Below are 142,191 nucleotides of genomic sequence, written 5' to 3'. Positions count from 1 at the left end.
TGAAGATCGTGTTGTTTTCTCTCTCGTTCATCCCTGAGGCCTCAGCCTTGAGCAGCGCCTGGAAGCCACAGGTAGTGAGGAAATGTTTGGCGAGGGACCTACACTACCTGCCCATTGACACTTGCCTTACAGGAGAGAATGGGGATCAAGAGGCCCCAGCTCTTGAGGTCCTTGCAATGACAGGTCAAGAGCAGGTCTGAACTGGACCTCTGCAAAGAACTTCCAGGGTCCTCGTGGACGGAGGTGGGGGTGGGGGGTGTCTTGGAACAGGGGAGCAGGAAACTGCTCGTGGGCGGGGCGTGTGGAAAACCTGGTCCTGTGATAGTAACGGCGCAGAGTTCACTGAGCCACACCCCCACCGGCACCCCTAACCTGTTCCTGAAAGCAGATGGTCTGGAGCGGAATGTCTTTAGTTCCCTAAAGACATCAGTTTTAGCCCTGCTGGTAGGATTTGTTTGAGATGTGATGGGGGAATGGGGGAATGGAGCAGAGCAGAGAGAGTAGAGTGTGCACAGCAGAGGTGGCCAGAGGAGGGCAGAGAAGGGATAGAAAACGAAGTCTAGGGTCCTTGCTGCTACGAACTAGGGCTGAGGCCTGAGGCCTTTGTGGAAGGACCAGGGATCCTGGCCCCTATCCAGGGAGAGGCTCCAAAGAGAAAAGACTGGGATCTCCATTTCCTCGTCTGTAAAGCAGGATCATAATTGCACCCACTTCAGGAATGTTACGAGGGTGAAAAGAAACCATACAGTCCACACTAAATGCTTGGAACAGAGCCTTACATGTGGTCATAAATCAGTATTCATAGTCTCATTAACGTTGACAATGTAAATATTAGTGACATTAATATGAATCGATGTAAGTCCAAGTTACAGCTCTGCCGTAAAACATAAAAGTTGATGAATAATCTTAAATATATGACCAGCCTCTAGACTGTGTGGCCCAGGCGGTAATAATACCCAGGTTCCTAGATGGCTTCTAGCTGATGTTTTACCACCCCTCCTCTCACTCAGTTTCACAATAACCCTGGGAGAGAGGAAGGGCTTTTTTTTTTTTTTTTTTTTTTTTTAATTCCTGTTGAATAGTTGAGGAAACAAAACCTGGTGAGGGAAACACACCTGGGAATGTGGGTCACCCAGCCAGAAGATAGTCTTGAACTTGAGTCTTGTATTTTGCTTTTCTTTCTGTATTAGACTCATTGCTTCAAAAGAAAAAAGCAATACATCCAATACTAACAGAGATACACAATCACTGTATCAGCAGCTCTGATTTCTGCGGACTTCAAACTGCAGTAAGATGTAATTTTACAATACTACCTACTTCCTATTCACTCTCATCTAAAAATCAAAACCGGTTGTGCCAAAGCATTTTCCCCCCACGGGATGCACCTTGATATTTTCAGTCTCATTCGGCTTCATTAATAAAAGATACCGGTTCCTGTTTTCCAAGTTGGCTTTATCATGGAACGCCTTGGTGGCTCAGTCGGTTGAAGCATCCGACTTTGGTTCAGGTCATGATCTCTTGGTTCATGAGTTCGAGCCCCGTGTTGGGCTCTGTGCTGTCAGCTCAGTCTGGAACCTGCTTCGGATTCTGTCTCCCTCGATCTCTGCCCCTGCCCCGCTCACACACACTCTCTCTCTCTCAAAAATAAAAAAAAATTTAAAAGTAAATAAAAATAAAATGACTTTACCACCCGCTAACGGGTTATAACCTGCAACTGAAAACCACTTGCGATAGAGGAAATTATGGAGAACTAAGTAAAACCACCAACTCAAATGAAAAATTGTTATTTTGTTTACCTGTGATCCCAGCATCCCTGGGACATGAGAGCTCCGTGTGGACAATGCAGAGCCTGTTTGGGGTTCCCTCTCCCTCTTTCTTTCTTTTTTTTTTTTTATTTCTAGGAGGGAGAGAGAGAGAGCGTGAGCAGGGGAGGGTCAGAGAGAGAGTCACAGACTCCGAAACAGGCTCCAGGCTCTGAGCCGGCAGTCAGCACAGAGCCCGACGTGGGACTCGAACCCATGAACCGTGAGATCATGACCCAAGCGAAAGTCGGACGCTTAACCGACTAAGCCACCCAGGCGCCCTTCCCTCTCCCTCTTTCTCTACCCCTCCCACCTCCCCAATAAATAAATACATTCATAGTGAAGATACACAGTTGAGTCAGGAGAGGAGGGTGTGAAGCAGCCAGGTCACAGGCCGCAGGGACCCAGCTGGTGAGAGGTGCTGGAGGCAAGAACAAGGGAACCAGCCACAGTAATGGAGCAGAGGGAAAGTTTCAATGTCTTTGAATGTAGCAGATTGCCTGAGCCCGGGTGGGGGAAGGGACAGAGGAGGTGGTTGTGGCAAAAAGTAATCAAAGATACCTCGAGAACCGCCTGCCTGAGTGGCTAGAAAGATCCTGCCATTTTCACAGTAACAGGCAGCCTGGGAGGGGGTGCGCCTGAGGGCTTCACTTCAAGCTGCGCAGGGTCACTGCTGTCACCAGGCAGTGACAAGGGGCCGTGTCCTTCAGGCAGCTAGAAATGTAGATCTGGAGGTAGCTCCAGACCCAGCTGGATTCTCCTATCTGCCCTTAGGAGCTAGAGAAGCACTTGGGAGTCCCGGGGGAGAGCTTATAAAGAGATGGCCCCAAGGTCAGGCCTCTTAGGAACATGAACCCCAAGAGGGATCTGGTGGGAAATGGAAGCTGGCGCAAAGTTTTGTCCCAAAACCAGAGGGAAAATATAATGAGAAAATTAGACCAGATGGGGTCCTTTCCATCATCCACATTGAACGGGTTCGTTAAATCAATATGGCAAATCTATTTAAAGATCCTCATATTATTTGTGATTTGAAAGTTGCAGTAAGATTCAGGAGCACCAGAATGTATCAGAGAATGCCAGGTTTTGCAAGCTGCTTACACATCAGTTTCTTACGTTGAAAAATAAAGATATTATTGGCCTTGCGAGGTTGTTCTAAAGATGTGAAATGGTACATGGTAGGTAGTCAATAGATGGGAAGTGTTACGCATTCTTTTACTTAAAAATTCAAATCAGAAGTGTCTATAAATTTAACCCAAACGCCCACTTCAAATTTAGGGGAACTAGGGGCTTTCATGCCTCCTGCCTTCACTGTCTCTTTTTCTGATCTTCCCCAATTCTGCTGCCACCATTCTTGGTCAGGGCTCTCCATAGCTTACAACAGCCTCCTGTGATCCAGCTTGCACTCAACAGTTCACCCTCAGCTTGCTCGGAATCAACACGGATCTGCAAGCTTTAATCCATTGAGTCTAATCTCCCCTGCCTGGTCTCAAGGGTCTCCAAGAGTCAGCCCTTTAGGGTATGCTTAGCTGTGGTATTGTGATGTATAATAAAAAATATATATTTGGTGTTTGTCCTAATCTCTCATTCTATAGAAACTCTAAACTTCTGTATCAGTCTGCCTCATTGTTATTAAAAGACGCACAGTTTTTCATTTAATGGATGTGTCTTTAAATTTGTTTATTTATTTATTTTTGAGAGAGCATGAGCAGGGGAGAGGGGCAGAAAGAGAGAGAGAGAGAGAGGATCCCAAGCAGGCTCCGCCCTAACAAATTAGGCCAATATTCAGATTTAACTACTTTAGTTTCATTTAAAGAAACTGTTATGTAGATCAATGCTTCTCAAACTGGGTATCGTAATCACCTGAACGAGTTGTTAAAACACAAATTGCTAGGGGTTTCTGGGAGCTCAGTCGGTTGAGCACCTGACTTCGGCTCAGGTCATGATCTCACAGTTTGTGGGTTCCAGCTCCGCATCGGGCTCTGTGCCAACAGCTCAGAGCCTGGAGCCTGTTTTGGATTCTGTGTCTCCCCCTCTCTCTGCCCTCCCCTGCTCATGCTCTGTTTCTCTCTGTCTCTCAAAAAATGAATAAACATTAAAAAACATTTTTTTAACCCCCACAAATTACTAAATCTTACCCTAGCAATTTCTCACTCAATAGGTCTGGAGTAGAGCCAAGATTTTGCATTCCTAACAAGTTCCCAGGTGATTTGATGTTCCAAATTTCAGACACTTTGAAAAACACTACTTTAGATGATAGACATGTATTTTTTTTCCCCCTCCTCCCTTCCATTATTCTTTTGAGTTCTCTTCAAACTTTTGGGATCTGCTTCTCTGGAGTATCTTAGTTATGATCAGATATATTCAATCCTCACTGCCCTTAACATTAAAAAAAAGTACAGTGATACTTGAAATAGAAATCCTATCAGTTGCAGATGAGACCTAAAAATTTTTTTTAATATCTTCATTTGGAGAGACAGAGTGTGAACGGGGGAGGGCAGAGACAGAGAAGGACACAGAATCCAAAGCTGGCTCTGGAGCTATCAGCACAGAGCCCAACTTGGGGCTTGAACCCATGGACTGTGAGATCATGACCTGAGCCCAAGTTGGACGCCCAACCGACTGAACCAACCAGGTGCCCCTAGATGAGACTTTAAAAGGAAAATAAAAGCATCTTGAACACTGACTCCTCTTATTTACTTCTCACCTGGGCATCTTCACAAATGTTTTCCTTGCCTCCCTCCCCCCCTCCCCCCCTCCCCATACTGTGTATCTCCATAGGATGCCAAGCATTCTGCTTTCTTCAAAGCCTGTCACAAGCCCCACCTCCACAGCCAAAATTTTCCATTTCCCAGCAACCAGTAACTTCCATAGTAATTATTGTCTACGTTTCTCATCACACTAAATGTGTACTGCCATGCGCTATTCTGCCATATATGTATTTTCTGTATTATTTTTCTTCCCCATCCTGATAAGCTCGTAGGGGGCAAGTTTTGCATCGTTTGGTTTTCCGGCGGCATCTCCGTTTTAAACATGGTTCATCTTCAAGCGTTTGACCCTAATGAGGGCAGCCAAGTGTGGAGACCAAGAAAGCAAGAGCTGGCCTATCTTTGGGGAGCGGATAGGATTTCCTCTCAACCACATACATAACCAAATTTACCTGTAAAATTGTAAGCCTATAATGCTGACAAAACTTGTACTTGCAAATATAACTGAGGCAAAACTACAATTAGGCTTAAGGAAAAGTGATGTGGACCTACCCCATTTTAATCCAAATCAAGACAATTTTTTAAGAGGTAGAGTGAGCAGAGGGTCAGAGAGAGAGGGAGGTACAGAATCCGAAGACAGGCGACAGGCTCTGAGCTGTCAGCCCAGAGCCGGACATGGGGCTGGAACCCAGAAACTGTGAGATCACGACCTGAGCCGAAGTTGGATGTTTAAACTTTAAAGGCCCAACACCATCGGGGGGCATAACAGACACCTCTGGATTGCAAGCCAGTGAGTACCTTCCGCTTTGCCATAAGCGAAATGTAGTGAACTAGACGTGGCTCGTTCTTCCCTCCCACAGCCCAACTCACTGATCACAAGACCGCGCACCCCAAAACCAACTAGCTTAGATCTGGAATACAAGACCCATTAAAACTAACCAAAAAACGGAAGCGAACACAAGAAAGGCAGTTTTTAGTAAAGGACTACGGGCTTTAGGGCTGTTAACACTGCAGGAACCTCTGCCTGCCATAAACTTAAAACCCGACTCAAGTCCAACTCCCAAAAGCAGTTACTTAAGTTCTATCCAAGTGCCCAGCTCTTCCGAGGACTGGATGGGTGGCCCTAAAAAGGGCCGTTGGCATATGAATGTGGAGCCAAAGCGGTAGCTTAGCCTCCGAAGCCATACAGGGTGCGTCCCTGTCGCTTGAGGGCGTACACTACATCCATGGCGGTGACCGTCTTGCGCTTGGCGTGCTCGGTGTAGGTGACCGCATCCCGAATGACGTTTTCCAGGAAAACCTTCAGCACACCCCGGGTCTCCTCGTAGATGAGGCCGGAGATCCGCTTGACTCCTCCACGCCGGGCCAGGCGCCGGATCGCTGGCTTAGTGATCCCTTGGATGTTGTCCCTCAAGACCTTGCGGTGTCGTTTGGCGCCACCCTTACCTAAGCCCTTGCCGCCCTTTCCTCTTCCCGACATGGCGAGAATGAGCTGAAGACCCAATCTTTGCTAAAGGCAGAGCAGCTTTTCCCCTAATATACCAGAGGAGCGGACCAGATTGAGAACAGAAGGCTCCGGGCGGGAAGCCCGCCCTAAATGGTCCCCGCCCGCTCCTCGTTGCGTCATTTCTGCTACTTCTCTACTGGGTCTTCCTCGAGCTGCACGGCTCCCTCTAATGGAAATGGGACTCTTAACAACAATCTCTCGGCCGTAGTCCCCGGGATAATTCAGATCCGAATGCGATGCCTCAGGCGTTTTCGCCTCAGTCTCACTCCGATTGTGGATTCCCCCAGGGCTTAAAATCTAGGCTCAGGGGAAAGGTCTTTCTGGCGTGAAAAGACCAGAGAAAGACCAAATGGAGTCCAGAGACTGGAAGGAGAAGACGGGGTCAGTGCCGGGTCTGATCCCGACTGGAGGGTCACAGGCTTCCGAAGAAGCATGGTTACATAAAAAGGCAACAAAAGCAGTTGAGATCGTTTGGCTGACCTGAAAGGCGAAGTCAAGAGCAGCCGCACCTGGGCTGTGTGTGGAGGGGGGAAGAGGGAGATCGCCATAATTTTGGAGTCTAGTCTCTTGTTGTATTGGGCTGTGGAATTTCACCTCACCCAGGAGAGGTCAGATCCAATGATAATTGGGTTTAGAATATTTGCAAGCCGTAAGGAAGTCAGTCCAATGCATTGTCATCCGAATGTCTGCTGAAAGAAGCAATATATACAAAGAAGACTGAAGGATATTCTGTACCTTTGTACAGATTCTTTGAAATCATCAGCCCTTGCTTTCAGCCAGAAACCAGTGACCAAATTGTGTCCCCATTGAAGAGCCCGCAAAGTTTGCTGAATTGGGTTTTATGTGGGGGGGAAGATTTCCTTTTTGAAAGTCATTACCGGAAACTGCCCTATGAAATTGACAGGGGTCCTTTACTGAAGGCATGTTCGCTCCTTTACCAAGGCCTTCTGTCGGAGAATCCACCAGAAGATGTGGTTTCTGCATCAGAAAGAATCCCCCCCGCTTGAGGAGTGTTTCTTATCTTAAGAATTTTTTTTTATTTTTATTTTTTCACTTTATTTTGAGAGAGAGAGCGCGCATGTCCCAGTAAGACATGGGCAGAGAGCCAGAGAGAGACAATCCCAAGCAGGCTCAGCGCTGCCAGCGCAGAGCCGGAGGTGGGGCCTCCATCTCACCAATCTGGATATCATGGCCTGAGCCAACATGAAGAGTTGGATGCTTTGCTGACTGAGCCCCCAGGCGCCCCTATCTTAAGAAATCTTACATGCCCGATTTCATCTCTCTTCCGGCTCCAGTTATCTTCTATATGCTATTCAATCCAGTTCCTATATTTTTATCCAGACTTCCAGGCTCAAGGCATATAGCTCCTCCTGGTTGTTCTTTAGTAATTTTAAACTTGGAAATCTCAAAATAATTAAACTACAAAGCTCCAGGGTATGACTCTAATGGGCGTCAGGGAATTCATACTCCTTCTTCCCCAGCCGTAAACTTTGTTCTCTGCTCATTGAATGGTTCCACCAGGCATCCCTTGCCTAAACCAGCACCCTGGGATTCACAATAGATGTTGGTTACAAAAATTAAATGAAAGAAATGTTGAGAAAGAAGATACATTTTTAAAATAGCCCTTTTTCCTCTTTCCCCCCCCCAGACAGGCTGTATATTAGTTGAGTTGTGAGCATTCTGTTCTGATTTTCCCCATAAATCAAAGAGTGTCATGCTAACATCTGCAGCCTGAACATTTAAAAAAAAAAAAACACAACAGAACAGGGGTACCTGTGTGGCTCAGTCTGTTAAGCAACCCACTTGGGCTCAGGTCATGATCTCATGCATCGTTCATGAGTTCCTGCCTGGCATTGGGCTCTGTGCCGACAGCTCGGATCCCGGAGCTTCAGATTCTTTCTCCATCTCTCTGTCCCTCCCCTGCTCATGCTTTCTCTCTCTCTCAAATATAAAATCAAACATGTAAGAAAATTTTTTTTTAAATTTAAAAAACAAGTCATTTCTATTGAAAATAAATAACTAACCTTTAAAATCCTTGCACTATGTAGCTTAAATCTCATGAGACTGGTTAATGGAATAAAAATATTTTTCATCTGTATCACTCTAAAACACTGCGAACATGTTACTTGAGCCTACAGTTTTCCACTGGGAATAAGCCAGAGGTTGTATAAGCTTCCTTCGCCCTCTTAGAGCCTATGGCTGGACCCAGGAATTAAGCTTATGTAAGACTGACCAAAAAGAAAAAAAAAATACAAATTTTAATATTTTTATGTGGACACAGGAGTCGTCAGAAGGAAAAGTGAAGACCTGAAAAGGCTGTTAGGCCCAGAAGGTTAGATATACTTTTGAAAACAAGGAACAATAAATTCTGGGACTATGACAAGACTGGAGGCTTGGGCTGGAGACAGGAAGTTGTGGCACAGTGACCGGGACATAGATGGCGGAAACTAATGGAAGTGAAGGGTTATTTGTTTTTTTGTGTTTTTTTTTATGTTTTTTTTATTTATTTCTAGGAGAGAGAGAGAGAGACAGCATGAGCAGGGGAGGGTCAGAGAGAGAGGGAGTCACAGACTGAAACAGGCTCCAGGCTCTGAGCTGGCAGTCAGCACAGAGCCCGACGCGGGGCTCGAACCCACGAACCGCGAGATCATGACCTAAGCGAAAGTCGGTCGCTTAACCGACTAAGCCACCCAGGCGCCCCAAGGGTTATTTGTTTGTACAGATCCATTTCGGCATTGACTCCCGGTCTCTGGTGATAAGAATGTTCTCCTCCTGGTACCTTTCTCATGGGAAATTTTATGAGCTGTTTCTAGGTAAAAAGGGGGGGGGGGGCAGGGTCAGAGAGCCCTCCTCTATCTGTTGTTTCCCAAGTAACTTCAGCTCAAAAATAATTTGTATCCCAAAGTGGTATGTTCTGAACTCCTGCAAACTGAAATCTTGTGTAGAGGAGGCAAAATTTACCTCTTCCCTCTTAGAGTTTCTGGCTGGGCCTGATACTTAAGTTGGCACAAGACAGATGAACATACAAATATATTTACTGGAAGTTTCATGTGACCTGCGAGCCCTCACAAGGAAACGAAGACCCAGAGAAGCAGTTAGAGTTGACGACTTATATACTGAATTGGACCGAGAGTAGTAAATTGTGAAAATGTCACAAGATGGAAGGGCTTCAGCCAGGGCGGTTCATGGTGGAAAAAGAGGAAAGATAAGGGTCAGCGTAACAAGGTTTCTACAGATTTCCCTTGGCATCAGCTGCCTGTCCTTGGTGAAAACAATGTTGTTTTCCTCTGGGTGGAGGGAGACATCTTCCATGGGGGTGGGGGGTTATCTCCTGTTTTCAAGAAGGAAATGGAGGTCAGAGCACACTTCTCGCACCTGCTGTTTTTCAAGTACTTTTGGCTCAAAATAATCCTTATGCCGAAGCGGCATAATTTAGGGGCGGCCTATTCTGTCACTGATGGGGTTCGGGACATGCTGCCCCCAAACATGGCATGTTAAGATATTGAATGTTTTAGGTTGGAGAAATTTTTTTTTTTTTTAAATGTTTTATTTATTTCTAGGAGAGAGAGAGAGAGACAGCGTGAGCAGGGGAGGGTCAGACAGAGAGGGAGTCACAGACCGAAACAGGCTCCAGGCTCTGAGCTGGCAGTCAGCACAGAGCCCGACGCGGGGCCTGAACCCACGAACCGTGAGATCATGACCTAAGCGAAAGTCGGACGCTTAACCGACTAAGCCACCCAGGCGCCCCTAGGTTGGAGAAATTTTGAGAAAAGGACATAAGTAGGAAGGTCACTCTGACCCTCTCCCCAAGCCTCCTTCCCTGAAACGAGTCATAAAAAGCCTCTTGTGCCTTCTCTATATGATTAGAGGGATAGATAAGGAGCAAAGGAGCATCTTTATCTTTAAAGACAAAGGGACGTACAGAAGAATCTTAACAAACAGGCCTCGCTGCTTCCCCTGGTTTATTAAATGATCTCACACTCTTTAACCTACTCTATTCTACACGAGTGCCCGCACTTCATCACACCTCAGATCTGTTTCTTTGGGTCTTCGTTTCCTTGTGAGGGCTCCTGTGTCCCATAAAACCTACATTAAGTAAAGCTGTGTGCTCTTCCGTTATTCTGTCTTTGTTGGTTTGATTTTCAGACCCAGCCGGGGACCCCAAGAGAACTGAGAAAAACTTTTTCCTCCCCTATGCTGCCCTTCACTGTATTATAAGCAGGAGTGTTAAGGTAAAAAGGGGAAGGTTTTATCCAATGAGCAAGGTGTTTAGGGAATGAGTTTATCTCAGAATGGGGTAAGGAAAGGAGCTAAAAATCCCATGACTTCTGGATTTGGTCCTGGGTATTGGCCTCTTAAGATGAAAGAAAATCATTTCACTCATATGTGGAATTTAGGAAACAGAGCAAATGCGCAGAGAGGTGTACCTGGGTGGCTCAGATAGGGAAGCGCCGACTCTTGGTTTCGGCTCAGGTCGTGCGTGGTCTCACTGTTCGTGAGTTTGAGCCTCCAATTGGACCCCATGCTGCTGGTGTGGGGCCTGGTTGTGATTCTCTCTCTCTCTCCCTCTCTCTCTCTTTCTCTCTGCCCCTTGCCCACTCTCCTGCACACTCGAAAACACATACACCACTCTCTCTCTCAAAATAAACTTTAAAAAACTGTACAAAGAGAAAAAAAAGAGAGAGAGACAAACCAAAAACAGACCCTGACCTATAGAACATACTGTGGTTACCAGAGGGGAGGTGGGTGAGGGAGGGTGAGACAGGCAATGGGGACTGAGTATACTTATTGTGATGAGCACTGAGTGATATACAGAAGTGTAGAATCACAGTACTGTGTACCAGAAGCTAATATAACATTGTATGTTAACTCCACTGGGCTTAAAATTAGAAAATAAAAACGAGGGGCGCCTGGGTGGTTGAGTGTCCAACTTTGGCTCAGGTGGTAGATCTGGTGGTTTGTGGGTTCGAGCCCCTTGTTGGGCTCTCTGCTGTCAGTGTGTCAGTGCAGAGCCTGCTTTGGATCCTCCGTCCCCCTCTCTCTCTGCCCCTCACCCACTTGTGCTCGCTTTCAAAATAAATAAATAAAATTAAATAAAAACTTTTAAAAAAGATGAAAGGAAATCAGGCACACAGGCTGCCCAGTCCACAAACCAAAGATTCAGTCTCATCCTGAGGGTACTTCAACCCCTGGGGGCGCTTGCAGTCAAAGACTAAACACAAACTGTTTTCTTGAAACATTTTAATTTAGTCCATTACTTTTGTATTAAAAGCAAACACAGGGGCGCCTGGGTGGCTTAGTCGGTTAAGCGTCCGACTTAAGCTTAGGTCATGATCTCGCGGTTCGTGGGTTCAAGCCCCGCGTCGGGCTTTATGCTGACTGCCAGCTCAGATCTTGGAGCCTGTTTCAGAGTCTGTCGTTCCCTCTCTCTCTGACCCTGCCCTGCTCACGCTGTCTCTCTCTCTCTCTCTCCTAGAAATAAATAAATAAATAAAAAACATTAAAAAAAATAAAAGCAAACAGAGGCACACACAAAACGTTATGTTTTTCTTTTACATGTTTATCTCCTGTGGCAAATTTCATTTATTTTTATTTTTGAGAGAGAGAGCGTGAGCACACACAAGCGGGGGAGGGGCAAAGAGAGAGGGAGACACAGACTCCAAAGCAGGCTCCAGGCTCTGAGCTGTCAGCACAGAGTCTGACACGGGGTGCGAACCCTCGAACTGTGAGATCATAACCTGAGCCGAAGTCAGACACTTAAATGACTGAGACCCCAGGTCCCTCTCTGGTGGCAAACTTTAAGTTTCTTACGCTATTTCCCCTCTTTCTCAGTACTACATAATGAAACTTCAGAGCTCACTCTGGAAACTGCAGATTCTTATTATTTCTGGTGAATGAAACTTCAGAGATATCAGTAGGAGAAGAAGAACCCCCGTTCCCACAGCTGCAGCAAAGCCCAGGCTCTTCTGCGTGGCGATGAACTTCTGATGGAGTTGTGAACCGAGAACACTCACTGGAATCTCTCCATTGTCCAATGTGGAGACTAGGTGGAATCAAACAACAGTGGATCTGAATTCTGTTGTTTGGGGGACTTCCAAGTGTTGGGGAGCAAGAATTTCCTGTCCCCTTCAAGGTCCTTGTACCCAGACCTACCTTCTACTCTGACAGGAGACAGATTAACAGGAGAAAATAAAATTTAATTTTGTATGTACAGGGAAGCCACACGGACATGGAAATTCCAAAGACAGCTAAGATGAAATATATATGTCGCCCTGAACTAAAGAGAAGGGGGAGGGGTTTGGGACTTTAAAAGAAGGAAATGCAATTCACAGTGAGATGAAAAAGAGTCCACCTTTGGTAAACAAATTTTGCTGGGCCACTCAGGAACAATGTGACATTCAAGACTGATCCAACAGCTCTTGCTAGGTTCCTCCTGGGTCTACCTTACTAAGTCCGTAGTATAATGTAGTTATCTATGATGATAGCTCTTTTTTTTTTTTAATATTTTTATTTATTTCTAGGAGAGAGAGAGAGACAGCGTGAGCAGGGGAGGGTCAGAGAGAGAGGGAGACACAGAATCTGAAACAGGCTCCAGGCTCTGAGCTGGCAGTCAGCACAGAGCCCGACGCAGGGCCCGAACCCACGAACCGCGAGATCATGACCTAAGCGAAAGTCAGACGCTTAACCGACTAAGCCACCCAGGCGCCCCTCTATGATGATAGCTCTTGTCCTGGAGTAGATCTTCCATCTAGATTCTTCTCAGGGGAGTCTGGGTGGGTCAGGTGGTTAAGCCTCCGACTTCAGCTTGGGGCATGATCTCAGGATCTGTGAGTTCAAGTCCTGTGTCAGGCCCTGCACTAACGGCTTAGATTCTCTCTCCTTTTTCTGCCCCTGCCCCCTTTCTCCCTCTCAAAAATAAACATATTTTAAAATTAAAATATTTCTTTCTCTTAAATAAATCCTTTTCAGATAGTTGTGGGGAAGGTAAAGAGCTTTTCCTGAATCTGCTGGGTTTTGATCACTTTTTAACTTGAAATCATCTTCATGCCAAAGTGGCCCATCTTGGGGGCATCTACCCTTGGCAGCTATAAATAACAGATTGTTCTATTCTGAGAATCGCCAGAGGAAGACTTGGCATTTTATTCTCTGTACCACAGAGATAAAATACATCCCATCGCTGTTGGACTCTATCTGAATATACATTGTAGGGGAGCAAAATTTTGCAACCCTGAAACATGTTTCTTTGGGATGTGCATTTATTTTTAAGAAGCAGAAGACTCGAGAAGTTTTTCTTTTTGCCTCTCTCCCAACTGCTTAGGAAAATTTAGATGGAGGACGTGATCTAGGAAGGGAGCTATCACCATACAGAACTACTGTATAATATGAACAGGTATAATATGAACTTGGTATAACAGAAAGGGAGGAATTTAGCAAAATCTATTCGCTAAAATTCCTTTCTATGCTCCATTGTTCCTATATGTCCCAGCAAACTTTTGTTTACCAAACATTCACTCATTTTCATCTTCTTGTAATTATCTTCCTTCCCTTACAGTCCCAGACCTCTACCCCCTTGTTAGCTATGGATGGCATGTAAGCCTCAACTGCCTGGGGGCCTCATATTCTTATATGATTGTCTCCTGTTTATCTGTCTCATGTCAATTTAATTCATAGACCATCAACAAAACCTTGAGGCATAGGGCAAAGATTTTCCTCCCCAACAACTGCTTGGAAATCTTTTTCTTATTTAAATGAATACCAGGGCCAGGAGTGCCTAGATTAAAAAAAAAAAAGAACACTGCAAAGGAACGTTGACACTTGCATGGGCTGCTTTGGGCTGTCATCCAAGAGCCCCCCCGGCCCCCCCCCCCCCCCCCGTTTCCTCTTCTAATGGGAATAGTTCAGTGGAGAAGTTTGAGAAACATTGAGTCATTTAATGGCATGATGGGAAAATTCTTCATTACTTTAAAATGTACCCCAAGGCTGATGAGACTGGAAATCCGTTATAATTTCATTCTTTTGCTTTAGAATATTACGCAGGCTTTGTTACTTGTCTGGGACAAGCCATAATTTCTCTGAGACTCTGTTTCCTTATCTGTAAAGTGAGGAAAGTAACATCTATTTCACAGAGTTGGGATTAAATAAAGTAGTGTATGTAGAAGAATTTTTAACACTGAGTAGTGCTCTCTATATATTAGTCCTTATTACAAAACAACCACAGGAAGGGGTAACAGTTGTTCACATGAGTTACCCTTTTGCAAGAAGGTGTCTTAGGACTCCCTAGCGAAGAAGATTGTGCTGCTCATGGGGACTCTTGCAGATACAAAGTTTCTAGGCTGTTTAGTGTTCGGGAAATCCCCTCAAAACGACTTGCCTTCAGCAGGAAGATGATCATTCATATGGACACCATAAAGTAAGTTTTAAGCTTCTTTGGGCTTGATTTTGTTCACAGATGTGAGTTATTAAAAGGCTTGGATGCAATGCTTTTTCAAGAGAATAAGCATATGATTACAAGGTTTATATTAACTATTCACGATGTTAAGCGGTAACCTTACACCGCTTGTTTCAGGGCATACAATTTCCCGAGCAATACTACATAGCAAATGAAACAACTGAAAAGCAGAGGATCTTCAATTTCTCTACAGAGAATAAAAAGGATGAAACTTTTAGGTGAAACTTTCCGATGAAACTACTCAATTGAAGAAAATATGTTAGCAACTCCGTAACCCACGAATAATGTGTTTACTTTGAAACTTAATTTTAGCTTTTCATCTGACCGACCAGCAAATTGACTATTTAGAAACTATTCACTATTGTAAAGGAGAAAGTGACGTTTCTGTGTTCATATTCCCAGACTTAGAAGGGTTTGCTCTCCTGGACCTAATTGGCCATTGAGGGGAGGCAACGGCATTCCAAGGCGAAAAGGTTAAAGGAAGGCGGAATCTCAAGGCTCTACCTTGCAAGTTGGTAGTGATCAGCAAAGGGCTTTGGCGTAGTTCCGAAGTTGGGTCAAGGTAAATTCAGTTTTTGGTTCTTTCAACTACCTATTGTTTTGTTGAGTCTGTCGTACTGTAACGCAACCAACGCGCTGAGCACAGGCTGAGGCGCAAAATAAATGTTAGCTACGCTGTTGCAGTCACAGCAACTCTTACCTGGAAATGTAGGCTGAAACCTAGTTCATGGGAAGGCGTGCTTTCATTTCGAAGGAACCTGAATCCCCAGCTTGCAAAAGCACTTTAAAACCTGCTCTTACAAAAGTGACCTCACTTTAAAGGAAAGGTCTAAAAAGAAAAACATCTGTGATTGAGGATTACAGAAAAGTACGGAAAGGTGAATAAGGGAAAGAGATTAGCATTACAGTCTTCTAGCCGAGGAAAAACGGATTGAAATCTAACCAATGAAATCGCAAGTCTGGAAGGTCCTAACCCTTCTGGCCCAATCAAGGGGAGGCTAGATCTATAAATAAGACTGCCTAAGACTTTCTGAGTAAAGCTAAAAGGACATCATGGCCCGCACGAAGCAGACCGCCCGCAAGTCGACCGGCGGCAAGGCCCCGCGGAAGCAGCTGGCCACCAAGGCGGCCCGCAAGAGCGCGCCGGCCACGGGCGGCGTCAAGAAGCCGCACCGCTACCGGCCGGGCACGGTGGCCCTGCGCGAGATCCGGCGCTACCAGAAGTCCACCGAGCTGCTGATCCGCAAGCTGCCGTTCCAGCGGCTGGTGCGCGAGATCGCGCAGGACTTCAAGACGGACCTGCGCTTCCAGAGCTCGGCCGTGATGGCGCTGCAGGAGGCGAGCGAGGCCTACCTGGTGGGGCTGTTCGAGGACACGAACCTGTGCGCCATCCACGCCAAGCGCGTCACCATCATGCCCAAGGACATCCAGCTGGCTCGCCGCATTCGCGGGGAGCGGGCTTAAGGCCTGTGTTCCTAAGTGGACCATTTAAAGGCTCTTTTCAGAGCCACCCATGTTTTCACGAGGAGCAGCTGTATCGGCTTCTTAAACCTGGTGTGGGTCCGCTGTTGTGCGCCGGTGTCGGGGGTGGAGGGAAAGCTCGTACGTGGTGGGTACTAAAAACCTGGACTCGACCCTACCAAGTCGTTTGTAACGTTACATGCTACTAGTACAAGATGTTAGCACAAATCGGTATACAGAAACTAAGGGGGAAGGCCGTCACGTGGGCTTGTGATAACTGCTGGGATGGGAATCGGTTTTCAAACGATTTTAAAGTTAACGAGGACTAAGCCGGACGCAAGTACTGGTTTAAAAGTCTTCCTGGTTTAGATTTGTATGGATCTAGCGTCTAGATCCACCCTATTGCATGATACAGGCGGTGCAAACCGGAATAGGAATTTGAAGTAAATATTGGGGAATTTTTGAGATGTTATTGCTCCAAAAACCAAAGGCAAAACAAAACTTCCACAAAGTGTAGGACGTAAAGCGATGCAAAAAGAAGAGAAAGTTGTCCCCAGCAGGCGCTTCAGATAACCTTCCGTACGCACGTCTACAACTGAAAAGTGATAACCATCCCCAAACACCCCAAACAGGTGAACCCATACTTTTGCGTAATTAACTGGTTAATCTTAAATGAGGCCTTTCGATTGGCTAAGAAGATATTTGTTCTGAGAGCCACTAAGGGAGCGCGAGCAGAAGCTATTATTTACATAGACTCCACCCCTCTATGACGGCACTGTTGGAAATTAACCAATAAAAATGCAGTCCTGTGCGAGCCTTCATTTGCATACAGGCTCTATAAGTAGTGCGTAACCAAGCCGCTTGAATGTAGTCCGGATCGTTTTGCGTGTGTGGCGTTTCTTCCAGCAAAGATGCCTGATCCAGCGAAGTCAGCTCCTGCTCCCAAGAAGGGTTCTAAGAAAGCTGTCACGAAAGTGCAGAAGAAGGACGGCAAGAAGCGCAAGCGTAGTCGTAAGGAGAGTTATTCCGTGTACGTGTATAAGGTGTTGAAGCAGGTTCATCCAGACACCGGCATCTCGTCCAAGGCTATGGGCATCATGAACTCGTTCGTCAACGACATCTTCGAGCGCATCGCCGGTGAGGCCTCCCGCCTGGCGCATTACAACAAGCGCTCCACCATCACGTCCCGGGAGATCCAGACGGCTGTGCGCCTGCTGCTGCCCGGCGAGCTGGCCAAGCACGCCGTGTCCGAGGGCACCAAGGCCGTCACCAAGTATACCAGCTCGAAGTAAGGGCGTGCAAAGGACGCAGTAGAACAGCTACTTTTACCCCAACGGCTCTTTTCAGAGCCACTTAATTTGTCACAGAAAGCGGCTGTGAACACTAGTCCAAATGTTAGGTTGGCTCTTGGGTTGGGAGGTTTCGTGGTCTCAAGTATTTGGTCATGGATTTATGTTAACGACCGCGATCAAGCCTGCCCTGATTGTTAAAACCTGGAATTTCCTATAGCGTGTCCCCCCTAGTGGCGAGATTCTTGCTGGTAAAAATTAGTCCTCAAAATGGTCTCTCCTTAGTTCTAAAATTGTCAGTGGAAACTGAGTTCCAGGTAACCAAGTAAACCAGCTAAGTACAGTGCTGGGGTGTTTTTTTTTTTTGGGGGGGGGGTACTGTTCTGCTTAACTCTTAGTCTATAAGTCAACACGAAACTTAAGGTGAGCTGGTATTTCTTAGCTACAGATAGGAGCTCTCTGCCCCACTGTCTTCGTGTCCTAATCTGTAACAAATGTTTCCAACGATTGTCCTAAACAGTCTCCAATAAAGTCTGCTTTAGTCTGTTGGCCCACGTAGTTATGAACTAGTAATCCTCCCCTAACTTTTAGCCCAGTGCCTTGGCCAGGTACTGATTTTTGTGCCCCCCCTCCCCCCCCCCATGGGGTATTTTGTCCTATCTAGAAACAAAATTCTTCGGAGGGATGCCAACTGGCGTCTAGTGGGTAAAGGCCAGGGATGCTGGGAAACCTAGCATAATGCACATGACTTCAGCAGCCAAGAATTCGTCTGGTCTGTAACCTCGGTCCTTGGTTAGACCAAACCTTCAGACTTCCCTTTGGTCAGGATTTCATTCTCATTTGGGTCAAACCTTCCCTCAGCCCAACCACCTAGCCGATGTTCTTGTTTTTGGTGAAACTGAGCTAGAACACAGATTTACTGTGATTGCTTAGTCTCCTCCACAGGAAAATGATCTCCAGGGCAAGGACCTTGGCTTCTGTAACAAAATTTCCTGCCTAGAAGAACCACTTGGCTGCTTGCTAAATACTCCCAGGTGCCTCTCCTTGAGTTTCCTGATCGGTTGGAGGTGGGGAACTGGGGAGGTTTTTAGTGTTCTCAGATGCATTAATTTTAAAAGGTAAAGGTGCAAATGGCCACAGTTAGTATATAAGATGACTTTCTAAAAATCCCTTAGTTAAAAACTTGCATAACCGAAGACTAACCCTGACAGGCTGGTGAAGTTTTACCCAGTAAAACCTACCTTTAAGGTAAAAGGAAAATTCTTAGCTTCAAGTTGATTTATCAAGCTTTGAAATTAAGTCACTAATCAATGTTAAGGAATTGACAAGTTGGTGCTTCAAATGAAATTTATAATGTAAGAGCTCAAATTTATATCCAATTAAAGTTACATAAATGGGCTGTGTATGATTTCTTTCTTTCACTGGGAAATGAAGATGTTCTGAGTCATTTTCCCTGGCGAGAGGAATGACTCACTGAGAATTTTAATTTCCCAGTGAAAGAAAGGAAATCACTATGCAGCACATTTTATGGTTGGTCTGTTTTCTCAAACCATCGGACCCTATCTGGTCTCCTCTCCTAGGATCCTGGAGTGCCAGGATTCTCTTCTCCCAGAAGACTATCAACCATGTTTTTCACGGTCTTTTGAAGTTAAGGCGTTATCAATAGACTCACCTCATCAAAAGCTATCACGAATTACTCAGGACTAAAGGATTAAGCCCCAACTCCTTATCCTGAAACTAAAGGCCTTCTGCCATCTGGCCAAAACGTCCCTTCTTCAACTGTTCATTTTCCTCAGCTCTCTAGCATAGCCAAAATGCTGGACCCACTGTCCTGATTGGGCCTCTTAAGTTTCTCTTTGTGCTTTTGTTATGTGGTCTGTATTCCGTTGCCCTCTCAACTACTCAAATCTTGTCAACCTGGTAGTTCTTTAAGCTTAAAAAAAAATCTTTTAAAATTATTTTTGAGGCAGGGGAGAAAAGCACAGAGAGGGAGACACAGAATCCGAAGCAGGCTTCAGGCTCTGAGCTGACAGCACAGAGCCCGACGCGGGGCTCGAACTCCCAGACTGTGAGATCATGGCCTGAGCCAAAGTCACTTAACTGACTGAAGCACCCAGGGGCCCACAGGTCTTTAAAATCTTCCTCGAATCTCCCTCCTTGAAGCCTTCCCATACCATTCTAGCTCACAGGAAGTCCCTTTCCATGCAGTGCTTAAGGCTTTGTTCAATGCATGATGAATTTGTAACGAAGTGTAGCTTTGCGAGCTGTGTAGCCTTGTTCCTTAATTTCTTTTTCCTTGTTTTTTTCATTTTCTTGTGTTGGTCTTCTATTTGAAGACCGAGTCTATTTCCTTTTAAAAAAAATCCTTCTTGGGATCTCCAATGAAGGCTGTTCCAGTGCCTATTATAAAATAGCATCTCAATGAAAGTTTGTTGACTGACTGCCCAGACCATGGGACACCAGAAAATGGATCTGAAGGTGGTAAGTTCATGTAAGGTTTTTTTTCTCTACTTTTTCCTGATTTTTCTTGCTCCTTTAACCTGAAACCGTTTTTGTGATAATTACTGACCCAGTTAAAAGAATAGCTGGAGATTAAAAACTCCTGAGAGAGGCAGAGAGTACTGCACGTGACACCCTCCCATCATCCAATGTATCTGTGTAGCCAGAACAACAGGATTAAGACTGGAGCCTTTTCAGCCTCATTTAGGTGTTGCTCTTCCAGACTTGTAAACTGGAATGAGGGAAATGCATGCCAGAAGATGAAATATCAGATCCAGTGAGCATTGCAGATGTAGAAGCAGGCTCGGTCTGGGTCAGGTCAAATGTCATTAAGCTTAGCTAGTCAGTCCATTAAGGGTCTGATCTCACGGTTCATGAGTTCGAGCCTCCTGACAGCTCAGAGCCTGGAGCCTGCTTCAGATTCTGTGTCTCCCTCTCTCTCTGCCCCAACTCCACTCTGTGTGTCTCTCTCTCAAAAATAAAAGTAAAAAAAAAAAAAAAAGGGTAGTTCATCATTTTAAGGATTGGTGAATGGATTGTGGTATCTGTATAAACTTAAGAAGATGGCAATTTAATCTTGCCATAATTTTAGACAAATACCTCATTTTAAGACTGGATGCATTTCCTAAAAGTGACCTAAGAGTCAACACATTTAAATTTGGATGACTATAATTTAAACACAGGGCAAAAGATGGGAAATAAGTTATGTGATCTCATTTGGGGGGGCATGAAGTAGGCATTATCAGAGGATGTCAATCTATTTTTTTTTTTTAAAGTAATCTATACCCCACGTAGGGCTCAAACTCCCAAGATCAAGAGTCCTATGCTCTTCTGACTGAACCAGCCAGACCTCTCCAAAGAATGTCCATCTTTGACATAGAAGGAACAAGACTGTCTTGCGGGGGGGGGGGGGATTACTAGAATTTACTGAAGATTATTTCCACACTTTGTAACTATAGCTGAACCATCCTATGATTTGGCAAAGATAGGAAACTTGATAAAACATTCCAGATCCTGTACTGTCCTCGCTTCTCGGCCTTTTGGCTAAGATCAAGTGCAGATCCTGCACTGTCAACGTCAAACCTTTGAAAAGTAAAAGCAGGGTTGTGTTTTCATGTGTAATCAAATCTCCATACCAAACATAAAATGTTAGCAAGGCAATGAGATGGATAACCAGATGTAAATCCTTTTACTAGAGGGGATTACATCAGTATACAGATAATTATAATTCAAGGCAATACACGTTGTTCCCAAAAGAGGGGGAAGAAGGAAACGTTATGAATTAAGGAGGATAGGTTACGTCTGGCTAGAAGGTTCAGGAAAGTTCCATGAGGATAGCTTCTGCGTGCCAGGTCCTGCCTTGTGTAGGTGATGGGGATATATCGGCACCTTCCTTTCCAGGGAGGTTCAGCTGTAATATTTGTAACCAATATATTAAGGATCCTCTGGGAATTTTCTCTTCCTGGGGTTGACGATAATCGGGCAAGTGATAACCAGCCTTTCCTCGATCACCCGTGATTTAGCAGAAAATAGCGTTGACTCAAAACGTGTCCAGTCTTCAACCATACCTTGACGCTTGCACAGCTGCCTTCTGACTGGGCTCCTTGCGTTTGCCATCTACCCTCTCTGCTGTCCACAAAATAGCCAGAGTAAACTTCTTGAGACAGGAGTCAGCTCCTGTTCCTACCATGGTCTCCTCCCCATCTGAATTCCCTGTTCCCCGTTCCCCCCTTCCTGCCCCCCCCCCACCGCCCCGCGCCAACCATGGCTCCGGAGGGAAGGTGGAGTCCTTACGACCACCCACCTACTCTCCTGCTTCCCCCTCTCCCTTTAGTCTGCTCCACTGCATCTCCCTGGTCTCTCTCTTCTTACTGGGATACACCCAGACCCTCCTATCTCCGGGCCCTTCGCTTGCCATTTCCTCTTCTGGGAAGGCTGTCCCCCCAGATAGTTATGTGACTGGCTCCTCATGTTTTTTAGGTTTCTGCTCAAAGACTTCCTTGACCGGCTTATGTAAGATAAGCCCTCCTTCTCCAACTTCATAATACTCTTTATTCCCCTACCTTGCTTAATTTTCTTCCGTGTGTCATCTGAATACTAATGGGTTTCTTTATTACTGAATCAGAGCCTACTGCCCATAAAAACTATTCTTTGTTTTTTAAAATGTTTACATTTTTGGAGAGCACGAGCAGGGGAGGGGCAGAGAGGGGGGACAGAGGATCTGAAATGGGCTCTGTGCCGAGGGGCTGACAGCAGTGAGCCCCATGTGGGGCTCGAACTCACAAACCACGAGGTCATGACCTGAGCCAAAGTCCAATGCTCAACCAAGTGAGCCACCCAGGCGTGTCCCCCCCCCCTTAAAACTACTCTTTTCTGCTTGCTATAACTCTGTGCTGAGCGCATGGCTTCTCAATTAAAGGCTATTTACCACCTTCTCTAGTATCTAGGGTTGTCTGTAAGACAAAGTTCTGGGCCAGTGAGTTGCGAATGGGAGGGATCTATATTATTTCAAGTTTGTACCCTAAGAAGGAATAAGTATGCACTGACTTTGTTCCCTCTCCTCTGGCTTGGTCGCAAATGTGATACCAGGCGCTGTGGCAACCACTTTGGACCCTGAAGCCCAAATCATGTGATAAGGACGGCCGAACCGCTCTGAACTGCTCTACGAGCTCTGGACAATGACGTGAGAGATAAGCTTGTATCTTCTTTAAGCCACTGTTTGTTTTTTTTTCAAGATTTGTTACAGTAATTCAGGCTGTGCTCTGGCCCATTGTCTGACTCCTCTTCCCTTCCTAGAGTATGTCCTGCAAAGGCAAGTACTTTTTATTTTTATATCCCTACCACCTAGGACTGTATCTGGAATACAGTGGGTGCTCCATGAATATTTGTGGGATGAGTGGATTGATGAGGCAGAAGTAGTCTGAAAGGGAAGTCAGAGCTCCAGGGCTGTTTAGAAGTTTCACAGTGTAAGTTGTTGGATATTTACGCTAACCTCTACTAGTTCAGAAGCGGTAACAGGGTGGGAGGAAGCTTTTGTTTCCTCTGCTCCTCTCAGTACTTCTGACCACCGAATGTGTGGGTTTTCCACACAAAGCAATTCTACTTGGATTTAGCACAGATGCCACAGATTAAGGGCTCGGGTCCATAAGACTGGCCCCTCTCCCCCGTCAGACAGCAATCACGCTAGTGGCTTCCCAGGTTACCCACACTTCTGTCACGTTGGGCTACAAACCCGGGGTTCCCACCACCCCCTCATCACATTTGCTAAATTGTTACAATAACTCGCAGAACTCTGGGAAACATCTTTACCGGTTTATTGTAAAGGCTACAGGAAAGGAAAAGATGTACCTAGGGCCAGGTCTAGAAGGGTCTCTGTGGAGTGTGGTGGTCTCTTTCTTGAAATGTGGATGTGTTCACCAACCCAGAAGCTTTCTGAACCCTATAGTTTAGGGATTTTTATGGAGGCTTTATCAAGTAGACATGACAGATCATCGGCTCAATCTCCACTCCTCCTCCTCCCTCAAGGATGCGGGGTGGGGGAAGGCTAAAAGTTCCAAGCTTCTAATCCTAGCTTGGCCTTTCTGGTACCAGCCTCCACCCTGAAGCTACCCGGGAGTCCACCAAAAGCCATCTCACGAGAACATTATCCAGGACATTCCAAGAGATTTAGAAGCTCTGTGTCAAGAACCTGGGTCAAAGATCAGATCCAGAAAAGTACGAGAGTTTTAGGAGCTCTGTATCGGGAATCGGGGCAGAGACCAAATATTCCTGATCATGTCACAGTCCACTCTCTGGTCTCTAGCCACGGACCCCACATGGTACACTGATTATAATAAAGTCAAAGATACCAGCTGAAAAGGCTGGGTCTTGTGGTGATGAGCATCAGCAGTGAGTCCTGGTTTCCCCCACCTAAGAGCTAGATGACCTTGGGAAAGTTTCTGTACTCTTTTGAACCTCAATTCCTTCCTCTGGGAAATGAGAAAAATAACGGAACCTTCTAGGCTTGTTATGAAGACTGAATGAGATCACATATTGTATGCACTTAGTACTGAGTGGCTAGAACACGGTGAATATTTGACCAGTGTTTCTCTCATTATGAGTCCGGTTAGGTAGGCACTTGCTGCATAAATACCATTGTACCTCCAGAATCCCTCCCCTTCCTAAAAAGCGTTCCTTTAAGAGATTTCTAGTGATTTGAGAGTCCCCTCCTTAAGTATCTTGTGTTGGAGCAATAAGAACTTCTTTTTCTTTCTTTCTTTTTAAAGTTCTTTATTTTGAGAGAGACAGAGACAGCGTGAGCAGGGGAGGGGCAGAAAGAGAGAGAGGGAGAGAATCCCAGTCTCCGCACTGTCAGCTTGGAGCTTGATGTGGGGCTCAAACTCGCAGACTACGAGATCGTGACCTGAGTTGAAGTCAGATGTTTAACCTACTGAGCCACCCAGGGGTCCTGTATTCTAATTTTCAAATGCACCGAAGGAAAAATCTTTAGGCCAAGAGGGATTATGAGAGACTTCAGACATACCACAGATATAACCCTGGACAAACATTGTTCAGTGTTCTTAATATAAGGATTGGGCCTTAAACTACTTGAATTTCTTTCTGAAGATGTGTTTCATGTAGTTTGGCATATCTGGACTCAAAACCCATATTGTAATATGTAGAATAATGAGCAGGAGAAAGGCATATTATACTGACTAATTTGTATATCTATCAACCACAGGTACTTCCAGCAAGTGAACACACCCTTGTTTCCTTGGGCTTCTTCACTGCTCTGCTTGCTGCACTGTGAACATTTAAGAAAAATTATTTTGCTTATTCAAGTGTCTTTGTAGGTGACTTTTCCTCTGATATCCTTTTAAGTGTTTGAATTCTTTTGTTCATAAGTTTCTTCACATTACTATCAAGGGGCTGGGCAATAGAACTTATTCCTAAATTATTCCTCGGTTTCCCCAGAAACAGCAAGTATGTGTAGAGTATACAGTTTGGGGATTAGCAGGAGAGTTAGCCAAGGTACCGCTTGAATTTCAGTCCTTGGTCTTGAGCAAAAAAGGTAAGAAACTTTTCATTTTCTGAGGAAAATAAATGTATTTCACAGTATCATGATTGTGGGGTGTGTTTAGGCCGGAAGGGGGCATAACAGATAAATCTTTGGATGAGTATATGCAAATCATTTATAGTGGGAAGAAGCAGAGTCTCCGGAATTGGCAGATCAAGTGGGCTAAAACTTGTTGAGGACACAGAGGATTTGAAGAATACAGTTAACAAGATTAGTCATAGCTATACTTATACCCACCCCATCTTGTACCCAAAGTAGAAAACATACGTTTTGAAGTCACACTGATACGGATAAAAACTGACCACATGGGAGATGACAAAACCTTAACAAGTGTTGAGAAAGTTGAAACTGGGGCGCCTGGGTGGCTCAGTTGGATAGTAGCTGACTTTGGCTCAGGTCATGACCTTGTGGTTTGTGGGTTCGAGCCCCTCATCAGGCTCTGTGCTCATAGCCTAGAGCCTGCTTCAGATTCTGTGTCTCCCCTTCTCTCTGACCCTCCTCTGCTCATGCTCGGTCTCTCAATAATAAATACATGTTAAAAAAATTTTTAATTAAAAAGAAAAAAAAATTGAAACCATAGGGGACACATTCACTAATCATAATGCAAAGACATAACTAAAATTATTCTTCTTGATCTATACTGTTGGGAAAAGCACATGGACTAAAGAGGATATAAAAATAAAAATGATATAATTTTTAGTATCCAATTATAATAAACAAAGAGAGCACTATATATTAAAACTTAAATGAAGAGGTCAGAAGAAAATTCAGAGCTTTAAAATCCATTTATGAGAAAATGAGCATGATTAGAAATAACCAAGTAAGCTTTTACCTTAAAAGTTAATAACAGGACAACAAAACCTGAGTAGAGGAATAAGTTAGGATAAAAGCAAAAATGAATAGGAGCAGCTGGGTGGCTCAGTTGGTTGAGCATCCGACTTCAGCCTAGGTCATGATCTCATTGTCTCTGAGAGCCTGGGGCCTGTTTCAGATTCTGTGTGTGTGTGTGTCCCTGTCCCTCCCCCACTCATGCTCTGTCTCTCTCTCAAAAATAAATTTAAAAACATTAAAAATTTTTTAAAAAGGCAGAAGTGAACAGAATTGATCGTACATCCCCACTTCCCCAAAATAGAATCAATAAAGCCAAAATCTAGTTCTTTGAAAGAAGATTAAAGGGTTAACCCTTTGGTAATTTAATATTGAAAGAGGAAAAGTACACCAGTATATCAGCACCATTAGATACAGAAGATATTTTAAGTGGTATGTGTATTTTGAGACATATATTTGCAAATGCAAAGTATTAGATTTTTAATACAAGTGATCTAAGTTGCCCTAAGAAAGGAAGAACAGGGGCGCCTGGGTGGCTTAGTCGGTTAAGTGTCCGACTTTCGCTTAGGTCATGATCTTGCGGTTCGTGGGTTCGAGCCCCGCGTCGGGCTCTGTGCTGACTGCCGGCTCAGAGCCTGGAGCCTGTTTCAATCTGTGACTCCCTCTCTCTCTGACCCTCCCCTGCTCATGCTGTCTCTCTCTCTCTCCTAGAAATAAATAAAACATTAAAAAAAAAATTAAAAAAAAAAAAAAAAAAGAAAGGAAGAATGAATAAAAATAGTTGTAGAAGAAACTGGAAAGAGGGCAAAGACCTACTCTTAGAAACAGCACCAGGTCCAAAGAGTTTTACTAAACCCTGAGGGAAGAGATAATACTTATAGAAACTGATCGAGATAATGGAAAAAGATAAAAACCCAACTGCTAATATTATGAGGCAGTGACAGAAAACAGATACTATTAAGATTAAGCGATATAACCCCTATGAAGCAAATAAAAAGAGACTTTGGTAAATAAAGTTAATCCATGAAAGTTAGACACTATGAGGCCATAATATAGATTTCAAAGTGGAATGAGAGGTAATTGGGTTAAGAAACTGCAATTCGAGGAGCTATTAGGTGCAGGATTAAGATTTGAATTCTAGTTTATTGTGCCCAAAGGCTGTGAAATTCCAAGATGTGTTTGAATTGAAGTTAGGAAATGAATATTTTCTAAAAAAGAAATGGTACTTATAAACCTGTTGCAAATAAGGCCTTTTTCTGCCCTTTCAGAAGAAATGATCTTCAGAGTCCAGAGCTGTTTCACTGGAGAGCATGTCATGATTTCCTCAAAAGGATCTTCTCAGGGAGAACCACATTTGGGGAGTTTATTTCTCCAGAATGCATAAGCCAGTTATTTATAGTCTTCCTTAGATATTTTCTATCTCCATTAACTCGCTTATGCTTGGGAAACTTTCCCTTTAGCATATGCTCCCTCTCCACAATATATTTTTTTAAATGTTTATTTGTTTTTGAGAGGGGAGGGGGTGGGGCAGAGAGAGAGGGAACCCACAAACTGTGAAATCATGACCTGAGCTCAAGTCGGATGGTTTAACTGACTGAACCACTCAAGCACCTCCACAATTTATTCTCAAGTGGAGGAGTTACAAAGGAATATATACGTGTGGGATATGGAGACAAAATTGCGAGGGCAGAAAGATGAGCTGCTAACCCTTTAGGGGTATTGACCCCCCCCCCCAATTGGAAACAAACCAAGAGATAAGGGAAAAAGTAAAGGCAGAAAACTATCAATTGGCTCTCATTGACTGCTAGGGTGCGCAAGCAAGGAAGTCTGTACCTAAAAGACCTTACGGAGGCCTAGATTTTCAACTTACTAGAATTTCTTTTTTAACATCCTGCTTTCCATTGCCAAGCTTAGTATATAGTTCTGGTAGGATCTTTTCAGTTTTTATACTATTGTAGCTGTGAGGCTGGTAATGATCACTTCTTAAGATTCTAGCAATACCATATACAATAACTTATGAAAATGAAAAACCTAGGAATAAATCTAATGAAAAGATGAACAAGACTTCTAGGGAGAGAATCATAACGTTGTTGACAGGGATTTTTTTTTACCTTTATTTATTTTGAGAGAGAGAGCATGGGAAGGGCAAAAAGAGGAAGAAAGAAGAAGTGGGGAGAGAATCCCAAGCAGGCCCTGAGGCATCAGCACAGAGCCCAACTCTAGGCTTGAGCCCACAAACTGTGAGATCCTGACCTGAGTCGAAATCAAGAGTCAGACGCTTAGCTAACCAAGCCACCTAGGCCCCCTGTTGAGAGATATTAACAAGGATATAAATAAATGGAGAGTTATACCATGTTCATGGATTGGAAAAGTAATTTTTTAAAGTTTTATCTTGAGAGGGGGAGAGAGAGAGAAAGAGAGACTAGAGCAAGGAGAGAGGGGGAGAGAGAGAATCCCCAAGCAGAATTCACACTATCAGCACAGAGCCCGACTTGGGGCTTGAACTCAAGAACTGTGAGATCATGACCTGAGCCAAAACCATGAGTCAGATGCTTAACCAACTGAGCCACCCAGGTGCACTGGTAAAGTCAGTATTGTAATGATATCAGTATCTCTCCCTCACCCTTACCCCCCAAGTCTACATACTTAATGCAATCCCACTCCAGATCCAACAATAGTCTCAGGAGAATTTGAAACAGTTTATCACTCTTTCTTTCTTGAGACACTTTCTTCTCTGTTTTTCTCCATCTCAGTAGCTATTCCTTGTCAATATCCTTTGCTGCCACCTCTTTGAAGATTTGATACATCCCAGGGTTCAGCCTTAGACCCTTTTCTAATTTCTATCTGTACTTTCTGCTTACATTGTCTTTTCTAATCCCATGGCTCTCAATATAACATATATATGATGATTCTAAAATTTTTTTATCTCCCCGGATTGTTCTTTGAGTGCCATTCACATTCCACTGAAATTTCTTTTTCCTTTTTAAAAAAAATTTTAATGTTTTATTTATTTCTGAGAGAGAGAGAGAGAGAGAGAGAGAAAGCGAGTAGGCAAAAGTCAGAGAGAGGAGACACAGAATCCGAAGCAGGCTCCAGGGTCCAAGCTAGCCATCAGCACAGAGCCCAATGCAGGGCTCGAACCCACAAACTGTGAGATCATGACCTGAGCTGAAGTCGGACGCCTAACAGACTGAGCCACCAGGTGCCCCCTCCATTGAATTTTCAACAGTTAAACATCAAATAGGAATCTTTATATGTCCAATACAGAACTTTTGCTTCTTGCTACTCTTCTCTCCTCTCTTACATCAACTTGCTATTTCCCTCCTGATCCCAGTCAATGGAATCAGTTTATTGCTCAAATCTAGTCTTTGTGACTCCTCTTTTCTCCCACATTCCCTACATAGAATCAATCAGTAAGCCTTTTTTTTTCTGGCACTTCCTACAAAATATATTCCAAATGTGAGCACTTCTCAACACCTTCACTGCTCCCTGTAAATCCAAACTGCCATTAGCTTTCACCTGAATTCCTAGCTGGTTTTCTTGCTTCCACTATTGTCCAGCCCTTACTGCCCTTGGGGTCTATCTCTTACTGGCCTGGTAGCAGTGAGGACTGGTGAACCCCTTCTGGCCAATTGCCAGCCATTCCTCCTTCATTCCATCTGGTTTCCAGGCAGGTCTGGCTATCTTTGCCTTCCGGGATGAGGGGCGGGGAGAGTCCTAAGTCCAGAAGGCTCTAGGGTTTCTCCCCAGTGTGGTAGCAAGTGATGTGGAAATGTTGGGGTTCAGAGCGAAAGGTGAAGAAAGAATTCTGGAGACCTCTTCAGTGCAAAAAGATAGTTTCATTAAAACATGAGGACACGACTCATGTGCAGAAAGAGCTGCATGAGGTTGTGAGGAGTGGCTGATTATATACTCTCAAGTTGCAAGAGGGTTAGGGGTAGCGTAAGTCTTTAAGGAATTTTGGAAGCAAGGATTCCAGGACCTGGGGGGCTAACTATTGTTAAGAAAAGCTCATTTATGGGGCGCCTGGGTGGCTTAGTCGGTTAAGCGTCCGACTTTCGCTTAGGTCACGATCTCGCGGTTCGTGGGTTCGAGCCCCGCGTCGGGCTCTGAGCTGACTGCCAGCTCAGAGCCTGGAGCCTCTTTGAGTCTGTGACTCCCTCTCTCTCTGACCCTCGCCTGCTCACGCTGTCTCTCTCTCTCCTAGAAATAAATAAAACATAAAAAAAAAATTTAAAAAGAAAAGCTCATTTATTTATTATTTTTTAAATGTTTTATTTATTTCTAGGAGAGAGAGAGACAGTGTGAACAGGGAAGGGTCAGAGAGAGAGGGAGTCACAGACTGAAACAGGCTCCAGGCTCCGAGCTGGCAGTCAGCTCAGAGCCCGACGCGGGGCTCGAACCCACGAACCGCGAGATCGTGACCTAAGCGAAAGTCGGACGCTTAACCGACTAAGCCACCCAGGCGCCCCTCATTTATTACTTTAAACAAAACCTTAGTCATAAGACCCTTCAGATGTGTCAGGAGGCCATATGCTTGGAGGATGATCGCTAACATGTATCTGGGGGGTTGGGGGGGAGTAGAGATAAAGGAAGTTTCCAACGGAATGTTTATATGCTAAGGGAGACTTACAGGATCCTGGAGGTTGGGATAAGGTTAAGCTAAGATTGCCTTTTGCCCTTAGCCAAGTATGAACATCAAGGCAGTTGAGCTTCTAGAGGAAGGTCACTCTGTCTGCCTCAAGGACTTGCCAATGGGCTGTAGGTTATGAGGAAAGTTTCTTCCTTTGCCTTTGTTTCTCACATCAGCCAGGACCCAAATCTCCCCGTTTTGCCTCAAACCAGTCCTTCCTTCTCAATCTAGGAACACTCTGGAGTGTTCTGGAATGGGTCTGAACTCCTGTAGAAGCTCAAGGAGCTTAGGGCTTTCCTTATGGAACCTGGAAGATGAGAAACGACCTCCAACTGACCACCCTCCTCACAAGCAGCAGCCTGTTCTCTACAACGGTCTCCTCTGGGGTGTCCTCCTTAGCTCTGTAAGTAAGCCCTGGGGATTGTACGATGTGCCCCAGAGCTGCTTGGATGAAGCCTTTGTGGGTCCAGCCGGCCCTCGGGTACCGTCCGGGCAGAGTCTGCGAGGTATGAAGGAACGCCCTTCCTCCCCTCCCCCCCTTCCAGCTACATCACCCTCCAGGGTAAGCACTAGGGATCCAGGCTAGACCAGGCCTTTGGGTGATGCCCCATGGTCCCCGAGTGCATTTCAGAGCAGCCCTGGAAGAACCTGGGGGCTCACTGCTCACCGCCCAGCTGGTTCTCCGCTGGTGGTGGAAGCAGCAGGATAGTCATCCGTGTTTGACCGATCAGCGGTCACCCATTCACTCCCCACCTGCTCTTTCTTGGCAGCCATCTGCTCCAGCCACCTTATTCCTGGGTCTCGGGACAGGTCAGCGCGGGTCCCCTTCCCGCGGTCTCCCTCCTGGTCCTCCGCTCCGCGCGGTGGCGCCACGGCCAAGTCCCTGAGCTGGCGCGTCGCTTCGACCCCGGAGTTTATCAGCTACGCAGTTCCAGGAAGCCGTCCGGCCGTCCCCACCGTTCGGTTTCCCGCCGAACTTTCTGCAGCTGCCGCGCGGGCCCGGGCGAGAACCCGGTTCTTACATCTGCCGGCCCCGAGCAAGCAAGTACTTGCTTGGGGTGCCGCCCACAAGTTGGGTGCTCCTCTGGGTACGAGGGCGAATCGGACACACACGACTCCTTGCTCTCCTGTACCCGTCGCCACCTTGGAGTCCGTTCTTGCCCTTGCGGGTCTGGGGAAGCTGAGATCTCGCACCAGGTCTTGGGGGCGGAGGGGGTGGTGAGTTGCCGAAAGCGGGCGGAGAGCCACGGGAGCAGTGTGCGCAGGTGGCCACAGGGTGGAGCCAGCGGCCCGCCGCCTCCGCGTGGTGCCGCCGCTCCTGCCTCGGTCTGTCCACTCAGGCGCGGGTTCTAGCCCTTCGTTAGATGAAGAGCTTAAAAAGGGTGGACTCGTGCCCGTTACGTAGCTGATTTACAGTAGAATCTACTAACACATGACAGTTGGGAACAGGAAATGACTGATGAGTGACACAAGCTGATGTGCCACCAAGTGAAAATGCAAACCGGGAACTTAACAGTGTGCAGTACTTTTTTGGCTTTTTTTGGTTTGTTTTTGTAAAGCTTAACAAAAAAATTCTACGTTGTTCAAGAAGATCTAAAACCAGCTTTCTAGGAGCTGTAATGTTGATGGCTTAGAGGTAAAAGGTGTCATCTGTTTGTAATCAGGCCGACTGTGCCACTGAGAAACACTACATCGGTCGGATGAGATCTCACCCCTTGCCCTTTACTTAGAATACTGAAAATGCTGGGCAACTGCTCTTTAAAGCCAGCTGATAATTCCTAGCGTATTTTTTTTTTTAATTTTTAAAGTTTATTTTTGAGAGAGAGAAAGACTGCAAGCGGAGGAGGGGCAGAGAGAGTGGGAGAGATGGGATCAGAAGCAGGCTCCAGGCTCTGAGCTGTCAGCACTGAGCCCGAGTGGGGCTTGAACCGTGAACTGTAAGATCTTGCCGTGAGCTGAAGTTGGATGATGAACCAACTGAGCCACCCAGGTGCCTCCCTTCCCCCCCTCCCCCCCCAGTGTACTTTTTTACAGCTCTTACCTTGTTTGCGAGCATCTGTGCTGTTTGTGCAACGTTTCCAGCTTTTTGCCGCGTGTTTACGGTAGAGTCGTGCATCCTCTTTGTGGTTGAATGGAGCTTAGCAAGCAGTTCTGACCAGCGAGGTGGAGGTGGTGTGTGTCCCCTCCCGGCCAGGGCATTGCCTTCCTGGTGCAGGATGGCCCCGTGCTTTGAGCTCTGGCACAACCGTTGACTGTGTTCCTGCCAGCACCACGTTGATCAGACTTCTCGTCTGACATTGGTGTAGCACGAATAAGTGACCAAACTCTGTTGGCTTTGATGCTCAGAGTTAGATGTTGCCTGTGACTGAACGTGTGCCAGCCGGGTACACAGCCTGACTCCCAGAGGAGTGGATCAGGCGTAGAGGCGTCCATGGGTCTGTGCCTCGACACAGGCGCACTGTGTCTTACACTGCTCTTTGCTCAGGACTCTCCCTCAAGAGCCAAGCCTTTTTTTTTTTTTTTTTTAAATAATAAAGAAGAGGCAAGGTCTTTGCATGAAAACTGTCATCAATTCTGCTTTATGTCTCTTACCGTATTCCGAGATTCAGGACATCTCGACATGGGCCAGCATATTTATTTCTAATACATGGCTTTGTCTTTAATACCTTTAAGTATGAGAGAGACACAGAAACTAACCACTGGTCTATAGGGCCTTTGTCTCTGCTAAACAGAGAATTTTTTTTTTAATCCCGAGGCACTGAATCATGATTTGGGATGGGTAAGAATGATGCCTTTCTTTTGCAAACTGGGTGAAGGGTGTGCCGGCAGGAGTATGTGGAAAAGCAGAAGTGGCTTCACACATTTACAGCGGGCGTGTTCCTAGGCGGCCCAGTGTAAGGAAAGCCCCTGCATGGAGGTGGACAGTCAGGAGCTTGGTTCGCCTAAAGCTCGCGAACACCTTCATCTATCCCCATGGGTTCACACACTGACACTGGCCAGTGGGAAAAGCAATCTGTATGTAGGACGGGGGGGGATGGCGGGGGGGACTCCAGAACAAAGTGCTGCAATTTTCTTGTTTCATCATTACTGAGTAAAGTTCTACTGATCCTTTTTTTTTTACATTTATTTATTTTTAGATTTTTTTAAATGTTTATTTTTATTTTTGAGAGAGAGATACAGAGTGTGAGCAGGGGAGGGGCAGAGAGAGAGGGAGACACAGAATCCAAAGCAGGCTCCAGGCTCCAAGCTGTCATCACAGAGCCTGATGTGGGGCTTGAACCCACGAACCATGAGACCATGACCTGAGCCAAAGTCGGAGGGCCAACCGACAGAGCCCCCGCAGGTGCCCCTCTCAAAATAAACTTTAAGAAAGATCTGTCCCTAGAAATGTTATTGGGACAAATGGACCTTCTAAGACTGGAGACAATGGCATACAGACTACTCAGACCGGACCTGGGGACAGAGGCTGGACAGAGTTTGGGGCGCCAGATGTTTATTAAGGATGAGCTCCTGTGCAGGGGAGAGTGAAGAGAGGATCGGGCAGAGGAAGACCTCAGACTGCAGTGAAAGCCTGATAGAGCTGAGCCCGCCCCGCCCAGGAGCCCTGGAGAAAGCATCGCTCCCAAGCCCATCCTGCTTTGCGCTGAAATGGCCCCTTTCATTCAGACAAGAGATGCTGGTGTTCCAGGAAGGGTAGGACTTTGGGGGTTGGGGGTCTCAGCAGGAGACAGTTTGCCTTCTGCTGGGTTTACATTTCTTTCTCTCCCACACCACTTTTACTTAAATAAACTTTACTGTTCGTATCACTCATTCGCTGTGCTGTGTCCTTGAATTCTTTCTTGAGACAAGACAACCTTTTGGTGACATCTTTGGGAGAGGCAGGGTCAAGGCCTCAGGGTCCGGGGTTCCCCACCTCCCCTCACCCAGCAACACAAGACATTGATTTGATCAACTCCGTTGTTTAAGCAGTGGAGTACAGGTGAGGAAAAATTGTGACAAAGATGGAAAAATCTGGAGAGGAAGCACGAGGCAGAGGGGAAAGAGAAAGCACTTCATGATGCTCCCACGATGACTCCCCTTTCCAGCCTCACCGCAAGTCTTTGCGTCTTTCTGCCCCCATCTCCTTCCCCTGGGGAGCCCGTGCCCTACCCTTCTATCTACCCTGTGAGGGCTGGCCCTGCTGGCTGAGAACCTGTCTGTGAATGTCACCCCCAGCTTCTGTTCCCAGTTCCTCAGGCTAGAGTGTCCTGGGGGGCGGGGCGGGGAGGTCTTTAGGCCTCTTTCCCATGGGATCATTCCCTGCGATCTTCACTTGTGTTTTCTCAGCCCAGGACACCAAGCATGCGCAGTCAGTGACACCCCTACTGGTATAGATGACCATTTCGTTTAACACAAATGTTGGCAGTTGTCCTTCTACGAAGATATGACCCTACTTTAGTCTGGAAGGGAGAACCTTCCCACTGGCCACAGACCAGGGAAGCTGCAGGGTGCGGAACAGTGCTGCGCGCGGGGGGGGGGGGGGGGGGGGGGGGGGGGGGGGGGGGGGGGGGGGGGGGGGGGGGGGGGGGGGGGGGTACAGGTGAGCCGGGCCCTGTGCAGCCAGGACCCACGCTGGGCAGGGGCGTGTCCTTGTGTGGCGGATAAGCTGCGTTCAAAATGCAACAAACACAGAAGCAAATCTAGAATGTGTTGCTAGGTTTGTTTACAGCCCTTTGGTTTCTCTAACCTTTAGTGAAGTCTTTGGCGCGCTCCAGCGTGGCGTCAGCTGTTAGGAAGCAGCGGGAGAGTATCTTCCTCCAGATGAGAGCCCAGGCGGGAGAGTAGCGGACCTTGAAGCCAGGTGGGAACCATCCGGGAAGCCGGAAGGGGACAGTACCTCTCTGGCAGCACGAGCTGGGGGCCCGGTGATGTGGGCGCCCCTTCGCGCGCGCCCGCAGCCCCGCCTCGCAGTGCCCCGCCGGGAGGTCTGGTCGAACTTATTAAGGAAGGCCTGTGTGTTCCTGCGGGGCGGCCGCTGGGATAGGCAGGCGGCCCCGGAGTCTCTGGCCACAGGGAGGTCACCGAGCACGCCTCCTAGGAAAGGACAGAAATACCGAACGCATCTCTCCGGGGACGGAAGGCTGCATGTGTCTCTCTGCCAGCTGTGCGGGTGCGCTCCCTGCGCGAGCGCTGAAGAGACAGGCCACCAGACCGCCACGCTCCCACCCACCGTCCCCGTCCCTCGGGAGCCATTTGAGAGTGACATTTCCGGCTGTGGGGTCTCAGCGCTTCTCCCGATGGCCATGCTCGCTCTTCCTGCCCCCTCCACCCTCTCCTCTGCCTCCCTCTAGCTTCCTGTTCCATGTACGGGCACACACCTTTCCACCCTGTCCCCAGAAATCGATTATTGCGCAAACCACCTAGTAGGATAACCGGGGGAGACTGGATGTGCAAGTTTTTAAAGATTTCTTTAAAGTAGGTTTCACTTCAAATCCTCCCCGGGTTACCCAGACCCAAGTTTATCTCCACCAAAGTCCGTTCATTGTTTCCTTTATTTGAGTCAGATATCATGGGACTCACAGTCCCATTCTTTAAACTTCCGGCTGTTTGTGTCCACGTGCTTGCCCAGGGAAGGGGGAGGGTCTGTCTAGACGCGCGGGCACACTCTGGGCTGCGACCGCTGCCCTCCCCCCTGCCCCCCCCCCCCAGGGCTTCTGGTGTCCTTTCGGCAGCCGCCTTCTAGTTCCTGACACAGCAGCTCTAAATGTCTTCTAAATATCTATCATTTTGAATGTACGAAGTTCCTTTTTTCTTAGGACCAGAGCCCAAAGAGATTTCTAAGTTCCACCGTTTCTGTTTTTGCAGTTCCTTGTATATAATCATACAGAAGATGGTGTCCACCAAAAATATCATTCCCACTGCCAGATAGAAAAGGATGTGAAACCAAATAGGAGTTGGTGCCTGGGGGCCTGAAAAAGAAAATGACAAAGAGAAGAAATGCTAGTTAGAGCCCGGCGGGCCCTGGCAGATTTCTGTCTGGGAGAGAAGGCGAGCCAACACCCATCCGCCTGTCCCCCGTCCACCTGTCCCCAGCGGGGTTGCAAGGAGGTGGCCCACCGGGCCCCGGGGTGTAACCATGTGTGGCTGCCTGCTCGCTGGGGCTCAGGGGCGAGGGCCGTGGCAGCGCGCCTTCCCAGTTTCTGACATAGATGCTATTTCTACACCATTTACTGCTGGAGATGATCTGGGGTTGAAAATATACTTCTTTCCCCGGACAGTCTTTGTTTGGAGCTCCCAGTCTCTGCCCCCCGGCCAGATAGACACTCGGGCGTGTCTTTACTGGCAGTCCACAAAATCCCGATCTCCCCCAATCTACTGCGTGAGCCCCAGCAAACAGGAACTGCACCCCAGTGAGTTCCTATCCCCGGACCCAGGACACTAGATGGGAAGAACTCACTATATTGCTGCTCAGACTTTTGGGGTTGGGGGCAGGAATGAGGGGGAAAGGAGAGGAGAGAAAATGAAAAATGAAGAAGGACAAAAGGAAGGAAACAAATGGAGAAAGGAAAAGAAATGTCATGAAGTCTATGAGAATAGGGAAATGATGAACCAAGAGAGGAGAGGAGCCCGGGTGGCTCAGTCGGTTAAGCGATCGACTTCCACTCAGGTCATGATCGCAGGGTTTGTGGGTTCGAGCCTCACGTAGGGTTCTGTGCTGACAGCCTGGAGCCTGCTTCCGATTCTGTCTCCTCTCTCTGCCCCTCCCCCGCTCACACTCTGTCTCGGTCTCAAAAATAAATACAAAGAAAAAAAAGAGAAAGCCCTGTTCATGGGTTTTTCCTGACTAGGCCACGAAGTCCCCTTAACCAGCCCTCAGCCCCAGAGGGGAAAAGGGAGCATCTTCCTCTGGGCCTGACAACACCCCCCACCCCCCCACTCACCGAGGACCTGAAGCTCCACCTCAGAGCTGCGCCTGACGACAGCGCCATCTCCTGTGGCAGCCTCACACCAGTAGAGCCCCGAGTCCTCTGTCCTAGCACTTAGTATCTGGAACCCGGAGGAGGCATTCCTGTGCATCAGGGCCGTGTCGCCCACGTAGAAGGAGAAGTAAAGCTGCAACCCAGGCCTCTGTAGCAGCAGCTTCGTCTCGCAGCTCAGGTTGACCAGCTGCCCCTCCAGGATGGGTAATGACAAGGATGCTTTTAGCACTGGGGCCGGAAATAGCTCTAAAGAAAAAGTCAATGGGAACAGGGTTGCCTGCTTCAGTGTCAAGGTTCTTTTTACAGAAGACACACCCCCTTCCTCCTGGGGAACCCTGCCCTGGAGAATGCCCACAGACCATTCCCCCTTCACCTCCTGCAGAGAGACATCTTGGGGGCTCCTCATAGAGTGCCAGCTTCCTCGCTTGCTACCGGGGGGGAGCACCTCCTCACAGCCCGTGCCCCCATGAATAGCCATGTTACTGGCCAGATGACTGTGCCCTTTTGGTATCGGGTGCCCGGCAGTGGACACTGACCCAGGCTAGCCAGTTCAGTGACTCGTTGCTTGTGTTACTGCCTCAAAAGATAATCTGGGACAGCCCTCTCTTTCCTGTAGGAACGGATTATTTTTCAGCCATAAAAGAGCTGGTAGTAGTTATGAGCACTAACACGGAAGAGTCACCATGAAGGCCACGTGCAAGCTGGAACGGAGGAAAGTGCTTAGTTAGCAGAGAGGCCACATTGCCCCTGCGAGGCAGGAAGTGTAACCAAGTCCTGATGCCGTTATGGCTTCCATTTCTATGGACACTGTATGAGGCTGCACTCAGTTATTTTCTAATAACTCTCCTGCCCATCTGGAGTGAGTCTCTATTCCTTGCACCTAAAACAAAACTGACGAACTAGCCCCTCACGATGCCCTCGCCTCCACCTGTAGCTCCAGGGATTGCTAACGGGGTGTTGTAGCTTCCTGGAAAGAGCAACAGACAGACCCAGAAGACTTCAGTTCTGGTCCCCTCCATGCCGCTGATCACTGCATGGCCTTCAGTGAGCCAGTGACCTCTTTGGAGCTTGCAAGTGGAAGCGATGATTTATGATGGTCCTTAAAACTACAGCTCTAGGACGATTCAGACACATACCTTGTACAGTGATGGGGACTCCTGGTGATACGTAGAGTTGCCTCCCCATGACTGAGCAGTGATAGACGCCACTGTGACTCAGGTTGGTTTTCAGAATGGTGAACTCAGAATTCTGAGGAGAAAACTTAAAGGCCTTGTCGTTTTGGTAGAAAACCACATTGTACACCAGCTTATTCTTCCATCCACGACACCTCATTGTCAGAGGTTCCCCTTCCGTGACGACTCTGCTTTGGACCTGGAGTAGCACCCAATCTGCAAAATGCAGACCCCAAATGAATGCACACAGCGTACACAGCAGCAGAGGTGCCAGCTGGGCCCTGGGGGCTTTCTTCTCTTTTCCTCTTTGTAACGGTCCAGCCTCCTATCGCTGCCGAATTCGAGGCCCGTTGCCCATCAAATACCCTTAGCTCTGACGGGAAGAAAAGTCTTTGCCAGCAGCAGTGCACATAGCCCCTTCTTATATTCCCTTTCCAAATTTCAGAAGTGGGTTGGGACAAAAACTTAACCCTACGTGGGAAGCAGAGTTCTAAGATGACCCCGATGAGTCACACTCCTGTCTAATCCCCTTGAATGTGGGTAGAGCCCGTGACTTTCAACAGAACGTGACAAAGGTTATGGGATGTCTCTTCCATGATGACATTACATCTGATAACTCTGTCGGAGCTGCCTGGACTGAGAGGGTCTCCCACTGGCCTCGAAGACGTGAGCTGCCGTGTTGGGAGTGGGCCACATGGGCAGGGGCCCGACCCCAGAGCCGAGACTGGCCTCCAGCTGACAGCCAGCAAAGAGGTGGGGACCTCAGGTCTACAACGTAAGGAACTGAACGCTGCCAGTGCCCACGGAGCTCGGCAGAGCTGCAGGAAGGAACTCAGCCCAGCCCCCACCCTGACTGCAGCCTGTGCGGGCCACCCAGCCAAGCCGTGCTGGTCCCTGACCCGCGGGGAGACAATGAATGTGTGTTGTTTTAAGCTGCCTTGTTTGTGGTGATTTGTTACACGGCGATGAAAAACAAATACACTCCAACTCCTGCCTCAGTTATTAATGGGATCCCACCTGCTGAGACAAACACACAGCACAGCAAACACATCCAGATGAATGTATGCTTCACAACTGACAGAGGACAAACACATCTGCGCAGACCGGTGGCAGAGCTGGTAAAAACAAGCCCCACGTCCAAGGGGCCCTCCGTCATGATGCTCACCTCTACACACAACTGAAAATGCATCCTTTTTCCTTCCCTGGGGCACGTGGTGTGGCTACATGAGGATGTGGTTAAAAGACAAAAGAGGAGAAGGGACAGGAGTGCCGTTTCCCCCTCCGGAACTTACCTAAGAACGGGCAGCGGCGTTCCGGTACCACACGTAGCATAGTTTTTATAGTTGTGGACGCCGCCATAGGGTTTCTAAGTATAATGAATACTCTTCCCTCCCTTCTTCTCGTTCCCAGCAAAGCCCAGAGACTACACTGCCCAAACACACCGGCGCTTGGCTTCACACGCCCGCAAACTTGGCGGGAAATTTGAATATACCTCCATCAGAAACTGTCAAAAACACTAGTAATGACATCAAATATTTGAATGACACAATTAATAGAGTTGATTCTGTAGGTTTATACACAATGCTATGGCTTAGAGAAAATTCATGTGCTTTCCAAGAACACATGCAACACTTATAAGCCTGGAGCACCTACTGGGCCACAAGTGGCTTTCAACAAATACCAAAGACCTGATGTCATGTTTAGCATAAATTATCACCAAAATGTCATAAAATCAGAAAATGATAACAGAAGCCACTCTCCTAAAACACTTCTAAATAATTCATAAAGAAAAAGAAAAAAGAAATACGTGCATGCTAATGAAAAAAAATGAAAAACATTTACCCGTAAATGACCACAGGAGTATTATATGTGAAAACGTGTAGGATGCAGCTTTTAGACATCATCCATTTCCTACTGAAAAGCCGTCCTCGCCGCCTGGGAGCAGGATGGGGACACTCACTCTCAGCCACAGAATTAGGGCACAGGTCCTCCACCCTGAATTCTCGTGGCCTCCAGCACACACACATTTAAATGACGTGCCTGAGAGCTAGCATAACTGCGGCTGAATTCTCCACTACTGACTCCCTGTGGCAAAAGACTATTTTAGTGTTTGTTATTTATTTTTGAGAGCAAACGAGCACGCGTTGGGGAGGGGCAGGGAGAGAGGGAGACAGAGAATCCCAAGCAGGCCCCACGCTGCCAGCGCAGAGCCCACAAACCGGGAGATGCTGACCTGAGCCGAAATGAAGTGTCGGACCTTAACCGACTGAGCGGCCCAGGTGCCCCTGTGGCAAAACACTATTAACTAGAGCCTAGTGGGCTCCAGCCCCAAAACCTGATGTGCTGTTTTCACTGAAAAAGGAAAACAACATAGATAGCAAAGGACAAGCCATAGAGTGGAAGATACTTGCAACCCATGAAAAAGGACTCATCTCCAAAATCTAGAGCTCCTACAAGCCCGTAAGGAAAGACAACCATAAAGAAAGATTGGCAAAACACCTAGACAGGTACTTTACAAAAAGAGGATATCCAAATAGGTGATAAACGTGGAAAATGCTCAGTATCACGAGTCATTAGGGAAATGCAAATTAAAGCTACGGGATAGCTCCTGCACATGCACCAGCATGGCTACAATGAAAAACACAGAAGCCACTGAATGTTGAGGAGGAGGAGAAGCAACCAGAATTCCCACGCGGCACGGGGGAGCGGGGAGGGGGGTAACCACTTTCTAACACTGCAGCTGAATGAATATATGCACATTTTGTGACCCAGCCATTCCACACGTGTGTACATATGTGCACCAAAAAATGTGAATACAAATGTTCACAGTGAGGGCGCCTGGCTGGCTCAGTCAGTGGAGCGTGCAGCTCTTGACCTCGGGGTTGTGCGTCTGGGCCTCACGTTGTGTGTAGAGTACTTAAAAAATAAAATCTTTACCACAAAAGTGTCCACAGTGGTACTATTTCTAAGAAGCCCAGACTGGAAACAACCAAGAACGCATCAGTACCATGAACAAACACATGAGTGCACACATACCGTACCGTAGCCGTTTATATGAAGAAGTTAAAGGACAGGCGGAAACCTATGGTGTTAGAAGTCATTGTCCAGGGCAGTGACTAGAAATGGGGAAGAGGGAGTTTCCGTGATTTTGGAAATGTTCTGTTTCTTGCTCTGCGTGCTGCACATTTCGTGAAAAGTCACTGCGGCGTACACTTAGGGTCTGTGGTATGTGTGTTACACTTCAATAAAAATTCACAATAAAATGTAAGAGCTCCATAATATGATAATATACTATATAATACAACATTAAAAACGTAAAAGGTATTATTCTCAGTAAGGCACCAGGGCTGGGGCTTCTGGAGTCTGCGCAGAGGTAAATTAAAAATGGCCTCTTCCCAGCGCTGCTTCACTTTTGGTCACTTGAACCACGAAACACCACTGCTTCTGCCTGACCTACAGAGTCTCTCGCTAAACCAGCTCTGTTGGCTCCCCTCGCACCTGCAGCCCCAGATCTGGCTCCCAGAGTCCTAAGAGACTCACGAGGAACAGCTAGCACTTCCTCTGACGTTCCCAGTATTTCCTGGCCTAAAACCCATTTCCTCTGAAAGCAACCTAGTCCACATAAATCTACTTCTGCCCCCCAGAATTCACGGAGATGAACTTTTACATGATCAATCACAAAGACGTTTTGCCTTAATGGTCTTGAATAACAAAAGAACACATTTCAATGATTTGTACTGACAATGAAACATTTTGCCCCGAAGAGTATCGCAGTTTCCATTTCTTAACAAATAGAAACCTTTTACAGATTTAAGTGGATAGTGGGGTTTCCCCCCCTTCTTCTATCCATTGATGTTTAAAATGCTTAAAGTCTCACAGTGATTTCATGTCCAGAATATTATCTTACAGATACACTATGAAATGTGCCCCAGACTACATGTATAGAGATGTGTATTTGCTTGTAAAAAACAAAACACTGGAAATACAATAGAAGGTCACTGCTAGGGAGAATGGCTAAATCAGGTCTAGCACAGCCAGCCATATTGGCCGACCTCTGAAAGTTTGCGGCAGATTGATCTCTATTGATTTAAACAGACCTCCAAGGTATTTTAAGTGATAAAAGCAAGGTGTAGGCTGGTACATAGAGCAGTCTACCAACCACTTTTTAAGTTCATAAATAGTAATAGTTTTGTTTCTACAGAAGGTGACTGTGGGGCTTAGGGGTTTGCGACGGGAGAGAGACTTCCCTGTTCGTCATTGTTCATTTCTCTGAATTCTTATTTCCTATGTTCAGGAATAACATTTTCAACAGAGTTAGATCATTTTAAATAAATCTTCAGGTCTAAGTTTTACTCTAGACACCTTGCTCACAGCTGTCCCAAATGGTGTGCTGTCAGGACACAGTTTAAGTTTAAGGGTCCTTAAGTTTAAAGCCCTAATGTGACATTCTGAGCATCTTGACTTAATTTCAGCTGGCAGGCACATAGAGCTGACAGTCATACACACTCCAGTAAATCACCACACACAACCTGGCATCCGGAAAGGAGAAAACACAAAGGAAGACCTTGTGATTTTCAGCTCTCCTGCGCCATGCCATACTTACCTACGTGGATTTCCAGCTGTACTGGGTCACTCAGCACCGAAAGACCCATCTGGCACCTGTATTCACCACTGTCATTGACACTGGCAGCGACGATTCTGTATGTGGGGGTCAAGGTCTGAAAGGCTGTGCCATTGAGATACCACTGTGTGGAGCTGTGCCCGGGCAGATGGGGCCCCTCGCACGATAAGGTTACATCCTCCTCTTGAAATACAATGACCCATGGAGGCTGCAAGGTGATCACTGCCTTTGTAAGGTCTCCTTGGGGATCAACAAAAACAAACAAGGGGAACAAAAGGCAAGTCTGAACAACTGGGCAGTTTTCATGGATCCTACAAAGAAAAATCCATGTATTTAGAGGAGACTGAAAAATAAGCGGGAACCTATAAATTTTTTTAAATGTTTTATTTCTAGGAGAGAGAGAGAGAGACAGCTGAGCAGGGGAGGGTCAGAGAGAGAGGGAGTCACAGACTCTGAAACAGGCTCCAGGCTCTGAGCTGGCAGTCAGCACAGAGCCCAACGCGGGGCTCAAACCCACAAACTGCGAGATCATGACCTAAGCAAAAGTCGGACACTTAACCAACTAAGCCACCCAGGCGCCCCAAGTGGGAACCTATAAACACCAGCCACTGAGACTGTCCAGACCCCACGCAGAGAACTCTGTTCATGTTATTAAATCTGCATCTGGGTGTTGGAGATTTGGGGGTCCTGAGAAATAAATGATTAATTTAGTGATCACGGTCGGTAAACAAAGAAGCAGGGATGTAAGCTAAGGCGAGCTGACTGGGGCTGGTTTTTGATCCTCTGCACTATACTGTCTCTAGGTTAATCTCAGGCCTTAATGAGCATCTGCTTTGGAAACCAAGGCTCAAACTCCTCACTTCAAAGCTATCGGTCTCAGCTTTTTTCTAAAGGGGACTGGTTTGGGGAAAACCCAGCAGAGATACTTGTATGTTTTTGCAATTCTGGCCTTTTCCTGCTATTATGTACACACACGGGCATTCAGTTCAGAGGTTAAAGCTTTTTCAGAAAATCTTAGCAACCTCCAAACCCAGGATTTTATCAAGGTCATCTGCTAAATATAGGGGATTTTACATAATTTGTAAATCTTTATTGGCTTCCTATCCTCTCTTCTTCAGGATAACAAAACTCATCCTTTAGAAGCAGGAATGTGGCGGAGGAAGAGAAACTGAGTTTAAGATTACTCACCCACTTGTGCACCAGCTGGAACTGTAAGAGACCAAAGGACAGAGACACAAGTTGGTCAGTGGGAGATGACAAAGAAGGGAGGATCAAGGAGACAAAACTACTGTAGACTCTGAGGGGCCAGCTTAAGTCTCTGGAGTCTTTCTTTACTCCCTTCCCCCAAATCAGGTACTAGAGGTACTGAAGAGTCTATTAATGAGGCTTTATTTTGACACGATGCTTCCCCGCTTAATGTTACCTCGAAGTCTCTCTTCCCAACCTATTGACATAACGAGCACGAATAAACCACGGAAGCCCAAATATGGCTGTCCGCATACCCCTGAGTTCTAGCCGGTGATACCAAAGGAAGACAAAAAGTCTGGAGTCCCCAGAGCCAGTGCCCTTCTAACTATCCCCTCTAAGCCCAGCTTACCCCAAAGCAGCAGAGCCGACAGAAGCCACATGCTATCTCCAAGCTGATGGGAGCAGCAAAGTCTGTAACATGCAAGACATTGAAGAGCTTCTGCTGAAGGTTCTGGAGCCAAGATTAGAAAAGAGGAAGGAAGCTGTTTCTTCCGACCACTTTCATCACACTTTTCTGGGAAATACATCCTTAATTCTTGAGTCATTCTCTCCTCATTCTCAATGTCTTAGCCTATCTCCTATCCCCTAGTTTGAAGCTCTGGGTTTGGGATTTATGAAATTCTCAGAATTCAAGGGAAAGACTAAAGTTTTTATTGATATTCTATTCTGACGGTATTCTCCCTTTACTAATTCTGTTTCTTGGGTCTAAAATATGGCAAATCCTCATTTCTATGTTTTTAAATGTTTGTTTATTTTTGAGAGAGAGAGACAGCACGACAGGGGAGGGTCAGGGAGAGAGGGAGAAACAGAAACTAAAGCAGGCTCCAGGCTCTGAGCTGTCAGCACAGAATCTAATGTGGGGCCCAAACTCAAGAACCACGAGATCATGACCTGAGCTGAAGTCAGATGCTTAACTGACTGAGCCACCCAGGCACCCCGGGCAAATCCTCATTTCTAAAACTGGTCCAAAGACTGGCCAGTGCCTCTAAGACTTTATCATTTGAATCCAGATTATTCTGTATCAACCTGTACGTGACATGTGACGAGTAACTCATTTATAAGAGCTCCCCTATTACAATCCAGCCTGTATTCCTCTGGGAACACATGCAGAATCAATGTCCCACTTTTTTTTTTAAAGCCACCCCCCCCAAAAGACATTATGAATTTGAAGTGTTTATTTTGGCTACATCTGAGGAAATTAACTGTTTAATGTAAATGTTGTAGAGAAGAAAAGTAACTCCTATGTATGAATGGAAATATCCCTCTTAGGGGATATTTATGGGGAGAAGCTTTATGCTGTAAAGTGAGTTGGTTCCTGAGGCAGAGATGTAAAGATATAAATGGATTTTTAGGTATTCCATTCAGAGAGAAAGAAAATTAAACAAACTAGAATGCGTTAAATGAGTGCAAGCAGGGACCTGGGTAGCAATCTCAGCAGCAGAGAATTAAAATGATGACAAATAATGCTGTAGATTCGATTACTGGCCCCAATTTCTCTCTCCCCCCTTCCTGAATCAGCACTGCCCCTGGAGAGGCTGAGGACACTTCCCTGACCTTTGGCTTTGGCTCATCCACATGACTTTCAGTAGCTAACGAAATGCGGATAAAAGGGCATGGTGCTCATTCTGAACCCCACCTTGTGCTTCTGACTGTCGCAATGAGAACATGCTCTGACTAGCTGGCCATCATACCCTGAAGGAGAGCTGCCCGAAAGGGCCTGCAAAACTTTGAAAAATAAATGCGTCCTACTATATGTCACTGATTTTTTGAGATTATTATAGATCACTAGCTGACTGACACAATTAAAAGCAAGGAAGAAAGGTCTAGGAAGGACTCAGGGTGTTCTGAGACAGACGGAAGAAACCCCAGGTCACTGAAATTTACATTCAAAGCCTATATTCATAGTTATTACACTATTTTATAGTTTTCCACTGGGTAGCTGTATCATAATTTATTTCACCAACCTCTCTTCATGGGCATGGAGGTTATTTCCAATGTTGAACTGTTATGACCAGCACTGCAATAAATAGTCTACTACCTACCTTTTATTATTTTCAGAGGACACATTCCTAGAACCAACATTGCTCAGTCCAAGGAAATGCACTTTTGTTTTTCTTTAGATAGATGTCTGATTATCTGTTGTCATTATCATCATTGCCTATATTTGTAGAGTGTTATTATGTGCCAGGCAAACATACTTGCTATGACTTTTCTTACTTAACCCTCCCAATATACTATGAGTAGACACTCTTGTCTCCGTTTTGCAAATGAGGAAACTAGGGGTACCTGGGTGGCTCTGGCCATTAAGCCTCTGGCTCTGGCTCAGGTCCTGATCTCACGGTTCATGAGCTCTGCAGAGCCCCATGTTAGGCTCTGTGCTGACACCTCAGAGCCTGGAGCCTGCTTCAGATTCTGTGTGTCTTTCTCTGTTTCTCCTCTGCTCATAATCTCTGTCTCTTTCTCAAAAGATATCTCAAAATAAACATTTTTTCAAATGAGGAAACTAATCAAATACTTTTGTGTCTTTTTTAATATTCATATGATCTTCCAATGTTACGCAGATATTCATATCATCTGCTAATGTTTATTTCCTCCTTTCCAATCCTTATATGGTTATTTTTCTGTAGGATTTGAGTAGATATATTTTTCTCAGGAAATAATGCTTTATTTCTCAGTTTGCTAAATCACAAATGGATGTTAAGTTTTATTGAATGCTTTTACTCTATAAAGGGAGATAATGTGCTTTTCCTCCTTAAATTTGCTAATGTGGCTAATTATATTTAAATTTACTATTGTTGGGGCGCCTGGGTGGCTTAGTCGGTTAAGCGTCCGACTTTCGCTTGGGTCATGATCTTGCGGTTCGTGGGTTCGAGCCCCAGGTGGGGTCTGTGCTGACTGCCGCCTCAGAGCCTGGAGCCTGTTTCAGATTCTGTGTCTCCCTCTCTCTCTGATCCTCCCCTGCTCACGCTGTCTCTCTCTCTCCTAGAAATAAATAAAAATATTAAAATAAATAAATAAATAAATAAATTTACTATTGTTAAAAATACTCTTATGTTCCTGAGTAAATCTGATTTCATCACGATTTATCATATATTTTTAGATATTAATGAATTTGGCTTGCCAATGATTTGTACTTGAGATTTCTGCATTTACATTCATCATAAATTGCACCAGAAGTTTGCCAACACTATTAGTCTTTTCAAAGAACCAACTTGAGATTTTGTAAATTTTACTTATTGTATCTTGATTTTTGTATTTTAATTATTTTTTCCTCTTATTTGCTTATTTATTTTTGAGAGCGCAGGAGTGGGAGCAGGGGAGTAACAGAGAGGAAGAGAGAAACTCAAGCAGGCCCCATGCCCACCACAGAGCCAACACAGGGCTGGGCTCCATTTCAGGACTGTGGGATCATGACCTGAGCCAAAACCAAGAGGCAGATGCTTAACCGACTGAGCCACCCAGGCTCCCCTGTTCTTATCTTTAGTATCTTCTTTCTCCTCCTTTCTTTGGATTTATTGTCTCCTTCTACTCATTTTAAATCTCATGCTAACGCTATTAATTTTAGCCTTCACTTTTTAAAAATAACTTATTTTTAAATTTTACATCCAACTTGTTAGCATATAATGCAACAATGATTTCAGGAGTAGATTCCTTAATGCCTCTTACCCATTTAGCTCATGCCCCCTCCCACAACCCCTCCAGTTCTCTATATTTAAGAGTCTTTTATGCTTTGTCCCCCTTCCTGTTTTTATATTATTTTTGCTTCCCTTCCCTTATGTTCATCTTTTTTTTATTTCAAATTCCTTATATGAAATATAAGAAATATTCTAATTCTTTAGAAAAATTTTTAATGTTTTTATTTTATAGGGAGAGAGAGTGTGAGCAGGGAAGGGTCAGAGAGAGAGGGAGACACAGAATCTGAAACAGGCTCCAGGCTCTGAGGTGGCAGTCAGCACAGAGCCCAATGCGGGGCTCAAACCCATGAACCATGAGATCATGACCTGAGCTGAAGTCGGACACTTAACCAACTGAGCCACCCAGGTGCCCCTGTCCTTCTCTAATTTTGCTTAGCATAACACCCTCTAGTTCCATCCGTGTGGTTGCAAATGGCAAGACTTCATTCTTTTTGATTGCTGAGTAATACTCCATTGTATATACATACCACAGCTGCTTTATCCATTCCTCCATCAATGGACATTTGGACTCTTACCATACTTTAGCTATTGTCAATAGTGCTGCACTGGGGTGCATGTGCCCCTTTGAAACAGCACGCCTGTATCCCTTGGATACATACCTAGTAGTGCAATTGCTGGTCATAGGGTAGTTCCATTTTTAATTTTGTGAGGAACCTCCATACTGTTTTCCAGAGCAGCTGCACCAGTTTGCATTCCCACCAGCAGCACAAATGAGATCCTCTTTCTCCACATCCTCGCCAATTTCAGTTGTTGCCTGAGTTGTTAATGTTAGCCATTCTGACAGCTGTGAGGTGGCATTTCATTGTGGTTTTGTATTTCTCTGATGATGAGTGACGTTGAGCATTTTTTCATGTGTCAGTTGGCCATGTATCTAGGTATCTTCTTTGAAGAAGTGTCTATTCACGTCTTTTGCCCATTTCTTCACTGGATTTTGTTTTTTGGGTGTTGAGTTTGATAAGTTCTTTATAGATTTTGGATACTAACCCTTTATCTGATATGTCATTTGCAAATATCTTCTCCCATTCCATCTGTTGCCTTTTAATTTTGCTGACTGTTTCCTTCACCGTGCAAAAGATTTTTATTTTGATGAGATCCCAACAGTTCACTTTTGCTTTTGTTTCCCTTGCCTCCAGAGACGTGTTGAGTAAGAAGTTCCTGTGGCTGAGGTCAAAGAGGTTTTTGCCTGGTTTCTCCTCTAGGATTTTGATGGCTTCCTGTCTTACATTTAGGTCTTTCATCCATTTTGAGTTTATTTTTGTGTATGGTGTAAGAAAGTGGTCCAGGTTCTCTTTTCTGCATGTCACTGTGCATGTCGCTGTCCAATTCTCCCAGCACCATTTGTTGAAGAGTCTTTATTCCATTGGATGTGCTTTCCTGCTATGTTAAAAATTAGTTGGCCACACATTTGTGGGTCCATTTCTGGGTTCTCTATTCTGTTCCACTGATCTGTTTTGTGTCAGTACCATACTTTCTTGATGATCATAGCTTTGTAATATAGCTTGAGTCTGGGATTGTGACACCTCCAGCTTTGGTTTTCTTTTTCAAGATTGCTTTGGCTATTTGGGATCTTTTCTGGTTCCATACAAATTTTAGGATTGTTTGTTCTAGCTCTGTGAAGAGTGCTGGTGTTACTTTGATAGGGATTGCTAGCCTTCACTTCTAATATACAAGTATAAGAGTTTCTATTCTAAAATAATTTTTTAACGTTTTTATTATTGAGAGACAGAGAGAGACAGAGCATGAGCATAGGAGGGGCAGAGAGAGGGGGAGACACAGAATCTGAAAGAGGATCCAGGCTCTGAGCTGTCAGCACAGAGCCTAATGTGGGGCTCGAACTCACAAACCATAAGTTCATGGCCTGAGCCAAAGTAGGATGCTTAACCAATGGAGCCACCCAGGCGCCCCCAAGCATTTCTTTTTTATTGTAATTACTGCTATTTTCATTGCATTTCATAAGTCTGGATTCATGATATTTTTATTACCAATTATTGATAAATACTTAAAATATCTTTGACATTTTATATTGAAATTTTTCTTGTATTTGCTATTTTTTCCTATTTCCCTCTTCTCATGGTTTAGAATTTTCCCATGCTATTTCTACTCTTCAGTGATTCTCCTAAAGGTATATCATGCATGTTTTATATAAGAAATTATAAAGATCAACACCAGGATGAAATCTTTAGAGACTAAATCCTTTCACCAATTTCTTGCTCTAGGCAGAAGCAAAAGCATATTACCAAAAGCTCATTGTTATGGAATTCTAATGTACAGATCGTTTCCTACAGAAACTCTGTTTCACTTTTTCCTTCAAACTGTTTCAACTTACAGCAAATCTAAGATGTTATCTGCATACTATCCAGCCTTTCAACATTCTATGCAGAAGAAATGACCTCCTTAATGACAACACAATCCAGAATTTCTCAGAACTTTACTACTGATACTATTGGTGACTGGTGACTCCTCAATATGCTGAGGAGTTTGTGACGACTGAGGGTGACACTTTTCTGGCAGTAACCTATGAGAGGAGACTTCCTACGGTGGCCTTTAAGCCAGCAGTCAGGAAGCTGACTTTGCGAAACTGAAAAGTCAGAAAGCCAAGTTTACCAGCACAGTGACGCATTTTGTCCTTGCTTCCTTATTTCCAATCGCTGCCAGAGACTTGTGCTCCTGCAACACAAGCATGTGTTTCAAAGCCATTCCAAGCCCAGCACCCACTAACTCCGGGGGCCGTCCACCGCAGTGCTTTCCCAATGCCTCCTATGGTCTCCAGGGCTCCAATGACCAAGGGAGGGAGGACTGTTGCTGGTGAGCTACTGTGGTGGGTGATGTGCATTTAGGCTACAGGGATGTCCAGCTTTACACCATGGAGTGGTCAGTCAGACTGCAATGTGGCAAATGGACTGGAGCAGTGTAGACTGGCTGTAGAAGGGCCACTTTTTCAATCTACTTATATGCGTGGAGGTTAAGAGGTGATAGGTGGAAAAGTTTAGTAATGAAGTGGCAGTGAGCCTGCAGAAAGTCAAATAAATTTAAGCATTATTTATTAATTATACCAGGAACAAATTCCTGTGTTGGAAGGCTGAAGAGTTCATCCCAAAAGAACAGCAAGGTCTGGTTTGGGCAACAGGATGGTCAGGGTGAGGGTAAATGTACTATGCAGGGGTAGGAACAGATTTGGGTGTTGTTTTGATGATTGACTGACACACTCGAGATAACGCACTACTACATTTTGGGAGACATTGCGCCTGGGTCTGATCTTAAGAGTGTTTCGGTACAGGGGGTGGTGTGTGATGCTGACAGGGAACTCCCTGGGGTGTTGAGTTGGAGGTGCAGGATCACAGTTTCAAAAGAGAGGTGGGGATAAATGTACCCCTGTGTGATGTAGGTGGTAATTGAAAGCGTGTTGGCCAGAGTTGGTGTGTGTCCCGGGTCTTGGGCAGAGGGCAGAGGAAGCCAAAGCTCTTCAAGGTGAAGGTGATGGTTCTTTTCCTTGTTGAGCTCAAGTTTATGACTCAGCTTCCACCTAGCTTGCCTTCTATCAAGAGAAGCATCATTGCCCGTCTGTGGCTCCTGTCCTTCAAAAAGTCATAGTGATTCCTAGTCCCAACGTGTGGGAGAGTTCTCCAGCTTCCTCGCTTCAGTTTAATTTCCGCAGAGAAATCTGAAGAAATCTCTCCATTATCTGAACTTCAACAAAAGACCACTATCTTAATTTTTCAACATAGAGACTTTCTTTAAAACAGTCTACTCCTCATACAGCTAGTAAATCAAAGCTGATTGAGAAAGTGAAACATGAAATGCAAACTAATCTTTTCCTATCATATATCCATGCAAAAGTTTTATACACCTTAAAAAGGAGACACATTCCAATGATTACAAGATTGATCATTACGTTTTTACAAAAAAAAAAAAAAGCTACAAAGAACTAACTCCAAGGACCAAAATTTATTTCATTATATCTATCTTAATTCTGTCCTTTTCTCTCTTTCTGGTTACTAATTCTGGTTCTGATTCTTATTTCTTCCCTGGATTGGATTTTTACTTACCTCACCTACGAGTTAGGTTACCTTCCCGGGTATAACCAGGTTGCCTTCAGGAACCATTAACACAACAGTCTGAGATCGACAATTGAAGATTTAGGAACAGAAACAAGGAACCTGGATGAATTTCTTATGTTTTTCTATTGGAGTCTGTCTGCTATGCAGTTGGAAAGAATCTTTTTCAGAGTTAAGAGTTTGATCAGACAAATCAGCTATTTTGCTATTTAGTTTTGTCTAGTATAAGTTTCCTACAAAAACCTATGCCCTTACTAGCTTTTAGCCAGCACTCCAAAAAGCAACAACAACAACAACAAAACCTTTCTTGCAACTATATTGCTAAATCTTTCTGGGCACTCCACCTACGAAACAAAGCAGAGGGGAGCATTGGTGGTTCAATGGTAGAATTCTCGCCTCCCACGCGGGAGACCCGGGTTCGATTCCCGGCCAATGCAGTGGTTTCTTGCCTTTTCTTTTTTAGGGCTGTTATAGCTTTGCTCTGCAAAGTTATACTGCATAGGCAAATACGGTAGGAGTCTGGGTTGTTACTGCTGCAGGGCTTGCATTCAGCAATCATTTAGTGAGTGTGAAGTGGGAGTGTTTGGGGTAGGGGATGGTTTTGCGATGTGGACCTAAGACCACAGTTACTTTCAGCCTTTCCCCTGGAGGACCCGCGGAACCCGAAGAGCCGCCGGGTCACGGATGCCCGTGCTGGGCCTTCGGTTGGCCGCTGGGCCACGTCTCACCACGGAGCGAGGATCGGGACATGAGAGTCCCGGGAGGAGGGCAGCCGCGGGGGCCCGGCAGACACGCTTGGGCATGAATAACGGCGGAGGCTGGTGGGGAGGGACCCGCGCGGACCCGAGGGGAGCTGCTGCGCGCGGCCAGACACCCGCAAACGCGAGGTTCACGTCGTCAGCGGCCGCCGCCTGCGCTCGTCCCGCGGGCGCGTCGCTGCTGTTCGCGGAGGGTCCCAGGCGCCTGGCAATGCGCCTCAACAGGGGTTAGCCCGAGAAGCGGATTTTAAGTAAGGGGGAAAGAACTAAAGACTCTGGGAACTGTTGGTCCGGGTTTATTTTCCACCTCTTGGACGCTCCTTCAAAGGATTCGGATTTGAGGGTACTGGCTGTGTGGCCACGTTGGATACCGCGGGTGATTAATTTTCATCTAAAAATAGCTTCAAGTTTTTAAAATCTATTTTCAAGCGAGCGACATTTCAATTTTTAATAATAAATTTATTCAAGGGTTTCCTTGTTCTGACATGATGTCTTTGTACATTTTGTTGTAAACTGATGGTGATTTAAGTCCTTTCTTGGCAATACTGAGTGGAAATCATCAGGGTGGTTTTACTATTTCGCTTTAACTAGTCTGAGAACCTCTGTATTTGTTCAATAAATATTGTAATGTGATACATAATTTCTTGTTTTTAAGATTTTTCTCTAAATAGGGGCCCAGGAGGCAAGAGGAAAACTATGCATTGCTTATGTGAGGAGGCACACAGAAAGGGCTCTTGGGGTACCAGGGATTGGCCACAGATGATCAACTTCAAAATAATACCACAGTAAAACTATTAGACTTGAAAGATAAAGAGGAAATCCTCAGGTTCTCCATGCAAAACTATGAAATAAGTTATAAAAGCAACAGAATTAGATGAGCACTAACATTTCCAGAAAGCCAGGGAATAGTGGAGCAGCATTTTCAAGAAACATCTGTAAAGAAGTGCAAATCACAGTATCCTATCTGGCCAACCTCCTTTTCAATGTTCCAGGTACAGGAACATGGCTCTTCTGTGGCACCCTGGTGACCTTGTACTTACTTCTCCACACGGGCCACACGGGCAAGGTTCAACTGTTCTTTGACCCAAATCTTGGCTGAATACCCCCTTGGAACATGGAAAGATGCCATGTCTTGTAAGGTGCCATCGGATGGCTCTTTCCCACTGATCTCCTGTGGCGGGCAGGTAGGCTGCCTCTCGGGGCAAACTACAAGCAGGCAGTTTCCCCTGTCTCCCTGGTTCTGGTGAGGCCTGGAGATTTCCACCTTGCCTCCACCCCCTAGGATGCAACTACAAGCTACAAAACTGCTTGGCAGCGATACAGAATTGGCTCCGTCACGACAGAGTAAGCCACCACTCATGTTTTCTTGTCACTTGATCCCTCCAGTGTGGTGTCTGGCTACAGGATCATGGATGTGGGAAGCGGACAACATACCGCACTTGCTTATGCTGTGTGTCTAAGTAATAAATACCTCAGTTCATGTAAGATCATTTCCTCCTTACTGGTCCATTCTACAGGAGTGTGACAAACATAATCGACTATTGCCTAGGGACTGCTAGGCTGCTGGATAAATCTGGTACTGAGTGCAGGGCCAGGAAGGTCCCGGTACTTTCTTGGTGAAAACACAGAAGGGAGTGCATGGTACGGACCAGGTTAGGGGATATGAGAAGGCCAGAATGATCTCCCTGAAGTGGTAAGAGTGTTTGCTCCTCCACTGGGTAGTAAGGGTTGGGAAAGAGGGAAAAGCAGGCAATTTTCCTTTACCACATGAACATTTCCCTTTACTTTTCTGAGATCATTCCAAGTAACAATAAGAGAGATATATTAGGTAAGTCCTTCAAAAGGCCATTTTCCCCCCAATGGTCACTCCTGTATATCATGGTAGGACAGGAAATGGGCAACCACTGGCTAAGGTATGCCGTTTTTCTATTATAGCGTAGCCTTCTAAAGTATGTGGCAGCATGATATAAATTCAGTTGATCTCAGGGCTACACTAAGAGATTACAACACCTTCCCATTATACCTCCTTCTGTGAATTATCAATAGCTGGGTTACGGTATGAATTACCAGCTGGTTGAACATAATTCAGTAGGTAATGTTACACAGTGTGCAATACACGACCAGCACAAGCCAACTAGATCACTGTGAAGAATGTAAGATGTGTCATTTTACTATTATATCTTATTAATCTTTTTATTGTAATTATATTAATTTCTTATCATCAGTAAATTTCCTTTAAAGAAATGAAAATATAGAAAAATTACTGATCCAGTTAAGCAATTTCCCTCCACTAATGTCCTCATAAAACAGATAAAATGGGGGTGCCTGGCTGGCTTAGATGGAGGACCTAGAGATCCTTCATCTCAGGGTCATTAGTGCGAGCCCACATTTGGGTGTAGAAATTACTAAAAATAAAGAAATAAGGCTTAAAAAATAAGTAAATAAAAATAAAATTCTCTTATCTTCCTTTAAAACGTAAAGAGGCCTTCAAAATGAAAACTAAATTATTAAAACTACTCCTCTCTGATTTTTAAAACTTTGTTCGGCTTCCAAGGGTCTTCACAAGTCCAAGTGCTCATTGACTTCTGCCAACATTTCCAAAGATGGATTTAGGGGCCCTCCTGTGCACCACTTTTCCAAAGTTCCTAAAGGTGAAATGTGCCCATGAAGCTGTCCAAGTAACAGCTCTAGATCCACAAAATTTAGAACTGGTGAAACCACTGCAAGCAAAAAGGCCAGGCTTACATTTTTACTGCGACCAATCTTACCTGGAAGAAAAGGTAAATATCAGAATAGTTCAATTCAAGATTCAATTCAAGATTTCTACAATACTTCGGATTCAAGATTTCTGAAATACTAGGCAGTTTTCTCAGTTTGTCTCTTGTGGAGTTAAAGTCTGTGGGGGAAATGGACTCTGAAGAGGTCGGTTGATAAGTAAAGTTTGAAATTATGTCTGAGAGATTAATAACTTCTAGTGTTAATTTTAAACGTGGGAGCATTGAGGGGTGAAATGAAGTCTCATATGAGGGGGGGCATATAATTGGTGGGTAGTATTATCTGAGAGTTTGAAATTCACACTCCATTTCACCTAGTAGTTCTACTTTCTGGAGTGTATCCCCAATAGTTAACTCCATTTTCCCGCCAATCTTTGGGAAAATCACAGAAAAACTCACTACGCCCAATGAAGAAAGGATAATCCTGTTCCCTGACCGGGAATCGAACCCGGGCCGCGGCGGTGAAAGCGCCGAATCCTAGCCACTAGACCACCAGGGAGCTGAAAGCTCCCTCTTTTTAAAGAATACAAGGACTCTCTGCATTAGGCTGTGGCTATTTCCGACACAGGGCTTATTTTTGGTTTTTTGAAGGGTGGGGAGGGGACGCACACCCCTCTCAGGAATTGTCCCCTAAGGCCGTTCCCTCCATGCTTTATAAAAGGTGCCCCACAACAAAGACCTTATACTATGCGGGACAGCGGTCACGCCCCGGGGTCCCGCCAGGTCAAGTCGCCCCGTCCCGGCCGCACCCCAGAGCTGCCCCCCGAGATGCGTCTTTGCTAGGCGGCCGCGTGCGGACACGACGTCGCCGCGAAGAGGCGGGAGCGGCGGCGCCCGGGGTAAGACCCCGCGATCCCCCAAAATCCCCCCAAAGGACTCCGAGGGACACAGCGACCGAGGCGGCGCGGACCGAGCCGGCTTCCGAGGCAGGCTGGGCGGCCCTGGCCTGGACGCCGCCGGGTCCCCCTCCTCCCCAGCCCGCCGCCCCTGCTCCTCCCACCTACCTCGGCTGCGGCTCCGCACGCCAGGGGCCCAACCAGAGGTGCTCTCGGACGCCGGCCTGCCCCTCCCGCCACACGCCCGCTCGGTCCGAAGCTCCTGTTTCTTCTTTTGTTACTACCCGTCTGGGAGCCACACGATCGGTTTGCCGTCGGGTTCGGGCCAACGGCTCTCCCGACACAGGCGGGGAGAATGACGCCGCGCGCGACCCCCGCTCCACTTCAGGGTTTTGGGGCCTTTACCCTCGGAACCCGGGGCTGGGTCGCCGTTGAGACGTGCTGGGCTTTGCCCGTCAAACTAGCGGCTTCCGGGCCCGGCCTCCAGGGACAGGGGCAGGACGGGCCCCCTCGGCGCGCCCCAGGCCCTCTCGTCCACTGCCGAGCCCCGAACCCCTTGCGTGCGGCCGGCAGACAAGATCCTGCAGCGGCGTCGACTACACGTGTCTGCAGCCCGCGACGCACAGCTGCGCGAGGCACGCGGACGCACGCGGCGAACTCGCGGCCCCGCCCCCGCCGCCCTCGAGGCTCCGCCCCCGCGGCCCTCGCTCTTTCAACGGCTCCGCCCCCGCCACCCTCGTGGCTCCAACTGCCAGCCTCGTGGGCGTAACGTCCCCGCGGGACTGAGCTGCCCAGACGCCGCGGCAGGAGGCCCTGTAGGGAGAAGGGCAGCCTCCCCTTTCAGTCCTGTCCAGGGGTGAGGCTCCCAGGAGGTCGCGGAAGAGACAGAAAGGGAGAGGTGGACACAGAGCCCCGGGGAGGGAAGAGCAACGTGCGCTTTCCCTCGTCTGAGAACAGCAGGAAGATGAGGTCGGCGTCCCGTCGCTGGGGAAGGCGAGTGGCCTGGCTACCAGGGAGCTCCTCGTGGCACATGGACGTCTCTCCCTGGGCTTTCTGTGGATAAGAGGATGCGCCCGGCGGGTTTGTTTCTAATCCACGCACTTGAAGTAAGACTACTTTAAAATCTTTTGGGACGGAAACGGTGGCCGATGGGTCGTGAATGAGGACGTTCAGGCGTGGGGACAACTAGAGACTCACACACACCCAGAAAGGGCTCTTCAGCCAGGTAAGTGTGTCTCTTAGGTTGGGCCCATTTTATTTTAAATGCACTGTTGGTCAAATTTCAGATGAATGTGGGACTTTCATGATATTTTAATTTCAATAGTTTCTAATTTGAATACACATTTTAAAAGTTATATAAAAAGCCCACGAAGCCTGCCATTTTTACAAAAATGAGGAAGAAGAATGATGTATATAAATGAGAAAGCCTCACAAATGGCCTTTAAGTATTGGTTGTTTCCACTGAAGTATTTTTTTGGTTTTTGTTACTTGTTATTTGTTTGATTGGTTTTTGGCTGGTTGGTTTGTTTTTAGTGGAAAGTTCCTCTTTCCTCAAATCTGACAATCACTACAAGACCCAAAGTTGGACTTTCTAGTTCCAACCTACTCTTCCCTACACCTTTCCTCAGCATCTCTTCCTCCTCTTTTCCAACACAATAAAAGGCAATTCTTACTCAGTCTCCAACTTTAATCCCACACTCAACTACCAGTCCAGTTAGTTAGAGGCCCTCCCTACGACTTTATCTCCTTGCAAAGAACAGAAAAATTGCAAACCAAACATTGTATTCATGATCATAAGTAATAGGGAATGGCCCGGAAAATGACCACCCCCCACCCCCACCCCGGAAAAAAATCTATTAGTCATGATGAAGTGTTGCAGACTTTTTTTAAAATCAGCTCTCAGGCTAACTGGAGATTTCTTTTTGTGCAACAATATGTCTTTGGCTACAGGATCAGCCATAATATGTAAGGGCATATGTCCTACAATGAAATGAGAGAAGTTAAGCGATCACAGATCTCAGTCTGCATGGTGGCTCCTTTGGTATGTATACATTAGAAAATTTGAGCTGTGTGAAGTCAAACTTGGAAGACTTTAAGACTTACTATTTTTTTATTTTATTTTTTTTTTATTTCTAGGAGAGAGAGAGAGACAGTGTGAGCAGGGGAGGGTCAGAGAGAGAGGGAGACACAGACTCCGAAACAGGCTCCAGGCTCTGAGCTGGCAGTCAGCACAGAGCCCGACGTGGGGCTCGAACCCACGAACTGCGAGATCATGACCTAAGTGAAAGTCGGACGCTTAACCGACTAAGCCACCCAGGTGCCCCAAGACTTACTATTAAGGTGTTTATTACTCAAAACAAGACAGTGTGGGAGTGGCAGAAGGACTAGTGTATATAAATGGAGCTGAATTGAGACACCTAAAATAGACCCACTCTCTCTGGTCAAATTATTTTCCAAAAACAGACGCTAAAGTAATTCAGTGGGGAAAGGAGGATCATTTCAACAAATAGTACTGAAACAACTAGAGATCTACGTAGTGAAAAACCCTGCATTCCTTCCCTCCCAATATGCACAAAAGCTAATTTAAGTTGGATCACAGACCAAAACATACACACTAAACTATAAGGTTTTAGAAGAAAATACAAAAGAATACCCTTATGACCTGGTGGTAAGCAAAGATTTCCTAAACATTATACAAAAAGATAAGTAAAAAAGAAAAATGATCGGGGTGCCTGGGTGGCTCTGTCAGTTCAGCGTCTGACTTCAGCTCAGGTCATGAACCCACACTCATAAATGAGTTTGAGCCTTGCGTCGGGCTCTGTGCTGACAACCCAGAGCCTGCAGCCTGCTTCAGATTCTGTGTCTCCCTCTCTCTCTGACCCTCCCCAACTCGCACTCTGTTTCTGTCTCTCTCAAAAACAAATTTTAAAATGTAATAAAAATGTTTTTTAAATGATAAATTAGACTTTTAAAATATTAAACTAATGTTAGACTAGGGGCTCCTGGATGGCTCAGTCGGTTAAGGGTCCTACTCTTGATTTTGGCTGGGGTCATGGTCTTGCAGTTCATGAGATCAAGCCCCACATCTGGTTCTGTGCTGACAGAGTAGAGCCTGCTCTACTGCCCCCCACCCACTCTCTCCATCTCTGTCTCTCTCTCTCAAAATAAATAAACTTTTAAAAATAAACTAATATTAGTCTAACTAAATATTAAACTAGATGTTAACATTAATATTAAAATTTAAATTATAAAATAATCAAAATATTAAAAATGCCTTGTTGTTAAAAGATACCATTAAGCAATAAGGTAAATCACAGACTGTGATAAAGTATTCACAAAACATATCTGACAAAGACTCTATTCCAGAATATAAAATGACCTCCTTTAATCAACATTGAAAGCTGAAGCACCCATTTTTAAAAATAGGCAAAAGCTTAGATAGACACCTCAGAGATGAAGATATACTAATGTCCCAAAGCACACTAAAGAGTGCTCAATATCATTAGCTGTCGGGGAAATATACATTAAAACTTGATTGAGATACCACCGCGCCCAGTAGCATGGCTAAAATTATAAAGTCTGAAAGCACCCAGTCTTGGTGAAGATGTGGAACAACCAGATCTCTCACACATTTTAGTGGGAATATGTCATAACCATGCTGATTTGACAGTTTCTTACACATTTCAACATAAACGTACATAAGAATCCCTTTATTCCCATAGATCCTACACCTAGATAGTCTCCCAAGAGAACTGAAAACAAATGTCCATACAAAACAAAACAAAAAAAACCCCGAATATGTTCATAGTGTTTTTTATTCACAAGAATCCAAAGTAGAAACTACTCAAACGTCCATTATCAGGAACTGGTAAACAAATCGTAGTATACTCATATGAGTATGCATATATGGAATATATATAATGGAATTCAGCAATAAAAGGGCATGAACTTTGATATAAAGAACTGACAGACATCATGCAGAACACAACAGCATGAGAAGTCCATGATTCCATTTACAAGAATTTCTAGAAGAAGCAAAATTAAGGTGCAAAATATCAGCATAATGGTTTTTTTAAATAATGCAGAGGATAATGACAATGAGGGTGATGATTCTACTGATTGAAAACATTACTGATGGAGAAGCTACTAAATTCAGGCACAGCCAACAATGAGAATGAAGTAGATTACTCTTATTAGCCCCATTTTACAGAAGAAAGAATTGAGGCACAAAAAGTTTATTTCTCCAAGGCCATACAAGGGCTGAATCAGATTTATAAACCAGTGGCTGTGCTCTTAAGCATAGATCAGATCTTTCTTCTCGGCTTTAGGTATTCTTGGTTTTCTCTGATGTAGGGATGAGAAGAGGAGAGAGAAGCAAAAGAAGGAACGAGGGATAGAAACACAAAGATACGTAGTCCACGAAGAGCAGAGCAGGAAACTATTATGAATGTTTTTACATCAAAGGTTATAAAAATTTCTGGGAGGTTGGTGATCTGCAAGTGAGCCAAAGATTCTTAAGCTAAAGTGATTAAATATTGGGCTGAGGTCAGGAAAGAAATCAGATTCTAAAGCTGAAAACCAAAACATTAAGGCTTCTAGAAGAAAACATGGGAAAATATATTCACAAACTTGGCTAGGAGAGATGTCTTAGAATACAATAAAAGAAAAATAAAGAAACTAGATTTCATTAAGATTAAAAGCTTCTGCTCCTCTGAAATCACCATTAGAAAGTAAAAAGGCAATCCATAGAGTGGGAGAAGATATTTGCAGTATTCTTATCTGAACATGATTCAAATATTGAAGGGATAGAGAACTTTTAGAGATCAGTAATAAAAGCCAAAACATTTAAAAATTAGCAAAGTACCAGAATAGTCTTCTTCACAAAAGGTAATTTCTAAATGGGCAAAAAACGTAAGAAGCTTGGGGCGCCTGGGTGGCTTAGTCAGTTAAGCAAATGACTCTTGATTTCAGGTCTGGTCACAGTCTCACGGTTCATGGGATTGAGCTCTGCATCAGGCCCTGCGCTGACAGTGGGGCGTCTGCTTGGGATCCTCTCTCCCCTTCTCTCTCTGCCCCTCCCCAGCTTTCACATTCTTCCCTCCCTCCCACTCTCCCTCTCTCAATAAGTAAGTAAGTAAGTAAGTAAATAAATAAATAAATAAATAAAAACATTTTAAAAAGAAGCTAATAGCATTATTTATTAGGGAAGTGCAAATTAAAACCACAGTGAGATACAAGAATCAGTAGACTTTTAAAATGGGAGAACACCAGCTGCTGACCATACGGTCTCTGTTACAGCTGCTCAACTCTACCATTGTAACACAAAAGCAGTCATAGATAATACATAAATGAGTTAGTATGGTTGTATTCCAATAAAACTTTACTTATTAAGCAAGCCCTGAATGGGAATTGGCCAGGAGGCCATAGTTTGGGAACCCCTGCACAAAGATCACAGCTGTTTCTCATGCTCAAAGTATCACAACTCGTGCCAGTGGGAATTCCTTCAAGCTGGGCCTGTGGTTGTTTTTAAAGATCCTAATAGATTGTTAGTGGATCACTGCCTTCTGATCCAAGCTTTCCCACTCTTACCCTATGATTCCCCTGCACCATTCCTGGAAGTAGTCATTTCTTGAAGAAATCTTGATTCATTTTTAAAGGGAATGGCATTAAAGATAAAAATCCAGACACTATGGATGACCATGGAACTTTGGGTGATGTTGCTTTTTAAGTCAATTCAATTCACAGTGAAGTAGATTGTAAATGAATGTATATATTTTACATATATGAAATGTTCATTTAATGATAATAGTGATTTGGGGCACCTGGCGTTTCAGTTGGTGGAGCAACTGACTCATGATCTGGGGGTCTTAGGTTAGAGATCCATATTGGGTGTAGAAATTACTTTTTTTTTTTAATGTTTTATTTATTTCTAGGAGAGAGAGAGACAGCATGAGCAGGGGAGGGTCAGAGAGAGAGGGAGTCACAGACTGAAACAGTCTCCAGGCTCTGAGCTGGCAGTCAGCACAGAGCCTGACGCGGGGCTCGAACCCACGAACCGCGAGATCATGACCTAAGCGAAAGTCGGACGCTTAACCGACTAAGCCACCCAGGCGCCCCTAGAAATTACTTTTTTAAAAAAATTAAAACTTTAGAAATAACAATGATTATGCCTGTTTTGGGGCCTTGTCATTCTTTTCTCTTGGACTGAAAACCTTGATTGCCATTTAACAAAGTTATTTATCTAACTTGTTGCTAAGATGTAAATAAAATCCTTTCAAAACAAGAAGTAGTCGGAATGATTTGCTTAAGTGAAGGGAAAGTAGGTGGGAATTGTTTGGAAAAGGCTGTCCTGAAGTTCCTGGGCCGGGGGAAATTTTGCATAACTCTTATCTAGCTATGGATGTGTTTACCTGGAAAATACGAAAGGACACACAGATGGCCAGCAGGTTCCCGGTGCGCGGCGATCTCTGCCTTGCAGCCGCAGCAACTCCTGCTACGATCCGAGTCACGGCTGTATCTGGAATTTGTCAAAATTGACTGGGCTGTGAGTTTAAGATTTTTTATTCTTTGTGAATTATATACTTCAGTATGTACTGTTAGCATAGCAATTGGGTGGGGACTGCGGAGAAAGGCACTGGATTAGGTTTTGTTATATTTATTAGACTTTATTATAAAATACCCTGTTGAATCCAGACTCATAAAAAGCTCATTTGTCACAGTGTCTAAAAAGGCCCCATCAACATTTGAAATATTTTAGCCTTTCATGAAAAACCGTTATGACTACAGTTACAGAAGTAGAAGCTACAGACGGCACGTTTACCTTTTGGGATAGTTCTGCGCATGCTCAGATAAGGAAAACCGAATACACGACCCCAGTTTAGTGCGCAGTCGTGTTTCTTCCCTTTTTCCTCACTGCAAAGTGCTGGAGAGCCACAGCAGACTCTGATCTTAGGCCACAAATAGTGGTGAGGGGATTAAAGGAGAGGCTTCTACCCTAGAAGACGTACCAAATTTTGTCAAGGGAAAAAAAAAGACAACAAAAAGGTACTGCCGTGACTCGGATTCGAACCGAGGTTGCTGCGGCCACAACGCAGAGTACTAACCACTATACGATCACGGCGCGCCACAAACCTGGGACTTCTGAGAAGAGATAAAAAACAGCTTCTCCTGTCTCCGGATCTGGCCAGTGCATCTCCGCGGGCCTCTTGGGAGGTCACCTTGTCCTCGACTACGTCTCTCCTACTTCTTTCCCTTCTGAAGGTTCCCTTTTGGCTCCGACTCCTTTCCTGCTCCCTCCCTCTGACCCCCTCGACCGCAGTCGAGTTGGAACGCCGTTGGGTCGAGCGCTCGGCCCTCCAGTGGCACAGATGGCGCGCCGTGGGCCTCCCCGTTGCCCAGCCCATGGGCCGTTGCAGGCTTTGAAGTCAATTGACCAGAGTAAAACCTTTTGAAAGGAATTTTCCCCTTTTTAAAAACACCTTTCCATTTCTGTTCGCAGAGTTCCTCAAAGGACTAAAAGCTTAAAGGCAAAAATATATGCAAATAAACGAAGACCAACCAAACGAGAAAAGCTAAAGGCTGTTTATTTATACGCTTGCAAGGGCGTCAGCCATGGTCACGTGCGCTTTAGACGAGACAAAGTCAGGCGGAGCAGTGGGAAAGCTTTAAAGTAGAACGGGGGGGAGACTTAAGGTGTGCGGTGTTTGGAGGCTGTTGGCATGGAAAAGTGTAGGCGGTTAACGAGAATCTGTGCATCCTGCATGACAGGATCCAATGGTCTAGCCATTGTCCCTTTGTGTGGTCGGACCCTCAGATGCATTAATTCAGCAAGTCCTGTTTGAGTGTCCTGGAGATTCAGCTCCCGTTGGGGCGCCCTCGACTCCGGCTAGGTGGGGAGAAGGACGGTGGGGTCGCAGTGCCGGGCGTCTCTGGAGGTTCTGGGTTCTGTGGTTGGTGAAGGGCAGGACGGGTCTAGGCCATTTGGGTGCCCTAGTTTCGGAACCACTGAACGCACTGGTTTCAAAAACGACAAATGGCTCGACTTGTCACTCTGGTCTCCAGTTTTCCGAGGCTTTGGAGCCTGCCCAGTCACAGCAGGAGTGGCTCGCCACCAGCGGTGAGCGGGAGATCACCCCATTATGATGAAACTTGGGAGTGTGTTGTGTCTCTGTGGCGCAATCGGTTAGCGCGTTCGGCTGTTAACCGAAAGGTTGGTGGTTCGAGCCCACCCAGGGACGATAGGGGCATTTTTACAGCAGGAGTTTGGTTCTCTTCGGTTCACTCTGGCAACGGGCGAGATACCTTGCTTTGCTTTCCTTGCCTTCAATGATATAATGGCCTCTTCTCGTGCTCCCTTGATCTCCCTGAAGAAACGCAGTTAAGGGACACTGCATTTCTAGAAATAGGGGAAGGAGAGAGCCCTGATGTAATCTGTGCTCAAGACGAAGTGTTCCAGGGTGAAGTGGTGAAGTCATGTTTCTTCCGGCTAGTAGCAAGTTTTACATATCTGAATTTTTCAAATGTGTAATAATGACTTGCAGGATGTGTCTGGAATTAGTAATTGCTCGGTAATGCTAGAGTCATGATCATTATTCTGCATTATTTTTAATGAAGGCATTTCTTCCTTTGTACCAATTACTTAGCCTTTTACATGCTTTTTTTTAAGTAAATTGGTCTCATAATCTAATAATCCTGCAGTCATCATCCTTTACCCATATTTTTTGCCGCTTGTACAAGTATTTCTATAAGATAGAGTCCCATAAATGCAATTGCTCCATCATAGTGGTTACAGTACATGCTTTTTAATGTAAATAATAAATCCTGTAAATTTGCCTTCCACTGGAGTGGTACCAATTTATAGTTCATTTTATGTTTCTAACTAGGAGAATTCTTTTCCTCATGCTCTTGCTAGGACAACAAAGTTTCTTTAAATGTATCTATGATAATCTAATAAGGGGAGTGTTGTCCTCCTGACTTAACTAAGTTTAGTTAGACTCACCTAAACTGCCAAGATATTTTTTGTATAACTGTAATTGACTTCTGTGGTGACCTCGCTAACCAGGTCCAGAGAAGACTGGCCAGGGTGGAGAAAAAAAATTAACGGTCCCAGACATTTGTTTCTCTTCCCCTTTCTCTAGAAATAGCGAGGGTGAAATCGTATGTTGTCTGTATTAGTCAGGATTCTCCAGATAAGAATCAGTATAGAACTAACAGAGACAACATATTGATTCATCCTTGGCACTTCACGTAGACAGACAGGTAAGGTACGTGGATGATAGAGTAAGAGAGACTTATTGTGAGTAACTGGATCACATGACTGGACACTTTACCCTTGCAATGTAAGATGGCGGGCCGAAGACCCACAAAAGGCTACAGTTTGACTCCAAAGGCTTTCTGCTGACAGCGTTTTCTCTTCTTTCAGAAAGATGAGTCTTTTTCTACTAAGGCCTTAAACTGATTGGATGAAGCCCACTCACATTATGGGGGGCAATCTGCTTTAGTCAAAGTATACTGATTAACTATTAATCTCAACTAAAAATACCTTTATAGGAACATCTAGAATATTGTTTGGCCAAATACCTAAGTGCTGAGACCTAGCTAAATTGACATATGAAAATAGCTTCCGCTATGTTATTCCTTAATAGTTTCTGGCAGCTATTTCCACAAAAATTCACATACCTGAGACACATCATTGTAGCCAAGAGAATCCTGCACCTGACCAGGGCAAATTTGTGTTAGAGCTTGATTTTTCTGTTGAATCTCAGGAGCAGAAATTGAGCTCTATGACTTTTTATACTACGTGTAATTCTTGGATAAGTCTTTTTCTCATTTGTACATTGTCAATCGTTTTCTCCCACCAGTGGTATCAAAGTGGAATTCTGGTTTTGCTTTTATAAAATAAACATCTAGAGACAATCTGTTGGGTGGTGGTTCACAAGGATCCACTCTCTGTTAGAATGTAGGTGACAGAATCTAATCTGAATGTCTTTTTTGATTGGCCATTCTTCCTGAGGGGTTTGGTGTTTCCTGGTGTGTGTCTGCAGTGCTGAGAATTTGTTCACATCTAACACTAGATAAAATTCTTTGGACGCCAGAGTGGAATACTAATCTATAACCAGAATTATTTCCATACACAGTAATTTTCCCCTAAGAACTCTTGATTTCAATAAATTGCTCTACATGATGGGGATTTTGGAAAAGAAAGTTAACTGAATTTCTGTTATCTGTTAGTCTGTTCTCTCAGTATATACTGAACTTACTAAATGGTAGAACAACTATTTAAATCGGGCTAAAAAAAGGGAGGAAAAAGATATCTATGTCATTACAATTAGGCCATTAAGTCAACAAATAGGGCTTCTGACAATTATATAAGCCAAGATTTAATAATTTCTAGAACTGTTAACCAGTTTATCCTTTTATTGAGAGAGAGAGAGAGAGAGAGAGAGAGAGAGTCCTTTTACAATGGATTTAAATGGATAAGATTAGTGACCATGATGCAAAAGATTCAGAGAGGGTCCTGCTGAACTGAAAAGGGTATCACAAAATTACTCAGATTTTCAGCAACGAATCTGCTCCAAATGTAGTTATTTCCTTTTATTTTCCTCACTGATAAGCATTTGTAATAAATATCAATGCCTCTTTTCCTTTAAATAGTGTTATTGTTTTTCTACAGTTAGTTCTTTTAGAACACCCAGTAGTTTTAGGAGTTTTTCCCATTATATAAATATAAACTGCTTTCTAAAGAAACAAAGTGGTATAATTTGTTTTCTTCTGGAGGATAAAGACAAATTAGGTCTCTAACAATTTGAAGGACTGCTCAGAATGGTTTATATAACTTATATGAATTGAAATAATAACTTATATGAATTGAAAATAAGAGAAATTAAGTATTTCAACCAAGACCAAATTTTACTATTCTTAAATTTTCAGAAAGAATTGGCCTCTTCCCATTTTCATAGGCAATTAATTTTGTGCTTTTTCTATGTGATTCCCTGATGTTATTCTTTTTGAGTAATCAAATGACTTTCCCCTGCTCACCACATCAAAATGCTACCTGGACCATGGTCATGTGGCCATTTTTACTATTATTACTACTACTACAAAAAAAAATTTTTTTTAAAGGCAGTTGCTCATATTTTATTAAGAACCTAACATGCTAAGAATCTGATCCAAGATTTTGAATTTCACCAGTTTGTAATGAGAAAGTCTCTTCTGGCTTGTTGTTCTTAAACTAGAAACACGTGACTTACAACTTATCACTGGCTTTGGTTCAAATAACACAACAGCTCAAGCTTTAGACACTGCAGATTAGCAAAAATGTGCCACCTAGAGTAGATCAGAGTAGTGTAGTAGTTAATATTTACTGGTCAGCCATACAAAAGCTGTTTTGAGTTTCTGAAGTGAGGATTTTTTAAAAGTTCGCCGGTTAGCTAAGGTTGATCACAGTGATTCTTGAGCCTTATTATCCTATTTAGGCCAAGGCTGACTAGAAAATTGGGTATAAAGTGGATTCCACACATCTCAAGATATTTGTGATTATACTCATACTCATTGTGGCCTTCTTCCACTAATGTTCATGTTAGTACAGAACTATTAACCTGTGGTCATATACAATTGATGTATCAAGAAGAGACTGAGGGGGGCGCCTGGGTGGCTTAGTCGGTTGAGCGTCCGACTTTCGCTTGGGTCATGATCTCGCTGTTCGTGGGTTTGAGCCCCGCGTTGGGCTCTGTGCTGACTGCCAGCTCAGAGCCTGGAGCCTGTTTCAGTCTGTGACTCCCTCTCTCTCTGACCCTCCTCTGCTCACGTTGTCTCTCTCTCTCTCTCCTAGAAATGAATAAAACATTTAAAAAAAAAAAAAAGAGACTGAGGCTCTCATGGCCAAATTGGCTCCGTTTGAAGCAGAATTTTGACCAAACATTCTGAAAAGGAAGATTCAAATCCGGTTCCAAATACAGAGGTTCCAACAGATGGACACTGGCAGAGATAACTTGTCATGTACAGTGTTTAGCTAAACTTTCAGTGCTATCCAGAAAACCACTGGATCCCTGAAATTGGTGTCCTTCATGACCCAGTGAAATTGCTCCCAGGGCAGATTCCCTGTCCTTTTAGGGATCCCTGAATATCACATTATGAAAAACAAAAGAAAGAAAAAATTAAAAGGGAGAGAGAAAGAGAGAGAGAGCGCGATCCATTTATTCCTTGATTGTGTTTCTTTTCTTCCCTCTCACCTATTTTGTTTTAACATAATTTTCTGGAGGGAGATCAACAGTTCTCTCTCATATGTGAGGGTGAATGATGTACTGATGATTGTCTTGTTCACTTCAGGTGGGAGTGTAATTTGGCACAACCTTGGAAAGTTATTTGACAGCGTCTACTGAAGGTGACTGTAGGTATAAGCAAAGAAATGGAAATAAACATAGATGGGAAAATGGCATATATGTATATATGCTGTGAACCACCAATTCCAGCTGTAGCTCAGTAGCCTAGAACCATGCTGCTAACCTGGTGAGCGCTGGCTCCACAGAGCTGGTGAGTGCTATGGCTAGTGCCACATGTCGACATGGTAATATTTTGGATTATATCAAGCTAAATAAAATATATTATTAAAATTATTTCACCTATTTCTTACTTTTTTAATGTGGGTACTAGAAAACGTAAAATTAACATTTGTGGCCCGCATTAAATTTCTATTGGAGAACGCTGCTTTAAGAGAAAGGTGTGCATATGTTCACCAAAAGACATGTAAATAATGTTCATAATGGCTTTATTCCAAATGACTGTACTCTGGAAACAACTCAAATGTCCAGCAGCAGCAGACTGAATATGTTGTGATACAGTCGTACGATGGAATACACACAGCAGTAAAAACCTATGAAAGAAACATGGGTGTATGTTAACTAACTTGAATTTAAATTTTTAAAAAATGGATGTATCTATACCATAGTTTACAGTGAACAAGTCAGATTATCCCCTGCCCCACCAAAAAAAGTCTCAGAGTATTTACTTTCTGATTGCGTCTATGTGAAAGCAAAGAATAAGCAACACTATGGCAACAGACCTTTAAGGAGGCCTCGCCCTGTGGAACGTTGCCCGAGAAGAGGCACGAGGAAGCTTTCCACGGTCTGAAAACGGAATGTCCCGTAGTCGAGGGAGCAGTTACTCAGGTGGCTTCACATTCATTAAAAAAGTAACTTTTAACTGCGCATTTAGTGTACTTTACATTTGTTCTAAATGAATAAAAATAGTTAAAAGGCTGCTTGATTACCTAAGGTTTGCCAAACTGATACTGAAATTTATTCTCCTGCGTAAGCCTAGGCTAGGGTGCAAATTAGGTTCACCTTAGGAAACTAGAAAAAGAACAAATTAAATTGTAAGTAAGGAATGAAATTGCTTCAATGAAATTGAAAACAGGAAGACAATAGAGAAAAGCAATAAAGTAGAGAAAAGCTAAAAGCTGGCTCTTTGAAGAGATCAATAAAATTGGTAAACCTCTAACCAAGCTACTAATTGATAAAAACAAGAGAGAAAAGGCACAAATTATTAATATAAGAAATGAGAGAGATGGGGCATCTGGGTGGCTCAGTCAGTTAAGTCTCCAACTTCGACTCAGGTCATGATCTTGAGGTTAGTGGTTTGGACCCCCGCATCAGGCTTTGCACTGATCGCTCAGAGCCTGGAGCCTGCTTCAGATTCTGGGTCTCCCTCTCTCTCTGTCCCTCCCCAATTTGTGTTTTCTCTCTCTTTCTCTTTCTCAAGAATAAAAAAAAATAAGCATTTAAAATTTAAATTTAAAATAAAAAATAAAAGAAATGAAAGAGGCCATCAGTACTGATCCCATGGACTTTTAAAGGTTAATAAAGGAATATTATAAAAACCTCTATGCCCACAGATGTGATCACTTAGGTAAACTGGTCCAATTCCCTGAAAGACACAATCTACCAAATTTACACAAGGAAAAATAGATAACCTGAACAGACATGAAACTATTAAAGAAATTGAGTCAATAGTTAACCTCCCAGAACACAAAGTAGGTTCAAAGTATTTACTGTGACATTTTGGGTGTTCTCGTACTTTTGGCTTTCTGCTTATTTGACATTTTGATGATAGTCTCCCTTTTTTGAGTAAACTTAATGTGAGAAACTCATTCCCTTGTTTATAATCCCCTACTTACTACTCATATTTAAATATTTTTATATAATCTCTGTATACACATCATATTCTGAGATTGACACACCTCCGTGGAAAATTCAGCCCCTGAACCACTGGAAGACAGGTACAATGTAGTCTTTAAAGTCAGTTCCCAGTCAGTGTAAGGTTAACAATCCCCTTGGAATTCTGTGGCTTCTCTGTGGAATTCTCTGCTTCTGCATTCTCCTCCTTGTGCTTCACCTCCTGCTTCTGAGGGGGCTTGGAGACCCATTTTACTTTTGCTTTGCTCCGGGAGACTCTTTTGCTCTCAGGAGGTACTTGGGGAAACAGCACATAGAGGTCAAAGCCAGAGCTTCCCTGGGCTCAGCCGTTTGGCTCCCGTTAAAGGTTGAGGCCTCTCTATTGTAGCAGGATTCTCACACAGAGAGTCGTGACACCGAGGCTTTTCTTTCCAGGAAGCAACTTTATTCGTTCCCGCACCGTTCAGTTGGGTCCCTACCCAAAGAACTGAGCGGCCCACATCACATGGCATAGTTTTTTTATGCATTTTCTATTTCTTTGTCTCCCATATATGGTAACACACATAAACATGCAGTCTGATTAAGTTGTCTCAGTTTACAAGGCCATGGGGGGTGTAGGCACCTGGGAGCATATCTAGGTGACCTTGAAGTCTTCTCTCCTCTTTTTTTTTTCCTCTCTCCTTAGGGAGGGGTTCTTACCACATTCCCCCCTTTGATGCTCGGACCCCTCTATTTTGGGTCAAAGAGCATCATTCTGGCTTAGAGGTTTATATTTCCACAACATCATTACATGAGCAGCCGTGTTTCTCTCAGCCATATTCTCAATGAGACTGGACACCGATCGTCTAATCAAGGGAGCCAAGCAAGGTAAGATCAAACATCCTCCCAGAATTAGGAGGACAGTACCTAGGAGGGTTTTGAATCTCCCGAAAGATGAAAACCATCCTCCAAATAACTCCCTGTGGTTCCAACCTTTCCAGGTTTGGACTGGGACATGAGCAACCTTTCTCTTTCAATCTGTGATCTCCTCTATGACTTTTCCCTCATCATCTATCTGTAGGCAGCAGTTGCTCAGGTTGAATTTTCCACAAACACCACCCTCAGAAGCAAGCAGGTAATCTAAGGCCACGCGATTTTGGTAGATGGCATTGTGCATTTTGGTTTGCTGCGTAGCTGGTAAGTTAAGAGCCCTGGCAGTTTCATTGGTTATAATTTCTACAACTGCTTGCAGCCTAATTATACGGTTTAGCATATAAATGGGGGTGTGGTCACCCCAAGACCCATCCTTGGCTCGGGTGGCAGGGCCATAATAATGGATTATCTGCTCCGGAGGCCATTCATCATCTTTCCTTTTGCCAAACTGCAAGGTACGCCGCTTTCTTTTAACTTTCCTATCTCCATATATTTGAACTCCCAGATGTTCTCCTTCTGCAAGTGGGAGTAGGAAGAAGCATAGGCAAATAATTCCCAGCACACATGATCCTGACCAGCCTGAAGGGAGTACTGTTCTCCCACATATCCAGCTGGCTGGGGCAACCTCTGCCAATCCAATAGCAAGAAGTAAAGCAAAAATTGCAATAATTTGTGAGAGACAAGGGGTGACAGTGCATTACAGTAAGAGGCAGATGTAAAAAATAAGGACAGTCTATTTATTTCACTGGACCGGCGATTCCTCAAGCTTCTGCCTTGCATAGATGAGTCAGCTTCCGGAGTGACTAAAGCAGGGCTGTAGTCTCCCGTGGGAGTCTCCACCGTGGCAGCTCGCTTCTTCCGTATGGTCAGATTACACGGCGTGGACAAATCAGGAATGCACTCCCAGTCCCCAGATGCCGGCTTCACTCTGCTGTGGTGAATACAAGGACCAACTTCGGCTACTTTTACTGCAGTAGGGGTGGACAAAATGACAGTAAACGGGCCCCTTCAAAGGGGTTTGAGTGCTTGGACATTCCACTCTTTTACCCATACAGCATCTCCTGGCTCAAAGGAGTGAGTATCTGTGGTCAGACTCACAGGCATTGTTCTTTAACCCATCAGTGTACAGTGACTAGAGTAGAGCCCAGAGCCTGCATTGCTGCCTTAGGGTTAAATTGCCTATCTCATTTAAGTCTCCCCTTATCCCCTTAACAATTGGGGGAGGGCGCCCATAAAGGATTCCATAAGGGGAAAACCCCGTTTGCTTATTGGGGCTGCACCTGATTCTTTTTTTTTTTTTTTAATTTTTTTTTTAATGTTTTATTTATTTCTAGGAGAGAGAGAGACAGTGTGAGCAGGGGAGGGTCAGAGAGAGAGGGAGTCACAGACTGAAACAGGCTCCAGGCTCTGAGCTGGCAGTCAGCACAGAGCCCGACGCGGGGCTCGAACCCACGAACCGCGAGATCATGACCTAAGCGAAAGTCGGACGCTTAACCGACTAAGCCACCCAGGCGCCCCTGCACCTGATTCTTAATAAGGCTATTGGTGACACCTGGTCCCAGTGCAGGTGGGTCTCCTGGCACAGTTTACTTAATTGCAGCTTCAAGGTTCTGTTCATTAGTCCCACCTTTCCGGAGCTCTGGGGTCGGTGTGCCGTGTGTAACTTCCAGGTTATCTTTAGCCCCTTTGCCACCAGCTGCACCACCTCAGCCACGAACACTGGCCCGTTATCTGAACCCATAGTGATAGGGATCCCAAATCGTGGGACAATTTCCTTGATAAGAAGCTGGGCCACTTCACGTACGTTTTCTGTTCAGGTAGGGAAAGCTTCTACCCAGCCTGAGAAAGCACATACAAACACCAGGTATTTACATCCCCGAACCCGGGGGAGCTCCGTGAAGTCCACCTTCACATTCTCAAAGGGGGCTCCCCCAATGCTCTGTACTCCAGGGGCGGCCTTGGGCCCCTGACGTGGGTTGTTTCGGGCGCAGGTTTCACATTGCTCACATACCACTCGGGCTATGCTGGAGAGCCGAGGGATGTAAAAATACCGGCTTAACGTTGTTTCAAGGGCTGTCCGGCCGATGTGAGTTTCCTGATGGAACTGCTTAACAAAGGCTGGAGCTAAGGCCTCAGGAATTGTTATTCGGCCATCTTCAAATTTCCACCATCCACCTGGGAGGTAGTTGCCACTCTCAGTCTTAAACCAAGTACTTTCATGGTGTGAGTAATTAGGGTCCCACTCTGTCAGTGGGTTAGGGAACAGTGCAGTAGTTAAAGCCGCTGATTTTATTGCTCCTTTGGAAGCTGCTAGCTTTGCCTCTCGGTCAGCCTTTCGGTTTCCCAGTGCAGCCGTGGTATCCCCCCTTTGATGTCCCCGGCAATGCATGACTGCCACACTTTTAGGGGCCCACACGGCATCTAAGAGTTCAAGGATTTCCTTACCTTACTTTATGTCCTTTCCTCCGGAGCTTATTAGACCCTTCTCCTTATATAAGGCCCCATGAACATGGAGAGTGGTGAAAGCATAATTAGAGTCTGTGTATATATTAACATGGATCCCTGCCGCCAGTTGGAGGGCTTGGGTTAAAGCAATTAGCTCTGCCTTTTGTGCTGAAGTCCCCTTCGGCAGGGCCTCTGCTTCAATGACAGAGTTTAGAGTGACCATGGAATATCCTGCAAGATGCTCTCCCCTTCCTACAAAACTGCTACTGTCAGTGAAATATTCCACGTCGGGGTCTTTGAGAGGCTGGTCCCGCAAGTCTGGTCTGCTGGAGAACCCCTCGTCCATGACTTCATTGCAGTCATGGTCTGGCTGGCCTGGCCCGACAGGCAATAGGGTGGCAGGGTTCAGGGTCCGGACTGCTTCTAGGTGAAGGCGCGGGCTCTCCCACCGCATTCCCTGATACCTGACCATCCTGGCGTTGGTGAGCCAGTATTGTCCTTTGTATTCCATTAATGTTAATACCGAGTGTGGCACTCGAACTGTTCATTCCTGTCCCATAGTTAACTTGTCAGCCTCAGACACTAAAAGGGCTGTGGCTGCTAGTGCCCGTAGGCAGGGCGGCCAGCCTTGGGCCACAGAGTCAAGTTGCTTGGAGAGATCTGCCACCGGGCGATGCCATGATCCCAGCATCTGAGTCCGTACTCCCACTGCAATACCAGTGCGCTCATGGACATACAGAAAGAAGAGCTTGGTCATGTCTGGGAGCCCTAAATCAGGCGCATTAGTAAGTGCACGCTTTATTTCCTCGAAGGTCTTTTGCTGCACTGACTCCCACATCAGGGGTTCCCTTTTTCCCCTCTTTGTAGCCTCATAGAGGGGTTTTGCCAGGACTGAAAAGTTAGGTATCCAGATCCTACAGAAACCTGCAGCCCTGAGAAACTCTCAAACCTGCCGCCAGGTTGTGGGAGTCAGGATTGAGCAAATAGCCTGCTTCCTCTTTGAGCTGAGCTGATGCTTGCTTCCTCTTTGGGCCGAGCCACGCTGCCCCTGAGACAGGTGGAAGCCAAGATATTTAACCCTTTCTTGACAGATCTGGGCTTTTTGTCTAGAGACCTTGTAGCCGGTTTTCCATAGGAGGGTAAGGAGCTGCCGAGTCCCTTCCATGCAACCCTCCCGGGACTTCCCAGCTAATAGCAAGTCATCCACGTACTGAAGCAGGACATAGTCATATTGATCTGCTGGGAAGGCTTCTAAGTCAGAGGCTAATGCAGTGCCAAAAATGGTTTGGGAGTTTTTGAACCCTTGAGTTAACCTAGTCCAGGTTAATTGACCCGTCACCATTTTTAGGGTCCTCCCATTGGAAGACAAAAATCAATTGGCTCTGGGGGGGCAGGGGGATACAGAAAAAGGCATCCTTAAGGTCCAAACGAGTGAAGAAAGTGGCTTCAGCAGGAATCAGGCCCAAAAGTGTATAGGGGTTCTGGACCACTGGGTGTATGGTGACAGTCACCTGGTTTACTACTCTCAGGTCCTGAACTGGCTGGTAATCCTCTGTGCCTGGTTTTTGAACAGGCAAGAGGGGTGTGTTCCAGGGCGACTGACACAGCCTGAGGATCCCATACTTTAAAAGTCTTTCCAGGTGCTTTTGGGTCCCGACCTGTGCCTTGCGAGGGATGAAGTACTGTTTCTGGCAGGTGGGCTCTGCCCCAGGCTTTAGTTCAACAACCACAGGGGGTATGTTTCGCGCCAGTCCTGGTGGGTTATCTTCAGCCCACACCCCTGGGACCTTAAAAGGAAGCTCAGGCACCAATTGCGGTTTTTCCTTGAGGCTATAGAGACACAATTCCTCCCCCTGGGGAATCGTGAGAGTCATAATCTTTGCCTCTGGTTTTGTAGGGACAGAGCAGCCCGTCCCTGGGAGTTGAAAGTTATCTGGGCCTGCGGTTTTCCCAGTAGGTCACGGCCCATTAGAGCCCCTGGGCAGTCAGGGAGGTACAGAAATTCATGGATGACTTCATGGCCACCTAAACTGCATCGTCGAGGTAACAGGAAGGGACGACGTATCTGATCGCCTGTGGCCCCCACAATGGTGGCTTGTTTCCGTGAGAGGGGGCCCATGGGTTGGGTCACTGCTGAGTGTTTTGCTCCAGTATCTACCATTAAGTCAATGGGTCGGCCCTCCACCTTCATTCTGACCATGGGCTCCCGGGGGCCTAGCAAAATAGAGCCCGGTCGGTCCTAGTCCTCCTCACAGTCCTCCATGGCGGCTAGCCCCACAAAATCATTCTTGGGGGCCCCATGAGGCTGCGGGGCAAGTTGGTACCGACCCTGGACCACATGGCCCCTTTTTTTTCTGCTTCGGATCTTGCTGAGAATTTCTGGTCGCTGGGGGCACTCACTTCTCAAGTGGCCCTCCTGACAGCAGAAAGCATACTGATTCCAGCCTAGTTTCGATCTAGGGCGAGATCCTCCTCCTCGCTGCTCCCCTTTCTGGCCTTGGCCCTTTCCCTGCGGGGCTTTCTTCTGGGGGTGTCTTGACTGCTCCCCCAAGGCGGCAGCTAACAAATCTGCCTGTTTTTGCATCTTTCGGCGTTCTTCCTTCCGCGCTGCCTGGTCACGGTTAATGAACACCTGGGTTGCTACTTCTAGCAACTGACTGGTATTCATGCCAGTGAAACCTAGTTTCTGCAGCTTGCGCCGAATATCTCCCTGGGCCTGGCCTACGAAAGCCACATTAATCGTCTGCTGGTTGGCGGGGTTTCTTCAGATTCTCCTGACATTATGGGCTTTTTAACCTCTGGCCGGTATTGGAGGAAACCGTGAGGTGAGCCAGGATTCCTTTACAATTCTCTTCAATACAGACTTTTAGCCAAGGAGGCCGGGACAGGACCAGGTCTTGCCAACAGTCAATATAAGGAAATTGGTCAGGGTGGCCTGGGTCCCCTGCAATGACCCTGAACACTTGGCCAGCTAGTTCCTTATCAAGTGAGCCCTCAGAGGGCCAGCCCATGCTGAACGATGGCGAGTCAGTTTCACAGAATGTCCGGAGACATTCAGGAGTTCATTTTACACCATAATTTCCTGAATATCCCTTTTTGAAATTCCTCAACATACACTCTAGGGGAGTCGGTTTACTCTGCTTTCCACCCATTTCCTCCCCCTAACAGACGACTTTCACGCACAAGAAGGGGAAGACCAGGGAAGGAGGGGGACCAGTTTGGAAAGGACGCACACCCTCTTTGTCCGTTTCTTTCTGCTCTCCTTTCGGAGATATTTCAGGCTCCTCTTAGCATTGGTTGGTTCAGTTTCAATCCCTGACCCGGATCAGACTCCCGAGGAAGTCTGACTCTGCCTTAAGCCGTATGAGGTCGCCACGGAACCGCGGATCAGGACTCAACACTCGCTTCTGCCCTTGGTCAGGTCGGAACCTTCCCGTTGTCCGTCTCAGTCACACACATTCACACAATGACTCCAGCCCATCGCCCTACATCCAGCGCCTTAGAGTTGCAGCTTCGTTCCTCTTCCCTTGTGGACTTACTAGTGCAACTCTGGGAGGTGATCAGGCTCCCCTTCTGCCTTAGGGGCAGGTCCACCAAAACCTGGGTTCTTACCAGTCAGATGGGCGGCGCTCCTTAAGGTGGTTCCTGGGCCTCAGGGGTTCCTTTAGCGCACACAGGGCCCTCGCCCCGGCTCGCTGGGACAGGCTAGCCCCCTACGGATCAAGAGGTTCACTGGCGCCAGGTGACGTTGCTACTCCCGGTGCTTGAGGCTCGAGGCTCGAGGCTCGTACCCCAGTGGCAAGGGAGGTGGAAATGCACCCTCTCCGAGTCCCGGGCGAGCCCCCAGGCAATGTTGCAGGATTCTTGCACAGAGAGTGACACCCAAGGCTTTTCTTTCCAGGAAGCAAATTTATTCGTGCCCGCACCGCTTAGTTGGGTTCCTACCCAAAGAAATGAGCGGCCCACATCACATGGCATAGTTTTTTTTAATGCATTTTCTATTTCTTTGTCTCCCATATATGGTAACACACATAAACATGCAGTCTAATTAAGTTGTCTCCGTTTACAAGGCCATTGGGGATGCAGGCACCTGGGCGCACATCTAGGTGACCTTGAAGTCTTCTCTCCTTTTTTTTCCTCTCTCCTTAGGGAGGGGTTCCTACCACACTATCACCGTTCAAGTCCTACCACAAAACTTTGTCCTTCTCTGTCCTTTAAGGACATTGTTTCTGTGACTTCCATTCTTATACTGCAGTCTCATCTGTGCGACAGAGAAATTAGCTTTGCAAAATTCAGTAATTTGATTCTTAGGAATCAAATCCAGTGTTCTGGCCAAGGGACAAAACTTCTACCACTGACCCACCATGGCTGACGTGACTGTCTTACTCTTAAGTCCCCTCATTCACAGAGACTGCCCAGCTCTGCATGGTCTCCCACCAACCAGAGCCTGGACCTGCACCCTCTTTTCCTAGGGGCCATGAAAAAAGGAAAACTCCAATGACCACCACCTCAAGCTTGGGCCAGCACAGTGCTGCAGCAATATAAGTCAGTTACTGGGGACGCAAGGTGTGAAGCCACCACCTGGGCAGGGCCCTGTGACCAGCCAAGAGACAAAGACCCCATCTGTGAGAGAGCAGGACTGGCTGGGGCTCCCATTCTCTTGGGGAAGGTGTGTGGGTCTGATGAGGAAGTGGAGGCAGCAGACGTGATGGCCCCTGGGGCTAACTTGACGTTCAGCAGGATCTAGGCAAGTGGGGAAAGCCATTTGGAATTGTTATCAAGTGTGAGATTTTATTAATCTGGTTATTGCTACAGGGAAATAAAGCAGATGATTTTTTGGTAAGATGGTTATTCTGTACCCTGTGCCATCCTATACTGTAGCCGCTAGCCCCATGCGGCTGTTTAATTATTATTAAGTAAAAGAAAAAAAATTCAGTTTCCCAGACAAGCTACATTTCAAATGCTCGCTTACATGTTTCTAGTTGCCACCATATTGGAAAGTGCAGACCTAGCTCATTAGTTTAGTCAGTTGCACATAAGACTTGTTTATTCCAAGGTGCTTCGGGTTCAGGATTAGATGCATTTTACTCCACCCCATCCGTCCTGAGTACCAGCAGCTCCTGTGTGTGCCCATCTCTCCGCTCTCCCCGAGCTCTGACTGAGAGGAGGGCTGGTAAGGAAGAACATTCCAGTCCAGCTGCTGCAGGCAGTGGTAAACCTGGCGGGAGCAGGGTTTTCCTGCACTGATCACCCAGGTCCCAAGCTCCTCTGAAGGCTGCCTCTGGCCCCTCCTCAGGGAATGTGGTGGCTCCTGGCTCGGCTTCAATGCTAACCCCTCTGCCTCCCAGACCAGAGCCTGGTGGAGAATGTTCTCCCATTTTCCTCTCCAACTGTGAACGCTCATTTCAGTGTTGTCCTACTCTGTAATCCAACACCATTTTAAATCTCACAGGACCTTCATTTTGGGGCATTGGCATCTGGTGGAGTTTGGTTTGATCTTGCCTCCTCCACTAGCTCTGGCCTGCCCGCCAAATTTCAAGTTTTTTTTTTTTACATTCCAACTTCCTCTGAAACAACAGAGGTAATATTTACTTTGAATTGCTGCTATGAGCATTAAACTGCCTGTTATACTTTATGCCCATTTACTTTTACTATTTAACCTGCATTTTTAAGTATTTTGATGTTACTTTACTACAATAACACCATTCTGTTTCCTTTGTCTTTATCTTTTGAGTTACATCCTGCTCAAGACAATTGATTCATTCTGGTATTTCAGTTATGGCAGTGACAGAAAATTAATTTTAAAAAGAATCTTTCCTAAATAAAGAGAAAGTGAATTAATGTAAAGAAAACATTAGGTTAGGGGCGCCTGGGTGGCTTAGTCGGTTAAGCGTCCGACTTTCGCTTAGGTCATGATCTCGTGATTTGTGGGTTCGTGCCCCACGTCGGGCTCTGTGCTGACTGCCAGCTCAGAGCCTGGAGCCTGTTTCAGAGTCTGTGACTCCCTCTCTCTCTGACCCTCCCCTGCTCACGCTGTCTCTCTCTCTCTCCTAGACATAAATAAAACATTAAAAAAAATTAAAAAAAAAAGAAAACATTAGGTTATCAGGGGCAAAGGAACATGGATATGGCTAAATAAGAAAGTGTTATTCCATGCAGTTGAAAAACATGATTTGAGCTAATTTTTATGGGATATGGTCCCTCCCCTGTCACAGCAGGCACACCCCCTCTTGCCCTAAGTCAGGAAGGCAGGAGTGCCCAGCTCTATCCTCCACACTTTGAACACAAAAGGCAAAGTCCCTTTTTCCTGTGTGTCCCTCTAGGGAACTCCCTGTTTACCCCATTAGGAAAAATCAAGGCCCCAGGTGCCTGGGTGGCTCAGGCAGTTAAGCGTCCAACTTAAGCTCAGGTCATGATCTCATAGCTCATGGGTTTGAGCCCCACGTCGGGCTCTGTGCTGAGAGCTCAGAGCCTGGAGTCTGCTTCGGATTCTGTATCTCCCTCCCTCTCTCACCCTCCCCTGCTCAAGCTGCCTCTCTCTCAGAAATAAACAAAACATTTTTAAAAAAGGAAAAATCAAGGCCCCTAAATACTCCCAGTTGGGAGATGGGATTGCACCATTCCTGGAGCCATGGAGCCTGTTTCTGGGGGAGGACTAAATCATTTTGTTCCTTCTCTTCTTTATTTCATCAATTAGTTCCCAGTGTTAAGTGGGCTTTACTTTTAGCCTTCTCTTTCTTTTCAAAATCAGGGAGGTTGAGGGAGGAGGGGACGCAAATCTTGGTGAAGTCCCAGTGTGTGCTGGCCTGCTGGCCCGGCACAGGGCTCTGGAGGCAGACTGGCCCCGAGTGCTGGCTGTCCCGACACAGAGCTGGCCCCGGAAGGTCAGATCTGCCTCTCAATGCCTGGGGGTTCTTACCGGCAACCAGGGGTGTTAGTACCCATCAGGGTGGTTCTGTGGACCAGAGAAGTTATACTCGGTACAGCACTGGGGAGCTGCGTGCTGGTCACACAGTGATGCTCTGAGAAGGCTGTTAAGTATCATCATCACTGACACTTCCGTTTCCACTTCTCACTGTGCCACTGCTGACTTTCAACATTCCCTTGAATAAATGCGTGTTAGATGGTTTGGTTGGCCTCCTCTCCTCCGTATTCGTGACCAGCACTTGGAAAACTGGTTAGTTGATCATTTTTGTAGTGACTTAACTGACAGTGGGGGCAGCGCAGCGGGGAACTGGATCCAACTTGACAAATTCTTGGACCTCGGACAGGCATGATGATTGTGCAGCCCCCAGTAGACAAGCTCTTACACGTGCTTCTAGCAAGAGCTTTTCATATCCGGTCAGACTTATCCAACAGTATTGTAAGAAAAGTCCCAAGTATGTACCAGTAACCTATTCTTTTTTGTGGTGGTTGTTTTTAAGAAACCAAAGTAGGAAAATTTACTTGGAATTTGCAGATTTCCTCTTTCAGATATGATGGAGTATCTATAGTAAACCAACACAGACACTGAAAAAAGTAAATCAGATCTGGTTTAAAGGAATTGTTTGAAGTCTTTGAAAGGCTACCAATGCAGTTAGGACACACAGAGCCAGCTCAGAGAGAGAGAGAGAAAGAGAAAGAGAGAGAGAAAGGGAGAGAGAAGCTCATTGGAATGAAACTAATTTTTCCCCCCAGGCATTGGGCAGGACCCAGAGACTGAGAAGCTGGGGAGAAGGCAGCTACTAAGAATCAGAAAAAATAGCAGCACTTTAAATAATCCATGGGCAGGGGTGGGGGGAGCAACAGAAGGGGCTGGAGAGACTTGTGGGGGCTGCCGGGGTATTCAGACTTGAGGAGTCAATTTCCTGGAGTGCACCGGGATGTGAACGGGATAATCAGAAAAGTTTTGCCCTTGTTAACCTTAAAAATAAAACAGCCAGTTATTTTACCAGCAAAAGAGGTATTTTTTTTTCAAGAATAGTAGAGAATTGCAACAGATAAGCAAACCATGGCCAAACCATAGGCAAGTCCACTCAACAAAGGAGAAGGGTGTTTTTATAAAGTTAAAGGAGAAGTTGAGTAGGTCTTACAAACAAATCTGTTGGAGTAAACGGGGAGTTCAAACCATAGTGAATTTTCATTGGCCGACTTTTGACTGTTTCTCATTGGCTGGACTATTGCTGGGGGAGGAGGAGAGCCTTTCTTCCTCTTGCGGGGATAGTAAAGTAATAGCCACTTGCAAGGTCTGTCTTTTCCTTTTGGGTCCCCAGTGTGTCAGGGTGTGACAGCTCCCCCTACCGAATATCCCAGCTCCACCTCAGCGAGGTTTCCAGTTCATAATTTTCACATCTTCGAGGCATTTGCAAATTCAGCTCTAGACAAAAGCTATGAAGGCAAGCAGAGGATCACTGAAAGAAGAGTTTTCAGTGGTACATGGTGCAAAGGAGACAGCTATAAATTGAAGTTCAGGTCCCTCCAAAGAGAAGGTGCCGCTCAGAGGGCAACCCTAGAAATCGGCCACCTGGGAGTGTAGGCAAAATCAGATATAGACTGAGTCATGCAAGCAGTGCAAACTGTGAAACAGCTTAATCATGGAATGGATTGAGGTGATCTGCCACTCTATGATCTCTCCCCAAAAGCAGCATTCTCCAAAGCCTCCATAGTTCTTCACACATCAGGTCCGTCATCCAATAACATTTTCCAGGCATACAGAGTTAAAGGGGGTGGGGATGGGGGGTTGGCGCGGACAAACAAGAGAAACTGATTTACATGATTGAGCTATTGGACTTCCCAGATAGGAACACTCAAATATATATGTTTTACGCTTTCAAGGACATAGATGACAAGATGGAAACTTACATCAGAGATGAGAAATCTATTGAAAACTCAAATGGAAATACTATAACAGAAATCTGTGGGAACTAATTTTAAAAAGCAACATATGGTGGGGGTACCTGGGTGGCTCAATAGGTTAAGTGTCTAACTCTTGATTTTGGCTCAGATCACGATCTCCCAGTTCGTGGGATTGGGCCCCAGAGCGGGCCCTGCATCAGGCTCCTCTGAGAGTCTGGAGCCTGCCTGGGATTCTCTCTCTCCTTCTCTCTCTGCCCTTTACCTGCTCTCTCTCTTTCTCAAAAATAAATAAATAAAACTTGTAAAAAAGTAACATCGTTTTAACAGCAGTTTGGACCCAGTTGAAGAGAAATTAGTAATTGAGAAATAATAAGTATAGAACATCTAATTGAAGTATAAAGAGCTGAAAGGAAGGGGACTTGAGAGCTTCAGAGGGGAGAGCTTTTAAAAAGCGTAAGTCATGTTGTTAAAGGGCTAACGTGTCTGTACTTGAAATTTCACGTTATAGGAGCTAGAAATTGGATTGAAATCTATTTTGTAAGATGTAATGGCCAATTGAAAAATAACTGATGAGCTCTCAAGCCAAATGTGCAAGAAGTTCTGTCAACGCCAAACAAGATTAAAAACAGGAGAACTGTATTTAAAAAAAAAAAAAAGGGGGGCGCCTGGGTGGCTTAGTCGGTTTAGCGTCCGACTTTTGCTTTGGTCATGATCTCGTGGTTCGTGGGTTCGAGCCCTGCTTCTGGCTCTGTGCTGACTGCCAGCTCAGAGCCTGGAGCCTGTTTTGGAGTCTGTGTCTCCCTCTCTCTCTGACCCTCCCCTGCTCACGCTGTCTCTCTCTCTCTCCTAGAAATAAAATAAAAATATTTAAAAAATAAATAAATAAATAAAAACAGGAGAACTGTATCCCAGCACATGATTATACAACTAATAATTATACAGCTAAAAATCAAAGGCAGGCAGAAAAGTCCAGGGAGCACCTGGAAGAAAACAGCTCATGTTATATTCATACTTTAACTTTCTATCTGCATTTAATCCCTGACAAAATCTCTTTCAAAGTGAAGGTGAAATAAAGGCCTTTCCAGATAACCCGAATACCTTCTGTAAAGGAAATTCAAAAGCTAGTTCTTCAGGCAGAAATGATCCCAAGGGAAACATGGACATGAGAGAAGGAATGAAGAGCAATGGATATGTTAAATATGTGAGTAAATGAAATAAATATTACTGTCCCAAACAAAAATAAAAATAATGTCTGTGCGTTTGACTATACCTTGAAATGTAATGAATGACAAAAACCCAAAAGGCAGGAGGGTACGTGGAATTAATATTCGTAAAGCCCCAGTGTGGCCCAGTGAACTAGGGAGACCCGGGGCCCTTGGGCCTTGTCCCAGCCAGTCCCGAAGGTGTAGCTGAAGGTTCGTGGTCTTGTCTCAAGAAAGAATTTAAGGACAGACCCGCAACACAACAGATGAGCAACACAAGTGGGAATGATCATTAAAGTGAAAAATGTACTCTCAAGATATGAGGTATGAGAGCAGGTGAGCTAGAGAAAGAGGGAAGGAGAGGGATTAGGGTCCTATCTTTTATGGACAGTTGATCCGGCTTCCTGTAGAATGCTGCCGCCAGGACAGCCCTCGCTGACCATGACTTTCTCTTTGCTGGCCTCTAGGTGACCTGTCTGAGCCTAACTTAACTGCCTGCTCTAGACACTAGCATAATCTAGAAAGCACAGAACTTCTTATTTATTTATTTATTTATTTATTTAATGTTTTATTTATTTCTAGGAGAGAGAGAGAGAGATAGCGTGAGCAGGAGAGGGTCAGAGAGAGAGGGAGTCACAGACTGAAACAGACTCCAGGCTCTGAGCTGGCAGTCAGCACAGAGCCCGACGCGGGGCTCGAAGCCACGAACCGCGAGATCATGACCTAAACAAAACAAAAGTCGGACGCTTAACCGACTAAGCTACCCGGGCGCCCCGGAGAACTTCTCATTTATATTAGAGTCTTTCGTCTAGATTTTACGGAACACATAAAAGTAAAATAAGATGTATCGGGATGAAACTAAAAGTGGAACAATTATTTTTATGTAATTCCAACAATTGACGAAATATAAATTACCTTGTTTTCTTGCTAACAGTGTGTTATTGTGATATGATTTGCAAACAACACACACATATAAGGTATACGGTTTCAGGAACCTCGACAAATGTATATACACCCTTGTACCCATGTGCTAGACCAAACTTCATAGAACATCAACTCAGGAAGTTTCCCTCCTGTAAGCTTCTGCTCAAAACACCTCAGAGAAGCTACTGCTCTTCTTATTCCTATGACTACAATTTACTTTAGTCTGCTCTGCCTCTTCTGGGACTTCTTGGAACTGAAATCGTATATGAGTAACACACCGGAACATTAAAATAGCTATGTTTTACATGTCTGGAAACGTCCTTTTGCAGAGGGATCCTCTGCTGAACATACTGTTTTGGAGGGATTTACCATGTTATTGTGAGCATACGTCTTTTGGTCATTTGTATTGCAGAGTAGTAATCCAGAGAATATAAAAGGTTATCAGTTCCAGGGTGCCTGGGTGATTCAGTCAGTTAAGGTCAGACCATGATCTCTGTCTCAAAAAGTGAATAAAACACTAAAAAAATTTATTTTCAGTTTATAAGTTCCCCTGTTGATAGACAGTTGGGTTGTTTTTGCCTAGTATGAATAACATGGGGCGCCTGGGTGGCTTAGTCGGTTAAGCGTCCGACTTTCGCAAAAAAAATATGAATAACACTGCAATAATCATCTTGTAGGAATCTTTTTGGATGTATACGTTCGTTTCTCTTGGGAAATAAATAAGAGCACTATTGCTAGGTCATAGAGCCAGGTGTGTGTTCAACTTCATGAACTCCCAAAAAGCTTTCCAAAGTGGTTGTGCTAGTTTACAGTCCAAGTCACACCATACAGCAATATCATCACAGTCTATAAGGAGCTGGGGGAGGATTGGGCAGCAATAACAGCTTTCAAAATTAGTTTTTCCAGACCTTTCTTCATCCTCTGCCAAATCCTTTGAAGGATGTGTAGAGGTGGCCACGATCACACCAATAGGTTTCACTACCAGCCTCTCCAAGCCTGACGGCAGGGCCGTAGACACAGTGACCCGAGGCATCCCACCCAAGTGTTAGGCTCCTCGGCCCTTGATGGGAGCCTGTCCGTAGTGCAAGGGCAGCCAGCTAGGGCCAGCTCCCAAAGTCACCGGAATTCGTCATTGTTAAAGATTAAAGTAGTTAACTTACAATTAAATAAATTATAACAAAAACAAAGTAATAAATAGCCAGAACACATCCCTTCCTAATTATTTCACAGCATTTTATTATTATCTGTGCTCTTGAGGTTATTTATGTCTAGTATATTTTTAAATTGTGGGTAAATATGCATGACATAACATTTACCATCTTAAACTTACCATCTCCATTACTTTTTGTAATGTCTATTTATCTTAGAGAGACAGAGTGTGAGTGGGGGAGGGGCAGAGAGAGGGAAGCACAGAATCCGAAGCAGGCTCCAGGCTCTGAGCTGTCAGCACAGAGCCCAACGCGGGCCTCGAATTTGTGAATGATGAGATCATGATCTGAGCCAAAGTAAGATGCTTAACCCACTGAGCCACCCAGGCACCTTGGTTGTTTTTTTTTTTTTTTTTTTAAGCATCTTCATCATTTGTAAGTGTACAGTTCAGTGGCATTAAGTATGTTCACATTATTACACCACCATCACCACTATCCATCCACAGAACTTTTTTCCTCTTTTAGCAAAACTGCCCACTAAGGTGGGCAGGAAACAATGACACCCACTTCCCCCTGCCCACCTCAGTAAACACCATTCTTATTTCTGTCACTATGAATGTGACTATTCTAGGTCCCCATGTTAGTGGAATCATAAGGCATTTACCCATTCCTGACTGGCTCCTATCACTTAGCACAATGGCTTCAGGGTTCCTCCATGTTGTAACATGTGTTAGAATTTCCTTCCTTTTTTAAGACTGAATGATATTCCATTGCATGCATAGACCACATTCTGTTTATCCATTCCTCTGTTGGGATAGACACTTGGGTTGTTTCCACCTTTTGTCTTCAGTAAATAATGTTGCTATGAACACGGGTATATCTCCTTTCAATTCTTGTGGGTATAGACCCAGAAGCAGAATTGCTGGGTTATATGGTAATTTTATTTTGAAAATTTTGAGAAACTGCCATACAGTTTTCCAGAGGGGCTGCACCATTTTACATTCCCCAAAGCACACAAGGGTTCCAGTTTCTCCACATTCTCAACAACACTTGTTATTTTGGGTTTTTTTAATAGTAACTATCCTAATAGATATGAGGTGGTCCATCTATTTATTTATATGGTGGAAATACTATATCATATATATACAAATACTATATCATAGCCCAACTCTATATTCAGTGATGTCTTATTGGTAGCTTAAAATTGGCCATGGTGATAGTATTTAACGCCACAGACATAGCCTAATGCTATAAATCAGGATTTTATCCCCTGGAGTACTTGTTGTTAAACACTTACCAGCACACCATTGACATGGAGGCCTAGAAAAAGAAAAGGAAGGGAGGGAGGGAGGAAGGGAGAATAACGAAGGCCTAGGCTAGGAAGTGGAAAACAAGGTCAGGTGACCCCTCCCATTCATTTTATGTTTGTGATTCTCTTCACAGTCTCAGCTGCTGTGACCAAACTATTGCTTGCACTCTGCCATCCCTCCCTCCATTGCCCTCCATTCCATCAGCTGGATGTTACTGGGCTCTGCCACAGAGCATTTTTGGTGGCCTTTTGACATCCCAGGCAGCTGTCAAAGACTGAGTGAAAGAATAAATAAATGTATTAGATTTATAAATCAGCACCACATCAAATATCCATATTCAAGGAGATAAAGTATTTTGAGGACTTTGACGAAGTGGAAAGTAACTTATAGAGCCAAAATGAAATGCAAGACAGACATTAGCAGGGTATGATGTTTATAGAGTTTTTTTTTTTTATTTCTAGGAGAGAGAGAGAGACAGCGTGAGCAGGGGAGGGTCAGAGAGAGAGGGAGACACAGACTCTGAAATAGGCTCCATGCTCTGAGCTGGCAGTCAGCACAGAGCCCGACGCGGGGCTCGAACCCACGAACCGTGAGATCATGACCCAAGCAAAAGTCGGATGCTTAACCGACTAAGCCACCCAGGCGCCCCGAGATTTTTTTTTAAACAATGCAAAAACAATCATCTGAAAGTTAGGTGAAGTTGGGAGTTTGGACGTTTAAAATAACTCCCTGTTAGGTGCGCCTGGGTGGCTCAGTTGGTTAACTGTCCAACTTTGGCTTGGGTCATGATCTCACAGTTCATGAGTTTGAGCCTCACGTCTGGCTCCGTGCCAGAGCCTCCTTCAGATTCTGTGTCTCCCTCTCTGTGTCTCTCCCCTGCTCACACTGTCTCTGTCTCCCTCTCTCAAAAATAAACATTTTTAAAAAATATTTTTAAATTACTTCCTGTTAAATGAAACTCCTACATGTTCTCCTACTGCAAGTGAAAGAAATTTCACACTGCACTGAGATATATTAATTTTTACGGGCTAAGAAAGTAAGACATCATTATGCTAAACTTATTAGTCATACTTAGAACATTATACTTAGTTTTTGGTCACTATTGAAAGGATCTAGGGGGCAAAATTTGGACAGTTCCCAAAGAGGAACAGTAAGAATCACTAGAGGCTTAAAAAAATTCGCATACGGGGGCGCCTGGGTGTCTCATTCGGTTAAGCGTCCGACTTACAGAGCTGCTCTAACCTAACCCCCCAGGCTTAGGAGTTTCCTGTACCCCTCCCCCCATCACCTCTGGTTTCTCTCAGATCTTTAAAGACCAGAGTGAGATTACATCTGGTTTCTTCAAGGGCAGCCCAGGACGTACTGGCACATGATAAATAGCTACACATTTTTCCTGCAAAAAAAAAAAAAAAAAAAAAAAAGATTGACACTCGATGGCAATACTTAGGGAAGGAGGTCTAGAAACTGCAAGGCATCCGGGAGGCCGCATTCCTGGGGAGGCAGTTTTAAATGAGCCGCTGCAAATACTGAGCGCATCATGCTTGCAGAGCACGAGCCTCTGGCTATCCCACGAGGAAGCATGGGTATTACTTAAGGAGCCAGATGGGTCCTCCCTCTTCCTCAGGATGTTTGTGGCCCAGGCACTGGGCACCTGCTCCCCTGTGCCCCGCTCCCCACCCCCAAACAGAAATGGTTTGCCTTCTCCTCTGAAGGAATAGTCTCCTCGACCTGGGGCTTCTCCTGTGGGCTGCCAGGTCACTATGGCTGTGTCATGCAGGTGACCTTCATTGTTTCCTCTGTCTTACCCACCAGTATCTTAAGGGAGAGGCATGCAAAGAGTAAACCAACCCAAGTTCTAAACACCAAGTGGGGGGCCCAGCCGGCGCCCCAGACCCAGGCCAGCAGCCATGCCCCTGCTGCCCATCAGCCCGCCAGCAGCCCCCTGCGTCGTGAAGAGCGGCAAATGCCCCCTGTAGCCGCTGCGGCCAGCGAGTATCGCGCTGCTGCGTGCCTGCTCCTCTGTCTACATCAAGAGGAGCTGTCTTTGCTCTTTGCAGCCCTGCCCCGCAGACCCGTGGTGCGGTGCCCAGTGGCGGCCCCCGTCCGGGACTCGGTGCCAAGCACGGGCCCCAAGGGTGTCGGGCAGCTCTTCTCCATTCCTGGCTCCACACGTCGTTGGCCACTAGCCCCCCTCTGACCCGTGCATGGTACTGGACTTGAGGGGAGGGGGCGTGAGCTGGGGAGGGAAAGGGGCAGACAGCCCCCCCTCACTGCAGTCCCGCCATAGGGCGCTTCAGGCCGAGGGCGTGCACATCACTGACAGTGGGTCACTAATCTGGGAATCCTTGGGGTAAACAGCCCCGGTTCCTATTTTCTGTTTATTACTAAATCTTCTTTATCATTTGTGGATTTATAGATCCCATCCGTCATTCTAATAGTTTGGCAGTAATGTCCTCTGAACCCTCAGTAACTGGGACATGTGTCGGGTTCAGACCGACCCCATCGCCAGCTCACCCTCCCCAGAATTCCCCAAGGAGGACCCTTGGGTACCCTGGGGGGCGGGAGGTGGGGAGGAGGGAGGAGGAAGAGGGTACATTCAAAATCAAACCTTCATTTTCTCCTGCTCAGCTTCCTCTTTAATTTCCCTCCAGAGAAAAGTATTTCTATTTTTAGGGAACTGAATCAGTCAAATCCTGGTGTAAACAACACCAAGAAACCAACTTGAGTCTGATTTTTTTTTCATGAATTGACTGTTAAAAAAATTCTTTTTAATGTTTATTTTATTTTTGAGAGGAAAAAGAGCACGAGCAGGGAAGGGACAGAGAGAGAGGGAGACACAGAATCGGAAGCAGGCTCCAGGCTCCCAGCTGTCAGCACAGAGCCCGATGTGGGGCTCGAACCCACGAGCCAAGAAGATCATGACCTGAGCCAAAGTTGGACGCTTAACCAACAGAGCCACCCAGGTGCCCTTGAATTGACTGTTTTAAGCAATGAGTGAGCCATTAATGGGACTTGACCTGATACTATTCCTGTTTCTCATTTTACCCTGAGGATCAGAGCAGCATAATGTCTTCCCCAGGATTATGGCAACAAAGGAAAGAGGAAATTCATGTTTATTGAACATCTAGTATGCTCACCTTTCTAACTATGCATCTCGCCTCATTTAGTCAGCATAAACATCCCCTCACGTAGGTGGTGGTGTCCCAGTTTTACAACACGGCTGAGGACACGGAGGCTCGGTGAGGTCAGGGCACTTACTGAAGAGTGGCCAGCCTGGGATGACATTCACCGTGAGCGCACCCGACACAACGGCTCAGCCCATCCACCGCGCGGCGCCTGAGCAGCCAGGGACCGAGCAGGGAGGGGCTCACCCCCTCGCACACGCCTTTCCCTGGCTTTCTGGAGCGAGTGTTTCCCCCACTCCACTCTTTCTGACCATGGCCTAGCCTCTGCAGATGAGACAAGTCCCTGCGGACACTGCCCTTTCATCCACGAGTTTATAAGTGAACGGGCTGCCCTTGGTCTGTACGTGACATCTTGCAAGGGCCCCGGGGGGTTTTACCTACATCCTTGAACTCCGTTGCCCAGAGTCACTTGACTCCACCTCAGGGCTTCCCCGGGAGACAGCAGAAGGGCGAACACACCTTCCCCCCTCCGGCAGTCCTGCCACGACTGGTAGGGAAGGTCACACTTGAGATGTGGCCTCTGGGGTGGCATCAGCCTTATTTGCTGCCACCTTCATCTTCTCTGAGGGAGACTGAAACTTCTGTGTTCCATCTGAAGTCATTAGCCTCTCAGAGGGGCGGCGGCTCATCACTGCTCCTCCTCTGGTTTTTGGACCAAACTTTATAGAGTAGTTAACAAGCAGGGTGACTGGTGGGGTGACTTCCCCGCGAGGTGAGACCCTTCTCACAAGACGCTGTTCCCTGTTGCTTTCTGACTACAGCGGAGGGTATGTGACCAGGGGAGACTGGGACATGAAAGTGCTGGTCACTGGGACCCGCTGTGGCCATGGCTGACAGTAAGCTGGTTTTCTAGGGAGGGGATGAAGGAGGTTTGGAAGGGGGTGGGAAAAGCAGAAGCAAAAAGAATAAATTGAGTTGACATTAAACAAAAAGAAGGGGGTTGGGACTCACCTTTTGACAGAGTTCCTAAGTCGTCGGGCTAAAGACGCACTAGCAGTTTGCCTTACGCTGGTTTTCACAGTGATGCTAATCATAGCCGGTACTGTGTGAGCCACACGTACTAGAAGGAGAAGGCCTCCTGGATGTTGACTTAACTCAACTTGACTTGGTTGACGGAAAACAAGGACTTCACCCCCACTACTCAGACAAGAAACTTGCCAGACAATGCAAGCTGTATCTAAGACTTATCTGTACAGTCTTGTGAGCCATCCTGGGGGAGATCCAAATCACCACGTGCCTTCTGCAGAGAGCCCCTCAGCCTCAGCAGCCGTCCAGAGGAGGAGGCAGGAGGAGTGGGGGCCACCAGAGCGTCACCCTAAGTTCTCTGTGCACTGGCCATAAGCGGAGGCCATTTTCCGTTTCTCTTCCTCCTCCAACAACCCCCGATCTAGAACAGTCTCAGGCAGGACCGGGTGCTGTTGCCGGCAAGAGCATACACACATTACGTGTTTGCACACTACCACAACGCATCACCTCCTTCATCTTGGGATTTATTTGTACAATGGGCAGTGAGTGATTTCTGCTTTTGGAGGAGGCGTTTCAGCGGCACCTCCCTGGGATCATTCCAGCACTGGGACCCCTGGAGGGAGGCAGGTGAGGGGCCGCTGCACTTTACCTGTGCATATACCGTGACCCTCAGTTAGTACATCTAACCACCACTTCTTTGTTTTCCCTTTTTTAAAATTCAAGTATAGTGAGCACACAGCGTTATCTGAGTTTCAGACGTAAGATAGAGAGATTCAAAGATCCTGGGGCGCCTGGGTGGCTCAGTTGGTTAAGCGTCCGACTTTGGCTCAGGTTATGATCTCACAGCTCATGAGTTCGAGGCCTGCATCAGGCTCTTTGGAGCCTGCTTCAGATTCTATGTCTCCCTCTCTCTGCCCCACCCCTGCTTGTGCTTGCTGGCTCTCTCTCTCTCAAAAATAAACATTAAAAAAAAATCCTATCCATTTCTCACTGCCAGTCATGGCCGTGTCCTCTTACTGTCATCTATGCCACCATTCTTCACCCACCTCCTCTCTGGCAACCACCAGAGTGTTTAAGAGTGTGGGGTTTTTTGTTCATTTGTCTCTTAAATTCCACATATGGGCGAAATCATATAGTATTTGTCTTTCTCTGCCTGACCTATTTCACTTAGCATGATATCCTGTAGCTCCATTCAGGTTGTTGCCAAAGGCAAGACTTTACAACAAATGGCTGAGTAATACTCCGTTGTATATAAATACCACATCTTCAGGGCGCCTGGGTGGCTCAGTTGGCGTTCAACCTCAGCTTAGGTCAGGGTCTCACAGTTCGTGGGTTCCAACCCCACGTCGGGTTCTGTGCTGACAGCTCAGAGCCTGGAGCCTGCTTCGGATTCTGGGTCTCCCTCTCTGCCCCTCCCCTGCTCATGCTTTCTCTCTCTGTCTCTCAAAAGTAAATAAACGTTAAAACAAAAATTTAAATACCACATCTTCTCTATCCATTCTTCTGTGGGGGGACACTGGGGCTGCTCCCATAATCTGGCTACTGTAAATAATGCAGTAGTAAATATAGGGCGCATGTATCTTTTCAAATGGATCATATTGGTAGTTCTGCTTTTAAGTTTTTGAGGACCCTCCATCGTGTTTTCCACAGTGGCTGCACCAGTTTGCATTCCCATCAACAGTGCACGAGGGTTCCTTTTTCTCCACATCCTCACTCGCCAACACTTACTTCTTGTGCTTTTTATTTTAACCATTCCGACGAATGTGAGGTGATATCTCATGGTTCTGACTTACATTCCTCTGATGGTGAACGATGTTGTCTTTGGAAAAATCTCTATTCGTGTCCTCTGCCCATTTTTTATTGGATTATTTGGATTTTCTTGGTGTTGAGTTATATGAGGATTTTTTAAATGTTTTATTTATTTCTGAGAGATAGAGAGACAGCATGAGCAGGGGAGAGTCAGAGACAGAGGGAAATACAGAATCCGAAGCAGCCTCCAGGCTCTGAGCTAGCTGTCAGCACAGAGCCTGACGCAGGGCTCAAACTCATGAACTGTGTGACCATGACCTGAGCCGAAGTCGGACACTTAACTGACTGAGCCACCCAGGTGCCCCAATATACGAGTTTTTTAAAAATATATTTTGAGTATTAACCCCTTATTGGGTACATCATTTGGAAAACATTGTCATTCAGTATGCTGTCTTTTTTGTTGATTTCCTTCACCGCACAAAAGCTTTACATTTTGCTGTAGTCCCGATAGTTTAATTTGGCTTTTGTTTTCCTTCCTTATCATGAAAAATGTTGCGATGGCTGATGTCAGAGAAATTACTGCCTGTGCTTGGGGTGTCTGAAGTCTGCTCTAGTCTTATTCCATGGATTACTCTAGTATTTTCTAAGGCTGCTGCAACAAAGTATCACAAACTGTGCGTTTTAAAAAAGACATTTCTTCTGCACAAGTTCTGAAGGCTAGAAGTGAAATCAAGGTGTCAGAAGGGCCATGTTCTTCGCTCCTTCCTAGTTTCTGGTGGCTGCTGGCAGTTTCCCATGGCTTGTAGAAGCATCTCTCTGGTGCCTACCTCCTGATTCCCTTGTCCTGTGGTTTTCTCCCCCGTGTGTCTGTCTGTGTCTCCTCTCCTGTTCTAATAAGGACATCAGTCATATTGAATGTAGGTCCATGCCAATCCAGTGTCATCTCATCCTAAATCATTTGATCTGCAGCGACCCCATTTGCAGATAAGGTTACATTCTGCCATGCCAGGTGTGGACATGACTTTGGCGGACACTACTCACCCCAGTATACTCATTTGCAAAACACTGTACTTCTGACTCCCTATTGGTTTCTCCCTCTCGTTCGTTTCTGGACAGATGTCAGCCCAGCCTCTCCCGCTGATTCAGCTTCGCTGCTCAGCAACCCTTCAGATGCTGGGTCCACCCCGCCCGGCTGTCCTCTGAGTGGCGCCAGGCCAGCTGAGCAGGACACCAGCCCTCGGCAGCAGCCCATAGGATGAGATGAGGCCTCAGAACATGACTGCGTCTGGGCGCCTCTCCTTCTTCCCCTCATTGTACCGTTACAACTCCACGCTCTCTGGTAAACACTGAGGAGCAGCTGGGGACACGGAGCCCACGGATGGGAGTGAGCGCGGGCTTTCCAGGCCCCGGCTCACAGAAGTGGGTGAGATGAAGGGACAGTACCCCGTGGCTCAGCCAGAGAATGAGACTCCAGCCCAGTGCTTGTTCTTTCTCAGTGCTCCTTCCGTGCCCCTGACCTAGGGATTCCTGCGGAGCAGACAACACAGTAAGCCAGGGGCGTTCTGAGGGACTTTAGAGAGAGGACGCATCGCCTCCTATTCACGTGCTCCCTTCTCCCTGCGTGACAGTCCTCTGAGGCCTAGATTTAGACTTTTCTAGGGGCGCCTGGGTGGCTCAGTCGGTTAAGCATCTGACTTCGGTTCAGGTCATGATCTCATGGTTTGTGGGTTCGAGCCCTGTGTCGGGGTCTGTGTTGACAGCTCAGAGCCTGGAGCCTGCTTCAGATTCTGTGTCTCCCTCTCTCTCTGACACTCCCCCGCTTGTGCTGTCTCTCTCTCTCTCTCAAAAATAAATAAAATGTTAAAAAAAAAAAAAAAGCAGAGTGTTCTTAGGATCCCCAGCTCCAGCTACCCTGGGGAAGATCTTCCTTTAGCCAAGAGCTATTTATTGCAGGATGGGAGCCTGTTTCTACACACACACACACACACACACACACACTTCGCATGCGATGATTAAGTCAGTCTTGCCTCTCACATTTTGCTAGGACTTTAGAGCCAAGCAGCCTGGTGCCCAGTACCAGGGCTGCAGTCATGCAGAAGAATGGCTCAAAGGAGCTCAGTTTCTGGGACCTGGATAGTGTGACAATAAGACATTTGAAATTCTCAGAGAAAAACCTGGCCCTGAGCAAGATGTCCTGGTGGATGAAGCCCATTATAGGTCTCTTTCCCCTTCCTGCTGTGCATCCTGTGACTTCTTCAGAGGTGTCCTTCTCTCCTGTTCCTCCTTCAGGTCCTGACGCCTCCCCAGGCCCTTCTTTGTCACTCTTCACCAAAAGTGGTTAAAGGAAAATACTCAGTGTCCCTTATTATTCACTGCCTGATTTAATTTCATATGCATTTGCCCTAGCCTTTTTTTTTTTTTTTTAATGTTTGTTTATTTTTGAGAAAGAAAGAGACAGACAGAGACAGAGTGTGAGTGGGGGAGGGGCAGAGAGGAAGGGAGACACCGAATCCAAAGCAGGCCCCAGGCTCCAAGCCGTCAGCACAGAGCCCGAGGTGGGGCTTGAACTCACAACTGAGTGATCATGACCTGAGCTGAAGTCGGACACAACCAGCTGAGCCACCCAGGTGCCCCTGCACTAACCTTTCCATTTAGTGGGTGATAGTAAAGGCTTTCAGTCATGGATCATGAAGTAGGATAGGTATGAGGCAGAGAGGGAGGCCCTCTGGGTTGTCACCCAAGGAGGTAGACCGACTGGCCAGTCCTACCTAGAGGCCTATAGCCCTTGTTTTCCAGCCCAGTGTCCATCACCATCAGATGTCCTCGCCTTCCATCGGGGAGGAGGTCCTGTGCCGTGTCTTTACAGGCGGCCATCTTGTGTTTGAAAGCCCAGGAGCCCTTTAAACAAAGCTGCCTGGTGCTCCCTGGCGCCCAGTGGGAGAAGGAAGTTGACAGGAGCCCCAGGGACGGGCAGGGGTGTGGCAGAGAGGTCCCGGGCAGGCTCCACAGCTGCCCGTGACTGGTGGCCTTCCTCACCACTTCCCTCTACCGTGTGGGACACTACTGGAGCTTTCCTACTGGAAAGGAATCTTGCCGAGATCCGAGATCCAGAGCCTGCGTCAGCGCCTGGAAGATTCCATCTGCCTCAACGACTGGCTCTAGGAGAGGCTGGAGTACCTGCTCAGCAGCGCTGACCAAGGGAGAAGTAGGAGAGGCCCAGACTGGTTCCGTTCGCCTCTAGGGTCTCAAAAGGGCATTTGGGTGTGCAGTCCCCTAGTCTTCCTCACAGTCCGCCCTGGAGGGAAGCAGGGTGGGCGCTATCCTTCCCACTTTATAAACGCCGAGTGTCTTGCCTGAGGCAGGGCTGTGTCTCACGCCCAGCCCTGGCACTCCCTGGGCCACCTGGTGTCACCCCCGGCTTCTGGCCTGACGGACACGTGGTAGACCCAATACGTTCCGTGACGCCCCCTTCCGCCCGGAGGACCGCATCCCACCTCCGCCACTCTCACACGCCCCCGCGGCACCTGCCGCTGCCCACGTGCGAATGGCCCACGTTCCCGCGGTTTCCACGTGATGCGCCCACTCGGAGACCGGCACTGCCACATCCCTCCTCCCTTGCCACGCTCAGAAGAGCGGCCCCTGCGGCATCACTGCGGCAGCCAACCGGTGGGAGAGAGCGTCCCACCACCGCCGTCACTGCCGGTGAGGGTGTGGCCCGTCGGGGAGTGACCCCGCCGCACCACGACCCTCGTCCTTATCCCGGTGCGGGCGGGCCCCGCGCTTTCGGCGTGGCTGAGGCCGAAACTTGGGCGCTTGCGGGAAAGGACATCTCTGAGAGCATCTGTTTCCCAGATGTATGGCTTGTTTTTGTTTCTTTTACGCCCCGTGACAGTAGGGAATGACAGCCCCAGCGCTGGCCTCCATGGGGAGAACCGAGTCTGTGACTCAGCTCCGCAACTAGAAAAGGGCCTTTGGGAAAGCAGATCGGAGCGGTCAGGCTTCCAGAGGGCAACCCCCAAACCCGGCCACTTTCATGTTCCTCCTTTCCACAGCAGCGCGCAACCGCAGCAGCAAAGCGCAGAGGCTGGAGAGTACCGATACCGCCCGGCCTCGCGCCGGCTTAAAAAGTGAGTTATTTGGGGCGCATGGGTGGCTTAGTCGGTTAAGCGTCCGACTTTCGCTTAGGTCATGATCTCACAGTTCGTGGGTTCGAGCCCCGCGTCGGGCTCTGTGTTGACTGCCAGCTCAGAGCCTGGAGCCTGTTTCAGAGTCTGTGACTCCCTCTCTCTCTGACCCTCCCCTGCTCATGCTGTCTCTCTCTCTCTCTCCTAGAAATAAAACATTTAAAAATTAAAAAAAAAAAAAAGAAAAAGTGAGTTATTTGCAGTTTGGGTAAGGCTGCTGCTTATAAGGGCCCATCTACGCATCCCTTGACTCTAAGCTCTAGGAGTCAACAGCTCTAGGAAATTTCATGTATTAGTTCGTTGCTCTATGCAGAGAAGTCACTGGCTGCGAAACGGATAGCAGCTTGGGGTCTCACTCCCTCCCTTTCCACTTCCAGGGTGGGGGTGAACAAGGAAGAGAAGGGAGGTCCGCTTCTGTTTGGCGCAGTCAGGGAAGAGTCCCTAAGTCCCTCCCGAGGTCATTGCAGCTCTGTGTCCCCCTCCGTAGGCACTGCCCCGTCAGCTCCAGGGGTGTCCCCGGCAACCCCTGTTCACACGCTCAGAGTCCCTGCTCTGCTCAGGAAGCCTTGTGACATGACATCGGGAGGGTCTAGAAGAATGTTCTCCAGCGCTTTTCCAGTCCCATCCAGCAGCATTCTTGGGCGTGAACGTGGAAGCATCGACATTACCTTTAAATGAATAGATCAAATTAATAAATTCTTATTTAGAAATTATTGTTTACATAATTTATTGAATTCCTATAAAGGGTAAAATGTGTGAGGAAAGAATAAAACCCATAATGGCCAGAAATTCATAGAAAACATTAAAGAAAAAATGAGATTTCGCTATTATTTTTTGGCAGAACACTTCTTTGTTATGGCAATAGGTAAAGCAAATATAACTTTAAATGTTTACGACTACAGCTGTCCACGATTATGTCTGTGGGTATTGTTTAGGTTGCTCAAATTTGGGGGAATAGCTTATATGTAATTCTTGAAATTCACTGACCTTCATAAAAATGTGGGATTGAAATGCATGTATACATTTTTAAGTATATATAAATTTCACTCTCCTGACTTTATTCCCAGTGTCAGCATTTTCAAATTTTTTTAACGTTTATTCATTTTTGACAGAGAGAGAGAGCATGAGTGAGGGAGGGGCAGAGAGAGAGAGGAGACACAGAATCCGAAGCAGGCTCCAGGCTCTGAGCTGTCAGCACAGGGCTCAAAGCCACAAACTGTGAGATCGTGACTGAGCCACCCAGGCAGCATTTTCATTCATCTTTGGTGAGTTAACCAAACTCAAGGGCTTTTGTTACTGAGAGAACTGGCAAGGTTAAGTTTGCTAATGGCAACATCCTTAAAAGTTAACAACCACTGATCACCAGTAGACTTTGTTCCTTCCTTCTTTGGGGCAAACAAGCTTTCACCTGGGCATTCAGTCCAACCCCTAAAGACTGAATATCCTTCAAACACCTCCTTGAAAAGCACTGTAGGGGCACGTGAGTTGCTCAGTCCACTGAGTGTCCATCTTCAACTCAGGTCATGATCTCACAGTTTGTGAGTTCAAGCCCCACATCACTTCGGATCCTTTATTCTCCCTCCCCCCCACCCCGTCCCTCCCCTGCTCATGTTCTCTCTCTCAAAAACAAACATTTAAAAACATAAAAGCAACAAAATAAAAGCACTTTAGCCGTTTCCATTTTTATAGTAAGGTGAGGGCGGTACCCCTCAACCTGAACATCTTCAACCTTGAAGTCATCAATGGTCTCAACTTTTCGAAGGATCTTGAACTTCAAGAAAGGCCTTGGTTCTCACTGAAGCTGCATTTTCAGCAGCCCGACATGATTCAGGTAAGGGTGTGCATGTCCCAAAGTGTGGAGGAAGTCACGGGGCCTCAGGCCTGCGATGGGTGCCATCCCGTCAGGGAGCAGGGCGTAGCTGGTGATGCCGAAGGGCACCCCCACCCCCAGGCCCAGGTCTCCTGAGCTCCAGTAAAGTTGGTAGGACAGCTCAGCATTCACCAGGTGGAACTGGCCAAGGGCAGGGCAGGGTGGGTTAGGGGAGGGCATGAAAGGAAGATCTTTCGGGTTCCACCCACACAGGATGATTTGTAGTCACCAGGGTTGGTTTTGATCATGTCACTCACCTTTCACAGTTGGGTCTCCTCCTTGACCAGAATAATCTGAATCCTTATCTCTGTCTTCGCTACTGGAATCGATATACTGGGCCCAAATCCCCTTCTCTGTTGGAGAATGCCAGGCTGTCCAAGAGGTCTGGGGACCCCCTGGCATCCCAGATTTTCACTTCCTTGGATGACGGTTCCCAAGCGTTTGTAGAGCCCTTGATAAACCACGGCGGCTCCTCCAAAACACCCTTCCAGAAGACACGTTTGGTTGTCAGCAGGGGAAAGTCGTCTCTCGGGCTGGAGGGTGCCTGCATACCCAACACAGACAGCATACAGTACAGCTCCCTGTTTGGTGGCGGCTGCGGCTCCTGCCCCACTTCCACACGGGACAGGCGGCCACCTTGGCCGCTGCAGCTTGGAGCAGGGGGCCGTTGGGGACCGCGGCAGGTGGTGTGGGTGGTGCAGGTGGAGCAGGGCAGGGTGGTGTGGGCGCTTCCACGCCTCTTTCCCCGCTGCCTCTGCGGGGACCTCTCTTGGCGATTTCTGTTCCAGATGACTACACTGGAAAGGCTAGGGGAAGGCTAGAGCTCTTGAGAGTGTGGCTGTGGGACCCCTTGCCCCCCATCACGTGCTTAGAACAGGAAAACCATCAGGGGTGAAAAGGTGGGAGGATAAAATTTGAATGTGTTAATGGACACCGTGTGCCAGACCCAGGGGGACTCCAAGAGAAGGATGCCACCTTCTCACAGTCATGGAGATCACAGAGTTGCCTCAAGCCTGGAGAACAGCAATTGCCAAATTTTCAAAATGGTGGAAATAATATATTTTAGTATATAGAAGAGTGAGTTTTGTCTTGATCTTTTGCAAACTAAGAATGAACTCATATTAACTAGATGGCATGGGAGCACATGGAAAAGATGGACGCTGATAACACAAATGGGTTCACCAAGGTAAGCCACGTGCCTAGTTAGCAAGTCAGAAGAATTGAGCTCAGAGAGCTGAGCCAGGGATAAAAATTAGGCCCATGTGCTCTACAATGGTCATGGCCTAACTTGACTTTACTTTTTAAATGTTTATTTTTGAGAGATGAGCATGGGGTGAGGGTAGGGTGCAGAGACAGAGGGGAAGACAGACTGTGAACAGGAGAACAGAGAGAGGGAGACACAGAATCTAAAGAGGGCTCCAGGCTCTGAGCGGTCAGCACAGAGCCAGATGCAGGCCTCGAACTCACGAACCGTGAGATCATGACCTGAGCCGAAGTCTGGCACTTAACTGACTGAGCCACCCAGGCGCCCCTACTTGACCAAATTTTAAGTCTAACACTTTCATCGGGCCTGTTTTAAACGGCTACACAGCCAAAGCTGAAGGTCTCAGGGCATTTGGCGGTTTTAAAATGGTAAACATTCCACTTAAGTCAGTCCTCAATCACATGCCTGGATAGGACAGAAGACCAGCCATGAGAGCAAGTGTTAACTACTCCTATCACAGGGTTACCACCAAATGCAGGGCCAAGGTCTGGGAAACATTGACTGCCATGTTGGCTCTACCGTCTTTTGACTTTATAGTATTTGTTTTGATGTAGATAATGATGTTTTATAAGGGGGCAGTTGTATTTCTAGCTTTCCAATACCTGTACCATCTGTTTTATTACCCTGTATGTATGTATATATGTAGGTGAGTATGTTTCTACGCACATATGTATGCATGCAATTATGCTGTCCTACAGGTCATCAAATGAGAAATATGACTCAGGATTAAGGAAAGCACAACAGATAGAAACATCCTTAAGTCAATGAATTGTGTTCCCTTGGTTGGTTCTTCTTACAGGACAGTATACCAGACGGAAGCAGACAGTCACTGCTCTTGTGAAAGATCATGTATCCTTTTTCCCAAGCGTCTCTACGGAATGTAAGGGAAAATTACTAATAGTACTCTTAAACTCGTCTGGGATTCTGGGAATAGAAGCCCAGTCACTACCCCACTTGGGGAAGAGGCACAATTGAACACACACCACAAATCAGCTGCCCTCTGTCTGCTTGCACTCACACTGGAGCCGCGACCAGCTCAAGGCCAGGACAAGGGAAGACCAAGCACCATGACCACAGGCAGCCGCCCAGCGGCCAGCGCCAAGGCAGACACTCCTCACAGCTCTTGAAAACTGGCCCCTTTGCCCTCATCCTCCCACCAGGGGAAAGGATCTTCACCCCTCTCGGGGCCAGGACCCTTGAGGGTCCCTCAGGGCACAGAGAGCCTGGAGCACAACAGCCAAGGGAGCCGCTGCTGTGCTTCCCTGAAGGGGCTCTCCCGGGGTGGGGGTGGGGGGTTCCTGAACTCAGGCTGGCCCTAGACCCACCGCCACCCAAACCACCAGAACGAGTCTGCAGGGCGGCCTGGCAACCTGGTCATGGTCCTGCGGCACTGGCCCGCCTGGCCCGCCCTATGCAGGAGAGCCCACGAACTCCTGGCCTTGGAGGAAAGGTCCCGCAGAGGCTGGTTTTGAGGCACATCGCCCAAGCAGAGGAGCAACCACGGACCAAATACTCCTCGGGAGGTGTCCGCAAGGTGCTTTCAAATGGAGTCCAGTCTGTACATCTGGAGAGAGAATGAGAAGGCAAATGTGGGGAAATGTAGGTGAGGGATTCTTGTGATGTGACCATTCTTGTAAAGTTTTTTGTTGGCTGGATTTTTTAAAGGAGCGACTGGAAGTCCCGGGAAGGAAATTCTAAAGGTGAGACGTTAGTTTTCTGCGGTGAGTGGAATGAGAAGAGGTAGGTGCTCTCTCTTGGACTCATCCCAGGCGGGGAGGCAGCCTGGACCCGAGGCCTGAGGCCTGACCTCCCCGGCATCACCCCACACTCGTGAGGATGACTCTCCCGGAACCATCGCAAAAAGTCCTTCCCTGACCGGGAATCGAACCCGGGCCGCGGCGGTGAAAGCGCCGAATCCTAGCCACTAGACCACCAGGGAGCTGCAAGCTGCTTCTTTTTAAGAAATACAAGTACTCTCTGCATTAAGTTGTGGCTATTTCCCGACTGGGGCTTGTTTCTCGTTTTTTGGGGGAAGGGGACGCACATAGTTCTCAGGAATTGTCCCCTAAGGCCGTTCCCTCCATACTTTCTCTATAAAAGGTGCCCCACAACAAAGACCTTATAGTGTGCGAGACAGCGGTCGCGCCCCGGGATCCCGCCAGGTCCACAAGTCGCCCCGCGCCGTCCCCCTAGATGCGCCTTTGCTAGGTGACCGCGTGCGGACACGACGTCGCCGAGAAGAGTTGGGAGTGGCGGCGCCCGGAGTGAGACCCCGCGGTCCCCAACATCCCCCCAAAGGACTCCGAGGGACACAGCGACCGAGGCGGCGCGGCGGGAACAGGCTTCCGAAGCAGGCTGGGCGGCCCTGGCCTGGACGCCGCCGGGTCCCCCCCCCCCCCCCCCCCCCCCCCCCCCCCCCCCCCGGCCCGCCTCCCCTGCTCCTCCCACCTACCTCGGCTGCGGCTCCGCACCGCCCGCGGCCCAACCAGAGGTGCTCTCGGACGCCGGCCTGCCCCTCCCGCCACACGCCCGCTCGGTCCGAAGCTCCTGTTTCTTCTTTTGTTACTACCCGTCTGGGAGCCACACGATCGGTCTGCCGTCGGGTTCGGGCCAACGGCTCTCCCGACACAGGCGGGGAGATGAATATAACGCTGGCACCTTGTCTCCCTCACCCCTAATGGGGATCGTAGGTTTGAGTCGGCTCTGTCCCTCCTCCAGGCTTTTCCTCGAGAGCCCTGGGTTAGGGCCGGGGCCCCTCGGCGTGGCTTCTCTTGCGGGGTGTGGAATCCCACAGACCTTCGGTTTCAACCAACAGAGAGGCTCCAAGGGGCGCTTGGCTGTGTTTGCGGGGCCCCAGCGTGATCCGAGTGTGTTGGCTTGTGGTTCTGAGCACCGACTGCCCTTCATGCTCCTGGAGGGGAAGGTTCAACGACTCCTTCCTCCTGTCCACGGAGAACCACCGAGGGTCCGGATACGACAGAAAGATTGTGAATCATCTCTCCTGGCTGGGAGCGAAAGGAGAAAAACAGAATTTGGAGGGAAAGAAGTGGGGAGGAGGGGGACCCAAAGAAATTCAGTGATGGAAAGAAAGCTCCTTTGAAGGCCACATCTTTTGGAACTAGGTCCTCGGGATGCTGGTGACGATGGCGCCTCCCTAACTGCATTTTGAGCCACAGCAGAACAAAGCAGAGCCCTGTGGGTTGGTGTCCAGTGAGTATGCTGCCTGCGCTTCTTAAGGTTGGAGCACTTGAACTTTGAGTGCGAAGGACACGCAGTAACCATTGCACTAAGGAGACCAACTGCTGGAGAAAACGGCATATTCTTCCCTAAACTTTTTAAGCTTTACTTCTAAAGAAAGTACGAGAAAGGGGGAGAGAGGCAAGAAAAGAAAAAGAATCAAAGAAAGAGCATTAAAGTCTTTCTCAGCATTTCTGTCTGTTGGCATTTTGCTGTGAGGTAAACTTGACCCCCCCCCCCCCCCCCCCCAGGCCCCTGCTTTCTGTGAAAACCGCCTTTACCTCTTGGCCCGTCCTGGGTTAAAAACCGCACCCCTTGACCTGTTGAACAGGAAAGTTATAAAAGGCAAATAAAGGAAGTGTCGGGTATTGTAAAAGGTAAACCAAAACTGTTCTTCAAAATGAATCTCAAGACGGATGAGGAAGAAATCGAATAATCGTGAAATCTGCGTGGACTGTCCCTGGATCCTGAATCGATTTATACTCTCTGTGGTCTCCTAACGAATTCATTCCAGGCCAGCACTGGCCTGTATCAGTGTTCGAGATTTTAAAACAGCCAAATGTCCTAAGATGTAGCCTATGCTACGGTACTAAAACACACAGGTATGATGAGATAACTGGACTTAATTAGTCGAGTAGAATAAGCGACAGCGGCAGGAATCGGAAGGCCCGCCTCTGCCGGGAAGGCCGCGGGGAAGCTCAGGGTCAAAGTGCCGGCTGAGGAAGAGCGCGCACGCGGGCGGGTGCGGGTGGCGCCGACGGCAGGGCCGGGAGAGCGGGTCCCCGGGTCCCAGCACCGGCCACGGGCCGACCGCACGGACCGTCCCCGCCGAGGAGCAGCCGGCAGCCCAGGAGGCCCAGGGCTCCGACGCCCCTGACCGGCCGGCTCGGGCAGATCCCGGGAGCTGGAAGCTCGGCGGGGGGCGACGTCGGCCCCGGGGCCCCTCGTCCTGGANGGGGGGGGGGGGAGGTCGGCTGGGGGCGACGTCGGCCCCGCGGCCCCTCGTCCTGGAGGCGGAAACCCCGCGTTCGCTGCTGTGCCTGAGGCCAGACTGCTGGGGGCGCCGGGATCCTGCCCTCGGGGGAGGCGGGGGGAGGCGCGGGGGCCGCTGCCGGGGTGCCCCGGGGTCGCGGGGTCCTCTCCCGGAGGGGCGCTGGTGCTCCCAGGGCCTTCGGCGGCGACACCGACGCGGCGGGCAGGACAGCAGGGGCGGGACCGAAGCTTCTCCAGGCGGGAGCGGAAAATGCTGCCACCGCCTCGTTTCCGTAGTGTAGTGGTTATCACGTTCGCCTCACACGCGAAAGGTCCCCGGTTCGAAACCGGGCGGAAACAGCTTCCTTTTACTCGATGTCTACTGTCCTTTAAATAGGAAGGGTGGGTTGAGCTACCGGAAAGCCTTCAAAAAAATTTCGTAGGAATCCCAAAGTAGCCAGCATCCAAGAAGGTAAACACTGACAGTGTCTGCCATCCAATCAGAGAGTGCCAGGCGTAAAGGAGGCAGGAAAGCAAGACCCAAAGGAGGGGAATAATCAACTGAAACTGAAGGAGAGCGGACAAGACGTTAAAACTAGCAGAGCAGACCTTGAATGTGTTGCATACGCCCAAAGAGTTAAGTGGCATATGAAACATATACAAATGACCAGGATCAAATTTAAAGGAAGAAACTATAACATCTGAGATAATAAACTCACCATATAGAATTACCAGCAGTTTAGACATTGTGTAAAATAATAGGGGACATAAAGCGATGAACAATGGACATATGCAAAGTGAAACAGTAAAACAAAAACAAAAACTTTTAAGTTACCATAGCATCAGTGAATAGTAGGGCAACTTTAAAAGGCCTAATAGATGAGTGATTGGAATCCCTGAAAAGACTGGAGGAGAAATGTTTTGAAGTAAAAATGTTTGAAGAAACAATAACAGAAAAATTTCTAATCATAATGAAAATTATGTTTTAATTAAAGAAATTTATGTCTTATTTATTTTTGAGAAAGAGTGCAAGCAGGGGAGGGACAGAGAGAGAGGGAGACACAGAATCTGAAGCAGCATCCAGGCTCTGAGCTGTCAGCACAGAGCGGGATGTGGGACTCGAACCCAGGGACCCTGAGATCATGACCTGAGCTGAAGTCGGATGCTTTAACTGACTGAGCCACCCAGGCGGACCCCTCAACCATAATGAAAATTATAGGCCCGCCCACCCACCCAAGGAGCAAATGGATGCAATGAATGAACACGAGGACTATTTAAAAACTCACACCAAGTTACATCATAATTAAATTGTTCAAATCCATGGGCGGGGAGCTTCAAAGCAGCCAGAGGAAAAAGACATGGCACTATGAACATTCATTAAGGGAAATCTCACTGAAATGGAGGGGGGAGGTTCAACAGGGGGATGCTCTCATGCCTTTCCATTTGCTCTCAATTGCAAATCCAAGGTAAGAGGTGGACCTTGCAGGAGGAAACTACTTTGCTACCCTGCAGAAGGATGAGAGGCTTTCCTCCCTTGGGTAGACAGCCCAATCAACGAGAGACAGTCACAACTCTGCCAATGGGAAGCCCCTGTACTTAAAACTCCCAGTGTGAGCCAAAATACTTTTTATTTATAACAGCCTTCCCAACTTCCCACTTGCCTGTATAAAAGACCGTACCTCTCCTTTGTTCTGTGCACCTGCCTACAGTTTTATTTTCGCTTGCTTGTCTGGGATTGTAATTCTCTGCTTTTCCTGAACAAACTCATCTTTTGCTGGTGAAAAAAACTGGCAATTTAACTTCAAGGTTCACAGTACGTAAAGGAAAAAACAAAGACGATGTCAGAGTTTCATCAGAACCAACACAAATTAGAAGACAGCTGACCAACATCTTTAAAGGATGGGTGGGGGGGGGGCACATCAACGGTGGAATTCCTTGCCTCCTCCCCTCCCAAAAAAAGCCTTTCAAAAATGAAGGTGAATAATGACATTTAGAGATCCACAAATGCTCAAAGACTTCATTACCAGCAGACTCACCCTTCTTCCTCTGGGAAGGACACTGATACCAGATGGGAATCTGTATGTACCCAAGAATATGACGAAAGGATATTTGCATGGGGAAATTTATGATTTTTTTCTTATTTAAACCCCTACTACCAAGAGACAGATTAAACAAAGGTAATGACGATGGACTGTGAGGTTTGTAACATACGCAAGGTAAGATGCATGACAAAAGTAGCATCAAGGCTGGCGGAGGAGAAATGTGAAGAGGTATGAGATCACTTAAAGGCGACTGTGGTAAGTTACAGATTATGTGCTATGAAGCTTAAAGGAGTAACTGAAATAACAAAAGAAAGAGTTATAGCTAATAAGCCATCAAAGGAGGAAAAATGGAATCATATAGAAACCATGTCAAGACTAAAGACTCTGCTAGAACAATTGCATTCTACCTTGTAGATATATATATAAGTATTGACTGCATATGACTGCAGGATTATTTATAATAATAAAAGCATAAACCCAATTAATTTCAAAACTATATGGAAAGGCTTAAATAAATATTATTATAAAGAAACTTCGTTGTTAAAATTAATTCAGAGGGTAACGATGTGTACTCTTGAGGATTCCTGGTGACCTCTTTTCCTCGGGAGGATCCGTGACGATCTTGGCTTAGGTCCTTCTGTTGCGCACAGGGCGCATAAGGACAGGAGGGTAGTACAGGCATTTCTCCTTTAGGTGAGGAGATGTACAGGTTAGAAAGACACAACTTTCACGAGCTAAAAAAAGGACGCGTGTTCGTCCCTGGGTGGGCTCGAACCACCAACCTTTCGGTTAACAGCCGAACGCGCTAACCGATTGCGCCACAGAGACCCGCGAAAGCACCTCCTGTCATCTAACAGAGAGCAAGCACTCACTCAACGCAAGGGGGCGCCACCCCGGCTTCCCGGGACAGTCGTGCAGCCTCGGAAAACCGGAGAGCAGTTGCTGTGCAGAGTTCGCCCCGTTTGAATCCCGTGCGTCGGGCGATCCCCGGCTGCACAGCCTCCCCCTCAACCTTGTTCCACGCCCGCCTCAGACGCCAGAGCCCCCAGAGACGCCCAGGGCTGCGACCCCCCCCCCCCCCGCCAGGGCCTGGGGCAACAGGGGCCTAAGAGAAGCTGAACGCCTGATGGGCGCTCGTGAGGGGTTGATTCGTCTTCACCCGCCCATCTGCGCTGGGGGCGCTCGGCTCGGCCGCGGTGGGTGTGGTGGCAGCCCGAGTGGGAGGTGGGGGGATCAAAAGGGGAAACGTAAGGAGGAGGGAAAGTAGCGGGGCGGGGGGCATGGACACCGCACAGATGCCCCCCCCCCCCCCAAGAGGCCAGTGCAGAGGCACAGGCGGGGCTGGACGCAGGGGAGATAAGTGAATCCGAATGTGGACGGGAGATACGGAGGGAGGACACGAGGGAACAGCACGAGTACGTGCAGCTGTCCAACTACCAACAGGAATGAATTTCGTCCAATGTGGTAGAGCAGGAGCTGAGTCCACGGCCGGGCGGGTGGCGCGCCGTGATCGTATAGTGGTGAGTACTCTGCGTTGTGGCCGCAGCAACCTCGGTTCGAATCCGAGTCACGGCAAGGCTCCCGTTTTACTTTGTGTTTGAAACGCTCACGGGCCGCTCTCCCTCCCAGCACGCCAAGGCCACAACCAAGTGCAGTGAGGTCAGGAGAAAGGAGGGAAAAACAAAACAAAACAACAGTTCACTAAGCCGCATGCAGCAGCGCTGTCGCAGGGAAACCTGAAATGGTCTGGTCCTATAGAGGATTTGGGTTTGGGTTTTTTTGGTTTTTTGGTGGAATGATTTCAAACATTAGTGAGGCTTCTGGACACAAAAAGAACAGATGTTAAAGAGCTTGCAATACACTCCAGACTGATCGTGGTCTGCATTGTTGTCTCTAACGTTGGAAGGCCAATTTTATCCTAAAAAACGAAATGAGTAGTGTGTGTTCACCGAACAAAATGCCCAGATCATTAATGAGCAGATATTTAAATATTGAAATGTGTAATCAATATCAAGGATCAAGATGGAAATTTTCTCCCATGCAAGCATGGCCCATTGGTACACTTTCCAGGTAATGCCTATGCATCCCTGCTATTTTAAGGATGTCTACACCCCCCCCCATTAGGTTTGTCCTTTCTTCAAATTCACATGAATGAATATCCTTTTTTCTAACTAACCATTATCAAGCAGCATCATGTTTTTGATGTTAATAATAATGGTGTAATGATCTCATACCAGCGTAAAACTAAAAACCAATGACAGATGTTTAAGTAATTTCAACCGACCACATGTGGGGAAAGGCTGGTGAAAAGGTCATTCTCCTAGTCATTTGTGGCTCTGCGAATACATGCCCATTGAAGGGAAAGGGAGCCATGCACAGAAACAAATCTGCAAGGATTTGTATTCCTACTCCATGACCCAGCAACTGCAGTGCTTCTATGAACGCACAAGCACACAAAAAGACCGGCACAGAATATTCATCAAAACACCAAGAATATTCATCAACACCAATCAATACTAAATAACATCAAAGTTACTCCAATAATACCAAAATCAAGAAGTGACGCACGTATCATTATGGATATATTTGATGAACATAAGTTGCATAAAAAGAAGACAAATGCAAAAAACATGCATTTATTTGTTTGAATTTCAAGAACAGGCAAATGTCACCTACAGCATGTAGACCTCCGAGTGATAATCAACTCAGCGAGGTAGGGTATGAATTGCCTGGAAAGGAGATCAATGTACACTTCCGGGATGATTTTTTTCATAACTTGATTTTTCATAACTTGATTTGGCGATGATTGCATTTGCCCACGTTCAACAAAGCGTACAGTAAAGATTTGTCATGTTTACTCTATGTGAACTATAGTTCAATAATTTACTGTTCCCATGAGGACTAGCGGATGGCAGATGGGGACAAATTGAGGTAGACCAACGCAACTTTCATATCTCAGGTCCGGGCCGTGCCTCCTCACTGGTTTCCTGGCAGGTCTAACCCTCTCGTCCTTTCCACGTTTCGTCTCCCCCCCCTCCCCCCCCCCCCCCGCCATCCCCTTCCCTTTAACTTTCTGCTTCCGGCCACAGCAACTAACGGTTCAGCGGACTGCCCTCTGCCTTTGGAATCGCCCAAGCAAAGAACAACCCCCCTCGACTCCTCTTCCTGGGTTTTGGGGCTTTGGAACATGCGCAGTGGTCCTACCAAGGCGCGTGGCTGTCCCCAGCGTGCAGTGCATGCTGTCTCTATTGGGATGAAGACCCGACTTTTAGCAAGTTTCTGTGGTGCAGTTAGTGCCTTCAGCTGTTAGCTGAAAGGTTGGTGGTTTGAGCCCACCCAGGGGTGATATGTTTGCGCTTGCAGAGCATTTGTTCTGTGATCTTCCCTTCGTGAAAGAGAAGATCTCAGTTATCTTACCACTCTGTCCTGCGTCCTGTGTCCTGTGCATTTCAGGATCTCTTATGCCAAGGTCATCCCAGATCCTAGGAAGAGCTATTTAAAGCATATGTGTGAAAAAGCGAGAACAACCAGAGTTGACGTCCACCTCTCTTTCCATAAAAGTTTCTCCTATCGTTTGTGCTAGTGTTTATTTAACCCTTTGTGTGCTTTTGAAATTAATTTGGCTCTATATTTCTAATATCACAAATAATGCTGTGGTCTTCATTCCTGTAGACGTGTCTTTGACCACTTGTACCAATATTTCCTGGAAAAGCAATTACTCTGCTCTGGTTTTTACATGATTCCATTTTCTCTGCTTTGTTGGCTCATTAGCTATAAATCTTTTTGTCGTTGTTGTTGTTATTTCAGTGACTGCTTTAGGCTGCACAGCATATACATGTGTAACTTACCAGTCTCCCTCCGAGTGACCTCATACCTCTTCACATTTGTCACCTGCCGCCTTTATGCTATTGTTCTCATACGTTTTACTTTACATAAGTTATAATTTCCACAATCAATTGTTATACTTCTGCTTAAACTGTCATTATTTTTTTTAATGTTTTATTTATTTCTAGGAGAGAGAGAGAGAGACAGCGTGAGCAGGGGAGGGTCAGAGAGAGAGGGAGTCACAGACTTCGAAACAGGCTCCAGGCTCAGAGCTGGCAATCAGCACAGAGCCCGACGCGGGGCTCGAACCCACGAACCGCGAGATCATGACCTAAGCGAAAGTTGGACACTTAACCGACTAAGCCACCCAGGCGCCCCTGTCATTATTTTTTAAAAAATTTTTTAATGTTTATTTTTGAGAGAGAGACAGAGCATGAGTTGGGGAGGCGCAGAGAGAGAGGGAGACATAGAATCCGAAGCAGGCTCCAGGCTCTGAGCTGTCAGCACAGGGCCGGTGGCGGGGCTCGAACTCACAAACTGCGAGACCTGAGCAGAAGTCAGACACTCAACCAACTGAGCCACCAGGAGCCCCCTGTTCTTAGAGTCTTTTCAACTGTTGACACACCATGTAGTTTCGGCTCAAATGTTTCCTGAGGAGAGCTCCCTCACTCACATTGGACATTCTGTCATAGACACTTCTGGTGGTTAGGAAAGTTCCTATGTGATTGGCCGACACCCGGTATCCTGCACTCTAACCTCCTCTGCTACAACGAGTATTCAGTTGGCCTCCCTGCAGCCAGGCTAGTCTACTAGTATTTTGCCACATTGCATCCTGAGTGACCCTTCTACACCCTAACTCTACATACCTGCAGCCCAAATCCCATATTCCTTCACTAAAATGTACATGACCTTACGATCTATATCCCTACATGGTCATCATCTCAGTGTCTCTTGCCAGTCCTCAGATCTCCATGTGTTGGTCACTCTCACGCTTCTAGGCACGTGCTTCCGTCTAAGGGAACAACAGTCTCTCCCCACTTCCTCTTCATTGTTCCGCCTCGTTCTCATTTTTCCAATCTCACTCCAGAGCTCATTTCCCTTGAAAGATTTTTCTGACCCTCTAAACTGTCAGAAGCCCCCTGATGTACTTATTTACATTTGGACATTAATAATTCCCTAATGAAATAATTGTCTACTTGTGTCTACCTTCTAAACTACTGGAAATTCCTAGAAAGCCAATTGTGTGTGTAAGCCCCTAATATATCCTGCAGACCTAGTATAACGTTCAGTCTACAGTTGTTAATTAAAGAATGGATCAATAAATAAAAGAATAATTCTCTCTCTCTCTCTTTGAGACACACAGGAGAAGGAATTTAGCGGCAAAGAAATACAAAATAGAGAGATTCTAGCAGAACAGTTGGGAAGGCTAGAGAATAAAAAAGCATAAAAAAAGTTTTGCTTGGAACTAAGGTACCAAAAGTCCTGGACGGCTCTTAAGGGCTGGGAATATGAGATAATAGGTGGGATATGTATAGACAAGAGAGGGAAAGAGTAGAAATGAAATTTCATCTCTGCTCCCCTGAAGTATCATTCCATAGTTATCAGCCTCTGCTTTAGCTCCCATCCAACCGCAGTTGAAACCATGCTCACATACTGAACTTGACAGCCTGCAGCACTTCTTTGTCAAACCCAATAATCAAAGGGACCCAGTTGGAAGTTACATCATTTTCTACTGGATTTCCACTCCAAAGGCATAGCTTAGCTCTCCCTGTGATTTCATCAATTGGAGAAGTCAAGAAGCATGTGATACATTGGTAAGACTCTGAACGTTAGACACAGATGTAAGGGGAAGAATTTTGGGCCCTCGAAGATTAAGAAAATTCCCTGGACATTATAATCATATCTGGTTCACAGAGTGAATCCATACTGCACGTTTTTCTCCGACAGCTCATTTTTGTTTCTCCAAAAGTTGTATGAACCATCTCCTCTCAACATTATCTTAAGGTCCAGGGATCAAAACTCTGGAGGAGCAATTCAGAAGCAAAGTTCAAATCTCGGTGGGACAAGAATCGGAAAGTAAGCAAAGGAACCAGCTTAGATAGTCCAACATACTTCTGGGGAAGGTTTGCAACATGAAATCATGCCTAGGGCACTTGGACTTGGCAAAAGACAAAACCTTCTGGGGAGCCTGGGTGGCTCTGTCTGTTAAGCGGCTGATTTTAGTTCACGTCATGATCTCACAATTCATGAGTTTGAGCCCTGTGTCAGTCCTGTGATTAGAGCTCAGAGCCGGGAGTCTGCTTCAGATTCTGTGTCTCTGTCCCTTTTTTTTTTTAGTTTTTTTTTTTTTTTTTTTACAAATAGTTTATTGTCAAATTAGTTTCCATCTGTCCCTTTCTCTCTGTGCCCCTCCCCTGCTCACACTCTGTCTCTCTCTCTCAAAAATAAATAAAAGAAGATTTTTTAAAAATTAAAAAGAAGAAGAAGAAGACGATGATGACAACGATGACGACAAAAGCTTCTCTAAGGAATTGCTCCCCTGGAAAGGAATGATAGTTGCACTATTCGATCCTTCTGTCCCACCTCTAAACCTGCTTGCCCCACAAGAACTCCCACAAGCTGTAGACCTCAAAATTGGATCCTGTGGAAGTAGATGGGGTGTGTCCAGCTGTGCGACTTGTCTTTGGCGTGGGTTTCTAGCTTTCGCCAGACTTATGAACGTGCAGGTGTGGAGAAATCAGAGAAATCACAAGATTTCTATGTGGGGGGGGGGAGGAAGAGAACACTAGGAATAAATTACTTAAGAGTAATGACCACTCAAGGGAAGGATTGAATAGAATGAAAACGAGTTGAATGACTGAAATAGTCCATAGGCAGATGTGAATCATTACTCACTAGGCTGAGGGCCATGGGGATGTCCAACCAAACCTTTTATCCACCACAGGCTTCACAATAGGATTGCTAAAGTCTGGCTCCAACAGCTTCTGGAAGTCAAGGAGCCTGCACACGAAAATTCTATCCATTGGGGCCCAATGGGGCCTGGAAACCTGGCCCAGGGACTGGATCGCAAACCCAACTAGGATATCCACTAGCGTGGCCTTATGGTCTCCAGCTCTTCTTCCAACAAGGTGTTTGCAACCCAGTGATGGTTCAGGAATGTGCCCAAGTTGCTAGCAAATCTGTGGGATACTCTTGCCAGGTGACCTGGGGAGACCCTGGACCCTGAAGCTTGGACACAGCCCATCCCAAAGAGGTTGGCCAAGGTTCTTGGTCCTGTTGTGAGAAAGATTTCAAGGATAGGCACGCAACACAGCAGACAAGGGACACGAGTAGTAAAGTTTATTAAAGTGAAAAGTGTATTCTTGGGATAGAGAGCAGGGAAGTGGGAGGGAGAGAGAAGTGGGGAGAGGCAGAGAGCGCGAGAGCAAGAGAGAGAGAGAGAGAAGTTCAGATCCTCGGAGTTTGGGTTCCTATCTTTTATTGCCAGTTGTTAACGAGGGTGTAGAATGTTCATTACTTGGGGCAAGGATATCTCATCTTTTTGTCTTCATTTTGTCAGGGGTTTTCAACCTAATTGTCAGCTATCTTGGGCCTGTCTGGTTTGATGTAGCTTTTGGTGGCTTTGTTTCAGAAAGCCATCAGGACAGGCCTAGGACTCTCCTGACAGCTGGCTCCCACAACTTCCTCTTTGCTGGCCTCCAGGCATCTTCTTGGAACCTAATTAACTGCCTTGGACAATACTCGAACTTTCTTTTTTGATGTCTCTTGTGAGTCTCTGGAAAAGGCCAAATATCTAATGATTCTTCTTCTAATCTCCTTTGTTTTACAGAGACCTACGCAAGGGCAAATAAGTGAAAATTCACTTTCAAAATTTCTTTATCATACATTTGGCCATGAAAGAGAAGCCAGTTCAGTGCAAAGCAGTCTGACTACATTGCAGATAGACCTACGACCATGACGCCTGTTAAAAAGAAAACCACAGGCCCAAGATGGTGTCACTGGCCCCCAGGAGAACAAACCAAGACTTAATTGCAGTTTCCGCCTCTCCAAGAGCAAAATATGAAGCCAACGATCGAGTTGGTCATGATCTCACAGTTTGTGAGTTTGTCTGTGAGTTTGAGCCCTGCTGACAGCTTGAAGCCTGCTTTGGATTTGGTGTCTCCCTCTCTCTCTGCCCTCCCCCACTCGTTCTGGGTCTCTGTCTCTGTCTCTCGGAAATAAACATTTTAAAAAATTAGAAATTTAAGCCAATAAATCTGGAACTTTCTGGTCAGCACCAGTGAGTTAATCTGCCACATGGGCCCTCTCCTTTTCCTAAAGGAAGATGAAGTAATCCACCTCATTAGAATCCCTGCTGTTCTCCCTAAGGAAAGATGACCCTGCCTGAAACAATCCTTTCTTTTCTTTGGCTAGTACCTTTTTGTCCCATTCTCTTTCCATTTTAAAAACCTCAAAGTTCCCCTCTACTCATTAGATGGGATACTGCCCCATTCATGAATTACTTAATAAAGCCAATTAGATCTTCAAATTTTATCTTTTTTTTTTTTTTAACACACCTCTACTCAATGTAATGCTTTTTTACCCTCTGCCTTTGTCTAAGAATCATATTTAGTTCTTTTGTGCTTAGCTTGGTGCCGATTGTACTGCTCTGAATATTTAACCCTTTTCTGTCTAATATCCTATTGCAGCTGAAATTTACTTTTGTACACAACCTGAGAAGACTTGAATCCATTATAATTTGCAGTGTGTAGTCTTGTCTTGGGGATTCCTGACCTAGCTGGTCTCATTTCCATCACATCATGTATTTAAAAAAATATTTTCCTTACGTTTTTCACTAGACTGGTTTACATAGATACAATTTTCTGTTTTCCTACAGTGTTTTAAAAAACTCCATTTTCCTGATTGATAGATATATATTTAGGTCCTGGGTACATAAGATAAAGTATTCTGTACCTTAGTTCAGGAAACAGTACCATGGGCGCTCTAAGGCAAGACTTTTTCACACTCGTGTTTCAGCTAGTTTCTGTTTATCCACATCCTTTCCCTTGTCCACCACCGGGGCTTCCACTCTCAGGGCTTCACCGAGTGTCTTTTTACCACATTTTCTCTTTGCATTTGTAAATAGGGTTGTGTCATTGAAATATATATATGGTATCCTTGAGTGACTGTTGGGTTCTTTAGTTAGGTAAAATATAAAATATATACTTTTAATTGCCATGGATATGGAATATTGACGTGGAAATCCTTGGCTTGAGATCCAGGTAGGGATTTAGATTTATCTACCTTCCCTCTGTCTGGGAAATAAACTTGTTCTGCGATTTCGCTCCGGAGTGCGGGGAAGTTGAGCCACGCCCTTAAGCAATACTTCAGATACCTAATCGTTTTCTCCAAGGTCAGCCTATGGAGAAGATCTAGGAACTAGAAGATAATGAAGGGACTTTTAAGGGATTTCCTGATATAAAATCCACACTGAAATTGTGCGTTTCGGCGAGAACCCAGTAACACCGTGGCCTCCTCTTCAATCTGCTTAAGAGAAGACAAATGAGTCCTGGCTCATAGTGGACAGAGGGTAGTAATGGTACTTTTTGTCACGGTTCTTAGGAGTCACAGGTGCAAGATCATTCCCAACCTTCCCTCTCCCCTGTCCCTTTTTTTCCTTCTGTTAGGAGAATTAACTTTTGACGAAAAGGAATGTTTCCGCCCGGCTTCGAACCGGGGACCTTTCGCGTGTGAGGCGAACGTGATAACCACTACACTACGGAAACGAGGCGGTGACAGCGTCTCCCGCTCCCGCCCCGAGAAGCTTCGGTCCCGCGCCTGCCGTTCTGCCAGCCGAGTTGGTGCGCGCGGTCCCGGGGCACCCCGACAGCGGACCCCGCGCCTCCCCCGAGGGCAGGACCCCGACGCCCCCAGCAGTCTGGCCTGGGGTACCACAGCGAAAGCGGCGTTTCCGCCTCCAGGACGAGGGGCCCCGGGGCCGACGTCGCCCCCCGCCGAGCTTCCAGCTCCCGGGATCTGCCCGAGCCGGCCGGTCAGGGGCGTCGGAGCCCTGGGCCTCCTGGGCTGCCGGCTGCTCCTCGGCGGGGACGGTCCGTGCGGTCGGCCCGTGGCCGGTGCTGGGACCCGGGGACCCGCTCTCCCGGCCCTGCCGTCGGCGCCACCCGCACCCGCCCGCGTGCGCGCTCTTCCTCAGCCGGCACTTTGACCCTGAGCTTCCCCGCGGCCTTCCCGGCAGAGGCGGGCCTTCCGATTCCTGCCGCTGTCGCTTATTCTACTCGACTCATTTAAGTCCAATATTTTAATCAAAAGCAGGTACCATAGCAGAGGTTGACATCTTAGGGCATTTGTCTGTTTGAAAATGTGAAATATCCAGCATAGACCAAACCATATTTTCTGACCTGTTAAAATAAGTTGGAAGATCAGGCCACCAGGCCGAATAGAAACCACAAGGGTTTCAGGATTTGCCTGGGGGTGGAGGACCCTGGGGGCGGCCCATGCAGTTTTCGTGATCACAGGATTTCTCTGTCATGGGTCTTAGATTCTTTTTTAGGCCGTTTTATTTCAACATTTGCCACATCCCAAACTTTTTATTTGCCTCTTTAGTTTTCCTGCTCAACAGGTCTTACAGTGTGACTTTCAGCAGAGGTAAGGATAGTTTTCAGATAAAAGTAATGTCTGAAAAGTTTTCAGGTTGGCCTCCGGACTTGCCTTTTAGAGAAAATTTGGAGGATAGGACTTTTTAGGCATCCCTGGAGGGGTAGGCAACACAGGGAAGGATAGGAAGACCTAAACCAGTTAGAGTACCATTCCAGTAGAGCTGGAGAAAAGGGCTCTCTGTTAATTTCCCCGTAGTCTAGTGGTTAGGATTTGGCGCTTTCGCTGCTGTGGTCTGGGTTCGATTCCCAGTCAGGGAATGCGTTTTAATCAGTGTACAATGCCAAGATGCAGAAGGGTCTGTCTGAAATTGGATGGTGAATGAAGAAAAGTGATGGTGCCGGGGACTCTGGTCACTTCCCAAAGGTTCAACTATAACCACCCAGCTGTTCCTACTTGTTCCCCCAAAATTTATCTTTCTCTGCACACCCTGGTTTTTCTCATATCTCCTTTTCACACTAGGGGGCAGGAGTGACTTTAGAGATCATTTCAGCAGCTTGCCAAAGCTTAGCCATACAGGGATTCAAGCCCAATTTGCCAAGCTGCCATTACTGAATGAATTAAGTTTCTGGTGATGGCTGTTACCTGGCTCAGAGTAACTCCTACAGATAGTATCCAATAAACTGGGGGCAAAATACGTTTCTAAAATATCATCAGAAGTTGCTGGGGAAACTGAACAAAAGCAGGCAGACACAAGAAAGAACTGCACACGGTGAGGTTTCCATTTTGCAAAGTGTTGGCTGAAAGCACACCTTGGTCTGCCCTATATGGGTCAGCTAAATTCCAGTACAAAGCCAAACTGCCTTACTGGGTTAAAGGAGCAGAGAACAATATTTTTTTTTTTTTTTTTTTATTTCTAGGAGAGAGAGAGAGAGTATGTGAGCAGGGGAGGGTCAGAGAGAGAGGGAGTCACAGACTGAAACAAGCTCCAGGCTCTGAGCTGGCAGTCAGCACAGAGCCCGACGCGGGGCTCGAACCCACGAACTGCGAGATCATGACCTAAGCGAAAGTCGGACGCTCAACCGACTAAGCCACCCAGGCGCCCCGCAGAGAACAATATTTGAGCAAGCATAGCACTTGAAAACCCAAGAGGTGTTGAGGAATCCCAGAATTGCAGGGTGGGGGGGGAGCCACTGAAGAGAAGTTCTACGTTGTGTGTAAAAAATTCGGCCCAAGTTTCTGGTATCACATGTGTCAGGCAGACTCCAAGTAGTTCAGCTAACCTGCGAGTGACAACGGAGATTTCACCTGTCATCCATGGCAAGGGAGAGAATTTGCAGTTTGAGATCAGCCAGGCTTGCTTTTTATAAACATTCAGTGCTTTTGTAATACATAACAATCTAGAATCTCTATGTGTACCACTCACAATATCCACAGTACCACCCCAAATACTCTAATGAATGATACTGTTATTACTCTACCCATGCTCAAGAAAAGATACTCATAGGAGATTCAAATGTTGAAAACAGGAGGCAAGAAATAGTAAGCCACAATTATAACTCTCTCAAGATTGTGATGGGAAATATAATTTAAAAAAATAAAAAGTCATGGGGCACCTGGGTGGCTCAGTGAGTTAAGCATCTGACTTCCGCTCAGGTCATGATCTCACTGTTCATGGGTTTGAGCCCCACGTCGGGCTCTGTGCTAACAGCTAGCTCAGAGCCTGGAGCCTGCTTCAGATTCTGTCTCTCTCTCTCTGACCCTCCCCTGCTCATGCTGCTTCTCTCTCTCTCTCAGAAATAAAAACATTTAAATTAATAAAAACATTTAAATAAATAAAATAAATGGTCAGAAAATACTACCAAGAAATAGAAATAGTAAATGAAGGACCAAATATAAACTTCGAAATTGGAAAGAGTTCTCAGAAAACAATCGCTGGATGGATTTAACCGCATAATGGAAATGACAAAAATTCAACGAATCCCAAGAAAGAGAAACAGATCATCCTGATGAGGTTTTGGAAGGGTGGTCGGGTTCAGAGACCACAGCCGAGAAAGAATTCTTGAAGATGTCTTTGGTGCAAAAAGGTGATTTTATTTAAGCACAGGGACAGTGCCAGAGGCCGGCTCCGGCAGGTCCAGGGGTCCCTGAAGGATGGACGGTGTCGGCGAGAGAGAGAGTGAGAGAGCCCTGAGATTCTTTCTGATCACCAGGCAGGCATCTCTGTCCTGTCAGTTTTGGTGTCTTTATTTAAAGGTTCAACAAAAATATGAGGTCAGAGAAAAGGAATTTTTTACAATGGGAGGCCTTTTGTGATATCAATTGCAGAATTATCCCAGTCATAGTGAATTTACAACCAAGGAAATAATAGGATGCTCTTAGTGAGAGACAGGATAGGGGCGCCTGGGTGGCTTGGTCGGTTAAGCGTCTGACTTTCGCTTAGGTCATGATCTCACGGTTCGTGGGTTCGAGCCCTGTGTCGGGCTCTGTGCTGACTGCCACCTCAGAGCCTGGAGCCTGTTTCAGAGTCTGTGTCTCCCTCTCTCTGACTCTCCCCTGCTCACGCTGTCTCTCTCTCTCTCTCTCTCCTAGAAATAAATAAAAATTAAAAAAAAAAAAGACAGGATAACATATAGGTTAAGTTGTATATAGATAAGCTAGGAGTCATTTTGTCTGGCTCTCAAGAGGATGAATGTTTTTGAACTAGTTTTGTGGAAACTACCAAGGGAACTCTATATGTATCAGTCTTTGCATCTGGGTTTATGTTTTAATTACTCTTATCTATCCTCATCCCAGCTGCCAGTGTAAGGGAGGATGTTTGTGGAATGTAGGCCTTGAGTCAGGGACTGTCATACGTCAACAGTTAGTAAGTTATGTTCTGCCCTTATCTGTACCTTAACTATAAATTAGGCTCTTCTGACATGGGACCAGGCTCAATTGTACCTCTTGTGTTCTTAACCCCCTTTATTATCTAAGTCTTGGATCTGCAAGGCCCATAGAAAGAGCCTTTTGACAATGGTCCACAGAGCTTTTATCTAAAATCTCTTTTGTAAAGGTAGGAATATGCTTTTCTTTATGAGGTATCTGTGTTCAGAATATGGGTCTGATCTGGAATATTGTGAGGCCTGGTCAATACCAGCAGGCTCATTTTCAACATGAGCCAGTAGTAGCAGAAAGAGATATCAGTTTTCGTTTCTCATGGCAGGAGCTGTGCAAACACTGCCATTTCCTCGCTGTGACTGTCATCCAGAGACGCCGGTGCGGCTCCCGGCAGGACAGGACCTGAGGGTAGAAAGAGCTGCACTGGGGTTCTAACGAGTGACTGGTTATATACTATGGGGCTCGGGGAGGTAAAGACAAAAGGGAGGCCTTTGTCCTAAGAGAGGACTCCAAAGATGCCGGGGGCATTAACATTAGGACAGTAGAGGTTTGTGGAGGAGTGTTCTACTCTGCATTTGCCTCAATGGACTGCAGGTTATAAAGAAACTTAGTTTTACCTGCCATTTCCGTCTTGCCTCTGTTGCCCACATCACAATGGAGGGGAGGGTGATATTAAGGGGCTCCAGGAAACTACAGGTTTCTGGAGATCTCTTGTCATTTACTAAGATATTTGTAAACTGATGGAGACGTCCATCCTGCATGACTGTGATCTCTGACAGTTGGCCTGTTTTTTTTTTTTCCTTCTTGTCCTTGGGCAGCCAGGAGTGCCTGAGGAATATCACAAGTACCCCACCTTGGTGGTGGGGGGGGGTGCTAGCTCGCTTTGGCCCTCGCATTTGCCTTATGGTCCCTCATCAATCCTACCTGAAGCACAAAGAAAAAGGATTGAAAAAACACACAGAACCTTAAGCAACCTACAGGGCATTATCAAAAATTTTAACATATTTAGAGTTCAAGAAGAGGAAAGAGAGAATAAGGCAGAAAAAAAAACTGCTAAGTATGTTGAGAAATATGTACTTTCCCACACAACACTGTTGGCTAGAGCGTACAAAAGCTTATACTGTTTCAGGAGAGGGTACGACCCGTGGACACCGGCAGCCCGGCCTCTGCGAGGGCAGATCGCACTGCCGATCACCTCCCTCCCTTCCTCGCGGATCTCCTCCAGGCACCTGTTCCAAATGCCCAGTAAGCAGTTTACACGCAAAGAGAACTGACGAGGCTCAGGGGACCAGGCCATCTCCAGGGGATGCTCAGAGGCTGGGACTGTCCTTCGCGCCCTCGGGGCCGGGCCAGAACCCGGTGGGAGTGCGCATCTCTGCACATGGCCGTGTAAGTCCGCACATGCTGCACATAGACCTGACTAGCCACCGCAGCCCGTGTTTGGTTGGCGCTGAGTTGGTGAAGCGACCCGCGGATTTCCCTCCTCTTTCTTCACCAGAGCTTCGGCACTGGCTGCCGAGCCTCTAATGCACCTACCTGTCTTTTGCAACACCCCGAAGGCTCAGGGGTAAAGAGAATTCCCTCGTGAAGGGAGGCGTTACCAAAACATGACCTTTACCGAGAATCTAGCCCAGGCCATGGTGGGGGAAAGCTCCAAGTTCCAGCCACTACATTACCAGGGCACCAGGTGCTAGTTTTCTCCAACCCTGGGATTAACTGCAGCTTGGTTAGAGCACTGAATTCAGCATCAAAAAGCTTAGACTTGCCCGCCCTTAGGGGTGCCATCCTTCTGATGTGGGATCAAGGGATGGGCTGAGAACAAAGGGCAAGCTACTCCCCGCCCCCCCCCCCCACCATGGGATGTATGTGACATTCCTCAGGCTCTGCTGGCTGCTCAAGGACAAAGGAAAGGAAAGAAAACAAATGGCCAACTGATAGAGAGTTATACAGGACTCAGGTCTCCATCAGCAAATATCTCAGTAAATTACAAGAAAAAGGCAATCTTATCAATAGCCTAATCTCTAGAAACCTATAGACTCCGTTTCCTGGAGCCCCAACATGGCCTCTCACCAGTGATGTGGGGAACAAAGGCAAGAAGGAAATGGCAGGTAAAACGAAGTTTCCTTATAACCTGCAGCCCATAGACAGACACCTGAGGCAAATGAAAACAGAGTCTAATATTTCTCCAGGAACCCCCTACCATCCTAATGTTAATGCCTTGCTGGAGGGAAAACCACCTCAGCCTGACAATAGCAAGGCCTCAGGGATCTTCAGGGTCCACTTTAGCGCATCAAAGCCCCTCTGGAGGCCTCCCTTTTGCCTTTACCTCCCCCAAGTCCACAGTATAAAATCAGCCATTCTTCATACCCCCAGTGCAGCTCTTTCTGCCCCTGGGACCTGTCCCCGGGCTTTAATAAAATCACCTTTTTCACACCAAAGACGTCTTCAAGAATTCTTGGTCATCAGCTCCAGAACACCCCCGCCTCTCCCCCATAACCCAAAACTTCATCACTTCCTTCCCAGGAAGATCCAGAAGACTGCTCCTTTCCTGCTTTCCCCCTAAACACGAGCCCTCAGGGGACCCCACTGAGCACTAAGAGAAACCAATGCCCCCCCTCCCCCGCCCACCCCCCAAGTCCACCAGGTACACAGGCCACAACGCAAATCGACCATCCCGGCCTCCCTGCTGCATCTCAGAGCTGCCCTGGAGTCCCTCCTTTTCCAGACTGCCTTGTGAAGACAGGAAGTCTCCGAGGGGAGGCGGGATGGATGGAGCCCCACTGTGAGACCCTCACAGTCCCCAACATCCCCCAAAGGACTCCCAGCGACAGAGGCGATCACTTTCAAGGAAGGCTCGCTTCCCTAACCTGGACTCCGGGTCCCCCCCCTACAGCCTGCCGCCCCTGCTGCTCCCCTGCCTCAGTTGACGCCAAAGGACATCCTCCCACATGCCCAGAGCAAACCCTCAGAGGTCTCTCTGACACCAGTTTTCCTCCGACTCCATGTCCATTCCGCCGGTAGTTAGTGTTGTCTAGCAGAGAAAGTGGAGACACTGATCTACACCAGGGGCTCTCAACATGGCACCACTGACCCTGCTACGGCCATTCTCTGCTGCGGAGGGAGTTCCCATGCACTAAATGCCATTAGGAGCCAAACACACACATCCTCAAGTCGTGATAATCCACAGTTTCCAGACATTGCCTTGTCCCCGGGGTAAGGGGTGGTGGTGAGCAAGATGGCCCTCGATTAAGAACCACTGATAAGCTCCTGCCCCGTTGTCTGAATTTGGGCTAATGACCCTCTTCATAAATGCGAGAAACCGATTCAACTCTCGGCCCTTAGCCCATTCAGAGATTAAGATTCGAGACTTTAGTCTCAGCATCCTCGGGTTGGGCTACCGTTGCTCCTTTGCTTTGCTTTTATCCTAAAATCAGCCTCATTTAAGCCTGTCCGGGAAGGCCAGGCCAGCAGTCGACTTGGCAAGGTTCTTCGTGACCTTTTGGGACCTACACTTCTTTCAGGTTAGCCTGCAGAGAAGATGTATAGTACTTTCTTCTTTACAGGAAACCCAAGGAGCAAGTGGACGGTGCCTTCAGGGCAAGCTGGCGAACTGTAGTCTCTGCAGCTTGCGGGCTCTCCATGTTCTTCCCGTCCCACAGGCAGGGAGTTATGTCATGGGTCACTTCTGGTCATTAAAAAACAACCAATTTGGGAGACACACGTAGGAGAAGCCAGCTGCCTACCTCAGACATGTCCACAAGGGACCCCAAAAGAGTCCTGACCAGGAAGAAAGGCAGCCATTCATTCCCTCCTGTTAGGTGGGTGCGAGAGAGATCAAAGACAGGGGAAGAAAGCCTAGGAGATTTCAGGACCTAAGTTACCATGAGTCAACCTCATCTGGATCTTTGTCTTCCCAGGGCTGGCGAGAGTGAGTTGAGTCTCCTTGCCAAAGTAAAGGAAACAGACAGACAGACAACCTTGGCCAGGCTACCAGTGAGTAGGCAGTCCCCAATCTTGCCTTAAACTTCCTTAGCCAGAATTTCTATGGATTCCAAGGGTGCAACTGAATACTCTTATTTTTCATTTGCCTTTATTTAAAGAAGAAAGGAGGCACCTGGCTGGCTCAGTTGGAGAGCACATGATTCTTGATCTCCAGGTCATGAGTTCAAGCCCCACACATTGACTGCAGCAATTACTTAAACTTTGGAAGGGAGGAAGGGAGGGGGGAAGGAAGGAACGATCAGGTGTGAAGAAAGTGGGAAAACTGCTACATTAGGGAAAGTTACCATGCTTGAGACCCTCACAACCCCTCTCCTTAATTTTAATTGCACTTTCCCAGGTAGATCCTCAGGATGGGCCCATTTTACTCTCATAATAGTGAACAGTGAATATTTGAGGTATAACAGTCATTTTTTAAAAAATATACATTCCAGGGGCACCTCAATAGCTCAGTCAGTAAAGCATGGCACTCTCGATCTCAAGGTCATGAATTTCAAGCCTCACACTGGGTGTATAACTTACTTAAAACATAATAAAATAAAAATATACATTCCCAAAAAACCATATAACACACTAAGCTCAACTGTATCACATTTACAAAGATGGAAAAGAAGAATTATAGATTAGCAAATGAACATGTCATAAAAGGAACTTCACATATCCGTTGTTTCCACTAAGTTTCTTTTTCCCTAGATCTTTTTTTTTTTCTTTTTCTTAGATCTCTTTTTCCTAAATCTCATCTGGTCTCTTCCCTTTCTCAAAATCTGACATTCACTGCCAAATCCTAATGTTAGCATTTTGGTTCCAGACTATTCTTTCCACTCAGCATCTTTGCCTCATCTTCTTTCATATGCAGAAAAGAGCCAAGACTTTCTTAATCATCAGATCTCACACTCAGGTTAGCAAATTAGAGACCCTCCATAGGGCCCTATGTTCCTAGAAAGAAAAATCACAAATAACACAGTAAATTACTTTATTTCACAGTAAACAGTTCCTAAAATCAAAGACCAGAAAAGTGATCTAATTTTTTGTTGTTGTTGTTGTTCAGGAAAAGTCCAGACTCTGCTGAGCATTGTAGACACCTAGCCTCTTCTCAGACTGCAGACAATGGGAGATTTATTCTTCCCAGAAGGTATGATAGAGTCCTTTTTTGTTGTTGTTTTTTTAATCTTTGAGAGAGAGAGAGAGAGAGAGTGTGTGTGTGTGTGTGTGAGAGAGAGAGAGAGAGAGAGTGTGTGTGTGTGTGTGTGAGAGAGAGAGAGAGAGCGCATGGAAGGGGCAGAGAGAGAGGGAGACACAGAATCCAACGCAGGCTCCAGGCTTAGAGCTGTCAGCACAGAGCCGGTGTGGGGCTCGAACTCACGAACTGTGAGATCATGACCTAAGCCAAAAGTCGGCTGCTTAACAGGCTGAGCCACCCAGGTCCCCCTCACATGAAACTAATCAGAATCTCTGGCTATGGTAGCTGGGCATTTGTGTTAGGTAAAACCCTTACCAGGTTCTTATAATGACAACAGGATTTAAAGCTACTTAGGAGACCTGCCCTATTTCCCATGGCTCTCTTTGTTTCTCTCCAGCTGTCCCACCATGACTTCTGTCGCATTGGACCTAAAATTTTTAACCTTCCTTTTTAGGGTCTCGGGTGAATCTCTTTCTCAATTGGATTTCCCAGGGGAAAGTCTCCTTCTGTTGTCTACCTGGGTCTTTACAAACCTGGCCTCTGCATTCCCTTTTCCCAAAGGCCCCCTCATGCCAGGTAGCCAGGCTTTCCCATGCCTGGACCTGTCAATCATGGGGAAGTGATTTACTGGTAGGGTCACTGGCTGCTGTGGGATTGGCATGAACTCCTCTGTCCTTCCAGCTCTGAGCCACCAGCCAAGTGGTTCCAGTAACCTAGTGGACAGCCCTATTCAAGAAGAGTGCCAGAGTCTAGTTCCGGCCAGGTCCAGGGATCCCTTAAGAGAGCCACAAGAATCTTTCTGGTCACCAGGCAGGCATCTCTGCCCTGTCAGTTTTGGTGTCTTTATTTATAGGTCAAACATTAACATGGCATCAGAAAGTGGAGTTTTTACAATGGTTAGTTCTCTTTGATAAGATGTTTTGGAAAATGTACAGAAACAGGTTTTACAGAAGTATTCTTGCAGAACTGCTCCAATTATAGTGAGGTTGAGTAACTAAGAAAATAACAGAGTGTTCTTAGTGAAAAACAGGATAACATACACATTTTAATTAACGCTAAGATTAGGTCATAGGTTAAGCTGTAGATACTTTTATCCATCCTCATCACAGCTGCCAGGGTAAGGGAAGGTGTTTGTGGAATGTAGGCCTTAGGGAAGGGGCTGCTATACACCATCAGTTAGCAAAGGTGTATGTATTTATTTATCTTCTGCCCTTATCTGTTCCTTCTCTCTAAGTTAGGCTCTTTGTCTCCGGGCAAGACTTGATTGTCCAGTTATATTCTTTATGGCACTGGAGAGCCAACCGTACCTTTAAAGAGGTTAGCTCATTTCCAATACATAGAATAGCATCTTCGAGTGCATTTACCTTTGTGTCTATAGTTTTTTGTCTACGATTTCTTGAATAGCTAGGGCATGAGAGACATTTTTGGTTAGCTGATTTACAAGTTGAGCTGTATGAACCTCTTGGACTAACACAACGGTAGAAACAGAATTGTACACATAAAGGTCAATCTTTTTTTTTTTTTTAATTTTTTTTAAATGTTTTTTATTTATTTCTAGGAGAGAGAGAGAGAGACAGCGTGAGCAGGGGAAGGTCAGAGAGAGAGGGAGTCACAGACTCTGAAACAGGCTCCAGGCTCTGAGCCGGCAGTCAGCACAGAGCCCGACGCGGGGCTCGAACCCACGAACCGCGAGATCATGACCTAAGCGAAAGTCGGACGCCTAACCGACTAAGCCACCCAGGCGCCCCTAAAGGTCAATCTTTTATGAGTAAGGGTCATTAGCCTGTTCATAGCTCAAGGGAAAGTATGGAGGGAAACAGGACCTGCTGGAGACATGATGTCTGTTCCCATAATCACAAAAGAAGAAGTTCCCACAATAAGTTCCTTCACAAGGTGCAATCATCATACCAGTGGGGGAATAAGGGGACAGGTCACTCCCAATACTGATCAACAAGGTACCCTGGGGGTCGGTGCTCAAGCAGAGATAACTGAGTGGGGGGTGGATATCGGTCATCATCTGACTGGCAAGAGACCATGCAAACTTGCTTTAACCTCACCAGGAGATTTCTCGACTGGTGGGCTCAGAATGGCTCCCAACAGGAGTCCTTAAGAAAAAACAGCAGAGACATGAAAAGGTAGAAGGAATCTCAGGTGACCTTAACTGCCCCTGAAGAGATGAGGCAGGGACATCTACTGAGGCAGGCATTGCACACAGCAAAACTCAGCAAATACTGAGTCTGGTGTATAGGGGACAGGCTGAAGGCTTTTTGCAGGTCTGTACGTATTTTTGCCAATCTGAAGGCCATTTGGTTTGGTTTTGCTTTTCTCTTTAATGATAAGAGTTAGGAACCATAAGGTGACTGGAGTATTATAGTTTGAGTGCAACAGTTTGTATTTTGTATCAATATTTCACTTATACAAATACAAGTTTGTCTTTTATTACCAATATAAGCTATATGTATTTCAATTTTTTAGTACTTCATTTTCATCAGTTTGGAAATTGGGGTTTTGCTCTTTAGGCTAATGGCACTTTCTGGTCCTCATACTTCCTCAAAGACTACTGACCTAGAATCTAAATTCCGTTTGCCTGTTCTTTCAGCATTCTGAGACACAGTTTATCTAACTTTGGCAAATTTTACTCAGTTAAAATAAGTGTTCTCTTATGTCCTCTCACCTCAGAGGACTGTTCTTTTCTTCCCAGGCTTGCTTTAGTGAGTGTGGTTTGTACCTGAAAGGTGAATTTCCCAGAGCTACTAACTCCTGGAGCCTCGAGTCCAGGGACCAGTAGAGGGAGCACCTAGGAGGCAGTCCTCACTACATTGAGAAAAACTATGAGAATTCGGAGTCAAGAGGCTTGGGGTAGCTGTGGCCTTACCCACCCCCCTGCCCCATCTTCTGTTACTATAGCTGGGTATGGCAAGAGAAAAGAAAGCTCTGAGAGTGACATCTTGTGGGTTTTGACCACTTACCTCTGGAAATACGATTCAAGTGAACTCAGACTTTCTTCCCTGAGCTCTCTGTTTTCATTGTACAGCAGGCAACCGAGTCTAAGATCTGCCTGCAGAAGGTAGAAGTGTACCCTAGTGCAGGAAATAAATAAGAGTTCAGGCGAGTTACACACATTTGCTTGAGATAATGCTTCTGCAATTCCTTTTCCCCTTCCATCTAAGCCCAGGAGAAAACCCTGGGGACTCAAAGGTTTTGGGTGCCAAAGCTTCATTTTCACAAGGCCCTTACCAAATGCCAGCTCATTCATTTGTATTATCAAACCCAATGGCTGAAATTATGAAGGAGACTTTTCTCATTAAATAGTGCCCTTTTGGTGTGCAAAGAGGTCCAGTCACTGTTCTGGCTCAGCCCAAGACGGGGGAGTGATGGCCTCTGTGTGAGTACAGTGTAAAACGTAGATGCGTGGAGACGAACCACCTTGAGGAGGATGAAGAGTAACCAAGACACCAGGGAGGGGGACAAGGATGGCAGCAGCAGAGAGCCTCACTCCGCCGAATGGGGTGCTCAGCAACCTGGGTTCTACTGAGTGACCACCACACAAGAAGAGAGGAACAGCAGGAAGTATATGGTCTGGGAGTCACAAGGAGGGTTCTGGAGGTCAGATAACTCTAAGATGGAGGGACAGCTCAGCCTTGGGGCAAATCTCTATGTGAGCCTACGGACTCATCTAAAAAGTAGGAATATTAATACCTGCCCTATTCTCCCTAGTTGGGCCATTTGTAAGAAGAAGTGAAGTAAACTATGTCAAGTCCTTGAAATCTGTGAAGGCCTGGAGCACCCTACAAGTCCTCAGAAAGAGACATATTGCCAGAGGCAGATGGACTTGGGCCTCCCCTACCGTCTCCTTGGTCAGCAATGCTGAGATGATGTTCCAGCTTTTCTTGAAGACAGGCATTGAGGAAAAGAACTTCGCTCAGGTGCCAGTGCAGGATCTGGACCTCATCTTCTGCAGCCATTCCACCAGGACAGGGAATGAGGCAGAAAATGGAGAATCTGTATCACTAACGGGGTGGCCAAGGGCCTCTCAGCAAGATCCCCGCCTTGCCCCATTCTCCTGCCAACTTCCTCTTTCATCAGGAAATACCTGGGAACCTCCCGTAGGAGCCTGTAGGCCTTCAAGCAAAGCACGACACAGTGCTAAGCAAACTCCATGGGGCCGCCTCCCACGCAAGGATACAGGAAGTATAAAGGAGGTGGTCATAAGATGGTAAAATATTCAATCAGCCTGCTGAGTAGGGCTCATTTCTGGGGTAAGGTGTGGCCGCCTCGAATGTAGGACTTTCGGGTACTAGGGAATGTCCCTCCCACATGATTTGTGTCTGAACATCGCCTAATAGATGACAAAGACATCTCCAAGTGAAATGCGAATGAGGAAGTCTTTGTGAGGGGACTACCTGAGTACAAAAAGGCACCCACCACTGGCAAAAAGCTAAAGCCTGATATGGCTTCTATTGCTATTAAAAAACTCAGTTAACAGTGAGTGAATTAATACAGTCTCTTCCTATAAGAAGACATGAGACATATGGTTCTCTAACAAGCCAAACTTTTATCCCTAAAGGAAAGTCAAATAGTCAAAAAAGGGAAAGGAAATGAAGGTTGAGGCTTCAATCTACACACATACCAATGAGGCTGCCACCCCGAGGTGCTCTTGCGCACCTGGGGGAGCTACACGGGCTACCTTGGGTCTTTGGAAAGGGGCATGCCGGGGGCATGGCTGTCAGACTCAGCCTTTTCTCTGGTAGGTAGGCTGGTTGCTGGCTTAGATTAGATGACAGCACAGAGACTAAACTCACAGGCGTTATTTAAAAATGGTGCAACACGTAGGGTGGGAACCCTCGTCACTCAGCCAAGGGCTGCCATGAGCTGAGCCTCGTCTTTGGGGAAACTACCTGATGTTCTGGAACTAAGGGGGAACCTTCTGAAGAAGCAAGCCACCTGAGGGGCGCTGGGGAGGGGAGTCATGATAACTGCACCTCCAAAACCATGGGCAGCACTGCCAGTATTTCTCGGACAGCTAGAAAAGCTTGAGGAACACTGTTCGGGAACTGTAATCAGCAAGAACATTCCCGAAAGCTAAGATGCTTTGTCTAGCGGAGGTCTGTCAGATTCCGCACACGTGCTGAAGTGGCGGCAGAGTCGGCCATGATCCCATCATTCTCCAAGCTGGCTTGGCTCAATTCCGGCAGCTGGCAGATGCCAGCAGGGGCCAGAAGGACTGAGGTGAGGCATGGACCAGGCACAAGGCAACAAATTACCTGACCTACCAGGGACCTGTACTTGAAAGTTGGTCTGAGAGCTGTGTCCAGCCTAATCACTTTTTCAAGGTTAATCTTCAGTGACTGCCTACAGAGATTACCTCACTCAGCCTAGACAGAGGCAGGAAGCACGCAGAAACTACTGGAGCTTTATTCTCCCATCTTCTGCTGTTTTATTCTCTTTATACTGGGAGTACTCACATGGGACTGCCACAGCAGGGCTGGCTTCCTGCACGTACAGCAGGAAGGCACTGGTGCTGGGAAACTGCTGGGAATCATGGCCAATACCGTTCACCTAGGGAGTCTCCCAGGGCTTCATCCTCTGCTTTCTTCTGGCACCCCCTGCTGGGCCTAGGGAGCATGGCAGGGGGGGTAAAACCGGAGATTAAATGAACGCAACCTAGAACCACAGCTTCGTAGCTGGTCCTCTCTGAAGCTCCTGGAAGCGACACCAGAAAGCAAAGAGGCCATCTGGATGAGAGAGAAAGCATAACGATCCACTTCTGACTGGGGCGCATGAGGGCTAGAGTTGGGGTAGAAGGGAGTTGCAGGTGCTCAGTGTACTGACCTGCGGATGAGGAAGTAGACTCAACTATTCTAAAAAGCATTTATGACACACAGAGACCTAGAATACTGGTTTTAAAATGCTGCAGACATATTTTGTTTACTATTGTATGAAGTCGTCCCCTGAATACTGTCTCCTGAGATAATGTCTCACTTTGATTTTTTTTTCTTTTTTTACCATACAGGTTTTTAGAACACAGACACCAGGGCTCTCTGGCTGGTTTACCTGTATGTCAGAGTAACTTTAGCTAAAAAAATCTGATGAATTACTAGGAAACGGTAACCAATACACAAACTTCACTGTGAACAGACAATACTGTTTAAAAGAACACATCACTGGGGCACCTGAGTGGCTCAGTCGGGCAAGCGTCTAACTTCAGCTCAGGTCATGATCTCATGGTCTTGAGCCCAAGGGCCTCCTTCGGATTCTGTGTCTCCCTCTCTCTCTGCCCCCTTCCCAGCTTGCGATCTCTGTCTCTCTTTCTCTCTCAAATATAAACATTAAAAATAAGTAAAAATAAATAAAAGGACACTTCATTGTATGATGAACAAATGAAATCGGTACACTCAGCAGTTTCTGGAATTTTCTCCCCAAATCTGGGACTTCGGCCTCTTGGTTGCTTGCTTCTGGAATCTTCCCTAGACTTCACTATTCCATTACCAGCCCTTTCATCATTCAGTTACCTGGGTGCCAGTGGCTCCTGTCCATCCTCATCCTTCTTATTGTTGTGATTCTCTGAGAACCAAAAACAGAAACAGCTAGTCAGAAAATGAGCAGATTCCGTTTCACACGTTACAGATGTGAGGGCCTGTATGATCAGAGACGGAACACTACGCGCTTGCTCAGAACGCGCCGGGAGAGGCGGCTTGGGCCGCGTCTTCAGAGAAGCAGCCTGGCAGGCTCTCCCGAGCAAACCAGTGTGCTCCTGGGGTGGCCAGTCATCACCAGGACATTTGCTCCCAAGTCACAGCAAAAAGTTTAAGATGCCTTTTGTTCACCAGTACATAGAACACTTGCTCAGCTGCCTTCCGGGCTTCTCCAGGTGTAACCTTCAGTTTTGGCCCATCGCTGGTGGCTAGACCACGGTCGTGTGTCCTGTGAGGTTGTCATAAGGAAGCTACTGCAGTCTCTGAGGAAACAAACTTGAGGAGAAACCACCTAACCCTTCCAACTGAATGGCTGGACAAAGGCACCTTGCACGGAAGCCGGTGCAGAGCATGAAGGGAAACTTCTCTCCTTCTTTTTCTTTTCTTTCCTGACCCTGTTTAGAGAGCAGCCCAGTTGCAGAACAGTACTGCCACTGCCTAAACCTTATACCACAAAAGAGAATCTAGCTTTCTGATTAAAAAAAAAAAAACAGGAAAAAGGGATCTCTTGCCTGAAAAGTGTGAAGAATACCCTCCTTTGATTTTCTCTCTCTCAATTTTCTTGCCTCCTTGCTCTTTAAGTATCCCCTGTCATTCAGAACTGCAACACAGTGCAAGGGATGGGGGGGGCGGCGCGGGGGGCTCAGTCAGTTACGTGTCTTGACTCTTGACTTTGGCTCAGGGCATGATCTCATGGTTTGTGGTTTCAAGCCCCTCCTCCCACCCCCCAGGGTCAGGTTCCATGCTTGTGATTCTCTCTCTCACTCTCTCTGCCCCTCACAGGCTCAAGCACACTCTCTCCCAGAATAAATAAACTTAAGAAAAAAAAAAAAGATCTGCAACACAGTGTGAGAAGGGAAATCTCTGGGAGAACTCACTCTTTCTGAACAGAGGAACTGGGAAAAGGGACCCTGGGAAACTGGAAAGAATAGAAGAAATACCAAAGAGAAGAGAGTCTGGAAAGCTGTCTATGAGTGACAAAAGTCTCAGGGCTTGTCCCCAAACTGAATATGTGTGGAATAGACCCGAGGGATCATGGCAAAGTATTAGAGAGCTGAATTACCACGTAAACCAGCAATAGTCCAGACTAAACCCGAGGAATGTATTTGCTAGACTGACCGAGACAGCATCTCAGAGGCACCGAACACCCACCTGACAGTGGCTCCCACCTGAAGAAGGGGAGACAGACTCTGGAGTCTGAACCGAAGGGGGTTGGTTGTGGGAAAGTTACACCTGCTCCCCAATATTAACTTTTGATATTTTCAGGTTGTTCCTGTGCTTTCTGTCTTTTTAGCAATTTCAGTAAGTGTGTGTTGGGGGGAGTATAGCATTGTGGCTTTAAAAAATTTTTTTAATAAAATAATAATTTCCAGAGGATTTTAACAAGACCCAGGGTCTTACAATATTCAAAACATCCAGAGCACACTATAAAAGTACTCAACATAATAAAAACATAATCATTTCACTAAATAAATAAAAAGCATGTGACAGGATTAAACATCTATTCAGAAAATAAGGAATAAGAAATGAACTCCCTCAAATCAGTTGGAAACATTTCTTGGTTGCACCATGTCTACTCATGTTTGCATTAGGAGACATAATTGTTTTCCCTGTTGTCAGCAGTTACCATCATAAAATAAAAAACGAAAGATTTGTTTGTTTATGCAAATATGAATAAATAGAAGAAAAAACCAGAAAGGGAACTTCCTCTGCCTAAGGCATGATGATCATTAATTAGAAAACTCAATATTAAGAATGTCAATTTTCCTCAAAGTTTTCATAGATTGAAAACAGTGTCATTTTTGTTGTTGTTGTTGTTTACGGATAATGGCAAGCGGATTGTAAAATTTATACAGAAAGGCAAAGGACCTTATTTTTAGGTAAAGAGTTCTTAGCTACAACTACGAAAGCATGATCCATAAGTTGTACTTCATAAAATTAAGAAATTCTGCTCTCCAAAAGACACTGTGAGGAAAGTGAAAAGATAAGCCACAAACCAGGAGAAAATACTTGCAAGTTAAATATCTCATAAAGTACTTGTATCCAGAAATGTAAAGAACCTTCAAGACTTGATAATAAGAAAACAAACCCATTTTAAAATGACAAAATACGAACACTCGCTTCACCAAAGATACAAGAAGAGCCAATAGGCATGTGAAAAGATCCTGCAACAAATTAGTCATCAGGGAAATGCAAATTAAAACCACAATGCTGTATCTCCCACACACACTTATTAAAACTCCTAAAAAGACAAAAAGCACAAGAGCAACAGCCCGCAAATACCAAAAGTTAATATTGGGGAGCGGGTGTAATATTGGGGAGCAGGTGTAACTTTCCCACATTGCCAGTGGGACCTGAAATACTATGGTCACACTGGAAAGCAGTGCGGAGCAGTCAGTTCCTTCTGGGTTAAGTGTATACTTATCCCGTGACCCAGCAACCCCACTCTCAGATAGTTACCCAGGTAAAGTGAAGCGAGAACATACTTTCCGGGGCCCTGGGGGGCTCAGTAGATTAAGGGTCTGACTCCTGATTTCTGCTCAGGTCATGATCTCACAGTTCATGGAATCGAGCTCCGAGTGAGGCTCCACATTCAGTGCTTGGGATTTTCTTTCTCTCCTGCCACCTGCCTCCTGTCCCTCTCCCCTACTCATTCTCTCTCTCAAAATAAACAAACATTTAAAAAACCACACATATTTTCCACACGAAAACCTGCATGTGAATCTTTATAGCTATTATTCGTCATAGCCCCAAACTGGAAATAATCCAAATGTTCTTCAAGGAGTGAACGGATAACAGAAATGGTGCGTCCGTATAACGGAACAGGACTCCGTAGTGTAAAAGGAAACTAACTACTCATACGTTCTGGAGACGGAAAATCTGTGGGGACAGCAGACAGATTCAGCCGTTGCCAGTAACGGGTTGGGCACGATGGTTGACTACACAGAGGCACAAAGGCCCTTTCAGTGGTGGCAGAACTGCTCTATGTCTTGATTGCGGCGGTGCTTACACCACTGTATGCATTTCTCAAAGCTCACAGAACTGATACTACCGTGGGCCACTTCAGTGTAAATCAATTATCCTTAAAAGAAAAAAATGTCTGTGGGGGGCTCACCTTGGGCCCCTAGGTATTTCTACCTGACAGCATCACTATCAATAGGCTGAGAAGGGCACAAAACAGCAGGACAATGTCACTCTAAGAGCCAAGTGACTTACGCCAGGCTTGGACCTGGGGAGAAGCTAAGGGTCTCCATAGCCTGAAGCCAACTTACCAGTGACTCATTTGCGGGCAAGGCTGTCGGCCAGCTGCTCACAGAGTCTCTGTCCCTCGTGGCTGGGAATGTCTGTGTTCCAGAGAAGGACCTCAAAAGACTGGACTATGCTCTTCATATGCTGAATGAAAAGATAACAGACACCTTTCCCTTCCTGCATCTTCTGTCGTCAGTGGGTCAGTTCTCGGGCCTGAGGCCAAATTCGGGGATATATCCTAAGGTAGGAAAGGCAAGTAAAATATACCAGCGCATATAGTGAATGATAGGCTGTGGGAGTTCCAACAGAGATGTCTCTCAGAACGCCCTTAAGGAGCTCCCCAACTTGAATTCTTACACAAGTTGTGTGACTTGACCTGCCTGTGGCAGAGGGGATGAGGAAACAGCATTGGGTTGCTTCTTTATTTCTTACTAACTTTGCCCATCTTTGAAAAGATGCCCCTTCAGGTCCTTAATTCAGCCCACATCCATTTCCTTGGAATATATGCTACCTAGCATTGCACAGAAAGTTGCACACACAAACCAGATACAGAAGTAGTTAGGGGGTACATGTGGTGTTAATTCAAAGAATGAAAAGGAAAATCAATGAAAAGGTCAAGAAGGACAGCATTCTTCTGAGTGACATGGAAATACACCATAATCAGTACGGAGACATGTAAGATTAAATAAAGTCCTGAGTAACAATTACCTCACTCTAAGTGGGTTTGAAAATATACAAATATCATGCATGGATTCCAATCTAAAAGTGTGAGCTCTGTGAGGCCACATATTACCCAACTTCCAGTACCCAACAGAGTGTACACACACAAGGAGGCATTCAGTTAATACTCAGAACCACATAATCCTAAAGCTGGACTAGATATTCACGTCTACCTTGTCTGCCTCCTCCCTGTTGTCTACTAAGTGATATTCTACAGACTGTCTTTCAAATTCTATTCCATGGAGCTCCTATAAATTGTCAGAGTTGGTGAAGGCATAGGCTAGAGGGAAACAGAGGCTCCAGACCTATGCCTTCTTCAGTCAAGCATCTCTGCTTTAGAAAGCTGTATACATTTGAGCTGCTCAGATTCCGTTTCAACAAAGGGTTAGAAGACATCGTGACTGCCACAATCTCCCCTTATATTTGAAACCTTCTGAGGATGGACAACGCTAATCCTCAGCACACTAAGGATCCATTTCATAGATAACAGCTGCTCGATTATCTACCCAACAGCCCTACCAGTTAGTACTCCACGTAGTATGGTACTTAAGAAAAAAAAAATCAAAGTTGAGAAGGAGAAACATTTTCATCGTGAAAAGGCACTTCAGAAAACTTGGGGAAACTCTCTCTCACGGTAAAAAACGTTAGTCCGTGAATGACAACTACCACCCCTATAAAAAATAGAAGTGTAACGATCACAGAAAATATCTGTCAAGAGCTTCATATGCATCGGAGGTGGTTTTAACTTGTAATCATGCATCTCATCTTCATAACCCTCTGAGGTAGGTCCAGTTGGGAATTTTATTTTATAGGCAGGGTGGCTAAGGTAAGTGAAGTGCAGGAAAGCTGAGTGAAAGAGCCCACGACCACACAGCTAGCATTCCATCCAGACATCTGTTTCCTCCTTATCTTCATGCTATTTCAGAAAGAACCCCGAGGCCTAACTGTTCTACCACGCAGTCCCCACAAGCCCGCCGCTGTCTTTATCCAGCTCCGCGCCTGCCGTGGACTTTCCTGCCCTTGTCATTGCACGTGTGCTCTGTACCCTAGCAGCCGGCACTGCCCACCTGAGACAGGAATTCACAGTCTCCCACGCAGGCCCCCCCCTTACCCCAACCGTGCAGCCCATCTCATCCTCTCATCTCTGCCGGCTCTCCCTCCTCCAGCACGGGTTCAATGAGGGCTTTGTGTTCTTCACTCTCTGGAAAGAAGACACACCTGCCTCAGTGGAAAGCTGGACGTGCTGCTGTGGTGACTGCCTTCAAGGGAGGGGGTCCACCTGAGGACAAGCGCAACCCCAGTACCAGGCTCTGTGTTGGGATTTCCACATCTCATTCCTGTCTCTCAGGCTACGTTTGATTACTCCTCATCTTAGATATGAGGAAAGAGAAGCTCACGGGCAGGTAACTTGCTCAACTGGCTTCAACTGGAATGAGACAAACCCTGAGGAATTCACCGCCCCCCCCCCCACCCTGAGGTCTGACTCCAAATCTGGGGCCACTTAACCAAGCTTTGGAGCCTCTTAGGTAAATCATTAACCTGGGGCATGAAGTAGTGATTTCCTGTGTATTTAGGAAGTCTTCAAAGATTGTAGGACTGATGGTTCTCCCACGTTGAGAGCTTCATAATCCCCTCAATATTTCAAAGATTTAAAAGCTTATCTGGATACAAGGGTGTAAAATGTATATGGAGGGGAAAAATTCTGAAAGACATACATTCAAATGCCAACAGGTGTTGTGTTAAGCGAGAGGGAGAACTAATACACAGTGCTTGCCAAGGCGCTGTTCCAGTAGGTTTTCGAGAATTATCATGTAATCACCACAACGGAAAAGGCAAATATTATTCTTATCACCATCACAGGTGAGGAAACTGAGGCACAAAAAGGATAACTTGGATTTGAACCCAGAAGTCTGGCCCCAGGGTATCTGTTCATAGTCACTGCACTAAGACCTAGGACGAGATCTCTTTACTGGCTCCAAAATATTTGTCCTACAATTGTGATTTTTAAATACGTGATACAGGAAAAAAGCCCTTACACTACCACACCCCAAAGCTCATCTTTTTCTTCTTCTTAAAGAAGAAGCCTTAGAGTAGGCTTTTTAAATTTTTTTCTCCATGTCAGTGAGTTGGATAGCAAATACCATCCTCCACTGATTTATGGGAAAATAACTGTAGGAATTTGAAAGCAAACTCAATTTCAATGTCAGCACGGATCTTCCTCTACTATTCCTGTCTCTCAGGTGTCCTCACTTCCATCATGTTTCCTTCAGTCACTATAGCTTCTGGCTGCTTCCCTCCCTCTTCCCCTCCCCATTACAAAACGTTTGAGATAGTCCAAGGATTTCTGAATGTGAGAGCTGAGCATGGAGAGGGAAGGGCCAGCTCCCACACTGACCTGGGCCACTGGGCTCAAGGCCTCACCCACTTAGCCCCATTCTCATTTTGGCCCTGCATCTCAAAGCCCAGATCTGGACTAGCTTGCTGTCTGCAAAGTTCATATTCAAGGGAGAGATCAAAAAGGCATTAGAGTCTCTGATTTTCCTGGAAATACTTTCAATCTCACAGAGTGTGAGGAGCAGCTTCTTAGAACTTATGCGGGGGGGGGGGGGGGGGGGAATCTCGCTCCAGGCATCAGGACTTCCCTCTGTGTCTGCTACTGATGTTCTCCTCTCCAGGTATCTGGTTGAGCTGGGAACGGCTTCAAGCTCCCTTAAGGCAGGTAGGGTAGGCTACTACACTATTACTTGAGTGCGGCTAGCACAGTGCTTTGTAGATGGGTACTTAGAAAAAGGTGGAATTGAATCTGAGATACTTAAGTCAACAGTGATACTATATGTTTGTAGACTCTGACACATTCCTGAGAGAGAAAAGACAGTTTCATGCCTGAACCAAGAGCTTAGCCTCTATGCCTCCCTACCCTCTCACTATAAGCTTTCATTCCTTTGTGCCTCAGTCTTCTGCAAATTGAGGGTAACATACCCACTTCTCCCCAGCCAGGAGCATAGTCAGGCTGAGATTTATTTTGATGGAGAGAGAAGAATAAAGTTTGGGGAGTGTTTAGTTTCTCAGAGGGAAGACGGGCAGTCACTTTGGTGACTGTGACTGCACGGGGCCTCCTGTACTTCTGCAGCTGGTTGGCCAGGGCATAGGCAGCAGCCTTGGATGTGAGGAATTTCTCTGTGAAGTCTCAGAAGCTCTGTTTGGTTTTTTCCCAGCTGGGAGGGCAAGTACTGGTTGATTTCCAGGATGCTCATTTCTGTCCTCGGCTCAGACAGAGCAAGTGGGGAGAGATTCTGCCATGCTGAAGCCTGTGGGAGAAGAAGTGGAGCCGGAACCCAGGGAGCAGAAACCCAAACAAATAATCACAAACAAGTGAATAGAGTTAGGGGATCGTTGCACTGCCTGGTAAATTGCTGTCATTGTGCTGCCTGCGCGCCTGGGGGGCTCAGTTGGTTAAGCGTCCAACTCTTGGTTTTGGCTCAGGTCATGGTCTCACAGTTCGTGAGTTTGAGCCCTGCAGTGCAGAGCCTGCTTGGGATTCGCGCTCTCGCGCTCTCTCTCTCCCCATCATCCTTCTCAAAATAAATAAACCTTAAAAAGATTTTTAGACATCATTGTACCATATAACTCTAACAGGTGAGTTTTATAGTATGTAAATTATAGCTCAAAGTTTCATTAAAGTGGAAAAAATGGACTGAAACAGGTCTAAAGTATGCAGATGTAATTCATACTTACTTTGGGGCTAAATTTTGTCAGCATCCCACAACTCTAAGAATTCTCAACCACAAAAATAAGGCATAAGATACCAGAGCTCAGGGCCAAGGGCACCGCGTGTAGCTCAGGCTCTGATGATAGTGCCAGGGGAAGGACCTAGCCTGCCCATTGACTGTTTGAGGTCACAATAACAGAACCGCAAAGCGGGGCCTGTCATAGAATCTTAGGAGCCCCTGTCTTCCAGTTGCCGAGGCCGTACAAGGCCACCTGGTCTGTTCTGAAGGTCACCACCAAGGGGGACCACCCCTCAGCAGCCACTTTCAGTATCTGTGTGGCCATGTACTGATATCACAGACTTAGCTCTTCCTAAAATTTAAGGATATTTTTCGTTGTTTATTCTTGTAAGTGCATAGAAAACATGAAGGAATCAATATTTCCCCACATTCTTTCATTATCTTAAGGACTGTCATGAAGTCCCTTCACTTTTCCTTCATGAAAAATTTAAACTTTTAGATAGTCCCAGTGTTCCTTTCGGTTCTCTAGGTTTATTCCACATCAGTTTAGTATTATAAGAAAAATTTCTGAGTATAATACTCAATGTGTGGATAATTAATTTATAAGCATTTCCATCCCGTGTCTCAATGTTGTTCTTGCCACAGCCCCAGGTTATGTTTGCCGCTTTTCCCTCACTGAGGCAGCTTATTGGCTTTGAATTAAGCTTGAAGTCAAGTCTGACATCGTTCCCTAGCCCCATCCTCTTCCTGTGTGTATGGGTTGCTTTGTGCCATAGTCTCTACATGCCTGTTTTGCTGGTTTTTAAAAAAGTATTTATTTTTGAGAGAGAGAAATAGAGAGCGAGCAGGGGAGGGGCAGAGAAAGAGGGAGACAGAATCCCAAGCAGGCTCTGCGCTGTCAGCACAGAGCCCCTTGAGGGGCTTGAACTCACCAACTGTCAGATCATGACCTGAGCCGAAACCAAGAGTCAGACCACTGAGCCACCCAGGCACCACTCTATACACATATTTTGTGATGGTCACTTATGAAGTTCATTCTAGCTCGACAGGGTATCTTTCCCACTTGTCAAAGTCATCGAAAGAGTTTTGTAGATGTCTTTGAATGCGTGTCGTGGCCACCTTGGGATGACTTAGAGACGAACGTTATTCTTTATGTCCAGACCAGTTTCTGCAGAACACTAACTGAGAGTCTGTATTAACCCACATCTGTTGACTTGCGGTTGTAGTCTCAGACAGAGCACAGTAAAAATCAAGGTCATGAATCAGTAACAGTGGTGGCTGGTGGTCCATGGCATTCCTGTGCAATGAGATTTAGTGACATAGAGGCTGAGGTTTTAAAGAGAAGCACAAGTGAGAGAGAAAGTGACCCTCTGACACCTCCTTACTTCCTACAGCTCAATTTCTCCCTGGTTTTGTAAACCTGACACTAGAGAAACTTCTCTGGAGTATCTGTCTCTTCCCTGTAGCTACTTTGCTTTTCCAGGCTAGTGGCCTACACATGCGTGACCATGGCCACCTCTATGTGTGTCACTCAACACTCGTGACAAAGACCAGACAAACTAACCATCCCACTTGCCAACTTGCAACTAGGCTATTTGACAGTACCAGTTTGTGAGAGGTCTCAAATCACATGATTTCAGTCCTTATAAATGTATTGAGGCTTCTCTTACGGCTTAGTGTATGGTCTATCCTGGAGCGAGTACCAGGTACAGATGAGAGAAACCGTATCATTCTGTTCTTATTGGGTAGAGTGCTGCAGAGATGTCTGTGAGCTCGTGTCATTTACGACTTCTATCTCCTTGTTGACCTTCTGCCTGGTTGTTTTATCCATTGTTGAAAGTGTGGAATTGAGGTCTCCAACTATTATTATTGTTCAATTGCCTATTTCTCCTTTTGATTCTGTCAGTTTTGCTTTCTGTATGTTGGGACTCTGTTAGATGCAAATGTTTTTATTAGTATTATAACTTCCTGATGGATTAGGCTTTTTATAATTATTAAATGCCACTCTTTCTCTCTAACATTTTTTTGTGTGTGTTAAAGTCTCCTGTCTTTTTTGTCTGGTACTAGTACAGTCATTCCAACTTTCTTATGGTAGCTATTTGCATGATTATGCTATGTTATATGGGAAAGGAGATTTTGCAAATATAATTAAGTTGACCTTAAAATGGGGGTTATTATCCAGGTAGACCGACCTAATTACAGGAACCCTTTAAACTTGGGTCTAGAGGCCAGAGAGGAAGGAAGTCAGAGAGATTCAGTGAGGGAGAAACTCTTCAGTGCTGGCTTTGATGATGGGAGGAGCCATGGGCACAGAAACCAAATCCTCAGTCCTACAGCTTCATAATGAATGCTACCTACAAACATAAACTGATAATTTTATAACTTTTTTAATGCTTATTTTTGAGAGAGGGAGACAGAGCACAAATGGGGAAGGGATGGAGAGAGAGGGAGACACAGAATCTGAAGCAGGCTCCGAGCTCAGAGCGGTCAGCACAGAGCCTAATGCGGGGTTCAAATTCACAGAACCACCCGATCGTGGCCTGAGCCAAAGCTGGATG

The 142,191-nt window shown here is 46.3% G+C and overlaps 4 protein-coding genes, 1 long non-coding RNA gene, 9 other non-coding genes and 1 pseudogene across 15 annotated transcripts in view; 6 read left to right on the top strand and 9 right to left on the bottom strand.

Annotated features, from left to right (window-relative positions):
- Window positions 1-16,614, top strand: part of LOC120241229 (histone H3-like centromeric protein CSE4) — a 21,207-nt gene extending 4,593 nt beyond the window's left edge. The window contains exon 2 of the mRNA XM_039246230.1: window positions 15,511-16,614. Within this exon, the coding sequence (XP_039102161.1) occupies window positions 15,511-15,927 (417 nt within the window). The 3' untranslated portion in view covers window positions 15,928-16,614. The remainder of the gene's footprint in view (window positions 1-15,510) is intronic.
- On the bottom strand, window positions 5,456-6,060 carry LOC120241215 (histone H4). Its single transcript, XM_039246211.1, has one exon. It carries the CDS (start codon window positions 5,985-5,987, stop codon window positions 5,676-5,678), a length of 312 nt encoding a protein of 103 aa, XP_039102142.1. The 5' UTR covers window positions 5,988-6,060; the 3' UTR covers window positions 5,456-5,675.
- Window positions 16,615-16,722: 108 nt separating the features above from the next.
- LOC120241213 (histone H2B type 2-F) lies at window positions 16,723-17,776 on the top strand. The gene has a single exon (XM_039246209.1). It carries the CDS (start codon window positions 16,836-16,838, stop codon window positions 17,214-17,216), a length of 381 nt encoding a protein of 126 aa, XP_039102140.1. The 5' UTR covers window positions 16,723-16,835; the 3' UTR covers window positions 17,217-17,776.
- Window positions 17,777-35,741: 17,965 nt separating this feature from the next.
- On the bottom strand, window positions 35,742-103,086 carry FCGR1A (Fc fragment of IgG receptor Ia). Of its 2 annotated transcripts, none has more exons than XM_039246247.1 (7): window positions 102,965-103,086; window positions 44,579-44,680; window positions 44,170-44,190; window positions 42,964-43,221; window positions 38,325-38,576; window positions 37,150-37,434; window positions 35,742-36,177 (listed from the first exon to the last, which is right to left on the bottom strand). In XM_039246247.1, exons 2-7 carry the CDS (start codon window positions 44,607-44,609, stop codon window positions 35,969-35,971), a joined length of 1,056 nt encoding a protein of 351 aa, XP_039102178.1. In that variant the 5' UTR covers window positions 44,610-44,680; window positions 102,965-103,086; the 3' UTR covers window positions 35,742-35,968. The 2 variants fall into 2 exon arrangements, with proteins under 2 accessions (XP_039102178.1, XP_039102179.1); XM_039246248.1 differs by lacking the exon at window positions 102,965-103,086 and adding an exon at window positions 56,516-56,622.
- Window positions 52,346-52,416, top strand: TRNAG-CCC. The gene has a single exon. It is a non-coding gene; the product is annotated as a tRNA-Gly (tRNA).
- TRNAE-UUC lies at window positions 55,939-56,010 on the bottom strand. The gene has a single exon. It is a non-coding gene; the product is annotated as a tRNA-Glu (tRNA).
- Window positions 63,396-63,467, bottom strand: TRNAH-GUG. The gene has a single exon. It is a non-coding gene; the product is annotated as a tRNA-His (tRNA).
- TRNAN-GUU lies at window positions 64,511-64,584 on the top strand. The gene has a single exon. It is a non-coding gene; the product is annotated as a tRNA-Asn (tRNA).
- On the bottom strand, window positions 96,842-99,808 carry LOC120241228 (annotated as a pseudogene).
- On the bottom strand, window positions 102,380-102,451 carry TRNAE-UUC. Its single transcript has one exon. It is a non-coding gene; the product is annotated as a tRNA-Glu (tRNA).
- A 1,922-nt stretch (window positions 103,087-105,008) lies between the features above and the next one.
- On the top strand, window positions 105,009-105,081 carry TRNAV-CAC. Its single transcript has one exon. It is a non-coding gene; the product is annotated as a tRNA-Val (tRNA).
- Window positions 105,082-107,517: 2,436 nt separating this feature from the next.
- TRNAN-GUU lies at window positions 107,518-107,591 on the bottom strand. Its single transcript has one exon. It is a non-coding gene; the product is annotated as a tRNA-Asn (tRNA).
- A 675-nt stretch (window positions 107,592-108,266) lies between these two features.
- Window positions 108,267-108,338, top strand: TRNAH-GUG. Its single transcript has one exon. It is a non-coding gene; the product is annotated as a tRNA-His (tRNA).
- A 7,942-nt stretch (window positions 108,339-116,280) lies between these two features.
- Window positions 116,281-116,353, bottom strand: TRNAV-CAC. Its single transcript has one exon. It is a non-coding gene; the product is annotated as a tRNA-Val (tRNA).
- A 1,980-nt stretch (window positions 116,354-118,333) lies between these two features.
- LOC120241294 lies at window positions 118,334-131,805 on the bottom strand. Its single transcript, XR_005530860.1, has 5 exons — window positions 131,754-131,805; window positions 130,707-130,856; window positions 129,089-129,196; window positions 128,211-128,321; window positions 118,334-118,490 (listed from the first exon to the last, which is right to left on the bottom strand). It is a non-coding gene; the product is annotated as an uncharacterized LOC120241294 (long non-coding RNA).
- Window positions 131,806-142,191: the final 10,386 nt, after the last annotated feature.

Source organism: Hyaena hyaena, unplaced genomic scaffold, assembly GCF_003009895.1.
Source record: "Hyaena hyaena isolate Hyena2069 unplaced genomic scaffold, ASM300989v1 scaffold_284, whole genome shotgun sequence".
Taxonomy (NCBI): Eukaryota; Metazoa; Chordata; class Mammalia; order Carnivora; family Hyaenidae; genus Hyaena; species Hyaena hyaena.
The sequence above is the reverse complement of the archived record's forward strand: the minus strand, read 5'-3'. Positions and strand labels throughout refer to the sequence as shown.

Coding starts and splice junctions, on each gene's coding strand:
- LOC120241213 (XM_039246209.1), top strand. CDS start 16,836: ATGCCTGATCCAGCGAAGTCAGCTCCTGCTCCCAAGAAGGGTTCTAAG.
- LOC120241215 (XM_039246211.1), bottom strand. CDS start 5,987: ATGTCGGGAAGAGGAAAGGGCGGCAAGGGCTTAGGTAAGGGTGGCGCC.
- FCGR1A (XM_039246247.1), bottom strand. CDS start 44,609: ATGTGGCTTCTGTCGGCTCTGCTGCTTTGGG. Junction 37,435..38,324: donor AGTCCCCATCACTGTACAAG/GTATGTGTCTGA, acceptor CTTTTTCTTTAG/AGCTATTTCCGGCCCCAGTG. Junction 36,178..37,149: donor GGTGGAGCTTCAGGTCCTCG/GTGAGTGGGGGG, acceptor TTTCTTTTTCAG/GCCCCCAGGCACCAACTCCT.